Raw genomic sequence first — 140,421 nt, 5'->3', positions numbered from 1 at the left:
GCAACAGTTTCTGCCTCATCTCTCAGTGCCATGTCTTCTACACACAGATAGCTGCGTATCACTCTCTCTTAAACTGAGTCATTGTTGTACTCTTTGGAACTGAGCTTGTCTGGCAGTATTTGTGCCAAATTGATCCATTGCATTAATAATAGTGCATAATGTACAAGTGTTCATATATGTATTTATATATATATGTTTCATTCTGCATTCAGTACAGGACATTTGAACCAGATGTTGATTGCACAGGATGGATAATGGCCTAATTCACTATGCTAAATCCAGTGGTAGTTAATCATTAGGCTGACAATGCTGTTATTTGTGTGTATGGTCCATTTATCGAGCTGTCCATTTGGATGTAATTCTAAGAATCTGATGCCAAAGAAAAGAGTAGTGCTATGGTATGTATTTTTGGCCCAAAGCTGCAGAGCTGAACAGAGTGTTTGTGTGTTTTGACTCCCAGTGTAGACTGTTTCGATCGTTGATCAGTGACCCACTTGAAAGACAGTTCATCAATACAGTACACAGCTGCTAACTAATCTGTGGCGTGGTGTCTGGCAGTGTCGCTGTACATGATTGAACCAGGCCAATTCTCTCAGTATCTGGGAAAGAGATTTTTCATTACGGTTGATGTGCTTTCAGATGACCCCCGGGCTGGTTAATCATGTTCAGTCTGCGCTGGAAATGCCCAGAGGCACAGCTAAAAATGCCACGAGACTACAGGAGAGGGACTTCAAAGACTTTCTGTTTATCCTGATTGGAAATTCTCTGAAAAGGAACACTAATTATGAGCCTAATAAAATGAAGAAAACCAATTAGTGCTCCTGCAACAGTGTCACCTTCATCTCACTGATGTTGCTAATCTCAGTGCCGCACTGGGCGTTTCTCTTCTGTGTGGTCCTACACTTCTGTTATTCCTAGAAAGGTTGTTCGCGTTATGTATGGTCAAGTCTGATCATAAGGCTAGCTTTACATGGCACAACCTTCACGCATCCAGTTGCATGTTGTGAGCTACCTGCAATAAAATTTCAGTACAACAATCAAAGCTGCAGGCAGCACATTCAGTCACACTCCAAGATTCACTTTTTGATACACCATATTGGTCTTGCTGTAATCACAAAGTTTAATTGACATATTTGCAGCATTAGGATCTTCATGTTCCAACTGTCATTGCTGTCCTTTTTTCTGTATCCATGTGTCTTTGTTTTATCAAACTATATATGGTTCTTTACAATATGTTTGAATTTTAATCTGTTGTGTGTATGTTAAGCCTTTTTAAAATAATGTCTAGGTAACCATTATGGTTATAGACTACTAGTTTCAGGTATTTTGACCATGATAACCATTGTACTGTAATAAACTATGGTGAAGGCCAACTGATGAAAATCCATCCATCCATCCATCCATCCATCCATCCATCCATCCATCCATCCATCTATCCATCCATTTTCTAAGCCGCTTCTCCGTCAGGGTTGCGGGGGGGTGCTGGAGCCTATCCCAGCAGTCTTCAGGCGGAAGGCAGGATACACCCTGGACAGGTCGCCAGCCAATCGCAGGGCACTGATAAAAATGTTATACAAATTTGTAAAGTTTACCTCTGCATTGTGTAGAGTTGCATGATGACTAAAGTTATGACACCAATAGATCAGCTTAATGTGAGAGGCATTAATTTTCTCCGACTACACAAAGAGCACTGGTGGTGGGAGTGGTGGGGGTAAGAGGGTAGTGAGGGGTCACTCTTGTGGATGAAGTGTGTGGGTAGTGGTGACCTCCCCTTGGGTTTAGTGTTCTGTATGTGACTCTCTGTTGGTATGTTCAATAAAGAGCACTCTCTCGCTGAAGATCATGGCCTCCCCTGTGTTTTACTCTGCTGATGTGACAATATACATGTTTCCCATTACTGAACAGTATGAAATTCATATATTTTTGACAGCAGTGCAACTCAACATACCTGCATAAAGAGTAGACAGGAGGAATAAACAGGCTTCACTAGGCTTTTCTGTCTCTTTTAGCTGAGCTGTTAAACACCCCATTGTTAAACCAAACTCTCATTACAACAGAGCTGTTACAGTACATAAGCTATTAAAACAAAACCTAATCATCAAATTGGTAATTAAAGTTCCAGCACAGCTCTAAAAACAACAACATATCATCACAGACTGTCAGTTTAATCAGGTTTAATCTCGTCATATTAAGTAAAAAATGAGGGAATTCTTTGTGACCACCTAGCCTCCCTACACTCACGTAATTAGCATTCCAGCTTAAAACAACTTGGGCACAACAGTGAGTAAAAATGCTCTAAAAATGCATAGAACAAAAACTTGACCAGTGCATGATTAAATCTTTATAAGATTGAATGAACTTGAAAACTGAAACATGTAACACATCATTTGAGCCAAAATAGCAGAGCTGAGCAAAATACCTTCTGCACATTTTACTCTGCTGGCCAAAACAAGCACAATGTGAAATGTCTGCCTGTCTGCTCTGCTGCAGGTCTTTCTTTGGACTTGCCGGTGTGTTTTTAATTCACCGTTATAAACAGAGACATTTCTGGGGACAGCTCCAGCCAGGCATAGGCCACCAAAAATGGGACTGTCACCAGAAAATGGGACATCTGGTCAGCCTCCTTCAACAGCTGTTAATGTAATTGCTGGTAACCTTGAGTTAGCCGGTTAGGGGTTGCCTTGTACATATTCTTTTGTTCGTTTTATTTTCCATTTATCCCATGAAATTATGCTGTTCGACATGATCACATGAAGGCTGTTTCATTAAACTTGTTTCACAATGTTGAGATGTTTACAGCTGTTTTGGCTGATTTCAAATGAGTTGCAGGACTTAAAATTGTGAAACTCAAGTGCAATTTAATTTCATGCAAGTTGCAAACAACAAAAGTTTTATAAAAGTTCTCCATGTAAAACTAGCCTAAAATAAGCACAACCAAATTTCACCAAAATATAATTGTCATTGGTGAATGCATATGACCAGACTCATGTTTGATAGAAATGCATTTAAATTTAAGCACAAGATTAAAACATGCTTAACTGTGATTATATCATCAAAGTGATCAATATAAACAATAATATTAGCAATAACAGTAAAAATCAAAGGAAGAGTGCTAATAATAGTAATTGTGCACATAAGATTCACGATTCAAGAGTTTTATTGTCATATGCACAGCAGAACAGGCATTTACACTGTACAATGAAATTCTTACTTTGCTGTTCCTCCTTCTTCTTCTTCTTTCGGCTGCTCCCTTTAGGGGTCGCAACAGCGGATCATCTGCCTCCATCTTGCCCTATCCACTTCCTCCTCTACTTTTACACCAACCATCTCCATGTCCACCTTCACTACATCCATAAACCTTCTCTGAGGTCTACCTCTTCTCCTTCTACCCGGCAGCTCCATCTCCAACATTCTTTGCCCAATATATCCACTATTCCTCCTCAACACATGTCCAAACCATCTCAACCTGGCCTCTCTGGCTTTATCTCCAAACTGCTCCACCTTCACTGTCCCTCTGATCTGCTCATTTCTAATCTAACCTTCTCCATCCTTGTCACTCCCAACGAAAATCTCAGCATCTTCATCTCCGCCACCTCCAGCTCAGCCTAATCTTAAGAGAATAAGAAACTAGAATAACTCTAAAAACAGTAGTAAAAAGTAAAAGTAAAAATGTACAGTATGTCTAAAGTTGAAACAAAATGAAAGTTACACATGCGTATGTGCAAATATGTAGAGCAGCTGTTCATAAAGTGCATCAAGTAACAGATGTAAACAGTAAACAGTAAACAGTAGTGTTCTGTGCAAGTAATAGATTCTTCATGTTATGACAGCAGCAGTACAGTCTATGTAAGGTGCAGTGCAACAGTATTTATGCAGACTGATAAACACAAACACTGCAACAATACACTCCATTTAATGATGCTCAATTACGTTCAAATCACTGCTTGTTTCATCATTGTACAACAGTTTTCTGAACCAGGTATGGAGCAGGTTGTAAGTCATGCAGGTCAAATCTGCACTAGTTTCTAAGCCAGTTTGTTGAATAAGGGCCAGACGGTACTGGGCTGTAACTGCAGGTTATAGGCCAAAGACGACTTACTTAATACTTTACAAGAATATACTGCCGATATACTTACTTATTTGCCAAGATACAATATATAGTATTTAGTGCATAATTAAGTCTTGCAACAAAAAAAGATAACTGTGATAAACTCATTTCAACATCTACATATTAAAGGCTTTTTAAACAATGTCTGTACATTGTTTTCCTGTATTTTGGCAAAACATTTTTGAAACAGATACAGATCAGTCCCAGGAGGTTAAATCCCAGAATAGCTTCTATTCTTGGTAAACATTTAATTACTTACTTATTCCTAACTTAACACTACTACTAACTACTGCTCCTCAGGTCTTTTGGGGATTTTTTTCTTTTTCCTCCAAATATTGTATTGCACAGCAACCAGTGAGCTGCTTAGTTATCTCCCATATCAACCTGCTCTGTGTATCACTTTCAGTCTAAGTGAAAAGATCTTGTTGAATAAAGGTATGAATTATTAATGCTTTCCCCAAGAATGGAAAAACCTCCATCCAAGCGTGCTTCGTGATGATCTGTCAACATTTCAGTATTCAGCACCCGACTCCCTCCTGGCCTCATAATAGTCTGCCTCATGTGAAAAAAGAAACTTAATCCAGCCAGTTTATTGTGGCTGGAATGTAAATGCAAAGCCAGAAGAGCTGGCCATTCTTTCCTAATGACAGTTGTCATTCAAGGCATGCAGTTGTTGCTGTCCAGGTGTGACGAATAACCTAAACTGTCCATGCTGGGCTTTGCCAGAATTTTTATGGCTATTGTTACACTTTATTGCTTTCTTAAATTTTCATTTGAATCATGCCATTGCTGGATTTATTGTGCATGTTTTTATTTCTTTTCTGTTCAAGGCATTTTTATAAATGGAAATAGCCTGCAGTGTTCTCCATATCTTTCATGGTTGTCAGGAGTTCGGTGTCCAGCCATGTCCACAGCATACCCTTTCCAGGAAATCTCTTGCGTCAGATGGGAAGAATGAGTCTTCTTTAGTGCTTTGCTCCATTGTCCGCTGTAAATGCTCTACACCCCATAACCAACCACCTCGTGATTGTTTTTCCATTTTAATGGACTGTGCCAAACTTTACCTTGGAGAAGAGTCCTGCAGTGCTGGAACCACAGCACTGTAATAGAGTAGAGTAGGTGGAGTGGTCTCGGTTAGAGCAACACATAATCTGACAATCTTTAAGCCATTAATCTCACTAAATTCACATTTTCTGCACCTCACTTCTAAGTCTATAGGTCTTCACCTGCTGTAGGCCTCATTTGTCAGATATGCAGGTGATCAAATGATCAGATTTGACCACAAAGAGTACATTCGAGAAGCGGAGATGAAGGAAAATGGATTTTTTGTTGTTTAGACTTTCATCATTTTATCATGAATATGATCAAATATGATTTGCTTGTGCACATTCTTTTCCTGGAGGCAAAGCAAGAAGATGGAACACAGACATCACAGAGGATGCACTGCTGTAAGATTTTGACGAATAGGTCATGGGCAAAAGCTTGAACTGCCACTCTGCTAATGCATCCTTTACTGTAGCTGGTTTGAAAATGGGTAAAGACTAAAATGCAGTCTGACATAAGAGAGTTTGTTCTGGCTTTTTTGATTTATTAGAGTTGAAGCTGATCAGTTTATTTACCCTTTCAGATTGCAGTTAAGATTTATATGCCTTTATGTGTTTTGTGCCTTTTTGTGTTCAAACATACAACCGTGAAAAAAATAATACTTGATGTGTTTACCCTTCTGCCTTATTATGGCACACTCGTGTGAAGCTGTGTTTGTCCACTGGTCAAAGAACTTGGCTGTAAATCAAAAGGTCATGCGGTTTACTCCAAGCTGAGCATGTCATTTTACTCAGACTGCGCTAAAGCTATTTAGAGACTGTTTTTGCAATTGCTTTGGGCAAAACACAACCAAATGTCATTGTAACGTTCAGTCATTACACCATATCCTCTGTTTGTCATTATAATATAGATGACTGATGTTGTTTCATAGTGTCTGTTATACACAAGTGTTTTATTCCTTATGTGAATAGTGACATATAGTAGTTCCACACCTCAATGAGGTTTGGAATATATACCCTTTTATATAAATGAGAGCAGAGCTCTGACATGCTGTGCAATTAGGACCATAAAATTGGTGGCAAGAAAAGACTGAAAAATATTCTATTTCTTGTTTACTGTGCTTGCCACACAAACCAACCTTGCAATAAAACATAAAAAGTCAATCTGGCCAATTGCTTACTTTTCCCTCTGTGTTCAATTAGGGCAAGGGCAATTCCCTGCTTTCCCCATGCCTTTGCTTTGGATCTGCTTCAAACTATACATGAACACTCTCTATAAAATATATAGGATGCAATTGCGTAACTACCAGGGGGCCCATGTGACTGTCCCCCCTAAAAGCTTAATTGAGCCGGCAATATCGATACTAACACAATTGTACACCCATTACTCGCAGTAAGAGTCTTCTTAAAAATGTATCTCACCAGTTAGCTTCCATCAACACTACACACCAGGGCTGGGTCTAGCCTTTTGGGAACCCTAAGCAGGAGTGAAATTAAAGACTAATTAATAACAGTGACTAACAAATAACAATGACTACCACAAACTGTCTAAATTAAGTAAATTAATAACTGGCTATTTTGTGTATTGCTGATGACTGAAAGCTCTTTGGGGTACTATAAAGTTACATTTTATATTACATAACACCAGCTACAGCATAACTATTTAACTATTGTGCAGAAGTGACCACCATTCATTTATTTATTTTAAAGCACAAGTTATTGATATTTTAAAGACAGGGAAAAGCAGAAAAGATCATTATTTTGCAAAAAATACACAGAGCCCTTAACAGCAAAATGTAATATTATATTTTTCAATAATTATTGTGTTCATGCTTTGACCTGATTGCAGCTCCCATTCTTTTTAGGAGAACTGCTTTCAGTTTTTCCAGTAACTTTGGCAGGGATGTTTTTCTCCAAAATTCAGTCTTAGAAGTTGGTTGCATTTTCTGCTTCTCACAATCCACATAGTCTCAAAAACATGATGCTGAGATCTAGACTCTGATTTTTGTAATCTTACCAATCTTAGTAACTAGTTACTTTTACTTGTACTTGTGCTTAAGATTTATAAATGAAGTTGTTAATTATGTTTAATTTCATTGTTTTATATGTCACAACATCTATACTGCTTGTGATTGGTCACATCTGTGATTTTGGCTTTAGAATTTTACTTTAGGCCAAAAGAATCCCAAAGTAGAACAACAGAGCCTAACTAACTTAAATTCCTGCTGGATTTACTGAAAAGTTCTAAATTTAACTCTCTAAAATTTAAAGTTTTTTTTTACCTGATGCCTTTGTACTTCTACTTCAGTTGTTTTTTTAGGAAGGCCCTTTCACTTTTCCATGTTCCATTATGTTACTTAAATATCAATATTTCTGCTTGAGTATTGACATTGGCTACTCTACCCACCTCTGACTATTAGAGTTGTAGTACTTATTCTGGAAGCACAGTTGTACTCAGAAGGCTGCTGAAAGGTAGCAAACCATAAGTTTCCATTGCTTCCTTTCATGAATGGCCTGGTTCAGACACTTTGAAACCAGCACGTGGGCGAGGATGCTGGAAGAGAGTGCAGTAGTCATACTGATGTGTTTCAGAGCCTGACCCGCTGCTGTGTTGTAGTCAGGCACTGAGCAGGGCCTTCTGTGTGCCAGACAGGTGGGTTGCAAAGCCGGACGAGGAGATCAGAGTGGTGGTAGGAAGCTAACGGGTGGTGAGAGAGATCACTAGGACAGCAGGCTTAGTGACATATTGGGTATCAGCCTATCACTGCTGCCTCCAGCAGCACACAGTCAAAAGCAAAGCCTACTATTGAAATGACATTCAGGAGGGGGCGGTTGGGGTTGATGCACATTCACATGGATAAACTCACCTGGATTGAGCAGCCAAACTGGATCACAACAACAAGCAGAAAAGTGTTTTTGGGAGAACAACATGAGATAGAGAGCAAAGGTAAGGAGAGAGGGGAGGGAAAGGAAGCATTCTACATTTCTCCAGGATCTAGTCAGCCAGCTATACAGACAGTCACAAAGTTGAGAACCGTGACTCCCTCCTGAACAGTCCAGGAAGGGAAACTACTCCATCCTGCAATGCATTTTTTTAAATTCAGGTACCTGGCAGGCTGCTGTAAAGTATATCCTTCCTTCCATCCTCTGTATCTTACTGAACATCCCCTGGGTGCCTTTTACTGCCCAAGAGATAAACCTTTTGATCAGTTCAGTTACTGACAGGGAGTTTTAGTCCATGGACCGCATAGTTATTGCCACTAAATTGCCTTTTACCTTACAACAACACAAGGGTTAGCATCTGTAGGAAGGCTGTATCAATACATTGTGAGACAATACTTTGCAATGCAAATATATGACGATGCTCACTGTGGAGTTGAACAATGTCAGCAGCATTCTGTTAATGATGCGATGGAATTCATTTATTCAGCATTTTAAATTGTTCTCTGATGTCGACACAGAAGGAATGTGACTTTAGTCGGATGCGGTTTTGCATGCCCGTTTCCAACTTCAGCCCTAGAATTAAAGAAGTTGTTTTCCTTTTTGGGGCGACTCATGAATAATTTGATGAGCTCTGCTCTGATTTACTGGTTTACAGCTAAACACTGCAATGTCTTCTACAGAAGCAACATGTTGAATAGACACTGGCTGGAAAATACAATGAACCTCTGCATAAATAAGCTGTCAACTATGTAATAAGCCATGTCCTATGCTAACCACTTGCTTTTAATCTGGACAGCAGCACAAGGTATTAAAGTTGTTAGCTGAATATGAAACTGTAAACTTTTCAACTGTCAAAAAATGGATTAAATCACACACCATGGCTGCTACTTACAGGTTGTGGTTGGGGTTGTGATGCTAATAAAGTTGGAACTGCCCCCTCCATCTCTTCAGTGTCAAACACTGAGGGAAGGCCACCTGATATTGTCCATGGTTTGAGAACTGTAAGGTGTGATATGCAAAGCAAACGAACAACTTTGAATTAAAGTTGTCCAGGATTCTGTTAAAGATGTAGGAGTTGCCTTCCTATTCACCAGCTTGTTTAGAGAGTTTTTCATTCCACCTTAAGCATTTGATTAAGAAGCTGGCGAATAGGAAGACAACTTCAGCCTCGTTTAAAGATGAACATCAACTATGCCCATTGACAGTTTCCTTGTCAACATCCCCTTCACAGCCTACAACACTAAATTTAAGTTAAGTGATACTTTATTAATCCCACAAACGGGGAAATTCCACCTCCGCATTTAACCCATCCATGAAGTGAAACACCACATACACACTAGTGAATAGACACATACACTAGGGGGCAGTGAGCACACATGCTCGGAGCGGTGGGCAGCCCTATCCACGGCGCCCAGGGAGCAATTGGGGGTTAGGTGTCTTGCTCAAGGACACCTCCTCAGTCATGTGCTGTCAGCCCTGGGGATTGAACCGGCAAACTTCCGGTCACAGGGCCAGTTCCCTAACCTCCAGCCCATGACTGAATACGGCATCCATTTTTATTGCTGTTGCTCCATTGTTGTTTATTTTGAAGACATAAATATTAATGAGTCAAGACTGTTCTTAACAGTTTAGATTTTGGAATTGGCACATTTTGCCATTTTCCATTCTATGGCACCTTTAACATTAGAATCAGCTTAAACCTCACCAGCATGTTCAGTGTCATTATGCTACCCTCGCTTCTCCAGGCCTTCTGACTCCCAACTCTAGTCTCATTAGTGAGTTGTGCTATCACATATTATTGTTTATTTGTTCTTTTGTACCACTGTATTAATTAATTGTTTATTTATTTATTTATATTAAACACAATAGAAACACTAAAATGTCATAAAAAATCTAGCCCTGTCTGGCAATGCCATTAGTGGTACAGGAAAACAGTAGAAACAACATCTTTTAAGCATCGTCTTAGAACTGAAAACCACTTTTTTCACCATAATTCAGATTCCATGTGATCAAGGTCTTTGAGCCAGTCAAAAATTGCTGCACATGCTAAACTAAGCTGTGTCAGTCAGATTTTTTTGTCTCAGAAAAAAAAGGAGCGCATGCTGTACCTGGCTATCAGTCTGTAGCAGCAGAAACATCTTTGGACTGCATGTGGCATTAAACCTGACATCGTTTTAGGCAGATACTTTAGATGCACTTTTTACCGTGGGCATTGTATCAGCTTTACAGAAATCAGGATCTAAGCACCCAGTAAGCAAGCCAATGGCAACACTGGTAAGAACAAAACTGCCTAAGAACAAGAAACTTTGTGAGGAAACAAGATTAGCACTCACCCTCCTCTGGTCAGCACCAGTTAGCAAAACAATAACATAATAAGAACAATATGAATAAAGAATAAAGAACTGACAATGAATATACAATAATGAATACTGAATAAAGAACAAAAATGAGGCTGTCATTGAACAGAGGTATTTAGATTACTACTGTTATCAGAGTGAGAGTGAAAATCAAATCCATGAAAGCCAGTGATTACCATTAGAAGCCTATCATGATGACATGTTAGTATGAATATGTGAAGAACTCAGCAGTATAAGGCAGGCGAACAATATGTAGGATTAAATAGTTCTTGTTAGAGCTCATTCAGGCGCCAATATCAGCAGGAGTGTGAATGGATGTCTAGATAGGCCCACAGTGGCAAATCTTGTAACAATTTGCGCAGGTACCAATCTTATTAGAATGGTGGGTGGCGTGGAGGTGAGGTTTTCTGGCAGCTTTTTCACTATATGTGGGCAAGAACCATAGTGTAGGAACAAGATGTTCTCAAACAGTGCTACGAGAATTATGTCAATGTATATGTCTGTGTGTGCCTATGATGGGCTAGTGATCTGTCTAGGGTGTTTCTTGCGTTCTGCCCATGACTGCTGGCATAGGCTCCAGCAACTCCTGTGACACAGAAGGATTAGATATGTGTACATCTTCAAACCTCTGTTTGCAACGTCTGGGTGCATCTCCCTCTCCATGTGTCTAGCGGAAAACAGAGATCACTTTCAGCATCACATGTAATGTACCGTATTTTCCAGATTATACGTCGCTCCGGAGTATAAGTCGCACCAGCCAAAAAAATGCACAGTAAAGAAAAAAAAACATATATACGTCGCACCGGAGTATAAGTCGCATTTTTGGGGGGGGGATTTCATAAAATCCAAGTTAACGTAACATGAACAGTTATTCAGATAACAATGACAAACTATAACAAAGAACATGCTAACAAGTTTATCAAACCATTTTTATCAAAGTTTATATCACTCCAAATCATCAAATCCATTGAACTCTTCATCCTCAGTGTCACTTATGAACAACTCCGCTAACTCTGGAGGTGGACGAAGCGCCGCTTCCTCTTCTTCGTCGCTTTTGTCAGACTCGTCGTCAGTTACATTTGCAATTATTCCAGCCTTTCTGAATCCCAGCAGGATGCTTTCAGTTTTCACGGAAGCCCATGCTTTGCTGATCCATTCAATGACTTCCGAGAACGTAGCGTGGCGCATTCTCCCGGTTGCCGTGAAGTCCGTATTTTCCGGACTATAAGTCGCTCCGGAGTATAAGTCGCACCCCTGGCCAAACTATGAAAAAAAGTGCGACTTATAATCCGGAAAATACGGTAATCGATTACACATACGTCAAGGTATGTAGCATATTTTTTTGGTTGAGATTGCTTTATCCTAATGGGAGTTACAACACAATATTCAGGACCTCTTTCGAACGAATCTCCCTGTACAAAATACATAATTTCTACAATTTACAAAATTATACAATTTAATTCAATACATTTGATTCCAGGGGAACTTTTTTTTATCGCGAGTGACCACTGTTCTCACTCTTTTAAGTTCACACAGTATTTGCTCAGCATGTTTCAGCATGTAATTTATATTATTCAATTACCAATTTGCAGTGTGCCTTGCAGATCTTAGTGGTTACAAGGCAAACAATGAACATATAAAATTCTAAAACCTTTTTATAAAGATGTCTCATGAAATTCCATATGTTGCACTTTTAATTAACATTACTATTACAATTCAGAGCAATGTACATCAGTTTCTTTCAAATGTCTGTTGATCTTGGGAAATGAATGATGTTCAATTGTCTCGTCATTACAATGATAATTTAATAATGGGAAATGTTTTAACTCCATTTAACAGTCCATCTGGCAACCAACCAACAGTTACAAACCAAATCACATCTCTCACATTTTCAGACAAAGTTTTGGATAAAATGCAAATGCAGTTCTTTGCACACACCTATCCAGTTAATGTCGAATGTTTGTAATTCAACATCTCTCAATAATCACTGTCTTGTATGAGTTTGTATATCATTTTATTTGCAGTCTTTATAGTTTATTTGATCTTCAAATCAAATCAAATCAAATCAAATTTATTTATATAGCGCTTTTTACAACTGATGTTGTCACAAAGCAGCTTTACAAAAATGGGAATCACAGCACAGAGAATCAGACAAAACACTGAACATAATATACAGAATATACAGAATATACAGAACCCCCGTGAGCGCTGAGGCAAGGAAAAACTCCCTCAGAGCTGGAGGAGGAAGAAACCTCGGGAGGACCAAGACTCACATCTAAAGGGGGGACCATCCTACCACTGGTCAGACAACTTATAAGTTAAACATTGAAAAGTCAATTTTACATCCACGCAGTTCTAATATATTCAGGTGTGTATAATCAACAGTGGAAACAATTAGAGTTCATATAGATTTGGATGTGATCTGTAGTGGAGAAGCTGCGTTCCAGAAACTTCCATCAGTCTGGTCAATCAGGGGGACAGGGGGACTTGAGGGTGGGACATCCATCAGTATTGGGCCGGACCGGTGGACAGTCAGTAACTCGGAGGAAGGAAACATTTAGGAATTAGTTTAGACTGGATTTATGAAGAACAGAAAATGTAAAAAATTATCAGAGTGTGACTAATGACTCCGGCAGGTCTGAATATAACAGCCTAACTAAAGGGAGAGAGCCAGAAGGTAACATAGACACGGAGGCTCCCTGAGACACTGGCATTCACCCACTCCACCGTCCACAAACCTGAGTGACTGCATGTAGTGAGTGACAGCAGCACCAGCATCTCAGTTTACCCACAATTCACTATGTCCATGAACCCCTGGATCTGCAGCCTTATCTAAAGGGAATTAACATTAACTACCAAAAGCTAAACTAAACAAGTAAGTTTTTAGTCTAGACTTAAAGATTGAGACTGTGTCTGAGTCCCCGAACATTATCGGGGAGATTATTCCAGAGTTGGGGCGCTTTATAAGAGAAAGCTCTTCCTCCTGCAGAGCTTCTCTGAATTTTGGGAACTACTAGGAAGCCAGCACCCTGTGATCTAAGTAATCGTGGTGGTTCATAATAGGAGATAAGGTCTCTCAGATACTCAGGAGCGAGCCCATGTAGGGCTTTATACGTTAACAGGAGAATTTTATAGTCTATGCGGAATTTGACTGGAAGCCAGTGAAGAGCTGATAGGACTGGACTAATATGGTCAAATTTTCTAGTTTTAGTAAGGACCCTGGCTGCAGCATTTTGAACTAGCTGAAGTTTATTTAAGTTACTGCTAGAACATCCTGACAGTAGCGCATTACAGTAGTCTAGCCTTGACGTAATGAAGGCATGTACTAATTTTTCTGCATCATGTAAGGATAAAGCATTTCTTAGCTTGGCGATGTTACGGAGATGTAGAAAAGCTGTTTTAGTAACATTAGATATGTGTTTATCAAATGCTAGATCTGAATCTATGATAACGCCAAGATTTTTAGCTGTTGAACCAGGTGTGACTGAGAAGTCGGCCAGATTCAACATTAGGTGTGATAATTTATTTCTAGCAGCTTTAGGGCCTAATAGAAGAACGTCTGTTTTATCACTATTTAATAGAAGAAAGTCAGTAAGTCACAGTAAGTGTTGATTTGAAATACACAGTAATTTGACATAAAATCCCTTGCTTTGGCTTTTTTTTCCCCTCAAGAATTTTTATTTCCTATCCACTCTACGTTTCTGGTCACGATCATCTTGACAGTACTGAAGCCTCCTTTTCTGTAGGTTTATATAGCTTGTTCTCAACAACACAGCCAGCTTTGATGAAGCTAAAGCCACTGTAGAATAATGTTTTGTCTTTCCTCCTCATTGTGTACTTCATTTGGTCAATTTAACTATTTTTTATGTCAAATTATTTGATCCTTTGATCAAGCCAAGCAAAATAGTCATCCAGACAAAGAAAATATCATCTTTTTCATCACTTAAAATCTCACAAACACTTCACATCAACCTCTGACCTTTTCTATCTTCTTAGAGTGTCTGCTGTTAAAGTTCTTAGGCTGCAAAAGAGATCCCTTCACTCTGCGAACTCGCTTCGGCCTTGTTCATGGTGACAGGGCTGTGAGCGATGCATGCAAGGCAGATCTGTCGAAAGGATTAGGAATCTTGGGTTTATATTGGAAAAGTCTGATGAAACACAACCCAGACATTTGTGCTTTCACACATTTTCACAGCCTGCTCATTTCCTGTGAGCGGGTCACTCTCTAGGGGCTCCGAATGCCTGTGGTCTGCCACTGATGGGCACTTTGAGTGGATACATAATCTGCCTCACTAGACTCGTGCTTCTGCTGGTTACGCCGAGAACATGCTCTGTGTCAGGCAGCGGCTGCTAGTAGAGCAGGTGATTTACAGCATGCCACTGCTTTAGCCTGTGCCAAGCCTTTGAACATTGTGAGGTGTAGCAGAAAAAGATGGAAAGAAGGCAGTACAGCAAGAAGAAATTAACTATGAAAAAAAGTCTAATTCTGATCTCGTCTTTGGCAAGAATGTAAACGGGTATTTGTTTCAACTGGTTGAAACCACTCCAGGCATATTATTTAGATCTGAATCTTATTATTCAGTAGCTATTATGTATTATTCAGTAACTTATGAGACTAATATGTAAGTTATGTAGTTATGTTCAGGCTGTGGTGAATATTTGGAGGCCCTAAGCAACATTCTCTCAAAACAAAAGAATTTTAGGCTAAAGTCCACATTAGTTAAACATCTGAAATGCATTTTTGACTGTAGGACTGTCACTCGACTGTCAGAAAGCAGAGATACACCTTCACTATCCACACAGCAAGGAAACAAGCACAATGAAAAGAGAAACAACAAGAGTTGGTCAATAAACTAAACATCATCATGATCAATAAACACAGTTTTTAAATCAAATGATGTGAGCTAGATTTCAGGACTACACACAGCAACACACTTTATGCTGCAAAATAACTGCAGTTCTGTCTTACAAGATTAACAGCTAAAATCAGGCTGTGTTTCAACCAGCTTTTTAGGCAGACCAGTTCAGGGGAGAACAGTCAAGCAATTAATTAGTGCAGAACTTATCAGTGTTCAGTCTTTGCTCATTTTTTGTCACTCTTCATTAAGTCATTTAATCTGATAAAATTTTTTATGGGTAAGTTAAATAATTAAGCAAAAATCTAATTATATTTTAGATATTATATTTCACTTAAAGTTCATAGTTTCATATAAAATTACTACATGTAGTGTTAATGCTGAAACTTTTTTAGTAATACTTCAGATGCCGTTTCAGTGGCTGTGTACAGACAGTTAAAATGGCTGTATTAAAAAAAGGTTTTGAAGTAAAGTAATTCTAAGTAATATGAAGAAACACCAAAAGAAACCTGCCAAAAAACCCATGTACCCCACCCACCACCCCCAGCCTGCTGAACTGTAAACGTTGGCAGCAGTGCTTACTAACAATATCTTCATAAAATATTGTAGCATGGGCTCAGAAGGACACACAGAAAACACAGTCAAATGCTCTTTTATTTTAAACAGCCACTTCAATGTCAGCCAGGAAATGCCCAGCCTAACACTACCCCAACACAAAATAGGGGGAGTAATGCAGGAGGACATGACATACGATCAGGATTGAGAAGCACACACACAAAATCCACAACCTCAGACACAGTTTACTTCCAGCAACACAACTGCACTGATAACAAGATCAGCAGCAACAACAAATACTACAACTGTCCGTTTTTTAGCCAGAAGTCACTTTGCATGCCCATATTTGCTAAGCTCCCCAAGGGCAGCGAGGCCCATGGCAGATGCCACAATATTGCTCTGCTAATATCATAACTGCCTCAAAGAACAACAGCAACAAAAAACTACATACCCTCAGGGCCTCAAGGGTCTGAGACGGATGATACTCCTCATATAAAAATGGTTCTGGTCATAAAGGAATTTAATTGTACTTTTAAGGCAGTGACTGGTTTAAAATACAACATATGCTGTGTCTTTCAAGTAATCCACTGTGTCATTCTCCAGACTCAGATTAGGTTTAGTCTTGGAATACATCTTGCACCGTTAACGAGACTCTCCATTTAGAATGAATTTAAGTCCTGTACAAAATATCTCAAACTGGCCCACATGTCACATGTTAAAGCCTTCAACAAAGAAGCGAGTGTGTTTTTTTAAAATTCTCTTAAACTGAGGGATCAGAGCTTGCTCAGTCAGACACAGCTTTAGTAGTGTGTTTCTTTGAATAGCTCCACACCATGAAGTGGCTGTGGGAGTCTACAGCTTGCAGGTTAAAGAGTGGCAGGCAAGATTTGTGAGCCATGCACTGCATCAGACACGTACATGCTGACTCAGGAACTTCCATTCTCCTGCTGCTGGCAGGAGAATATCGCTGGGGTTCTGGCCATGTGTTTAATCGCATTTGCCTAAGCGCATCCGCGCATTTCCTCCATTGCCAGTAAAATCTTGTTTTTGCTGGGTGCTTACAAGGATGGCCTATCTTTTTAATCTGCATGCTGGGATCTGTTATGAGCAGTGTAGACTGCACTCAAGACAAAGTAGTTGTATAACTTCCCTGAGCCCCTGAGTGGCACAGTTTAAAAGTGCATGGTAAATCATGCGAGTGATGTAATAATCTTGGCTGTATTTTTTTCTGGAACATCTGTCCTGCAAGCTTATGTGGCCGATTCCTCACAGTGCATGCTAATGCCTTCTGCCAGACGGCGTGTTGTTGGTGAAAAGAGAAAAGAAAAGCAAGTTTGATTCCTGTGCTTTGAGTGAAACAGCATGTGATGTGGTGAAGTTTTTATCTCATCAGTATCACTTTCCGTCTTCAGCCTCAGTGCTCCCTGTATCTCTAACTCAGCACAACAGTGTCACTGTTTGATGGTTAGTCACAATGATTGATCAAACACTAATCCCTTACATTCAAACACTTTCATTCAAATCAACTTGATAAATATTTTTCATGTTTACTTTCTTACAGTTGCAGCATAAGAATATCTTCTCTGATGACTGTGAGAGGAAAATGGACCCACTTCCTCCAAAAGAACACACATGTCTCATTTTACTGAATAATAAATCCCCTTTAATAATGAATTGTAACCTATACAAAGAGTTTGAGGAGGCTTGGTCTCCATGGCCTGCATGCAGTACAATTATAATAAAGCATGCCTTTGAAGTCCACAGCTGATGTTATCATGATATTGTCATGACGGAGAAGCGGCTTAGATAATGGATGGATGGATGGATGGACCTGGAGCAAGACACTTAACACTGGGTTAAACAAAGATACTATTCCTTTATTAGTTAGTTTGGTAAAATGATTAACTGTGGTATTAACATCAGTAGAGAAAAAGGACATTTCCCAGGCCTTGACACAAAAAACATTTGGGAAAACACATGCAGTTTTACGACTCAATTGGAGAACATCTGCAACATCTGGAACCATTGACCATCCTGTATATTTAATTGTCATTGCAATCTTTCAATTATTATCAACATCTGGTTGAATTATTATTTGTAGATCAGACCATCAGCACTAATTTGCTACATGTGTCACCCTAAATGGTTGCATTATTTATTTTATTTCATCAAGCATTAGAAGGCATCTTGTTTGTTGGATACCAATGTGGGGTAGTGGTGAGCTACACCTAATCTAGACCTCGTTACTAAACATAGCATGATATCACCTTTTTTTCTGATATCAAAACTTACTCAACAATCCCATAGGAATACATACACAGCTAGCAACATGTAAGTGTGTGATGTTTCAGGCTAAATGATATTACAGGATTAGACTAGATTCATTCACAGATTAAGAATTTATTTACTTCCAAAACCTGATCCAGTATTTTCTGCTGACATCGACCCAGTACTTGAATACCAGTACTGAAATCTACTATTCAACTGGTGCCATCTCTACTTATTACAAAGACGAAGTACTTGTGATCAGAGTAGGATATCTATGAAAATCTACTAGCATCTATTAACATATATATGGTAAGAATAATAATGATTGTTTATAAAACATGAATAAGCTCTTATGTAGTGATTAACTAATCAGGAAGTAATCAGGGAATAATAGTCTATTACTTCAAAATAAAGGAACAAGCTTCTACTTCATAATAGGAAAATGATGTAATGTAATATTAGTTAATAATATAACAGTCTACATTTTTTTATATTTTTACTTTTATTACTTTTTCATCAATTGTAAATCAATTGATAATGAACAAATTAGAAAATGGGCGGCACGGTGGCGTGGTGGTTTGCTTGGGTTTGATTCCCCGGCCAGGTGACCAGGATCCTCTCTGTGTGGAGTTTGCATGTTCTCCCCGTGTCTGCGTGGGTTTCCTCCTGGTTCTCAGGTTTCCTCCCACAGTCCAAAGACATGCAGTCAGGCCAATTGGACATGCTACATCGCCCCTAGGAGTGAGTGTGTGAATGTCTGTCTGCCCTGCGATGGCCTGGCGACCTGTCCAGGGTGTATCCTGCCTTCCGCCAAAAGACTGCTGCGATAGGCTCCAGCACCCCCTCGTGACCCTGACGGCTTATCTTGAAAAAAGACATCTAAAAAATTAATAAAAGCCTTGGCTGCTAATGCAGTGTTTTTTTGTAAAGCCCAATAAAAACGCTAATAAAAAATTTATTTCTAACATTGATTTGTTCAGTGTTAACAAACAGCAGTGATTTCTTGATCATGCTTTTGCAAATGATGTATAGCTATATTTAAACTGAACCAAAAATGAATCAGCAACATTTATAATATGAAATGGAAGCAGTTCAGTTTCTATAAATGTATATAATAAGCCCTGCGATGGACTGGCGACCTGTCCAAGGTGCATCCTGCTTTCTGCCCTATGACTGCTGGGATAGGCTCCAGCACCCCGCTCCAACCCAGAAGGAGAAGCGGCTTAGGAGGTGTGTGTGTGTGTGTGCGTGTGTGTTTGTATAATAATATATCATGTACAAACTTCTGTACACAAGCACAGCATAGTATAGAATAATAATAGAAACACTCCCATCCATCCTGCATTGATGCTTCTATTTGTGACAGAAAATCAGATGCAGACGTGAGTTGATTGGATTTACTAAACACAAACAAATGCTGCAAACAATACATGATGCAAATGACAGCAGATGAAGGCAAACTGAAACATGAGAGCTGCTTATACCAAAGACAAGAATAGAAACCCCCTGGGAAAGAAAGGGAAACCAACTACACAGGTGGATACAATAATGATAAGGCAGGGTTACATGGAAAGAGACAGGAAAGGGTGAAGCAAGGAATGGAACACCGTGGTATCACTTTAGGAGCTGCAAAAATAACCCCTTAATATCCAAGACATATTACATACTAATGCTTATTACTCAGAATTCTTAGGTTATAGAAGCGTGTAGTAAAACTATGGAGCTGCTGGTAGATCCTGACCATTTAAAGGGGTTAAGTCATTTGTAAATTATGATTATTATTATTATTATTGTTATTATTATTTATTTCACTGATGTCAGATCAAAACCTCATATTTCCAAATTGGTAACTTTACAGGAGAAGGACAAAACCTACTTTACTTTTAATGTAAGTTAATGGAACCGGACATATTTATCAGCAATTTTGGGCCATTTCTTTTGGCCCATTCAGTATGAAAGTTTGGTACAATATAAGGGTATTTTCAATTTATTTTAAAAAACTGGAAAACGACAAAAATGGAGATACGAGGTTTTGTTCCCACAACAGCGTTATGTGTCTCATAAGGTAATATCAATATATTACTTCATGATGAATAGCTCAAAATACCTCATTAAGTCATGACTAGTCAATTATGAAGTAATAGAGAATAACTATAATTACATAATGTTACTTTATTTATTTACTGATTGTGCCTGTAAATTGCATAATAGCCACTATGACTGATAAGAATAATCACATGTGGTTGTGGGACAAAGAGAAAGGGGAAGAGAACATTTTGGCTGCATCTTCAGATGCTTTGAACTTCACGAAGCTGGCACAAAACTAACTCAAAGGTAATCAGATTAGGTAACACTTTATGTAAACTAAAAGATTACTACTTCCTTTTTCATGTATTTTCTGTCATCAGTGCCAGATGACATGAATAAATCTGGCAAAGGTATCTACATCCAAACTGTGGTAGATCTTTGTGCCTTTTACTTGAGAAAGTGATTAGGCATGTGATGGCCTTTACAGCTAGATGCCCTCTACTGCCTGACCTCTTTGATTAGAGGCCACAGTGACTGTGTCCACCTCAATAGGATCCAGCAGCAGCATCTGCTCTTTACCTCAGTAAAGCCTCCATTTAACCTCTCGTCCTCTTCTCTGGGGGAAGGGCAGCTGGGCCACTTCTCTTTAACAGCCTATCAGAAAGGGAAAAGAAAGCAAGAGAGGTCCTGACAATAAATGAGTAGCTGCAGGCACAGCTCTTCAAAAATAGAGAGATATTGCCTTTCCCTGGGGTGGCCACAAGTTAATGCTCTCAGCAGAGTGTGGCGAGGACGTCTGATCAAGGCAAATACAAGCTGGGAGCTAGATCAGGTTGCATACAGTGCACTGTGATAGCAGTTGTCTCCAGATGCCTATCTCTCCCATGGCAGCAGGACAATGGATGGATTTGTTGTTTGCTTGGTGTTGGCGGTGCTGCGGTTGATAAAGAGTGGCTGCTAAGCTTCAGCAGGAGGCCTAGGACCTCTGAGCTCTCTCTGAAAAAAGAGGGAAAGAGCTAAGGTCCAAAATTAGCCTGTGCTCTCCCTAGGAGGACAGTTAGTGAAGTGGGGAAGATGGGCAAAGGGCAGCAACATCCAAATGGCTGTGAGCATTTAATGACGCAATATGCCTAAACTGTTTCGTTAATCTGCCAATTTAAGTGAAATGAATGACAGATTGTCTGGATAGAAACTAAAATGATAATGAGACCATCATGACCACAGTGAGGTAGCTTTAGATGTCCCACGTGGCAAGGAAACTTCATCATTCAGATTCAGATTCAGATTCCTTTATTGAGCCCATGGGGAAATTGCAGTTATTACAGTTGCAGCCATTTATGTAAAAATAAACACTTTACTAATAATTTAAGACAATATAGAGAAATTTACAGTATGTTCACCAGATTTAAGTACTTATGAATATAGTAAGGTGGCGGTGATTGTGATAGTAATATGAAACATCAGGTATAAAACTGTTACAATTATTTAAATTATTTAAATTAAGTTAGTGTCCCTCTGAGTTATTGCACACACAATTATTATTGCACATATGAACAGTTTCGTATTGAGTTTGTGAATCACACACTGAGGGAGGAGTTATAGAGTTTGATGGCCACAGGTAAGAATGACTTCCTGTGGCGCTCTGTGGTGCATTTTGGTTGAGTGAGTCTTGAGTTGAATGAGCTCTTGTGTCTCATCACCGTGTCGTAGAGTGGGTGGGAGCCATTGTTCATAATGGCCCGCAGTTTAGACAGCGTCCTCCTCTCCGACACGGCTGTCAGCGAGTCCAGCTCCACACCCACAACATCACCGGCCTTGCGGATCAGTTTGTTGAGTCTGTTGGCATCTGCCACCCTCAGACTGCTTCCCCAGCATGCAACAGCATAGAGCATAGCACTTGCCACCACAGACTCATAGAAGATCCTGAGCATAGTCCGGCAGATGTTAAAGGACCTCAGGCGCCTCAGAAAATAGAGACGACTTTGGCCCTTCCTGTAGAGGGCATCAGTGTTCTTAGCCCAGTCCAGTTTATTGTCAATATATACACCCAGATATTTGTAATCATCCACAGTGTCCACACTGACCCCGCTGATGGACACAGGGGTCACCGATGCCTTGTCCCTCCTCAGGTCCACCACCAGTTCCTTTGTCTTTGTCACATTGAGCTGCAGGTGGTTCCGCTCGCACCATGCGACAAAGTCCTTCACCTTCATAGCCCAAACAAAGATTTGGATAGAGCACATGCATTGACAGAAGGATTGCAATACTCTGTTAAGACTCTATAATAATAATGTGTACTTTTCTCCTTGTTCAGTCCAATTCAGAGATTTGTAGGTGAAGATAAAAGACACATGCTATACACACAGTTGGTGACTGTGTATTGTTTTTAGACTGTTATTAGAAGATCTGCCTTTATTGTAATCATGTAGCTATTTTCAGCCTCATCTATTATTTGGCAGAATCACAGTTCTTCAGTGACACATAACTTAATCTACCTCAAAAGCACAACAACATCTCAATGAGTATCTAAAATATATTAATCAAATCCCAGGACTTACTGGGTATACCTGGCTGTGCCCTTGGGCAAGGCACCCCCACTGCCTTAGACTTTTTTTTAAATTGAATTTCATAAAGGACCAACAAATAAACTCTGTTGTCAAAAGTAGCTTTTACAATCTCTGTATAATTTTAAAAATCTATTTCTTTACCTTCCAAATCAAAATTCATGCCTTCATTTCTTCATGTCTAGATAATTGTCTGTACAGCTTTCTTAGTAAGTCATCTATAGCTCTTCTTACATGGCTTTTAGAGAGGACTTGCTCCACCTTTTCTCTGGTCTCTCTGAGGTCCCAATCAGCTGCTGAAGCCGTTCTTTAGCATTCAATAGGAACACACTGTGTCTAAATAAAAGCATGCTTTTTTTACTCTAGTGTGCTGATTTTATTCAGTGATTTTTCTTTTAATTTTATTATTATATCACTACAGTTTATTTTTTTGATCAACTATTCAGTTTCTTTTAAGGCTATTTGTTGTTTGTATTTACCCTGTATTTTTATTTTATATTTCTTGTATCCTCATCTGTGTGCATCACATTCGTCAACTGCTGTTGCTTTAAAAGTGCTGTATAAATAAAATGTATTACTTACCAGTCTGAGGCAAAATAGCGTGCATAGTTGAATCACCTGGACCAGAAGTATTCAGGACTTTGAATCCAGCTTCCAGTTCTGGATTTTGCAGTCCCTGGTAGATCTGATGTTCAGTTACATGAATTACCTACCAGTGATTACAAAAAAAAGGATTCAAGGATTCAAGGTCTAGAGTTGAAGAGCTCTGCATCAGGTCATTTGGAACCTCACATAACCTTTATTTCCCTGATTAGAACTGTATAAAAACTCATGCCAGGTCAGAGTCAAGAGAAAACAAGTCCAGTACGCTGAGCCTGACATGTTGTGGCTTTCATTGATGTTTCGTTTTGTTGGCCAGTCACCTGCAAATAAACTGTCTTTTCCATCAATCTAAGAGTAGCTGGTGTTTGCTGTGAAGTTCTGGAGGCACCCTCTGCTACTCAGAATCTAACAGCATATATGTTTTTGACATTTTTTTGCAATGAATGTGAAGTGTGTCCTTGGCCAGAGGGGGATTCGGGCATTGCAGTGGCAGCAGTTTCTGAAGGTCACAGCCGATCACCTCACTGAGCTCTGTTCTCTGCCCCAACCTCGTCCTCTCTTCCACCACGCAGCACAGCGCATCCATTATTCAGACACAGCAGCCCTTTCGCTGACAGCTCCGTGAGAAGGATTGCTCTGACTCCTCACCCGGACTATTAATTTGAAAGACCTCCGCAAGGGATTCCTGTTAGCTTTATTGAAATCTGTCGACATAAGTCAGTTCCTTGCAATCTCTGTGCTTAACCATTTCCTATTGCCCCCTAAAGAGCAATAAGTGGCTGTCCGGACGCTGATTGAATTCTTATTCCAGGACGGCTCGGTGCATGCAAAGCTCGTGCAGGATTGCTCTCTGCTCTTTGTGCTGATGAGCTGGGTGTAATGATGGGGCTGGTAATATTCTCTAATATCTGAACAGTTTAGGTGGAGAATGCAAAAGCCTCACATTTCTCACATATTTGTTGTTTGTGGTTTAATATAGCCTTTAGCTCCAGAAATCATTACGCAGTAGGAATTTGCAGGCCCTGGGAGCCATTGCGTTGTTCCTCTAATCAGAGTGATATGCTGATATGCTAAAAGTGGTAAAACGCCCACTGGGCCATTTCTTACCAAAACACACAGGAATGTCGAGACTCATGGTAGTTACTCTTATTTCACTGTTATTATTCTGAAAGTGCATTTTACCACAGGGCTGTAATGCACTCTACAAAGACTGATTAAAAACACAAGTTTGAAATATAAATTACCACTAATAAAAGCCTGTTACAGTTGATTTGAAAACTTGCTAAATGCACTTGTAGATTCTCAGTGTCAGAATCCAATCTTTGCCGGAATACAGTGTGTCCAAATGTATCCAGACCCCCCCCCCCCCCCAACCCCCTTCACCCCCCCAATTAATGAATCCATCTACTTTAAGATGCAACCACTGCTGACACAGGTGTTCGGTTGAACACTCAGAGTTTGTATAATTTCCACATACAAATACAACACCCTGGCGTACACACACAAGAATCTAAAATCACCATATCCAGTGCCAAGCATCGGCTAGGAGGTATTAAACCCACCCCCAGCATGGGACTCTGGAGTAGTGGAACTGTGCTCTCTGAAGCTATGGAGCTCCAATACCTTCGGGATAGAGTGGTATTTGTGATCCATACCTGATCATCCAAGCTAACCTAATGCTATTGTGGATGAATACAATCAAATCCTCACAGCAGTCCTACAACACATAGTGTAAAGCCTTCACAGAAGGGTAGAGGCTGTTACTGTTTTCTCTCTCTGTTTCTCTCTCTCTCTCTCTCTCGCTCTCTCTATTTATCTCAGGCTCGTTATTTTCCGCCTCTTGCTCTGACACAGTTATTGACTCAAATGGCCTCTGAACACAATAGGAGATCATATGCTTATGGCGCTTAGCATTAACATGTTAGTCCCCTGCAGACAGTACCAATTAGACACATGGTCAATACTATTTCCATTACGGAAGCCTCGTGAGTTTAAGTTGATTCACATAACCCAGTGCCATGACAGTGACCTGTAAATGTGTGCTTGCTCTGCTGGAGGACATAAACTGTTAATGAAATGAAAGGTGGTACTAATTAACTGAGCTCTATAGTGCAATCGACATGTGGCGCTTTTAAAAGTGCACTAATTAAGGCTTGCCTTGGATTTTTATGTTTATATCTGTTGAAAACTTATGAAAATGACTAAGCAAAAGTCTTGCTTCTTCCAGCACACTCTGTGAAACTAATTTAAATGGGTACTGGGCAATTTTTACTCAAGGATGTGCTGTTGTTATGTACTCGTTGGGGTGCATTGCTACCAGCTTTCAGAAGGGACGAAAATGAACTGGAACTGCCATTGAGGAGTAAACAATGAAATAGCTTTGAGCTCAGTCATTAGTAACTGAACCACTAACGTAATTGCACTTTTCCGTGGAAAAATCAGCAGGAGCATGTGCTGTAATTTCCCTCCTTGGGTGTTGTCTCTCAGAGAGAAAGAGGACACCCGTCTGTCTGTTTGGTGAATTGATTTTCCATTCAGCTGTTGTGAAACATGAATATGATGTGTGCAGGGCAGCACCTGCAGACTTCAATTACCAGTCATCACTATCGCATAGAGACTTTGATCTCTGTAGAGCTAAATGAGCTACAGGCAAATGAAGACAGACGTATTTCCTCTGTTTTATAAAAGGTCTATTGAATTTGGAAATGGGTCTTTACGTTCCACTGTGTGCTTGCTTGCTTGCTGCAATTTTAGATAGGTTGAAAAAAATATGTGCTATTCAGGACAGGAGGAAAAGGAGGAGTCTTTTGTGGAGAAGACATATGAAATGCACTGAACAATGACTGCAACAAAAACTGCCCAGCAACATTGATAAAAGAAGCCTAACCAGCAATGGGTTTCGCAGAAGAGACCCAATCTTTAGGCTAATATATTGCATAGCATTAAAATGGCTTCAACTTGTGTCTAACAGAGCTTGCTTAGAGAGCAAAAGTACAGAGATAACTGATGCAATGTGTTTGTTGTACTTGCCAGATGGACTCCTACAGATAATTTTACTGTTGCACTCCGAGGAGGTGTAGAATGTTATTTTTTGCATCAGATGTACTGTGCAGGATTGCAGCTTAATTTAGTGTTTATATTCGTTCACATTACACTTGGAAACACCTACCTTATACTTCCACACACTTTCCATTTATGCGGCTCACCTACCTTATAGGACCACTATGTAGGTGTACAGTTACAGACTGTAGTCATTAGTCATTTGTTGTCATGAACGCTTTGGTTTCTGACCCCAGGACTGCTCTTAGATTTTATTTAGATGGTGGGCCATTTTCAGCAGCAGATGACGGTGATAGGGTTAGTCTGGAGCTGGTATAAATGTTATGCTGGGGTTTTTACACATCAGTTTCACTCCCAGTGTTGGGGTAATCTAGTACAAAGTAGCGCATTTCAGTAATGTGATTACTTTTTCCTGTAACTAAGTAATGTAATGCATTACTAATTAAAGCCTTGTAATCACTGTTATTGACTTAATAAGAATTCCATTACTTGTGTTAATCTAAGAAAGTCATATTAGTAACATGTTGCTCTGATAAAGTGAAATTAGTTACATGCAATGTATCCAAAGTGTCCTTGTGCATGCCCAGGCTACCTGTGAAAGCTGACTGCAAAATTTGATTGTGAATAACTTTTGTGAGTAGTGCAGTGTAAGCATGGGAAGTGATGTGAACTTGATTTAATGATTTAGTGATTTAATTTATCAAAGCATCTAATGAAGCTAATATGAAGCTAATGGATAAGGATGCTCATGCTGAAAAAGACAGTTCCCTAGTTTACGCCACACAGGCCAGATTCAGTTTTCATTTAGACGCTTTTTTTATGGTAAACATTTTTTTATTATATTTGAGACATTTAACACAACTATTTAAGGCAGTTGTTTTTGAACTGTTTCTACTGGCTGGGTTTTAAACAGCATCAGCCTTTAAGAATTTTAAGTCCAAGTCCAAAGACATGCAGTCAGGTGAATTGGAGATACTACTAAATTGCTCCTAGGTATGAGTGTGGATGTGTATGTCTGTGTGTCTGTGCTGTGATGGACTGGTGACCTCTCCAGGGTGTTTATTGCCTTCCACCCAGTGAGCACAGGGATAAGCTCCAGCACCCCCCATGGCCTAGGACAATAAACGATTTAGATAATGTGTCTGTGTGTAATGAGTAATGAGTAATGGTCACTTTCTACCACTGGTCACTGAGAGGTTGAAGGTTGTCCTCCAGCCGAGAATGACTCTATGATCAGAAACCGACGACTGATGGACTCGATGGCTGACACAAATTGTGATTGCAAGGTGGATATAGAGGACAGCTGTTTCCAATAAAGTCGCCAGTACATGTATACTGCTACAGTAATGAGAAATGACCTGAATCTCACTATCGTGTGTGTTTAACACTCTGGTTGATGAGTGTTGTGGTTATTAATGGATTTCACACTGTTTAACACATTTGATCTTTTTTCTCTGTGTGCTATTATAGCTTCTGACAGTGAAGTGTGTTGAAAGAAGCCTCCTATTAGAGGGAAATGTAACAGTGGATATCATTTAACCTAAGTGCTTTACATAACTCGCTGAGCACTTACCAGATGGACTGCTGATGGCATAATGCAGTTCTCTTCTCTTGTCATCAACCAGTCAGGTTGGTGAGCTTTAACCACTTAACGTTCCAGGTTTCTTACATATTGAGGCTTATTATTCAGTAACTACAGGGACTGAGCTATTCTTAGATTATAGAAGTGTGTAATAAAACAGGCCCTGGCCATTTAAGAGGTTAAAATGCTTTCTTGTGGCTCCTGAGGGATCACTTTGCACCAGAAAGAGATGTGCAAGCTTATAATGCAATTCTGGTATCATGACCCCAGTAATGGCATTTGAGAAACTTTGGAAATAGACAAAAATAAGAATGTTTACAAAACAAACCAATAAGCTGCTGGTGTTCACTGTTTTTGGCTCACAACATCAGTGAATATGCTTAGGATTACTTAGATGACTGAATTTTGAAGGTGTAGAAAAATGTCCCTTTTTTCTGATGCTAAACAATGAATTACATATATTTAATGGCTATGTTACCTAGAAATTAAGTAAATGCCAGCAAACATACAGTATTGTAATTGTATAATTCAAACAAAAAGCAGAAAAAACTATGTTAATTTATCGATACCACATATAGTACCTGTACACCTAAATCCTGCGTCATCAGTTATATTTTTTGTAATTAAGTATTATGGTATGCTAATATTTTGTTAATTTTTATTTTGTATACATTCCTCAGCTTTGACTTTGAGTGAGTTATAGCTGTGTTCCTTGTAACCGTGTAGATGAATAATTGACGACTGCAGAGCAGTGATTAGACGTCTTTGGGCAATCAGAGCAGGACCAATTCACTGGGACATTGTGGCTTCTCAGCACTCTTCCTAAATGAACAATCAGCAATGCATTCTCATTATCATTATTAACATTACCATTTGTGTGTGAAGCACTCCTTTTAATGGGGGTTACTATATGTATCTTAATCCTGACATTATTTTCTTGTAAGTTGCTCTGGATAAGAGCGTCTGCTAAATGCTGTAAATGTAAATGTAAATTTTGGTCATGATGCACCATGGCTGTCCCACCGCAAATGCTAAGTTTACTAATAGAGGACAATGTGCCTGTTGTACCCTTTAGTGAGGACATCAGAAATGTGAGTGAAACCCACTCTGGATGTAGTAGCTATAGTGACTTCTGATTACGGCTTTAATGGGAGTAATCTCCATCTTGTGAAATGGGAAAGATTGTATTGGGGAAATTTCATTTTGAATAATTACCTTATTACAATGTAAATTATGACAAAATGTGTTCTAAGCCAGGTCCAAAATAAATTTGACTTCATTTACACCTGGTCATTTCATGCATTTTGAATATCAGCATTGCGTTCAGATTATCCACACAAAAATGCCCTGAAGATACATTTAAGCCCTTTTGATAGTAATCATAAATGCAACTATCACCTGTTCTGCAGGACCCTCAGCTTTTGCTTAGGTTTGCTTACGTTTTTTTTTCTGCAATACTTGTGCTATTGACAAAAGTGCTATTTGTATTGTGGCAGTTGTGCATGATTTTTGAGATCAGTTAAGCTGCAGTTGTGCTGTTCAGTTTTATCTTGGCACAGCCGTCTTTATAGAGAGGCATGTACTGTTTTCCAAGCAGGGGATTCTCACCCCTTCCCTTCCCCTCAATACCCACTAGTAGCTCAACAGAGATCTGCAACGTTTCATACACAGAGAGCCAGCAGTGTTCTAGTTAATCTGATAACACAATTACTAGGGAAAAATATTTTATTTAACTAAAAATAACTACAGATATCCATTCTACATGTGGAATTTGTATTCAACTAGGGGGGCTGCAGAAAGAGACTACAACAGATTTAAATTCAAACATTTGAATTTACTTCCAATTTACTGATTACTTCATGTTAGGTCTGCTCAATCCATGTTATATTGACCATTCTACTGAGATCACACTGGTCCCACAGTAAAACATATGAAAATATAATGTTCTGCATTTAAGTTAACTTTTTCATTTGAATGAAAATTATAATTTCATATTTGTATTACTGTTCAAAGCTATATTTGCTAGTCACGTAATGAGTAAGGATCAAAATTAGGACAACACCCCCCCTCAGGAAACTGACTCTTCCAGGCTCTGCCCATTCTCCTTATGTTGAACTCATTCCAGCATGTGTTTGCAAAGTCATTGCATTGGTACCTGTGTATTTTAACTGAGTTCTGAGCCTGCTTCTTGTGTTTGGTTTTAACTTGTTTTGACCTTTACTTTTCTTTGATTTCGAGTATAGATCTGCATCTTTTCCTGCCTGCCTGTATGTTGACGCCTGCCTGCTATAACAATGAGTATCAGAATGCTCCAATAAAGTCACTTCATACTTGCAGCCTGACTTAGCCCCTATGTTACAGCAATGTATGGTAAAGTTTGGTGAAGATGTGTTGTTTTGGTAGTGACAAAATGTCCAATCATTTGCTGAATACAAACTGGCTGAGCTATTCTTAGGTTATAGAATTGTGTAGCAAAACCTTGGGCCCATTGGATGTTTAGGGTTATAATGTAGGTCTCTCAAAGGAAAAGGATTTTAGTCTGAAGTTCAAGTTAAAGTCTGAAATGTGTTTTCAACTCTGACTTTGAATCAGTTCAGTAGAATAATGCAAAAGTGTATACATCTTCATACCTTTCAAATACATTATGTCATGGGATATGCCATATGTCATTCACTGCTTTAATTAGCACCCTTTTTTTAATTTGGGCAGATGAACACTAGCAAATGAACAAAATTGTAATTTTGAAACACCACCTGTCTTTTGCATAGAACAAGTAAAACCCAAAGTTACAACATATGTGGTGTGTGATTGCATATCACACACCACATCACAAATGGATTTCAGTTTAACTAACCAGAGACATATTTAACTACCAAGTATAAATGCATGTGCTTAAAATCTTATCACGCTGATTCCAGCTTTTTTGGCTCAAATGACCAGGTGTTAACAACGTTTTAGATTGCATGTCCTGGTTCTGGAGAGATATGTGCATTCAGCAGAACTGAAAGAAGTGAAGCTGAATATAATGTGTGTTCTTAGTGACAGTGACCATGAAAATCAAGACGAAGGAAAAGCAGCAAAATCAACCCAGTAGTTGATGCATGTTTCCTCTAATGTCACTGCAAAGTATCTGCCTATTATAAGAGGAAATATTATAAAGAGGCAGTGAAAGGTTTAAAGCTCTTTTTAGAGATTATTAGGTTTTCCCTCTCTATGTCATGGTGAGCTTTGAAATACTAAGAACAAAATGAAAATGGTTATATGTCAGATCTCAAGCTTTAGTTAGGTTGAGATAACATTTGGTCACATTTTGTCTATTTTTGTCAGTATCATCACAACTCTGGTTTAGTTGTAAATTTATTTGATGATCTTCCTTGACTTCATTCTTTGTAAATGTGCTTCAGAATTTGTAGTGCAGTATGACTTTCTCTCTGATTTGGTAGATTGTAATTGAATAATCATTCTTTTGAATAAGTGGGATGGAAGAGGAATGGACTGATAGCACTGCAGCCTGTCTCTTTGGTTGCTCGTGTTTTGATGTTTTTTTCACTTTAGCTTTTATGGACCCAGGAGTGGCCCTGTCACAAAGTCTTTCTTGGATACTTGGAGGGAGAACATTGACTAGCTAGCACCAGCTAATCTATGTGGCTCTCCATTCCCAAATGAGCCTTCACTGAGCTCACTGGTGCAGAGTGACAGGGCCTGAATTCTCCATTCAGATTCCAGAGCAAAATCAGGTCATCTTAACTGGACCAGGTGCCAAAAAGTACAGAGATTCATTGTTGGGTGAAAAAAGTCTGAGACCACATTGAAAATCTGGTATTTTGTGCAACTAAATGAAAGTAAAAGGGGGGCTTTTGAAGTACTACAAAATTCTGAAGTTAATGTGCCTTCATTTGCCTACAAGTATGCTTAACATACACTATACAGCCAAAATTATGTGGACAACCCTCCTTTTTTATTATATTATCAGGTGTGTCAGCCATTCTCATTGTTAACAGGCATATAAAATGCACATAGTCATACAATATCCATATACAAACACTAGCAATAGAATGGATTATCTTGACAAACACAATGACTTTAAACATGGCAGTGTCATAGGACACCACTTTTTGTCACCAGTCAGTTCATATAATTTCTTCTCTGTTAGATCTGATCAACTGTAAGTGCTATTAACATGAAATGGAAGCATCTGGGAGCAACAGCAACTCAGTCTCGAAGCCATAAACACTGAGTGGGGACTCCAAGTGCATGGAAAAATCACTAGTCCTCTGTTGCATTACTCTGTACAAAGTTCCAAACTGCCTCCGGAAGCAATTTCAGCACAAGAACTCTGCATCAGTGGGTTTTCATGGCCAAGCAGCTACACATAAGCATTGTCAAGTTTCAGCCAAAGTGGAATGGTGTAAAGCCTTTCCTGGTCCAGCATGACAGTACCCCTTAGAATTAACAACCATTTCTCGCTGTGTTTACACACTGTGAAATTAGACCTCTGCATTTTACCTTTCCGTGCGGTGAAACACCCACATACATGCACACTAGTGAACAGTCAGCACATTAGCCTGGATCCCTGCAGCCCTATCCACATCACCCACGGAGCAATTGGGGGTTAGGTGCCTTGCTCAAGGGTACTTCAGTCACAGACTGTCAGCCAAGGGGATCGAACTGGCAACCTTCCGGTCTTCTTCTGAGAGCCCAGAGTAAACCCACGCAGACACGGGGAGAAAATACAAGCTCCACACAGAAAGGCCCTGACTGGGAATCAAACCGGGGACCTTCTTGCTGTGAGGCAGCAACGCTACCCAATGTGCCACCGTGCCACCCCAGCGCACAAAGCGAGCCAATAAAGACATCGCTTGGCGAGTTTGGAATGGAGGAACTCCAGTGGCCTGCACAAAGCCATGACCTCAACCTCGTTGAATGCCTTTGGGATAAATTGCAACATTGATTTTGAGTCAGGCCTGCTTATCGAACATCAGTGCTCTTCTGGCTGAATGGCAACAAATTCCCACAGACACACTCCAAATGTTTTTGGAAAGTCTTTTCAGAAGAGTGGTGATGGTTATAGTTGCAAAGAGTGGGATAATTTTGTTCTATTGTCCTTGGGTTTAGAATGGGCTGCCCAACAAAGCCATACAATTGTGATGGTCCACATCCTTTTTACCATGTGTAGCTGCTGCTAAGATTAGCTTAAGAAATCTCAAAAGGCGTTGTGAAGGTGGAATGTAATAGGAAAAGAAAAAAAGCATGCCCTTCATCAAGCTATAGGCTTTGTTGAAGCCTTTTTTTTACCATGGATAGCCATTTAAAAATATATCTGAGTATTAAAGAGAGAAATCTAATGACTCTCCTGAATAAGAACTACCCAGTGGTTTCTGCAGAAATAGCAGTAGAATGAGAAATCATGACAGAGACAACATCTTTATGAAATATGTGGTGAGAATTATGCAAATGTGAAAAATGTTGAAGATTTCATGTCCTAAGAGAGAATAGCTATCGTCTACAGAATCAATAACTGCAATAAGTGCTACAGGTGGCCTATCAGGTTAAAACATCAAATCATATTCAAGTGTATGCATAGTTGTACTGAAATCTAATTGTCCACTGTCTATTTTCTCTAAATCTCACGCAGTTGGATTTTAGCATGCATGACAGGGAGGATCGTCCCCTCTGCAGCTGGGACATAGAGCAGTCATGTCGTGTTCCAGAGAGGGCTGTGATTGTGCTGGTGTGGCAGCCTGCTAGTGCCCCTGTGCTGAATAATTGAGGGAAAGGCCTGGGTAATCCATCAGAGCAGAGGATGCATGGAGGCACCTGTCATATTTACCTGAAGAGGGGGAAAGGAGAGGAGAGAAGGAGAGAGGTGGGGAAAGAAAGAGTCACTTCACTTCATGACTCATCCATACATTATTGAACAGCTTCTCTGCAGCTTCACTTTCTCCTCACCAGAGGGGCAGGAGCGATCAAAAGCCTGCCCACTGATTGAAATGACTCGAGGGCTGTTCATGGACTCTTGGTTGTTTAACCTTTCAACTCAGTGTGGATGATGAAGAGAAGTTCCATAGGCTGGACAATAAACACATGACCATGGGCTATGGCTGATTCATGTTTATCAAACGGGATATGAATCAGTGTGTTTAGTTTAGGAAGACCCGGATTCACATCAGCTCACGCTTTGTGGGCTGTCATATTTTTGTCATTTTTAATAGCATTATCTAAAGTAGGGCTGTGATCATTAATTGGTTTCTGAAATCAATAAATATCAATAATGAATCTTTTTTCTCATTTCCATTTTGCATTTATGTTGCACTCCATTCCATTACCTAAGCTCTAGCCGTGGTTTTAATTCATTTGCACCTACAGCAGTGAGTTGCCTTATGTGCTTCAGTGTGAATGTCACATTAGAGTGCAGGAATGCCAAGAAAACACCATTGGAAAGAGTATTTTTCTCTCTCAATTGCATTATAACTATATCATCACCAAAAACATATCTCTTTTTGTTGATTTTGTTGATTAGATTTCATTACCATCATATTCATGATGCATGGACCAACAGAAATGCTCCAAAAATTACTTCGACTATTGCTTGGAATATTCAGATAGCAACAGTGGAAGGTATCATTTTTCTTTTATCCAGTGTGACTCAAAAGACACAGCCCTCTGCTAAGAACATTCAACAAGTAGCATCTGGAGTTCCACTCTTAGGAGCTGAGGTTCTACAGCAGCATTCTGTCTGCGTGTGGGGTGTTGTCGGAGGCTTTGCTTCAGCTTGGAGCTCTGAAAGCTTTGTCATCCCCTCAGACATGAATGGAAACTGGAAAAAAAATTAGATACAAAAAATATGTAACTGTGAAATACCTGTAGTTTAAAATAATGCTGCTGCTATGGAAATGGAAATGTTATTTCCAGCTACTGCCATGGTGAGTTCATTTTTATTGAAGTGTGTGAAGTCTAAAATATTATTTATAGGCAAAACACACCACTAAAGACATAACATAGCGGAATGAAAGTGAGAGACTACAATGGTGGATGAGTTGGAACATACTGCCACTGCTGGTTTAAATGGTCACTGACAATGAAAAGTGGAAACTGAGTTCCCTTTACCTTCATGTCCACCCTGTGTTCATGTGAGTTCTGGTTCATGCCAACTTTGCATTCACATGATTAAAAGAATGTTATTGAATTACTGAAAGTGATACATACATCTGATAAATTTCATTTTGTCCACTCCTCTAACTAAATGCACAGATTTTTAGAATGCTTCTCAAATTTGTACAAATATGGCAAATGCAATTTTTATTATGGCTGTCAATAGACTAAAACAATGAATCATGGTTAATCCCAATACTTTGTATGATTAATCACAAATATTTACTTTAATCCTTTGAAAGCCCTACAAATTATTACAACCCCATTTCCAAAAATGTTGGGACACTGCAAAATGTAAATAAAACAGAATGCAATGATGTGCAAATTATTATAGTTATAAAGTCTGTATTTAATTGAAAATAGCACTAAGACAACAAATCAAATGTTGAAACTTTATTATAGTATTTATTTAGTATAGTATTTATTATTTAGTATTTATTTATTATAAACTATAGTAGAAATTTTATTGTTTTTTGAAAAATATATGCCCATTTTGAATATAATGCCAACAATATTGTTTTAAAAAATGATGACAGTTTAAACGAGCATTCATGGATGCAGTGGCAAACTTTGTTCACAGACAATAGTTTTCAGAAGTGTTTCTCAACCCATGCAGTGATTTTTACTGCAGAATCGTGCCAGCTATGGTCTCAAAAATCATGGCCATATTAGTTTTCAGCCTTGTACCTCGCATGCAGAGATTTCTCCAGATTCTCTGTATCTTATTGCAATATTGTGTATGGTAGATGCTGAAATCCCCAAGTTCTTTGCTGTTTTATGAATTTGCCCATGTAATCTTTAGTAGTGGTGAACCTCTCCCCATCTTTACTTGTGAAAGACTTAGTCTCTCCGAGGCTCTATTTATCCTCAGTCATGTTACTGACCTGTTGCCCATTAATCTATTTAGTTGTGAGATATCATACCAGGTGTTTTTTCCAGCATTATATGACTTTCTTTGTCTTTTGTTGCACTGTCCCAACTTTTCTGAAATGAATTGCTGGCATTCAATTCAAAATGGGCATATATTTATGAAAAAAAAAAACATTTCTCAGTTTCAACACTCAGTTAAACAGGTTTTAAATTATTTTCACATCATTACGTTTTGTTTTATGTACATTTTGAACAGTGTTCAAACAGTGCTTGGAAATGAAGTTGTATTCTCATTGCAAAAAAATGTTAATCATAGCACCACCATAAGACCGATATATAACAGTTTCTGCACCATTTAACTGTGCAAAGAATTCAGTGAAATCAATTTTGTAGAACCATTCAGGAACCTTATTTTTAAGAGAGTATTTTTAGAAGCAAAGGCAAAGTAGGAAAAAATGCTGGTAAAGAGCAGTTCTCATTGAGCAGTCTTTCAAGCTCTCATTAATCTTTGGGAATTTTGACCGATTGAGATAAATCAGCTGTGATGTATTGAGCAGCTCAAGTCATCAGTCCATTTGGCCATCAAGCATTATGATAATGGAATGCACACATTATTACTGGCTGTGTGGCCAAGGCTGCCTGCAGCGCTACAGCACTAGTGTATTGTGTAGCACTTGTTCATTTACAACACAAAAATCAATATGCAGCAATTTCTTCTGCAAAAGAGCATAATGATATGCTTTGTCATATCACATTGTAATCAGAATACATTCTGTTCAAATCATGCAGCCCGAGTACATTCGCTTCTATAGAGAGAGGTGATGCATGGTCCCTGACAGTGGGTGGGTATGCGGACGGTGACGTTCATGCAGTCTTGCCTCTCTACTGCTTGCTCTGACCCGCTCCAAATGGCCTACAGTGTCTCATTAATGGGAGCAGCTGAACTGTGCAAATTGGCGTGTCGGTGCACCTTGGCTTCATTTGTCCCAATTTCCATGGGGTAATTCACAATTTCTTGCTTTAAATTGCATCTGAACAAGGAGCTTGGTGAACGAGTGGCATTGGATAGCATATTGCTGAAACTGTGACCTCGAGCACAAGGGTGTCTCTGAAGTGGTCAATATTCAAGCCTGGCTGGCAGTGCTGAGCTGACCTTGTCAATGAGAGCGTGTGGCAAGAGGAGTATCAGGGCTTCACTAAATTAAAAGTAAACACCCGAGGAGACAATTATTTAGATGGCTCATTTGTTGCATCTGGACTCATAAAAGATAAATAGTGAAAGCATCATGGACAGCCAAGACTCACTGATTAAATGGTAAGACAAACATACTCCCCATTAGCCTGGCTAGCCTTTTCTTTCATCGCTGTTTTCATTTGCATTTTCTCCATAGTGCTGTCTGGAAATACTTTCCTCAGTGAGATTTTCTAGAACATGACCATTCAGACAGTTTTGTTCCAGAAACCTGTGGATTGACTTTACTGAGCCATCACTGATGATTTGAAACATGCTCTGATACTCCAATTGTTCAGATTTTGTCCAATTTCTAATTCATTTCTTTTGCGTTGCTCTTCATTGTTGTCAGTGCAAACTGCCTCCATGAGAACAGTTTCAGGCTGAAAAGAAGTGACTGACAGAGCAGTAGACTAAAAGTGAGGATGAGTCATGAAGCTAGCTTTCCTATCAGCAACTGAGGGTCAATTGGTTAAACCCAGGATTACACCAGCTCTACTGAAGATTATTTTAAAGTCATGCAGCATTAGACACAGGCTAAGCTACCAACTCTACCACTAATTGGAAAGCCTTTTGACATCTTTAAAATGAATGTCGTTTCCTGCAGAGAGACCAAAAACAGTTCTTTTAGTCGGTCCCTCAGAAACCTGCAGGCAGAATTAATGGGGAAACTCTGAAAATGCTAATCAGAATGTAGTTAAATTCTGCACATTTAGAGGACCTTTTCACTTTTCTCATTGCGATTAAAATATAACTGGAGGCAGATATTGATTGCTTGCCCATTCATCTCAATAGCCTCTGGTTCAAAGGGGGAAAAGCAAAAGTGTACCAGAACTTGATGCTAGGGTTTTCTTTTGAACCATGAATTGCTGAAAATATTTTAGTGTAAGGGGGTGGGTGGTAGATCTTGTGGGTCAGCTTGGGTTCCACAAGCTTCATTGCTCTTGATCATACCCTCTGGTGCTGTACCACCTATAGAGTTTTTTCTTCAGTAATGCCAACCTGAAACGAATGCATGGATCACTATTTACTGGAAATCTGAACAGTTCAACACAAATCACAAATCTGTAATTGCAGAACTACAAACAGCACCTATATGGCAAGCGAACAGTAAGTGAAATACAATGTACACTATATGGACAAAAATGCTGGGACATCTGCACATTGCACTTAAAAAGATCTTTTATGACATCCCATCCTGAAGGCATTAATGTGGAGTTGCCCCCCCCCATTTGCAACTATTACCACTTCTACTTTTCTGTGGAGCTTTCTAAAAGAGAGTGTGTCTGTGAGAAATTTTGGCCATTCATCCAGAAGAGCGATTGTGAGGTCAGACACTGATGTTGGAGGAGAGGGCCTGGCTCGCAATCTCCATTTTAGTTCACCCCCAAGGTGTTCAATGGAGTTGAGGTCAGGGCTCTGTGCGGGCCAATCAAGATCTTCCACACCAAACTCACCCAACTATGCCTTTATGGACCTTGCTTTGTGCACTGGGAGACAGTTGTGTTGGAATAGAAAAGGGTCTTCCCCAAACTGTTCCCACAAAATTGGAAGCATACAATTGTCCAAATTGTCTTGATATGCTGAGGCATTAAAATTTTCCCTGGAACAAGGAGCAGAGGCCAACCCCTGAAAAACAACCCCATAGCATTATCCCTCCTCCACCAAAATGTACACTTGGCACAATGCAGTCAGGCAGGTAACGTTCTCCTGACATTTGTCAAACCCAGACACATCCATCAGACTGCCAGATGGTGAAGCGTGATTCGGCCCTCCAGAGAATACGTTTCCACTGCTTCAGAGTCCACTGGAGGTGTACTACACCACTCCATCTGGCACTTTGTGATGTAAGATTTGTATGTAGGTGCTTTTCTTTGGAAACCCATGCCATGAAGCTCCTGGTGCTCAGTTTTTGTGCTGATGTTGTTGCCAAAGGACGTTTGGATCTCTGCAGTTATGAACTTATTGAGTCAGCAGAGCACTGCTGACTTTTATGCATTATATGCTTCAGCACGTGGCGACCCATTCTATAATTTAGTTCCTAAACACTTCCACTTTTAATAATACCACTCACAGTTGATCATTGAATATTTAAGAGGGAAGAAATGTTGTGATCTGACCAACAATGGCATGAGATTACAGTACCATGTTAGAATTCAGTGAGAAAAAATGTCTGTAAAGTCTAAAAAATTTCTTTCACAAATTTTTTTAAAGCCATGCATGGCTAGATGCTTAATTTAATACACCTGTGGCAATGAAACTGAAACTGTGAGTGGAAATTTATTTGCATCAAAATAAATTGATTCCATTAATTGAAGTGTACTTAATTTTGTCTGTTTCATAAAAGTAATTAAAGATTAGAAAGTTTATTTTTTGGTTCTGTTTTGTTTGTTTACCAAACAACTTGTTTGATTATGTTTTTAGTGGACATGCAAGTAATCCTATGAGCTCATTTTAAAAAGTAATGTAAATTAGAAGCTATATGTATTGTGAACTTACCTTCAGCTACCCAAGGTTCATTGCTGCTATTAAATTATGAAGCTTATATTTTGGAACCACATCATATTAATGATAACACCTCTCTGCTAAATAACTAGTTATCTCAGTGAATAACTTGTTAAACAGTTTGGATACTCCTGAGCTGTTGAAGCAGGTTAAATATGTCTTATTGGAGCGAAGTTGAGAAGCAATTTCATTTACATATTCTGCTCCCGTCCCTCAATATAACCTTATGTGCTAATATGTATTTCAGACATGCTTTAGTTGCCAAACATCTTTGGTAGGAGGATGCCCACCGAGGGGTCCCCATTTAACAAGGTCAGATTTAATATAGCAGAAGCTGATAAAGTCAACACCAACAGTGATCAAAGTCACTTTTACTGTCAAAATTTCCTCAACTAACAGTTCGTCAACCTAATATTCCAGGTTGAATCACCTCAAAGGGCACATCATGTCCAAATTCTAAACCTGATAATCGATTAGCATCTGCTGCTCTGTCAGCCGGCGCTGGTGTAATGCATGAGGAATGTTGGCAATGCCACTGAAAGTTAATCACTTGCGGACAGTATCCGCACATCTTGAAGGCCTAATTAGGCTGTAAATGCCACACCCTCAGTTTTCTCTGCACGTACGATGCTGTAGGATGGAACCAGACAGCCAGCCATAACCTCACTGAGCCACAGGTAAGAGTAGGGAGTTAGTTACCTTTTGATGTGGAATAGCTTTGACTCTACCAGGTTTGCTCAGTATAATTTTAACCCATTCATTAGAATTGGCCTGCACAATATTGTCTGTAATAATTTGTTAACTGGTCTACACAATGTGCTCTGTATGACTGAATTTATATTCTATGGCAAGAATTTATCTTTATCTTGTATATACCCTCACTGGCCATTTTATTAGAAACGTGTACCTATTTATTGGTGTACAAAAAAGCAGCTACCCTCAACGTTGTATAAAATTTCATGATGAATGGATCAAAAGAAATGCACAATTGCTTAGAATAAGATCTCTTTATTTTAATTTACATTAAAAATAATAAATGTTTTTTCCTTCTCCTGTAAAGCCAATTTGGAGATACTCATTTTTCCTTTTGACAGCAACAATATGTTGCCATGCACAGTTTGTATATCTTTGTGTTCAATAGTGGTCAGTTTCTGACCACACAGTGGCTTTTGGCTGCAAGCCAACAGATAGATATTTTTGGGTGGCAAAACACTCTCAACCTATCTTTGACATTGATATTTGCAAAGAAGCCACAACTTTTTCAGTACTATATCAGTGTCACTGAGATTAGCCTGTTGAGAATGCCCTGCCACCCAAATAATAACAGCAGTCCTGTGGTCAGAAAACAGGTGATGATAAAAGGGGTACCTCACAAGTTGTGCATGAAAACAGGTTGGGTCTAGTTTGTACAACCCCAATTCCAGTGAAGTTGAGACGTTGTATAAAACATAAATAAAAACAGAATACAATGATTTGCAAATCCTTTTCAATCTATATTCAATTGAATACACTACAAAAACAAGATATTTAATGTTCAAACGGATAAACCTTATTGTTTTTTGCAAATATTCACTCATTTTGAATTTGATGCCTGCAACACGTTCCAAAGAAATTGGGACAGGGGCAACAAGAGACTGTGAAAGTTGAGGAATGCTCAAAAAACACCTGTTTGGAACATTCCACAGGTGAACAGGTTAATTGGAAACAGGTGAGTGTCATGATTGGGCATAAAGGGAGCATCCCTGAAAGGCTCAGTCAATCACAAGTAAGGATGGGGCGAGGGTCACCACTTTGTGTACAACTGTGTGAACAAATAGTTCAACAGTTTAAGAACAATGTTTCTCAACGTGCAATTGCAAAGAATTTAGGGATTTCATCTTCTACAGTCCATAATATCATCAAAAGATTCAGAGAATCTGGAGAAATCTCTGCAAGTAAGCGGCAAGGCTGAAAACCAACACTGAATGCCCGTGACCTTCAATCCCTCAGGCGGCACTGCATTAAAAACCGACATCATTCTGTAACGGATATTACCACATGGGCTCAGGAACACTTCAGAAAACAACTGTCAGTGAACAAAGTTCGTCGCTCCATCTACAAGTGCAAGTTAAAACTCTGCCATGCAAAGCGAAAGCCATATATCAACAACACCCAGAAACGCCGCCGGCTTCTCTGGGTCCGAGCTCATCTGAGATGGACTGACGCAAAGTGGAAAAGTGGTCTGTGTTTTTGGAAATCATGGACGTCATGTCCTCCGGGCCAAAGAGGAAAAGGACTGTCCAGATTGTATCAGCACAAAGTTCAAAAGCCAGCATCTCTGATGGTGTGGGGGTGTGTTAGTGCCCATGGCATGGGTAAGTTGCACATCTGTGAAGGCCCCATTAATGCTGAAAGGTACATACAGGTTTTGGAGCAACATATGCTGCCATCCAAGCAACATCATTTTTTCAGGGATGTCCCTGCTTATTTCAGCAAGACAATGCCAAGCCACATTCTGCACGTGTTATAACACATGAATACTTGCAAAAAACAATAAAATTTATCCATTTGAACATTAAATATCTTGTCTTTGTAGTGTATTCAATTAAATATAGGTTGAAAAGGATTTGCAAATCATCTTATTCTGTTTTTATTTATGTTTTACTCAACATCCCAACTTCATTGGAATCGGGGTTGTAATTGTATATTTAGTGTATAGTATATAGAGTGAGCTTACCTTCAGCTATACAAGGCCTATTGTTTCTATTAACTTGTGAAGCTTATCCTTTGGAACCAAATCTTATTAATAACACCTTTCTGCTAAATATCTGGTCATCTCAGTGAACAACATGTTAAACAATTTGGATGCACCTGAGCTGTTGAGACAGGTTAGATATGTTTTATTTACGTATTAAATATGTCTTATTTACGTCTTATTTACATATTTATTATCTACACATACAGTGCTGTATGTGTGGATGTTTGAACCTTGGGGTAGCCAGTTCTTTGCTCATAGAACACTGGTAGCTTCTTAGTTTGATACATGCATCTTGATCTTCTCAGCTTGGAGTCATTATCTTACTGTAGAATGAATTTCTTCCCAATCAAACATTTTCCAGAGTGTATTGCATGACATTAAAATTTATGCTCATTTGCATTTGTGATGCCTTCAATCAAAAAGAAATGATCAAATTCAAATGCTATGCATCCTCAAACTTACACTAGTCCTCCTCAATGCTAGACCGACAATTGTAGACATGGTTTAAAGTCTTTCATTGTTTTGGCAGCACATATGCTGTCTTCTGGTAGTTCCAAACATCTCAGATCGGTCCATAAAACCTCAGATGTCCAGTTCTGGTGTTCCAATGGGTGGTAAACCATTCTGAGCCTAGCAGTGACACTGTAAGAGGCCACTACTATGTCACTAATATATCAATTCCACTGAGATTGGCCTCTTTTATTTCTTCAGTCATGGCTTCTTGACACATGCACACCTTTTTCTGTTTTGGATTTTGATAATATATTTGATATTATATTTAGTTCTTGAGGCCTCAGTGTAATATTCTGTTAAATATATTTTTATAACTATTTCTGGGAAAAAAAAAGAAAATATGTGTACTTAATGGCTATTTTGACTGGAACTTTACACATTACATATTGACAGCAACTCATTTTATTATTATTAGCTTTCAAATGTCTGTACTACCTGCCTGTACTGTCACCAATCTTTACAGTAATGTATGTATGCAGCTTTATCCTTTCTTCCATAACTTGAACAATATTGTTTCCAAATGAGCAAATCTACAATAATCTAGGTAGGCACTAAATTGTTATTGTAATTCTGCTTGTGTCTCAGCAGGAGAGGAGGACAGCAGCAATGGAGTTTCTTGGTTCTACCATACAGGTATGCTAAAGGGGGTTGAGAGAGAGGAATGAGAATGCCATGAGGACACTCAAGCGTGACTCTCAGCCTCCCACATCGCCAGCCTGCGGGAGTACAGGTAATTCTCCTGTGCCAGTTATGCACACAGCCATGCTAATAGCAGCCATATCATTGTGCACCACATACAGTATCAGGGCTCCTTTGGTTCAGGTCTTTTCTTTTTTATCTAGCTGGTTGTGTGTTCTTTATGTCTTTCTTCTTTCCTCTCAGAATGCTGGACCTGCTGGAGAATGCTAAAATAGAAGAGATGTCCCTGTTGACTTATTATCTTGGACATTATCTTCTTTTTTTCCACTGGCAATTCTCTTTTGGTTACATTGACCAGAGAGGTTCAGCTTCTGAGCTGTTCTTTTTTAAACATGCAGTATTGAACTAAAACCTTATCCAGACTGAAAGCTGTATTGCATATAATCCTACTATTGCAGGCTACTTTTTGAGGTTTAACTTTATGTTAAACATTGCCGAAGAGAGAATCCATTTTTCAATGTACATACCAAATTGGTTTTGCATGTTAACATAAGCAAATCAAATTTATAATAGCTCAGAGCAAATTTGCTACACTCTGAGGTGTGTTATTTACAGCATACCATACCATTATACCCAATTTGTTTTCCCTCAGCATGTATTTTATTTGTTAACCAGCCTGTGAATGCAAAGATGCCTACTGGGATTGTTTTTCTTTGTGCCTCCTTATCTGTCATTGTGTAATTCAATGTGGAATATTTTACAAATCATAAACATAAATCAGAATCAGCATTCTTGGTGTTGCTTTATTCTATTGATCTAAAAAGCCAATTTGGTGATTTATTCAAGCATGTCGTGTGTTATAGGATAATTCAGAACAGGCATTTTGTCAGTATCCACACCAAGTCTCATTTCTCTGCTGCAACCTTAATTTACCCCTTTTTCGGGAAATGAAAGTCTCCTCTGATGTTTCGGCAACTGTTTGAGTCGATGCCCTCAAATCCAAGCCCTGGCTTAGCTGAGCCGCTTCGGCGAGACCGATATTGTGTCTGTCAGAATCAGTAATTACTGTCGCTCGGAGGGGGGGAGCTGAGTACAGGGTCCAAATTCGATCCGCTGCTTTAATTCCCGAGTGTTGTGAGTAGGGAGGGAAGAGGGCCCTGCTGATATCTCTGAGGGAAATCCACTGCCTTTTGTCTAGACACATAAGTTCCAGTGAGAATGGAAAGGGCAGGAGACGAATAAGAGGGAAATCAGATGCTCCCATTTATTAAGCTCCTTCTCACAAATCCACAGGGGCAGGAGGAGGAATTTTAAGATGGAGGAAGGTGCACTGGCTCCACTAAAGGGCTGGCCAAGACCAAAACACTTAATCTTATCCATGTGAAGGAATAGTTTTCAAGATGCTGTTCTCTTCTGTTGCACATTCAGAGGATGTGTCCTCAGTAGACTTTCCAGAGCTTGTGCTTTGGTGAATGTGCAGCGGGTTACCTTGGAGATCTTGAATATTTTGTCAAACATCTCTGATCAGTATCTATAAAGTAACCTAATATTTTGGCATCCATAACAAAGTTGTAGTGCAATGGCAAAGGTTTGTTCATGAGGATTTAGCAAACCATAAAGGTTTGACCAAGATTTGATCAAACAGGACCTTGTGTGTGTTTGCGGGGGGTTGGGGGTGGCATGGGGTAGCTATTAAGCAGCTTTTGGAGATTTGCAAAAATATAACCATCTAATCTCACCACAAGGATTCCAACCTGAATTGCAAACTGTTTTCATGGTTGGTCTAATATGCTTAGAGGGAAAAAGCTTTTTTTGCTGAAAACTACATAAAAACACAATGCTTTCTTTATCTAAGTATTACATTTATTAAAAAGTTGTGGAACTTTCTGTGCATGACAACACAATGCAATAGAAGTAAGAAGTGCAAAATGAATGAAAAAGAGTCACAGTGTGTTTTCTATGCATGCTTGCCTCACTTCATACCTCACTCCCTGCCTATAATACAACTATTCTCACGCCATGTCTGCCAGCCCTTGTCTCTTGTGTCTTCCTCCTTTCTTTTCATGCCTACTGTATGAAAGCAGATTGACCTTTAAGCAGAAATGTAGAGTGAAAATCACCCCAATAAGAGGAATTCCACTATAATAGGAATGCTATGCAGGTAAGCAAAGATAATAATGTTAAGTAACTTAACTGGCTTAGTTAACCATCAAGAAAATATTTACTGTACCCTCAAAAAACTGTGCTTTTTCTGAGGAACTGAGGAAAAAATATATTACATCTACAGATCAGATAAATGTAATGCAACTTTAATTTTAGCTATAATGCTAGCTGCCACAACCACAGATAATGTCAATGTAGTGGTAACAAACAGTCTTAGCTTCTGATAAAGTGACATGTATTGTTTATACAATCTCTTGAGCTTTAGGGTACTGCACACTCAACACTGCATTAAACACCTTTTTTATACAGTAATATTACTCGTAGAAACTCTCTGCATGCATGGCTGAGTAATTATTGATGGGATTGTTATGCCTATGTTTTCGATGCCGACAGTGAGGAGTGGAGGACTCAATGGACAACCCTGATATGTTGAGCAAAACAGGGGAAAACATACTGTTCTAATCGGCAGCTCAAACTCATGCTTGTGGGGAGGAATAGAGCTGTGCTGAATTTTCTAACATCTCAAAAGTTTTCAAAAATAGATGGTTCCACTTTACATGGTCAAAGGCCTTTTCATTGTCCAGTGAAATACAGTTATGGTATATAAACTCTAGCTGATGTTTGTGACTTATGTTATTTATATTTAAAAACATAATAGAACTTGCATATAAACTTGCATCCACATGCCTGAATGAAGTGTGTACATGCAAAGTGGAGTCTGATTTCAACGCCATACCTGCTGTCTAAACTGGCTGCCCGTTGTGTTAGTAACAATTGTAAAGTTTTATTCATTTTTGTAGTTTAGAGTAAGCCATACTCCCACATCAACAAGCCTGGATGCAGTTTAAGCAGGTTGAGAGATGTTTTGGAGATTTACTGAAAAGATTTTAGCAACTACTAGTTTTGTTAGTAACAGTATATTTGCAGCTTCAGTTTTAATTATATGAAGCAAAATTTGACTATATCTAGGGTAATTCCTTTGAGTCGAAGGGTTTTAGATTAGGTTAATACATCAGATGAGGCTATCTGAGGCTGAAAAAAAAGATTTAACCCAGTTTGGTCCAGATTCAGGGGCGTCGCCTGGGGTGGGCTTCCGGGGCTTCAGCCCCGAATGATTATCCAGTAGCCCCGAACCTTTTCGCTCAGCTGTACTATTAATGAGGAGGCCAATGCTGCTGTGAGAATAGGAAATCTCTTAACGCCAATCATAGTGCCGCTTCAAGGATAAAGTTCCGCCTTTCAGGAGAAACAGCCAATCAGCTTGCTGGTTTTGCGGGCGCGGAGGAAAGCCCACCCCCACCCCCGTGGGGGAGCGCACATGTGCTCTAGCCATTTTTGGCAGCAGGTTGCAGGTCGCTGACGGTGAAAGAAAATGGATATACGGCGTTTTTTCAAGGAGAAAGGTAACGGTAGTTAACTATGTAAACTGTGATGACATTGTTTGTGGAGCTCTGATAGCTGGTTAAAAACACACGTCTCCGAATCAAAACACACAGATCAAACCCACTGTGTGCTTAATAAAATGCAGCTTGTCACTAGTCAGCTTCGGAATTAGTTAGCTAACCTAGTTAGTTAACCTATCTAGCTAGTTAACCTAGATAGCTTAGGTAGTGAAGGTTTGAGAAAAAAAAAACTTATATAGCTAGTTATGTTATAGCTAGTTATAGTTAGTATGTTCAACATGCCCTGATGTACCTGATAAGCTAATAACTATTTCATTTTCAAATTGTGTTTAATAATTTGGAATTGTATATATATATATAATTAATTGGGCAGAGCCCCGGATCTTTACATACCCAGGCAACGCCCCTGGTCCAGATAATAGAGGGAAGCACAGACCCCAAATGTGGTTCAATAGTTTGGACAGCAACTTAACAAACTTAATGGACCAAACAAAGTGCAGGCTGAGGGATCTTTATTTTCTTTCAAGATTTGAAGTCTGAGTCATAAACTCAGACAGCTTATAGGATTCAAATGAATCACTGTACCCCAACAGACATATGCACCAATTTAGCAAAAATCCAACTGGATCACTGTCAGGCTCTGGATGTCTACTAGATTGCATAGTAAATGCTTCTTGCCTGAGCTCCTCAGAGAACATAGGCTCATCTGGCTCCTCTGCCAAGTCCGAGTTGAATCAGAAACTATTGAAATCTGATAAATCATTGACCTGCTCTGATACATAAAACAAAAACAAAACCATTTTTAAAGTGATGATTCATTTCCAAGTGATCTATAGTTAACAAAGTATTTTTCTTAAAGGGGCACTGGTACTTTGGTACATTTTCTGTTTATACAACAGTTAGTTGTCAAGTGCTCTACCCGTGTTAGATCTGATATATACAGCACTTCATACTTGTATCATTCCACTGTCAGCAACAATGATTGTTTTACTCTCAGCTGCTAGAACTACAGTTATGGTTAAGGAAATTACCAGTACTAATATATTCTATTATACAAATCTATTATGTTAATGCAGTGCAGTAATTCAGAGGGATTTGATGATGGTGTATTGTAGAGAAATGTACTGACTTTCTTTACAGTGGTGATAGGGACAAAGCATAACAATACCTACAAATCAATTACAGCCAAAATAATAAGTATTATATAGGGTGCTCTTTTTAGGTACTCTTTTGCTTTACAACACCCTACACATACACCTCCACCATGAATGGATATCAAGAAATATATTTTAGGCCAAATCCTTATTTCTATCTCCAAAGTCTTATTTAAAAAAAAGAAAATAATAATCATAAAACAATTTCTCATGCATTAGTCAATGTATTCATACCTATTGTGTAAAATATAGCTTTCAGAGAAATTAAATGCTCCAGATATCTAGTCCCTATGACTGTTAACCACTGTTAACAGTCATAGGGACTAGATATCTGGAGCATTTAACTCTGACTCTGTAAGTTCCTATAGAAAGGAGCAATTTGTATCAAATCACTCTAAATCACCTTGTTTACATCTTAACAATGTAAGATCGCGAGTTCGATCCCTGGTGATGCTACAGCCATCCGTAGCCAGGAGTCCATGCAGCACAGTTTGTACATTCAGCTGTCCAATGACGTTGCATGAGCGTCATTTCGAAAAAATGCAGTGCCTGGCTTGTGTGAAGTCTGTTAGCCTTCACCCTCCTGGTGTTGATAGCATCACGTGATTGAGGGAATCCTAACTAGCGGGTGGAATTGGAGACGATTAAATTGGGGAGAAAATTGGGTTAAAAAAAAAACAGTGTAATCATGCATGATAACTGAAAAGCAGTGTTTTTGTTATGGAAGGCAAGTTACATATGTCAGTTGTAGGAACAGGCCCCATAGGGCATCTTGAGCATCAGTTCACTGACTCGCTCAAAAGAGGAATATCATTAGCAGGATGTTATCAAACCCATGACCTCTTGGGTTGTAGCCAAATTGTCTGACCTCTGGGCTACCACTAGCCCAGTTCTTGCTTGCATAATGAAATGATATGACATTGTGTGCTCTGTCTCTGCTGACCTTTTCAAATGAAGCGTGCAGTAAATATGTCGGTGGTAGTCTTGCCCTCTGTCTTCTGTACTATATTAAACCCATAAATTGCATATTCTTTCATCCAGATGCTAACAAATCATTTCCAAACTACTTTGCTCTGGTTACTTTACAAACATTCAGCTTCCATTTAAATCTTTCTCTCTGGTGTGGTTTGTAATGTGTTCTTCTTTTGTTACCTTGTTAGTAAACAAAAGCACACACATCAATAATTTATTGTGCATGCAATCCTTTGTTTATTCACTCCATAAGTTACTTTCTTGCTATTTTTTCTGCTCCATTGCAGCATCCTTCAGTATACAAGACATTTCCTTTCCATCTCCTGGTGGACCCAGTCCTTAGGCTTCTTTGTGCTGCTATTTTTGAGGTTTATAGCATTCAGAGTTGGAGCTTCAACATAATATGGTTTTGAAAGATTTTCAGATGCTACATTTGTTATACAAGATGTTCTGTCAAAAAATAATGGCACGGTTCAGTCAGTGAGTGGATTTATATTTATATTTATATTATAATATTTAATATTATGATATTGTTTATACATAATAGCTTACAACGGTAAAACTTTACTGGAACCTTACGACATAACACTGACATAACAATACAATGAACATGTCGTGGCAGAAGTCATAAGCTGTCAAGACTTGTTAAGACTTGTTAAGTAAAGGCTTGTTCAAGCTGGATTAGTTTAATTACTGTGATGTTAATTTGAATAGTACTGAAGGAGCTCCAAATTCAAATAATTAAGGAGTAATTTGCTCCAAAGTTAATTATTACTTAGCAGATTTGTAAAACTATGCACATGGCAGATTCATACTGGATTCAAATTCACAGATCCCTTTGGTAATCAGTCAAATTCTTGGGGGAACTTTCAGGGCCTTGTAGGCCTTCAGAAAAGGCCTAATGATTTCTGGAAACTAAAAATACATGTCTGTAATTTTATGGAATGCTTGTATTTAAACTTTCTAATTATTACCATACTATTCTTGTTTCATTGTTAAGGTTTTGATGGAAGCAAAAGAGTTTTTTTTTAATGGCTGGCAGAAAGTTGGCCCAGAGAAGGTGGCAGCATTTCTGGATGCTGTTCATGTATGATTTCTTCCTTGCATTTGTGGATGCCAAGATGAACTGTGTTTACAGACAGTAATTTACACTACAGAATTGTGTCTTTTTTTAATGCAGTGCCACCTGAGGCCCATAAGATCATGGCAAGCCAATACTGGTTTTTGGTCTTGTCCCTTGCATACAGAGATTTCCCTGGATCCTCTAAATTTTTTCATGATATTTTGTGGTGTACATGATGAAATCATGAATTTCTCTGCTATTTTACATTGAGAAACATTGCTCTTAAATTGATGCACTATTTGTCCGTACAGTCTTCCACAGAGTGGTTAACCTCTCTCGTCTTTACTTGTGAGAGGCTCAGCCTCTCTGGAATGCTTTTTATACCCAGTCATGTGACTTTCACCAGGTGTGTTTTAGCATTACTGCTGGCATCAAATTCAAGTGTGCATAGTGTGTAGAGGTCGCCACCTTCTGCAGAGTCAATCGCTACAGATCTCCAAACTTCACGTAGCCTTCAGATTAGCTCAAGAACTGTGCATAGAGAACTTCATGGAGTGGGTTTCCAAGGCCGAGCAGCTGCATCTAAGCCTTACCTCACCAAGTGCAATGCAAAGCGACGAATGCAGTGGTGTGAAGTGCCGTCACTAGACTCTACAGCACTGGAGACGTATTCTTTGGAGTGAGGAATCACACTTCTCCATCTGGCAATCTGATGGACGAGTCTTGCAAGAGAACTTAACTGACCTGCACAGAGTCCTGACCTCAACCCCATAGAAAACCTTTGGAATGAAGTAGAGCAGAGACTACGAGCCAGGCCTTCTCGCACAACATCAGTCCATCTGACCTCACAAATGCACTTCTGGAAGAATGGTCAAAAAATCCCATAAACACACTCCTAAACCTTGTGAAAAGCCTTCTCAGAAGAGTTGAAGATGTTATAGCTGCAAAGGGTGGGTTGACATCATATTAAACTCTATGGATTAAGAATGGGATGTCACTGAAGTTCATATGCATGTGAAGACCACCAGCTGTGATGTATTAGCCTGCTCAGTAATGGTAGAAATGGAAAACAGTGACAGTGGCTCTGTAACAGGGCTTTCATGGCCCAAATTGAAGGCCTATAGCTTTAATAGTCATGTTTCACCACTACTTAAGTTACAGCATCTCCTCAGGCAAAACTAATCCAGCTTGAATAGGATTTAATATGAAATAGGGCTTAACGTGACATTGTTATGTTACTGGGTTTAATCTGTCACCATGACTTGTATGTGTTGTCATTATGCCAATGTTATGTAACATAAATGTTACCCCTTATAACTGAGCTGACATGTTAATAAAAATATTTTCCTCAGATCATCAGCTAGGTAAAATTGTACATAAACCTTTGATTTTTATTGCTGTGTAGATTTTGAGATTCAGTCGTTTTCCTGTTTATTTTTTGTTGCAAAGTACCCAGATTGATATAAGATCATTGTGGTTTGGAAAACAATTGTTTCTGAAATATTCGCTTACTGGTTTCTGCTTTCTCATATTTCAGAAATCTGTCCACACTCTTAATACTTTAGTGACTTGAAATCTAGAAGCAGATCAGTTATGGGCATCCTTCTGAGCTGTACTCATGCTGCCCTGGGCCCTTAGTTATGTCCTATTTGTTTGTGTGTAGCAGCTGCAGCTCTATTTGCTTGAGGCTGGGCTGATGTTAATCACCAGCCCACAGAGCTAGGCCAAGCCTGTTAATTGTGATAATTACAGCCAATGTTCGTTTGGCTCTGTAATTATGTGACATGGGAGTATCACCTCAAGTAGACCTGCATTTAGTAAATCAAACCAGCGCTTAGCCTTTGCTTGGCTGGGGCTTCAGTTTGGAAGTATAAACGTGTCAGAAGTACGTCCTGCATCAGGCTGCGATCATTTATAGCAGGCTTCAGAAATGTGGAGCTGAATTCTAATTTTGAGACAGAAACAGAATTTGTATTAGATGTATTTTTTTGTAACCACCAAGGTCAGTAGATGTTAAGAATCTACATTGGAAAAAACTGAAAGCACTGAATTTACTTGAATAAAACGTGTACATCATTTTCATTAGAACAAAACATTACATCAACACAATTATAGCCAACTCTAAGCAAACTGAAAGACACATGTTGTTTATGTAATATAATTTATGTGAATGCAACATATTTGATTGTAGGGAATTTCAACTTCTTTTCTTTTCATTTGGAAGCATCAGATATAAAGCTCTGGTTCTCATATTCCCGGCTTTGAAGACCTTGCTTCAAAGCTACACACCCGCATGTCTGCTTAAGTCCTATGTACTTCTGGGCTCTTGACATGTCCTTTTTAAAAATCTAAATCTAAAAATGTACAGTAGAAGGAACTGCACAGTCACTTAGTTCAACAACCAAGACAACCAAGATAACCAAGCTTAGAATCTTTTTGAAAATGTTTGGGTTCTGTTATTGTTGTGATGTCAAGCTTGTAACAATAGAAGAACCATTTTTATACAACACGTTCTACATCAATCTGAAGAACGATTTCACAGTGCAAAGAACATTTTAAGCATGCATGTGGTTCTTTGAGTGTTCATAGTTCTAAATAGAACCTTTCTTTTTAACTGAAGAAGAGAGTGTACCTATTCCAACACTTCTGGCCTGTGCTGATACAAAACAATAGCAGTCAATCAGGAAGCAGGATTCAAAGTAACACTGCAACATAAAGCATGGCACGTTTGTTCAACATAAGTAAACATAACTAAGTTAAAATCAGAGAGCTGAGATATATAAAGACGATAAAAACCAGCAAACTTAAATACTTAATCATCCTAGGCTGAAGCCTACTGGCACAGCAGGCCAAAAGGAAAACAGCATGACTGAGATAAATTCATATATCTGAGATGTGCAAAGATGACTTAATAATCATCTTAATAATCTTAATAAACTTAATAATCACAGCAAAACACATACTGCCATGACAGACATGAAAAATAAGGTCCATTTGCTCAATATGGTTCATTAATGTCTTACGTGTAATGACTTGATGCACTGGATTACAATCTGGATTTGTCCTTTATTGCTCCTTTGAGTACCGAATGTTTTAACGTTTTAACAGTCACAGTAATATAAGAGTGCATGCTCACTTTGTATAGCAGCACAGTGTGTTTGCAATGTGTTGATTAGGCATTGTCATTTGTGTCACTTGCGTTGAGTGAGTTTCTGACCTTAGGTTACAGATTCTTGCAGTATCTGGCTATATAGCACAATGAGGTTTGCATTATTATGTTACAACACTTTGGTCTAGCATAGCAGTGCAGTTTGAGTGTGCTTACTTGGTTCATGTGATTATTTCATAACATTACAACAAATATTACAAAATAATAAATTGGTGGATTGCATGCTTAGAGCAAAAAGCCATTTGCAATTGCAATTGTGCATCCCTAAAAAATAGAAACATACAAATCCTAAGGAATATAAGTAGCATAGTACAACCCCATTCCAATTAAGTTGGGATGTTGTGTAAAACATAAATAAAAACAGAATACAATGATTTGCAAATCTTTTCAACCTATATTCAATTGAATACATACAAAGACAAGATATTTAATGTTCAAACTGATAAACTTTATTGTTTTTTGCAAATATTCACTCATTTTGAATTTGATGCCTGCAACACGTTCTAAAGAAGTTGGGACAGGGGCATGTTTACCACTGTGTTACATCACCTTTCCTTTTACCAACACTCAATAAGCGTTTGGGAACTGAGGACACTAATTATTGAAGCTCTGTAGGTGGAATTCTTTCCCATTCTTGCTTAATGTACAACTTCAGTTGCTCAACAGTCCAGGGTCTCCGTTGTCGTATTTTGCACTTCATAATGTGCCACACATTTTCAATGGGAGACAGGTCTGGACTGCAGGCAGGCCAGTCTAGTACCCGCACTCTTTTACTACAAAGCTATGCTGTTGTAACAAGTGCAGAATGTGGCTTGGCATTGTCTTGCTGAAATAAGCAGGGACGTCCCTGAAAAAGACGTTGCTTGGATGGCAGCATATGTTACTCCAAAACCTGTATGTACCTTTCAGTATTAATGCTGCCTTCACAGATTTGGCCTGGAGGACACAACGTCCATGATTTCCAAAAACAATTTGAAATGTGGGCCCAGAGAAGCTGGCAGCGTTTCTGGGTGTTGTTGATATATGGCTTTCGCTTTGCAGGCGGAGTTTTAACTTGCACTTGTAGATGGAGCGACGAACTTTGTTCAGTGACAATGGTTTTCTGAAGTGTTCCTGAGCCCATGTGGTAATATCCGTTACAGAATCATGTCGGTTTTTAATGCAGTGCCGCCTGAGGGATCGAAGGTCATGGGCATTCAGTGTTTGGTTTTCTGCCTTGCCGCTTACTTGCAGAGGTTTCTCCAGATTCTCAGAATCTTTTGATGATATTATGGACTGTAGATGATGAAATCCCTAAATTCCTTGCAATTGCACATTGAGAAACGTTCTTAAACTGTTGGACTATTTGTTCTCGCAGTTGTTCACAAAGTGGTGAACCTCGCTCCATCCTTGCTTGTGATGACTGAGCCTTTCAGGGATGCTCCCTTTATACCCAATCATGACACTCACCTGTTTCCAATTAAGCTGTTCACTTGTGGAATGTTCCAAACAGGTTTTTGAGCATTCCTCAACTTTCCCAGTCTTTTGTTGCCCCTGTCCCAACTTCTGTGGAATGTGTTGCAGGCATCAAATTCAAAATGAGTGAATATTTGCAAAAAACAATAAGGTTTATCTGTTTGAACATTGAATATATTGTCTTTGTAGTGTATTCAATTGAATATAGGTTGAAAAGGATTTTCAAACCATCGTATTCTGTTTTTATTTATGTTTTACACCACGTCCCAACTTCATTGGAATTGGGGTTGTATTTACAGGGTATATGATTTAATGTCACGTGGGAATAATTGGTATTTAGTTTTAAGTTTTTTAATATATTGTTGGCCAGAAATTCTCTCTTAAGCTTCTCTTTCTTGCTGTCTATAAATATTACCTGAACTACATTACTCTAGTATGCATTAGGCTTAAAACTACTGAATGTATTTCCATTTATGTGTGAAAACTCTCCAACTATTAATAATCAGAATCTTCAAGAAAGAACAAATGCCTATGATGAGCTCAGTGTAAAATTAGTGAAAAAGAGCTGGTAATGAAAGTTTCACACCTTTTGTCGGAAACTGACGGACCCCTGATGGTGGTGGCGTATATGCTGTTCGTCTGTTATAGCAAATTTTATGCTCTGTGATGTAGAAGCTGCATGCAGAGGGCTCAGTTTGTCTTAGTGTGACTTTGACACATCCATCCTTTGAGAATCTCATTTCCAGGTTTCTGATTGTATGACGGCTCCAGCTCCATGCCCTCCTAATGCCAACCCCCCACTCCCCCACCCCCACCCCCTTCACAGATGTGTTCCCTGGACCAAGGGCACTATCATAGCCCACTCTATAAATCAAAGAACCCCAGCTTATGACACACAGGCTCAAAGCAATTAAAAGACTGCAGGGCAAAAAAAAAGTAAAAAGGAGACACAGCTTGCCAGATAAATAAAGCGATGAACAAAGGGAAGAGCTGTATGGGATTAAAAGTACCTCCCCGACTCCCTCAGGAGGCAGCAGGGACTGTAATTAAAAATGAGGAATGAATTGGAATGCATTTGCCACCCTAATTGCAGGGCTGTTTCAACTACGGCTGTAACCAGTGCTGGCAATGGATGGCCAGTAGGGTTTCAATGACATATTGGTCTGATGGTCTGCCCGCCATCTGAAAAGGCTTGTGTGATTGGATTGAGGATCGCACCTGGTGTGCACAAGCTTTTTGGGAGGATTCAACACAATATCTCTTTGAATGCTCTCGAACTGGGAATATTACCCAATCATTGACATATCTGCTGAAGACCACTTCATTTGGCTTTTTATATGACTACAGGTTCTTCACCTGTCTATGTAGCAACTGTTGTGGGACATTAGCAAAATCTCATTTTACTTATGAAAAACTAGAACATAATGTGTTTTTAGAACACAAGTTGTTCTCAACATATCTACTTTCAGAGCAGGATAGTAAATTTGAAAGTGATTTATTTTGCAGCAGAAACACCTCAGAGAGAAGCCCTAATGATTTCTGCGAACTTAAAAGTACTTGTCTGTAATTTTAAGTTCTTTTTTATTTCATGTAATCATCATTATATTTAAACTCTGTAAGTATTGCAGTGATATCTATTTCACTGTTAAGTTTTTGTTGGAAACAAAAGAGTTAATATATTGAAACGGAATGGAAATCTCCTATTGGCTAGGACTTCAGAAGCTGGACTGAAGATATTTCATATTAGCATAACTACCAACATGTTAAGGAAGTGACAGTGGAATCAACCAATCGCATTTTGACTTACAGTGGATCACTTTAAGCCTTCTGTAAGTCCTAGATATGTTACTGACTTCTAGTACAAGCATAATGGTCTTTTCCAGTGAATCAGAGTATGTCCGAAGGAAGATCTATAAAAAGTCACAGAGAAAATCCTAGCTTGGACAATTCTTATCTTTCAGACAAATATCTGCATTTAAAGATCTTTTCAAGCTCCTTTATCCTTGTTCTGCTAAGTGCCAATATGTGTCATATTTCTTGAATGCTGTATCCTCTGTTGTTGATAATTGATCAGAGTAGGAAAAGTTATCCACCATATCTTCTCCATCAACTGTAATGTTAGCAGTCTTTCCTGTCATCATTTGTCTTCTTCATATTGAGTTGAAGTCCTATCTTTTCACTTTATTTATTATCCTTCAGGTCTTCCAGATTTTCCAGTATGAGTGTTGTATCATCCACATATCGAAGGTTATTGATGTTTCTTCTCTTATTTTATGTTGTGCATACAGATTGAATAAGTGTGGTGTATTATGGAGCCTTGTATAACTCATTTGCCAGAATGGAACTGTTCTGTCCTGACCATGGCTTGTTCAGTGTAGATGTTCTAGTATTCTCATTTTCCTGAGGAAATCCCACAATTTATCATGATCAGTATAGTCACAGGCTTTGTTGTAATCCCTAAAAGTTCCTCTTTGTAGCCAACATCAACAAACATGTCCTGGCAATTTGTAGAGGTCTTCTGTGTATGCCTTCCATCTTTGTTTGATTTGTGTTTCACCTGTGATTTGCCCATTGCATCTCAAATTTCTTTTATGATCTCATAAATCTTCTGAAGAACAGTCCCTGTTTTACCAAATTTCTTTCCATTTTCAAAATCTTTACAGAGGTTGTTGTAATACTGGCCCTTGTCCTTCCTGTCGGCCCTGTGGTTTAGTTTAGTAGTACCTAAAAGATTTTTATCCTTCTTGATTTTGCCTTTTCTTCTTCCTTTTGCAGTCTCCCCAGGTTTTCTCTGATTCTTTTCTGTTAATTGTCTAGCATTTGTAATTGATTCCTGATATTTGCTTTGAAGACAGGTGTCATATTTTGGAAGTCTGATGGTTTGATTGTTTTTTCTCAACTTCACTTGGAACTTGCACATTAGTAGTTTGTAATCTGTTCCACAATCAGCCCCAGGCCAAGTTTTGGCAATTAAAATGGAGCTCTTCTATATCTTGGTGCAAAGAATGTAGTTTATTTGGTTTGGTGAACTGCATCTGGTGATGTCCAGGTGTACAGATATTATTTTTGTTGCAGAAGCTGAATAGTTGTTCTACTTCATTCCTTGTTTGATTATAGAACTTTTTGATTTCTTCATCTCTTGCACCTACTGTTGGGGCACACACCTGGGCGATCATAATGTTGAATGGTTATGCAAATAATCAGATGAACATAATTTGATAAGTCACAGCATTGTATCCAATAAAAGTCTTGTTGACATGCTTGTTAACAATAAAGCCACTCCATGGCGAATATGTATGTAGACAATCCATGAGTGCTTATGTTTGTAGATGATTCATTTCTATCTTCACTACTTCCAGCTTGCCATGATTCATATTTCACACATTCCAAGTTCTGACTGTGATTTTGTTTGTGCAGTTTTGAATTCTTTTTTCTCGCTTGTCAACTTCAAAAACTAGACTTCTTGAGAGCTTTGATTTAGCTACATCATATGTACAAGCTCTCCTCTGAGAAATCCTCAGCTCTTCCTCAGTAGCAAATTGAGTGCCTTCTGACCTGAGGGTCCCATCTTCCCATCTTGATGATCATTCTGTTGAGTCTGTCCATTTGGTTTTCTTGGTGAAGTACAGAATTGGTTTACCATTCCCTTCTTCTGTACAGTTGAATTGATGCCTTTGCTGTTGTCACCTCTGTGATAATCTGCTGATGACATAATCTGATACTGCTGCTGCCCAAAATAGGTGGTAGGTTGAGTCTGGCACTTCTGCTAAGATCTTTCTGCCCTGGGAGACCCTGAAACTCCAAGCAGCATAGCTTTCTGCTTCTCCAATGTGTGCAAGAATCCTCACCTCAACAAGGCATCATACCAATAGAAGGAGTGTTAGCTTAATGCTAACATATTATTAGCAAAATCAAAGAGTTGAGGTTTTTTTGGCCGCATTTCCTGAACAGAAGGCCTAGCTCTAAACATCACAGTTGACCACTGTCAATGGTGTAGTCACGTGTAAGAGCATGTATGAACTATATTCAGACTTTTTTACCAAGTTGTTTTCGTAAATTGTCAGTATACGATGCCTCACAAAAAAAACATCACACACATCAGTGTAACGGGTAAGTCCCATACTTAATAAATTAATCCTGATTGATTCATTTATGTCCATTTCTGAGGTTATTACCACAGGATACCACCATGTTTGAATCTCCTGCTGTCACAGACATGCTGATATGTTTGAGGAAAAAATAGACAAATTGTTATTGAAAATTCTGTGAATGTCATCTCTGAGTAAGTAACAGCATTTCAGCTGCTAAGTAGGCTACTAATTTTGTAAAATGCAGATAAAAGCTCCAAATAAGGCCAAAATATTCTGAAATGTTTGTTTACAAGAGGGTCTGCTTACAATTTAGTTCTCAGGTGTAACCATTTATTTAGCAATTTTTGTGTTGTGTCTATCCAAAAATGAATGGAAGAGAGCAGGAAGAACAAGGAAGGTCATGGATCTCTGACTGACTGTTATGGCCATGCAAACCCAAACAATTGCAGTGTTAAAGAAGAAACTGCATGTGTTTCAAATCAAATCACGTTTATTGTCACATCACATTTACACAGGTGGAAAGTGAGTGAAAATCTGTACACTGCTCAAAAAATAAAGGGAACACTTAAACAACACAATATAACTCCAAGTAAATCAAACTTCTGTGAAATCAAACTGTCCACTTAGGAAGCAACACTGATTGACAATCAATTTCACAGCTGTTGTGCAAATGGAATAGACAACAGGTGGAAATCATTGGCGATTATCAAGACACACTCAATAAAGGAGTAGTTCTGCAGGTGGGGACCACAGACCACTTCTCAGTACCTTTCTGCTTTCTGGCTGATGTTTTGGTCACTTTTGAATGTTGGTGGTGCTTTCACACTCGTGGTAGCATGAGCCACACAAGTGGCTCAGATAGTGCAGCTCATCCAGGATGGCACATCAATGCGAGCTGTGGCAAGAAGGTTTGCTGTGTGTGTCAGTGTAGTGTCCAGAGGCTGGAGGCGCTACCAGGAGACAGGCCAGTACACCAGGAGACGTGGAGGAGGCCATATGACAGCAACAACCCAGCAGCAGGACCGCTACCTCCGCCTTTGTACAAGGAGGAACAGGAGGAGCACTGCCAGAGCCCTGCAAAATGACCTCCGCTCACAGCGCAACACCGTGCAGGACGCTTGGCATTTGCCAGAGAACACCAGGATTGGCATCGCCGTGGAGAGCAATCTGCTGCCTGCAACATCCTTCAGCATGACCAGTTTGGCAGTGGGTCAGTAATGGTGTGCGGTGGCATTTCTTTGGAGGGCCGCACAGCCCTCCATGTGCTCGCCGCAGGTAGCCTGACTGCCATTAGGTACCGAGATGAGATCCTCAGACCCCTTGTGAGACCATATGCTGGGGCAGTTGGCCCTGGGTTCCTCCTAATGCAGGACAATGCTAGACCTAATGTGGCTGGAGTGTGTCAGCAGTTCCTGCTAGATGAAGGCATTGAAGCTATGGACTGGCCCGCCCATTCCCCAGAACTGAATCCGATTGAGCACATCTTGGACATCTTGTTTTGCTCCATCCACCAACGCCACATTGCACCACAGACTGTCCAGGAGTTGGTGGATGCTTTAGTCCAGGTCTGGGAGGAGATCCCTCAGGAGACCATCCGCCATCTCATCAGGAGCATGCCCAGGCGTTGTAGGGAGGTCATACAGGCACATTTTGAGCCTCATTTTGACTTGTTTTAAGGACATTACATCAAAGTTGGATCAGCCTGTAGTGTGTATTTCCACTTTAATTTTGTGTGTAACTCCATATTCAGGCCTCCATTGGTTAATAAATTTGATTTCCATTGATGATTTTTGTGTGATTTTGTAGTCAACACATTCAACTTTGTACAGAACAAAGTATTCAATGAGAATATTTGATTCATTCAGATCTAGGATGTGTTATTTGAGTGTTCCCTTTTTTTTGAGCAGTGTAGATAGATAGATAGATAGATAGATAGATAGATAGATAGATAGATAGATAGATAGATAGATAGATAGATACAAAGTATATTAAGATATCTCTCGCGCTCTGTGTATATCTACGGTCACCTCTCTCTTTCTCCCTATATTTATGAGTGTATGTGTGCTGGGTGAGCACAAATTTATGCTCACTTTTTTTTCTTAGGACTACAACACTGACCATTGTTATTCCATGTGAAAAGTTGTGCTGTTAGGATAGATCAGGTTGTTTTTATTTCATGTAATCAAGCTAACATTTTGGTCAATATTTTGTACAGCTTCTCCGTCCTCGCAAACCGTTGCTAACTAAAAGAACACACGTGTGGGCGCAGGATAGATAGGTCAATTATGGCAGCTTATCTGTAATTTTACCACATCTCCATTTACAGCCCCAGATAATCCACAGCGCGACCACTCCTAGAGGCCAGCTTGTTTGCCTTTGGTGCCAGTTTATCATGGTTGGGTCTTGTCCAGCTCTGTGGTGGCACCTTCCCTGCCTGGGCAGTGTGTTTGGGAGACAGATGGCAGGGTCAGCTGGTGTCTTACCTCAGTCCCTCTCTCCATGGGTCATCACAACATGACCCTGAACATGCATTATAAAGCTGAACCCCTCTATGCACCCATATTTGTCTCAGTCTCTTGGCTGCACTCCTCCTCGGAAGCTTCTAGAAGTTCCAAAAGCCAAATGTACAATCCAAATTGACCTTTTCAGGGATCAATAAAGTATAACATAACCATGGACTGTTGCGAAAGGCCAAAATAAAACCTCTCCCACAGAATGAAATGTTTCCTGATCTTAAATAAAGAAAAGCTGCAGTGTGACTGCACTGTGTTGAAGTGTGTGCTGTCCTGCTGTGTTGAAGAACAGCTCCTTAGCCTCATTCACCTGTGTGAAGGCAACAGCTGGCAAAACATACCTTTAGGAAACTCTGCTTCCAGCTCACATGCAGAGACGGGTATTTTAAGGTGTGTGATGAATGTAAGAATGAATGCACAATTATAATTGTTGTGAGAAACAGAATGAAAGTCACTGAGTAAACTTCACAAGCTAAAGAGACTTAACAACCACATGCTCATCATTTTGTGCTGCCAATGGCTTGCATTTCGGAGCCCAAGTGATAAACTTGTGTCGAGTTGGAGTGAAATGGCTCTCATCCTCCTTAGCACATTGTGGGAGGAAAGCGTGGGCAAAGCCAGGCTATTTCTGTAAGAACTGACATTATATTACATAACCCACAGAAGGTGATACACAGCATAAAAAGCTGCAAAGTTAATATTTATAGGTTACATTTGGAGCCTCTAAAAACAGGTCCATGGTTGATGTTATTTGGCACAAGAGTTGTTGCTTAATTTAGATCTCCATTATGATCAGTTTATAAGCATTTGCAGATGCTGCAGAACCTGCTGGTGGGAAGCCGATAGCGATTAATATACAATGCTGCTTCCAAAAATGTTAGAATGCTGTGCAAATGTAAATAAAAACAGAATGCAAAGTTATGTAATGCTAAAAAACACCTGGTGGTTAATTGGCAACAGGCTAGTAACATGATGGGGTATATAAAAGCATCTCAGAAAGGCTGAGTCTTTCAGAAATAAAGATGGGGAGGGTTTTACCACACTTTGAAAGACTGTGCGGGCAAATAGTGCAATAATTCAAGAATAATATTTTTCAATGTAAAATAGTAAAGAACTTGGGGATTTAATTGTCTGTGCTACATAGCATCTTTAAAAGATTCATAGAAATTTTTGTATGCAAGGGATAAGGCCAAAAACCAATACGGGCTGGCTGTTAATATAATTTGTGTTTCAGTTATACACAGATGTGGTTTCACAATTCCAAAAGAGGTGGGACAAAATTTGACTGTTCCTAACATAAATAAAGAAATGAATAATGGCTGTGCTAGTGGAACTGCAGCCAAGTGGCTGAGTGGCTGACAAAAGACAACTAGGCCATTGATAGTTTAACAAAACTAAACTGATTCAACACTACATAAACCATATGTCATAGTTATAATATAATATGTCTTAATTACCCAGTAAACCTATGCATATGTCATTGTTATAATGTAATAGCGTATCCTAATTAACCAGTAAACCCCATAAACAGTGCCAGTATGTGAGCCCCTTTCACACATCTTCACCTGAAAACTTAATGGTAATTAAGTTCAAGCCAGAGTCCAAATCCTGGTAAAGCTGACACTCTAGTTTACCTGCATGAGACCTACTATGAAAGCATGTTGCAGTTGAAAACTTCACAGTACATGATTCTAGAGAGAAGCATTAAAAACTGTCCCTGCGCACATGCATAACTGCTTTTGTGAAAAGCGATGCAGCTTATATTGTACTTGGTTGAGAAGTAAAGGAGCCATTAGATACTCATGCCAGGAATGCCACCTTCAGTTTTCCTGACTTTCATATATGAACATGTATGTCCTGGTAAAATAACGTTTGAGGGCGGTATGTGTGAATGGAGCAAAGCTCTCATATTACAATTTAACCTTCCTGTAGTGTTCGGGTCAAATCTGAACGATTTACAATTTGAAACACTCATAAATATTGTGTTTTACATCTGATTGCCTCAAGGCCTTATGATATCCTCCACACTATGCACTTGAACATATAAAAGTGATGATCACCTCTTTCATTGAATTTTGAGTGTTTAATCAATCAATTGTTACACCTGTGGTGTTCCCGGTTAAAAGTGACCACCATAGGAAATGAATGGGTATTCAGACTATATTCATCCATCAGACAGAAAACATGCTCATACACACCCCCCAACTCACTCACTCTATTTGTATTTTCACTGCAGTTATTTTATGTCTAATTCTATACATTCAGGTTATACACTACTTTGAGACATTGTTCACAGCTAAAGAATGCTGAATAAAAATATGGTGGTGAAAAATGGTTTGTGCTAATTTAAGAGTAGTTAAAACAGACTGGTCAATTTTGACCGGGAACACTAAAGTAAGGGGCAGGAGGTGAAGAGGACAGGAGGGTTAAAGTATCTTGAATTTGAAAATGTTCAGGTTTGGAGTGTGATACGAGTTCATTTTTGACCCTGTGTGCTTCAACGCAGATAAAAAACTTTGCTTGCTAACATCTCTGAAGGGCATCAAGTCTCAGTTGAGAGTGGCAGCAGTAAGATATATTTAAAGTGATACATAATAAATCTCACAGTGTGGTAACAAATGTGACCAAATGCATTAGTTTTCTCAGTCATAGTAAAAGCATTTTTACTGAATTTGTCAATTGCAGCTACTCTCACTCAGCACAAACTCACTCAGGTATAATTGTTTAGGGAATGCCCACCCCCCTTTTAGCAAAAGGGCAATTTTCATTGATTATGCCAATGATTTCAACTCTGCAGTTTAAGGAGCATGGAGATTTTTTCCCAATGAAAATGTTCTGAACTCAGTCAAAAAGTGGTGGGGTGTTGCCCCAGTACTTTGAAAAGTATGGGGTTAAATGCCTGCTTGTCCTTGTGGTTCCACTGGCCTTTATTTCAAACTTATTTTTAGCAGTTGCAATCCTAAAAAAAATCTCACGTCCATGTTTCTGTGCCAAAGGATTTTCAGATGAATAGAAAATAATTAGTTCTGGGTTAAAAAAACCCGTTTTTAATGGTCTTTCATAAAGCTGTTTCTGCAGAGGCAAATTATGAAGCATTTATTTGTTTGCATCACAATTTGTACAAGCTTTTTTTTGTCCACAAAGACATTTTTTGAATATTTTCCTTTCATTAATGGAGACAGAGAGTACCATTGTCTGTCCAAGAGAGCTAGAGAACTGATACTGTGAATGAATGTTTTTCCAAAACAGTATTTAACTTCAGTGCGGTTTTCCCTCATCCCTGTGGTCCACCAATATACAGTGATTAAAAACTTCTCTATTATATGCAACCTCTGTGGCTTCCAGCTTTGCCTGAGGGGAAGATTTGGAATAGGAACAGCCTCATTCTGACTGACGATAATGATATGCTTTTGAGCAAGAGCAATACACCATGCCAAAACCCCAAATAAACAGCAGATTTCCCCAAAATCTGTCCAAGATGCCTAAGTAGATTATTATTGGCCTCAACATTTGATATTAGTTAAGGAAAATGACCAGTGGCTATCCTTGGCTATGCCATATTCCGAAAGGTTTGCAGAAAAGATATGCCTAGCAATTTTGATAACTCCCTAAATTTATCTTTAACAGCCTATTTTTCCAGGAATGTGGGCGAGTTGTTTTTTAGAAGATGCCTGTGGGTGGATTTTGTGGTGTCCCTGTCTGATTCTAGCAGGTGATTTTGCTCACCCTCGTTAACTGCTTCTGTTGCTCTCACAGAGCTGAATAAAGATGTCTGATCTACACCGAATTAACATCAAGGCTCTGCTACATGTCTGCTGTTCTGTCTTGTGTTTTTGAAAGTGATAATGTTCTCAAGAACAGGGTCTCAGTTCAATCTTATTTAAATGCTGTAATTAAACTCCATGTTTACAGTCTGTTCCTGTCTCCCCCTGACATTTAGAAAAATGACCCTTTCCCAGCAACTTGTTCATTTCTGGCGTAGGAAAACATATGGAAAATGGTTTAAAACTAAGATCCCAGATGTCCAATGGAAACATTTTGTGGTGTAGCCTTGCATTTAGCTGTCCATGTAGGTAGCCTATTTTCAATTGCTTTTGATTTATTGAAATTCATTCAGCAAAATATTGTATAATCGCTTGGTGCCTATTACAGCACGCTCACTGGTCCAGTCATTAAGCAGAATATTCCATTCAGCAAAAATGGAGGCCCAATCTGCAGTCTGTTCAATTTTTTAGAAATAATTTTACTGAAACTTATGAACTTAGCCAAACACCAGTGAATTACATATGCCAACGTGTGCTTTATAGACATGTTTAGATTATTCTGTAAAATTAGCACTGAATTGTTTTGTTTATTTGTTTGCAGGTTTGTTTTTTCAACCATTCAAAATGTTCTACTTAAAAGTTTACAATCATTTCTCATGTGAGTAATTGCTGTTATTGAAAGGAACAATAACTTAGAAGAAGTATTTGAAAGGTGTTTTGTCCATTATTGTCAAAGTTGTTTTTTAAAAAAAAGTAGCATCGAGAAGTATTCAAATGAAAAAGTACAGTAACTGACTTTATATAGTCATTTTTTGCTACCTTGAAATTTGACGGGCACTTTTTGAATACAAGACATTCTAGAAGTTAGATGGCATTTCTAATTCCTAAAATATTTACAAATTAAACTGTAAACTATGATATTTTATAGTAGCATCATAATATAATCATTTTATGCACCAAGAAGCAAAAATATTGGGCCAAAGAGGTGTGTTCAAATCAAAAGATGAGTGTGAGATCAAAACACAGAATGTCAGATTTAATTTCTGGGCAATGTTTTCCATACAACACAAATCATACAGGCTGAACAAGATTAATGTATCTGTCAATTAAACTTTGCTCTATAACTCTTCTGGCATTCACATAACAAATCAAATTTTTTCCTTTGTGGTTTATGTTTTTTTGAGAACTTTGCCCATAAATAAAAGCTGACATTGTTGGTTTAGACTCATGCTCATCTTTTGATCCAGAACTTAGATCTAGGACAATCAACATTTTGTGAACAGATAACAGCAGAAACCCATTTCACTGTCTCATTTTTAGATTTCCCATCTCATACTTGCTTCTCTCTGTCCTATATTTTTAACAAATATTTTTTTTATTGATGAAAGCAAGTCATTCCAAAATTTTATATGATTAGATGACTGGTGAAAACCAAACGTTCTAAATGACGGGTTCCTCTACATCTTTAAACAGTATTCATAATGCCTTAGTTTATCTAACAGCAATATTGACATCAGATTTGTTCCTCCTGCTAAGAAACTACTCATAAACATTACGTTAATGAGAATAAAATTGGCTTTGCTGGAGAACATTTGCAGACAAAAAACATTTCTAAAGCGTGACGGGTGATGGTGTTTTGCTGTTGGTGCTGTAATGGACCAGTAATTATTTTTAGATGCTCATGTCTTCTACATTGCACTTAATTGGAACCATCCTTGCCAGCCCATACCTTGATTTATCCTTAGGGTTAACATCTCACTATACTGCAGTGGAAGCAAACTGTTTTATGATCACCTTTATCAAGTTCTCATGCTCACCAAAAGCACCAATCTTGTTCATGTTTTGCAGACTGACTCAGTAAACCACGTGAATATCTACAGGACAGCGTTATATTTGAAAACATCCCGCAGGGTGGTCCTTCAATAAAACACCTTGTGAAATGTTCTCAGTATGAGACCGATTTGATCTAAGCCACTTTAATTACAAGTATCATGCAGAGAAAAGGCTATAAAAACTTCAGGCTTAAAGGAGTATCTGCTATAGCAGTGTTGATCCCGACTCAAGCATGTGCAGCAGTCAGGAGGATGTAATGCTTTATCACTCAGTCATCAGAGACCAGAGAGGAATTTGGGCAAAGGTAGACTTGTCTGTCACATGTGCTGTCGCTCAGTCTGACAGGACAGCAGGGGTAAAGTTTAGGGCAGGCGATCCAGTGCCTGGCACAAGGACTCAATCTGTCAGTCCAAAGCAACGAAATGCACTCTGGGTGAATGTAATGCAGATGTTATACACTAGCTGGTGTTATCCAGCCTCACCCTGAACTGTAATATTGACATTTTGAGGGCAGAACACCAACACATCTTCATAATAGAGTAGTTTTCTATTACTCAGTCAAATAGGTCAAGACTTCTGTTTAAAACCTTGGGCTCTTTGATTTTTTTTACTGAAACATGAAATCAACATGTTTATCTTTAGAGCAGAATCCACTGGTTAGATTTCTGGAAGCTTTGGCTAACTATTTTATTTAAAATGTGCTGTTTTTTCTTCTTCATGCTGGGCAATATATAGTCAGAGCAGTCTGCGTCTGGAATTCCAGTCACTCTAATACCAGGATGCATTGTGTAAATTGCCGCTTATCTCAGTTCAGCCGCATTCATTGTGTGTTAGCTCACAAATGATGCTATGTTATGTGGCAAAATTATTTTAAACATTTTTTTTTTCTTGGAATTTGTAGGGCAGGGTCAAGAAATCTCTCTGGACTACCCAGACCTTGTTTCTGTTTTGAAGGTCAGCACAGAAGCGGGAAGGAATATTTAAACAGAATCCTCAATTGATTTTATTTTCATATTTTAAAGAAGACATACTATATCCTACTTTAAAATTTCTAAGTTAATATTCAGCATTAAGTAACAGGAGTGTTTTATATGCAGTCTGAACAGCCAAAGCATGTCATACCATATAGTATATAGTAAAATGCTCAAATTATACATATATATATATATATATATATATATATGTATGTATGTGTGTGTGTGTGTGTGTGTGTGTGTGTGTGTGTCTATGTATATATATATCCGCACTGTACACTAATGACTGAACCCCCACATACTCCTCCTCAAGTTTGCATATGACACTACAGCCATTCCAAGACAATAATGAGTCTGCTTGCAGAAGTGTGGTTGAATAGCTGGTTATCTGGAGCAGTCACACCAACTTGGAACTGAAGACACTCAAAACAATGGAGATGATGGTGGAGATGGAAACTTTCTCACCCCTGCCAGCCCTCACCATCCTCAACAAGACTCTGATGCCTGTAGAGTCCTTCAAGCTCCAGGGAACAACAATCACCATGGACCTGAAGACGGACACCAACATCCACTGCATCATAAAGAACGCACAGCACAGGACGTATGTCCCGTAGCAGCTGAATCTACCTCAAGAGCAGCTGGTTCAGTTCTGCCTAGCCATTGCAGAGTCTGTCATCCCCACCTCCATCACAGTCTGGTGCAGCAATGCCACCAAACATGACATCCACAAACTGCATTGCACTGTCAGGTTTGTAGAAAAGACCACATAAATGAATCTACCTACACTGCTTGATCTGCCCAACTCCAGAACTAGGAAGCATGCAGAGAAAAGCATCACTGACCCATCACACCCAGGTTGTTACCTGTTTCACTTCCTCCCTCAGGCAGGTGCTTCAGCTACTAGCTGGGGCATTCAAGTAGGAGCACTGGCAGGTGTAAATTTCAGTACTACTGTACTGGAAAGTACTTTTCTGTGTGCTGGTACAATCTAGATGCTAATATGCTGTGTATAATTTAGTATTATACAGATAAGAAAGTGGCACTAAGCTTATGAAATGTTAAGCAGATTTATTGCTGGTGAAACTTGGCCTCATGTATTGCACAATTGCAAATATACAGTCCATCTAAATCTTTTTCTGGGCCTTCTCCATTCTTCTTGCAAGTTTGTTCTTGCAGGGTGACTTGGCAAGAAGTTTCTTCCCAGGAGCACAATATGAAATATAAGCAAAGAAAGTTTCCCGACAGAAATAACAACAAAATGTTTAATGAGAAAAAGAACAACTCCAGTATCAAAACTCATATGTTTTAAAAGTTGTTTTACAAAGTCAGAGCTTTGATATAAACTATTAAAAATAATACAGTGAGTCATTTCTATGCTAATACCATAATACAGTCAGTGCTAATACAGTACACATTTTACATACATAATAAAATGGAAGATATCAGCTTATTTTGAGCGTAAAACCTATCTGTTAACTGAACAGTGATATACTGTTACATATCTGGACAAAACTGCAGCCAACACATGAACATGGCTGATAAACAGAGCTTTAGACAGCTGTGTTTTTAATTTATATCCCCCAGTGTGCAGGGCTGTTCAGCTGGGTCTCTTCATGCTGTTGATGTGTGTGTCATTTGGCAGAAAAAGATTTTGGGAAGGCATTGCAAAGATCTGACAATAGTTCTTGATTCTGACAAGAGATTTGTGCGGATGGGATTTATATTTAGAATTTTGGAAAATTGAGTCTTGTTCAAAGAAATGTGTTCAAGCAGTTGGAAAAAGCTACAATTTAGCACTGGCAATTTTACTGCGCTCGTCTCTGGCAGCTTATTTGTACCTCTAGAGGTATGAAATAAAAACATGTTCACTGAGCCTTGCATAGCTGCTAAGCAATTAGTGATTCACTGCTGAAGGACACCACACACACTAATAAGAAAACGCACACACAAGCTGTTGAAAATGAGTCATACGTGAATTCATGTGAAACTAAAGATTTAATTGAACGAAAGAATTTGGTGACATTCACTTCCATGACATATGTGGAATTTCAGGCTGAGCGATCTTGCTGAATAGGGAAAAAAATAGCATGTCCTGACCTTGGAGAGACCGTTCACAAATTTATTGTTTTTAATCTCTTTAGCACACAAGTGAGGGGGGGGACAGGCGTCCGTTTGGAGGCCATCAATCAAGGTAATGGAGAAGAGGGGCAGGAGGTGTGGTGAGAAAGCCCTGCCCCTCTTATTCAATCATATACATATACACTGCAGGGCCAATACCCACAGTTCAGTGCGTCGAGCGGAATACTAATACGACCTTCCGAAAGACAGGGCAGTTTGATTATTCAAACAAGAGATGCCTGCCGTTGGCTGCTGAACAGCAAGCATCATTTAGGAGAAACAAAAGCGGTGTCCTGCAGCATGGAGGTAATAATATCTTCCTTCAACCAGCGGGGGTTCAACTCATGCTGAACGCCCCCAGAAGGGCCACTCAAGGACTCGGGCATCGCTAATTACAAAAGCAATCCCATCACAGCTCCGAGAATAGACCGCTGGAACCCTGACACTTCATTTTACAAAGTCATGGAAACGCTGAAGTATCGATCCCGTCTGCTCCTCTGCTCAGAGGAAGCTCCACGAAGCAGACGTTAGCCCCAGCAGTTCCTCCCAAAGATCCAGACTTCCATTTTGTTATAATTTCCCTCTTGTGTTTTTCTAATGAGCTCTTTTTCTGATGACTCAGAGAACGTGTACTATAGCCCCGTCTCCAGGTTGCAGTAGACTGCTTACTAAGGATGCAGCTCAGTCTGGCCGTCACGATAAGAGTGACACATTGATGTGGCTTTTTTTCTGTTTCATGCACTCGCTTTCATGTAACCACCATCCATCTCCTTAAAATTCTTTGAGAACATGTGAACATGGGCTCTGCATGGGGAGTATAAATTACTTTCACATAGACTGGAATTGAAAGCTGTGAGATTTTTTTTAATGTGTGCCAGCATTTGTGCCCTTTCTGAAGAGATTTGACTGCCAGCAACAGAAAGCCTCAAAGCATATGGCTGTAAATCAGACTCTGTGCCACTGGCTTTATTTTTAGACGTGGGCTGCCGTGAAATTGATCAGAGATCTGTTTTTGTGAAAATGTTTCTGCATAGATGAATGCTGGATGCCTATCTGATGTTCTGCTATGTCTTCTCATTTGAATACATTTGTAAAACTGTCGGATCAGCATGGATTGATGATCATGGTATAAGGACATTTCATAGGAGCTTCTCACTCATTAATGGGTTTGTCAACCTGTAGAAAACAGTGGGGAAGACACAGCATGATGTACTGACCACTTGTTCAAAAAGAACACTTGTTCAAAGTCTGTTTGAAGAAGAAAAGCAGCTCTTCCTTCTTTATTCTCCTTTCGTCCAAGGTTTTAAAGTTTTACTGTGAATCATTTTGTATTTTCGGCCTCACAGGACCACTTTAGCCAGGTATGGGGGCATCTGAATTGATTAGTATTACCAATGCTACATGTGCAATTAAAAAGACAACAGAACTGGGTAAAGAAATACTGTTTTCTCCATTTTACTTTAGTACATTTTTAAATAAATTGTACTTTATGAGTAGTTTTAGTAGAGGATATTTTATAGTCTTTTTTGAGAATATTTATCAGGAAAAAATGACTTTTACTCTGTTGCATTAGTCCACACTCTTCCTGTTATGTTATGACTCTTTTTGACCAATCAAATGCAGCCAGTCACATACATATGGTAAACTAGCTGTTGAGGTAAACTTGGATTGTGAAAGTAAAGTGCTGATTCCAATGGCTGAATGTAACATTGTGGCCTGCCCTACCCTTGTCTGTGTCTGTTTCTCCCCTCTTGTTTACCTTCCTTCATATGTCTAGCCATGTCCTTTCTTTTTGTTCCTGTCTCCTCCCATGTCCTGCCTCCTGGTTATCTGTATTACCTGTCCTTATTCTGTTGCCCCACTCTCTCATTAACCCCAAGTGTCTCTTGTTTGTTTTCTGTGTGTTTATACCCCTGGTTGTTTGTCTTGTGTTGTCTTAGTGTTTTGATTTCTCTAGCCATGTTTTGCGAGTTTCCCTGTTGTTTTTGGTTTCCTTCATGCCATTTAGTCTGTTTCCTTTCTGTTTTAGTAGTTTATCTTTACCATTATTTCTTTGTTTTGTTACTTGTCAATTACTTTGTAGTCCATGTTTCCGCTGAGGAAGATCACCCTAAGCCTTGTATTCGGATATGTTTTCCATACCAAAACTATCAGTCACATAAATCAGGAAGACCTTAGGCCTCCAAAAAGAGACTCATATTTGAGGTTTGGAGTGTGGATACTGAAAATGGACTTTTATCTTATTCATAGTAATATATTTCTGCTGTGCCTCTTCTACAGCACAAGTGTTGTTTGTTGAATGGATATATAATAAACATGCAATTTTAGGTCCTCATGTGCAAGCTTACTTGTTTCTGTCCTGTGGTTGTCTTAAAATTTCACTTCAGACAGGTGGTGTGCAAACGATATGTGTATTTGCCGATATGGAAAAGAAAGATATGTATAAGTCTTATGATATGTAATCAAATGCCTTTGAAAATGTGAAGCATATTAGCGTTTAAAATCTCAATCACAAAATCACAAATAAAAAAATACATAAATACATGCCCATGAATTTCTTTTCTGTATAGCTGAATTGCCTTTTAGTAGCCTTACTGGTCTTTTCAGTCTTCCTCAAGTTATTATTTACATGGCTACTTATATGTCTAATTGAGTGCTGATTATTTTTGAAGTTGTACCTTTAGCACTTATAGACTCCAGGACCCCCACAACCCAGGAGGATAAGCGGTTTAAATGATGAGTGAATGAGTGAGAATATTTATACTCTTACAATTTTTGGCTACTCCACCCACCTCTGAAAATAACAACAAGAAGTGCCAAAAGCAGTTTTTAAAGCAATGCCACGGAAGAACCATGTTTGGATGGTTCTTTGAAAGAGAAATCTCTTCCTGCCACATCCCCAGCATATGGTCGCTCACCACATGCAATAATTTAGACTCTTTTTCCTGCACTTAGTGAAAGAACAGAAAAGCCATTGACTCAAAGCATACTTACAACTGAAGCCAATGAGCAGTTAATGGAGTTCTGTTTCATCTGTTGAAAGGTTATTTAGCTTTTTCAGTGGCATTGCTCCAAAGGACCCTTTTGGTACCTTTATTTTAGACATTTAGAAACAGCGTCTGTTCACTTGTCTGTTTTTGGTGGTGGAGCGATGCCCAGCTCTGTCTTCATGCTGTGTCTGAGTGATGCTGCCTGCTGCTTCTCACAGACTCTTTTATACACTTAGTTTGTCAGGATTCTGCTAAAAAGACACAGAAAGCCCCTTTTTTCCTTTCAAGAGTATATTTCCTTTCAAGAGCCTTTTTTCTTTCAAAGAGTCTTTTGCTATTTATTTCTTGCTGGCTCCTGATTCAGCAGTACTTTTGTATGATGTGTTTGCCTCTTACCAACACAAAAGCCTCCAATTATCTAACAATCCTTTAAATCATGCATGCTTTGAATTCAGTGACTAAAGACTGTTTGCATATTTGTTGATGTATTCTGTCGGTTCTGGGTTATAAGAGCAAAGACTACTAGTGGAACGTGACACTGAGTTTTTTTTTTCTTGTAAATTAGCACTCGCTGCAGGTCTATATATATGTATGTGTGTGTGTGTGTGTGTGTGTGTGTGTGTGTGTGTGTGTGTGTGTGTGTCTTGTGTCTGTGTGTGCATGCATGCTGACTGTGCGCAGGAAAGGTAATATATAACTACAGCACTGTCTGAAGCAAAAAGAAATGTTGCTTGTGTAGTCTAACTGAGAGTTCTGGAAAGCAGCACTGCTCTTTGAGAATTATATGTTTTTAAACTTCCAGCATTTTCCATCTCAGAGCCTTCGTGGTTTATGTTCAGAGTCTGAAAACCATTCAACACATGTTTAACAAACCCATTAATTATTATCAGCCTGAGACAGGCTTGTGAGATCGCACACCTCCACCGATGCCTTCATGTTCTTATATGTTAAAGGATGTCTCCGCAGAGCTGAGGGGGAGAATTCCTCATGGCGGGTTTTGCTACAGAAGTCCATTGTGGTTGCATAGCCAAATTATAAATATTTATTTACAGTAGTGAATGATGACTGTCAGGGCTAGAGCTTCAGTTTGGGCCATAAATGTAAAAACAGTCAACGAGAAAAAAACACCTCAAAGATAACAATAATATCTGCTAGCATCACTATGGGGTTCTAGTAGCAGGCTAGCAGTTTCAAGTCACTCATTCAACATTCAATTAGATTAGTTGGCAACTACAGCTAAAATTTAATATAGCTAATAAATTAGCCAATAAATTTACCATCCACACTACGTGCTAACCAACGGTTTCAGGTTTTTTTGTCTTTTTTCCTTTAAACGTCACATTCACTGTGTAAATCATTTGATTCTGTCCATCAGACTGAAGGTTCTCTCTAATGCAAAGTGTCAAACTTGATGCTCTGAGCTATGGAAGATCAGACTGCTCATCACCATGGCAAAACTCACATGAAAAGTCACAAACATAAATTAATGGTTTTATTCATTTACTGCATAAAGGTTTGTGGTACTAATTCATTCAGTTTTGTTCATGTTTTTATACAGACTGAAATTTCACAAGTTGTGTCTCGATTCCAATGTTAGCGGTCATTTAAGGGTCAGAGTCAGTCAGCATTCAACTTGAGTGAATGTCTTCATCTCTGGTTAAGTGAATGTTGAGAAACAACACTCATGAAATATAACTCATGAAAAAGCATGATCCAAACATGAAATGCTAAATGGATGTAAAATAATAAGATTTTGAAGGATTATACTTCATAGTAATGTGTGGTTATAGTGAACTGGGAGAGGCAAAATTGCTGGATTTGTTGATGGTTCAAGTTGTTTATCTGAAACAATTTCTACCTATATTTAACCTTTTAAGACCTACATTGTGACACTTATGCCTTTACAATCTTTAACCCAAAATATAAGTTTAAAGTTTTTGCCCCTTTGTTTTCATGTTGTGCCCTTTTTTCTACGCAGTGAAGACTAGAATCTGGTTTTATGTAGTTACTCAAAGTTCTATTTGAGAACTTTGCAGTTTCTGTTCCTAATTAAAAAAGAGCACTTTGCAAACTCCACAAAAGAAGGGAACCATTTGTTTTGTACCTTTTTATACACAATCTGTGTCTTCTGCACTGTATATCTTTTGAATGATCGATATGATTTGGGATTTGAAGAGTTCCACTTTGCATTGTTTCAGCTGAAGCAGCAATTTTGGGGCCTCATCTTTAGAAATATATATATATACACACATATACACTGCTCAAAAAAATAAAGGGAACACTTAAACAACACAATATAACTCCAAGTAAATCAAATCAAGCAACACTGATTGACAATCAATTTCACATCCTGTTGTGCAAATGGAACAGACAACAGGTGGAAATGATTGGCAATTAGCAAGACACACTCAATAAAGGAGTGGTTCTGCAGGTGGGGACCACAGACCACTTCTCAGTACCTTTCTGCTTTCTGGCTGATGTTTTGGTCACTTTTGAATGTTGGTGGTGCTTTCACACTCGTGGTAGCATGAGATGGACTCTACAACCCACACAAGTGGCTCAGGTAGTGCAGCTCATCCAAGATGGCACATCAATGCGAGCTGTGGCAAGAAGGTTTGCTGTGTCTGTCAGCGTAGTGTCCAGAGGCTGGAGGCGCTACCAGGAGACAGGCCAGTACACCAGGAGACATGGAGGAGGCTGTAGGAGGGCAACAACCCAGCAGCAGGACCGCTACCTCCACCTTTGTGCAAGGAGGAACAGGAGGAGCACTGCCAGAGCCCTGCAAAATGACCTCCAGCAGGCCACAAATGTGCATGTGTCTGCACAAACGGTTAGAAACCAACTCCATGAGGATGGTATGAAGGCCCAATGTCCACAGATGGGGGTTGCACTCGCAGCCCAACACCATGCAGGACACTTGGCATTTGCCAGAGAACACCAGGATTGGCAAATTCGCCACTGGCACCCTGTGCTCTTCACAGATGAAAGCAGGTTCACACTGAGCACATGTGACAGACGTGACAGAGCCTGGAGATGCCGTGGAGAGCAATCTGCTGCCTGCAACATCCTTCAGCATGACCGGTTTGGAAGTGGGTCAGTAATGGTGTGGGGTGGCATTTCTTTGGAGGGCCGCACAGCCCTCCATGTACTCGCCAGAGGTAGCCTGACTGCCATTAGGTACTGAGATGAGATCCTCAGACCCCTTGTGAGACCATATGCTGGTGCGGTTGGCCCTGGGTTCCTCCTAATGCAGGACAATGCTAGACCTCATGTGGCTGGAGTGTGTCAGCAGTTCCTGCAAGATGAAGGCATTGAAGCTATGGACTGGCCCGCCCATTCCCCAGACCTGAATCCGATTGAGCACATCTGGGACATCATGTCTCGCTCCCTCCACCAACGCCACGTTGCACCGCAGACTGTCCAGGAGTTGGCGGATGCTTTAGTCCAGGTCTGGGAGGAGATCCCTCAGGAGACCATCCGCCACCTCATCAGGAGCATGTCCAGGCGTTGTAGGGAGGTCATACAGGCACGTAGAGGCCACACACAATACTGAGCCTCATTTTGACTTGTTTTAAGGACATTACATCAAAGATGGATCAGCCTGTAGTGTGTTTTTCCACTTTAATTTTGTTTGTGACTCCAAATCCAGGCCTCCATTGGTTAATAAATTTGATTTCCATTGATGATTTTTGTGTGATTTTGTTGTCAGCACAATCAACTTTGTACAGAACAAAGTATTCAATGAGAATATTTCATTCATTCAGATCTAGGATGAGTTATTTGAGTGTTCCCTTTATTTTTTTGAGCAGTGTGTGTGTATATATATATATATATGAGCTATCTGAACTTCACATGACATCACAAAAAAGGCAGTTAATATAAACTGATCTGAAGTTAAAACATTTGAACAAGCATTATGAAAAGTGCATGGAGAGGATATGCATGTTTTCTATCAATACACTGTATAGGTTTCTGCAGGAACCACAAATATTGCATATTATATGTATTTATAAATAATAATGTCAATGGGTCACAGATCACACTCCAATCACAGAAATATACACCCATAATCCAAAAACAGTCGTCTGACATTGACTGTCCTTCACCTTCATCTGAACGGATGTTTTTAAAACCTAGTTACTTTTCACTGAGATCTTTGGGAAGCCATGGCATTGATGGCAGCTGGGGTCTAAATCCCAGCTCTAGGGCTCACCTCTACACTGCTAAGTAGTACTTTGCTGTTTTCCTAGAGGCCTGCAGGGGTGCCGTGGAGTAAAAGTTTGCAGACTGTGTTTGTGTGAAAGCCTCTGTAGTGTGGCAGACCCTGATCACTCCTGACTGTCCCCACGCTCTGTTTGTGCCGTGACGCTCTGCTTCAGGGCTTATCTGAAACAAAACTAATGAATAAATAAAGACACTGATGTGATTATTTGGGGGAGTAGGGGGTGCACCACATCAGTCTGCCTGTCTGAGACTGTGCAGTAGATGGGAGGAAATGTTCAGCTCTCTGCCGTGGCAGACCTACAGAACAATATTTTAGTAAGAATTTATATGCTTAGTCAAGTCAGTCTTCAGTTTCTGTGGCACGTATTCTACATTTTTCTTATATTTTATTTTCCCCCTGAAGTTCACTCATCACATTTGTGTGGTTTTATGTAACAAAAACAGCTGTAATTCATTTCTGCATGAATATTTTCCAACTTCTGCTTAGAAAACAGCCTGTTTTTGTTATGGATAAATAACTTGTAATCTGATTGATTGCCCTACATTGTGCACTGTTCAAAAAGCAGTCAGCTCCTTGACATTTCAATGTGAATAGACTGAACTGCTGTAAACATGTAATATATAAACTTAAAATAATAAATAAATGACCATTACATTATTTGCCAAATAAAATGTAACAGATAACAGAGTTAGAATTAGCAAAAATAAAATGAATGATGTTAAAATGTTAAACTGAATAGGTAGATCTTAGTAGGTAGATCTCCTCTTTAGTGTGACTAGAATATCAAGAGCTCTCTAGGTCAGAGGGGGAATACAAAGTTTGGGGTAAAAATCAAGCTCCACTTTTCTTTTACATCAGAAAAAATCCACAGCATTCATTTCCACCCTTCCACTCTAAGAAGACAACTGAGTGCCATGGGTCTGAAAGAATGGATAAGCAAGAAGGGTTCAGTTCCCTGGAAGGGGGACCAGGCTCCTCTCTGAGTGGAGTTTGCATGTTCTCACTGTGTCTGTGTGGGTTTCCTTCGTGTGCTCCGGTTTCCTCCTACAATCCATTCCAGACATGAAGTCAGACAAATTGTAGATATTAAATTACCCCTATGTGCGTGTGTGTGTATGTATGTCTATGTGTCTGCCCTGTAATGGACTGGCAACCTGTCCAGAGTGTTTCCTGCCTTTCGCTCAAGGAGTGCTGGCTCCAGCTCCCCTGTGACCCAGGTGGATAAGCAACTTAGAAAATGTGTTTTTTTGTGTGTGTGTGTGTGTGTGTGTGTGTGTGTGTGTGTGTGTGTGTATATGTAGAGGTGTATTGCTTGTGCAGTATGTGGGTCTTTCCCAATTTTAGACACCAGATTGGAATTTGTTCTTTTTCTTTAAAAGTTTATGAGCCCTCGTTTGCACCTGTTCAGCACTTCCATGCCGCTGCCATCTGTTTCCAGCATTTCTCTTCACCTTTGATCATTCCGTTTAATCAACTCCATAAAAGTACCGTGCTTGGAAGTCACCTTCTCCTGACCTGCCGATGGCCACATGGCTGACTGCAGAGCTCATCACAGCATGTAATCACTGGGACTGCCTTAAATCACTGTGAAACAAGATCATTTTTTCCAGTTCTGTAGCCATCATGGGCCTTTGATTCATCATTCACTGAAACTGTATAACATCCCACACTTACTATCTTTCAGGATATTTATTCTTCATAATATTTTGACATATTAGTGGAAAAACTGTCTTGGTATTCCGTTTATGCTGAGTTCTATGCTGTGTCTCAGATGCTATCCAGTAAGCACTTACTGTTACTGTCCAAACTTACAGAGTGGATTTGATTTTCGTACTGAAAGAACATAACCAAATATGAAATGGCGTAAAGCTGGCACCCTCAAAGCACATTTCAGCTGATTAGCAGGTCATCACACACACATGCACACACACACACAGCGGAACCCCCCTCAGAAACAGCAATGCCACAGTGAAGTGAATGGACAGTTTCAAGTACATTGGTGTTCATCATGCAGGGGTGTTATGGTATGCTAAAAAGGGGTTGTTTCCTGAACCATGTGCTATACTCATTGTATACCTATCACTCTGTTCTTACAACTGTATCAAGTTTGTGGTGGGCCTGATCACTGAAAATTATGAGACGGCCCAACTGGAAGAGATTAGGCACTTGGAGATCTGGTGCCAGGACAACCAAAGTAGTTGATGGTGGATTTCAAGGAGCAGCAAAGGAGCTACCACTTACTCAGAATCAACGGTGCCCCAGTGAGGGGAGTGGACAGTTTCTGGTACATTAGTCCATCATGCAGGACCTGCCACATCAACGCTCTGGTGAAGAGATGAGATAGTTTAAACTGAGATAGTTCTTGAGTTAATTTAAACTGCCTTCCATGGTGTTAAAGAACTTTTACACCTGCACAATCAAGAGCATTCTGATGGAAGACATCAACGCCTGGTTTGGGAACAGCACAAAGCAGGATAGGTGGGCTCTCCACAGGGTGGTGTGGTCAGCTGAGCATATCATCCCTGCAGAGCTCCTAGACCTGCATTCTATCTACAGAAAGTGGTTCTGGACAAGCCAGGAAGAACACTTGGGCCCTCAACCAGGACAACAACTAAGACTATTTTTTTATATATATTCACACACATAACTAGAATAATGCACTACATCCATAAACCACATATACAAAACACACGCTGCTATATTTGATATATTTCTCAGATTTATTAACCCCTTTAATTGTACTACCTCATGCTCACCTTATGCTTGTATTTTATTATATGCTTATACCATCCATCCATTCATCCATCCATACATTATCTTCCGCTTCTCTGGGTTTCGGTTCACGGGGGCAGCATCCTAAGCAATGAGGCCCAGACCTCCCTTTCCCCAGCCAATTCCACTAGCTCCCCCGGGGGGATTCCGAGGCGCTCCCAAGCCAGCTGGGTGATATAGTCACGCCAGCGTGTCCTGGGTCTTCCCCGGGGTCTCCTCCCGGTTGGACTTGCCTGTGACACCTCCCAATGGAGGCGTCCAGGAGGGATCCTAACCAGGTGCCTGAACCACCTCAGCTGTCTCCTCTCCACGTGGAGAAGCAGCGGCTCTACTCTGAGTCCCTCCCGGATGACCAAACTTCTCACCCTATCTCTAAGGGAGAGTCCAGACACCCTGTGGAGGAAACTCATTTCGGCTGCTTATATTCACGATCTTATTCTTTCGGTCATTACCCAAAGCTCATGACCACAGGTGAGGGTGGGAACGTAGATCGACCAATAAATCGAGAGCTCTTTCTTTACCACAACAGACCAGTAAAGAGCTCGCATCACTGCTGACCCAGCACCAATCTGCCTGTCAGTCTCCTGCTCCCTTTTACCATCACTCGTAAACAAGACCCCGAGATACTTAAACTCCTCCACTTGAGGCAAGAGCGTATCCTCGACCCAGAGAGGGCTCGCCTGCCCTTTTCCGCCTGAGAACCATGGCCTCAGATTTGGAGGTACTGATTCTCATCCCCGTCGCTTCACACTCGGCTGCAAACCGATCCAGCGAAAGCTGAGGTTCACGACCTGATGTCCCCAATAGGACCACATCATCTGCAAACAGCAGCAATGTAACCTTGAGGTCACCAAACCGGACACCCTCCATCTGCTGATTGCACCTAGAAATTCTATCCATGAAAATTATGACTGAGTCCAGCCTTGAGTCCAACTCTCACTGGGAATGAGTCTGACTTACTGCTAGCCATGCAAATCAAACTCCTGCTTTGTTTGTACAGGGCCTGAATGGCTCATAGCAAAGAGCCATGTACCCTGTACTCCCGAAGCACCTCCCACAAATCCACAAAGCACATGTGGGCTGGTTGGGCAAACTCCCATGAACCCTCCAGAATCCTGGAGAGGATGAAGAGTTGGTCCAGTGTTCCAGTGTTCGAAGTCAACAGCACACCATCTCCACTATATACAGTGCTATTGGCACACTGCTTTCCTCTTCTGAGTCACCTGTCGGTTTGCCAGAATCTTTTCGGATTTTTTGGAGCCGACTTAAAGTCACTTTCCAAGGCCTCACCAACTCCTCCCACACCCGGGTTTTTGCCTTGGCGACGACTGAAGCCGCAGATCCCTTGGCCTGTTGATACCTTCCAGCTGCCTCTGGTGTCCCACAGACCAACCATGCCTGGTAGGACTCCTTCTTCAGCTTGACGGCGTCTCTCACCTGGAATGTCCACCACTGATTTTGAAGATTACCGCCCCGACAGGCACCAACTACCTTGCGACCACAGCTACAGTCAGCCTCTTCAACAATGGAGGAGCGGGACATGGCCCGTTCTGAGTCAATGTCCCTCACCTCCCCCGATATCTGGTCAAAATTCTGATGGAGGTTTGAGTTAAAGATCAATCTGACAGGTTATTTTGCCAGACATTCCCAGCGAACCCTCACTATACGTTTGGGCTTGCCTGGTCTGACAATAGAGTCTCCAGGAGGAGCACTTTCAAGCACCCCTCCCAAGGGCTCTAAGAAGGCTGGGTACTCTGAACTGCTGTTCAGTGCATAAGCACAGACATCAGTCAGGACCCGTTCCCCAACCTGAAGGCATAGGGAAGCTACCCTCTCGTCCACCGGAGAAAACCCCAACATACAGGCGCTGAGTCGAGGGGCTATGAGAAAGCCCACACCTGCCCGCTGCCTCTCACCATGGGCAACTCCAGAAAAGAATAAAGTCCAGCCCCTCTCAACAAAGATTGGACCTAGAGCACAAGCTGTGTGTTGAGGTGAGCCCGACTATGTATAGCCAGTATCTCTCAACCTCTTGCACCTACTCAGGCTCCTTCCCCGCCAGTGAGGTAACATTCCAAGTTCCAAAAGCCAGTTTCAGCAACCGAGGATCAGGACGCCAAGGCCCACGCCTTCGGCCACTGCCCGATCCACAAAGCACCGAACCCCTACTACTGCCCCTCCCATTGGTGGTGGGTCGATGGAAGGGGGGACTCATGTAGCTCCTTCGGGCTGGGCCCGACCGGGCATCATGAGTAAATGCCCAGCCACCAGACGCTCGCTGGCGCGCCCCTCCCCCAGGCCTGGCTCCAGGGTGGGGCCCTGGAGAACCCTAATCCGGTCAGGGTACACAAGTCCTGTTTTCTTATTTTTTTCATAAGGGTATTTTTGGATCACACTTTGTCTGACCTGTCACCTAGGCCCAGTTTGCCCTGGGAGACGCTACCAGGAGCTTTTGCTCCAGACAACATAGCTCCTAGGATCATTCAAGCATGCAAACCCCTCCAATACGATAAGGTGGTGATTCATGGAGAGGTGTATATATATATATATATATATATATATATATATATATATATATATATATATATATATATATATATATATATACACACACATATATATATATATATATATATATATATATATATATATATATATATATAAGCAAAAACCTCTCCATGAATCATATATATATATATATAGTATTCTTCTCACCATTTTTCTAATGTCTTTCATGGCAGCATAGAGCTGTATAAACATTTCATGCATGTTGTACTGTGTATGAGTGTGTGTGTGACGAGTAAAGCTGGGTTGATTAGCTCCTGACATTTCTTATTTTTTTGTTTTCAGACTCAAAATTACTGAACAGCAGGTGCAAAAGAGCCTTAAAGCAATACTCTGCCTGAAAAATACTAATGAGGACATTAATGAAAGCTTGAGTGAACCTGTTAGTATGATTGTATTTGCATAATGCCAACTAATGCTTACTTGCTTTCGTGCTTTATTAGCACCATTAGCATTTTTGGGTTGACATATCTCTGTAACTTGCAACGAGAGGACTTTATTTCACTGCCTGAAAGTGCTGTGGAGAGTAATTGCGCTCAGGTTACTGGTGCTAATTTCTCTGGGACATGCTCTCTTCATGTTCACTTCAACACTACCCAAGATTAGTAGCTCCTGCAGTACCATTTTTCTCATCCATCAGTGCACTGTCCCTCTGCCTACACACTGCGGTGCTCATTAAGGATGTTTTGTCTGTTGTTTGTATATTTGCAATTCATTTGCTTTGGCTTTCATCCATTCTTCTTCATCCTCCTCCTCCTGTGTCATCCTCAATTTTTGACAGTTCTGCTGTGAAACTGAGAGTTGAGCAGTGACATTTGTGGTGAAAGCCACTGGAACAGTCAAATATGGGGGCTACTGAGAGTTCTGGGCCTTCAATTAGGAACCATATTTATACTTAGCCTGTGCACACTGTTAGCATTCCCCATGTTGCTGAAAGCCTTTTGAGCCTGTAAGAATTTTGCTGCAAACCTTTCACTCTGGCTTAAGGAGCAGGGTACATGTTTCAAATCAGTAGGCCTCTTCTCAGTGTATGTCTATCCTCTACGTTGCTAGAAAACAGAACACTCGATGGAATGAAATCCTCTTGCTGGAGTACGTTCCCTCTAGCGAGGTGCAATGATGTAAAAGTGCGCAGCAGGATTTTCACTTCTAATAGGCTGCACTTGAGAGTTTTTTCCCCCACAAAAGTTAAACCTGGCATAAGCATGGGGCTTTCTGAAATCCTTGTACAAACCTGTCTCTTTGTGACATTCCAGCAGGTGTTCTCCGCTGTGAGGGACATCAGCTTCTACTCTGATGGGCTATGTGCTGATTACCATGCAGGCAGAGACACAACTTGTTAAAACACAGCACATAACAAAGCCATGGATTATATGAGCTGTACAAAACCAAACGCTGTATTCCAGATGAGCAGATAACCCTGTGTAATAAACTGCGTCACGCGTGGAAGATTTATCTCTGATGAACTGGGCAGCCATTGTTCTTTCTCATTCGCTGTAAATTGATGGGCCTCTGCAGAGATGTGAGAGATCTAGCTCTCTTTCGCTTTCAAATGCCACTGAGAAAACTAGCTGTTATAATGAGTACTTGCACTTAGCCTGTTTAAATTATTTACCTATATCTTTACCCTGCTAGACCATGGGCTATAAGCGGTAACTCTGTACAGTCAGGCTCTTTACAAGTATGTGAACTCTGTAGTAATTACTATGCTATTAAAATGTAATTACACAACTGCATGATTAAATTCACTTATTAATATAGCCACATGGCAAAAAAGTACAAGATAGGTTTGCTTTCTACAAAACAAAACTACATGCATAACAATGCATTCTTTAATCTAATCTAATCAGTATAAATGTTTCTTTTTCTTCTTACAAACACAAATATTGTATTGCATCTACACTTTTGGGAAAAATTCTCTGCATAATAAAGGAAACGCAAGTAAAGAGTCAGATTAATTGATGTCAAATTAAAGCATGCTTTTGTTGTTACCAATGATGACTGTGAGAACTTCAAGGGGTTGAAGCTTACTTTAGGGCTGAATGTTTTTGACATTAAATAACAGAAGCAAATAAGAATTCATAAAGTTGAAACAGGCAGTGCACTCAAAGGATGCTTTGAACAATGCCATAGAAGAAGCAGAAGTGATTTTTCTCTTTTTTAACTCTTTAAACTTTAGCATACTCACATATCTCATTTGCAAAAATGTTCCCTAAAGAAATATCCTATAAAAGGGGCTCTAGAAAAAGTGGTTCTTCTATTGTAGGTTTCCTGAACACTGGACCCCCCTTTGGCCCCACCCTCTGGTGGTCTGTAGTGGGGCAGTGAATGGCACTCTGTCATATAAAATCAGTGAATATATTTGACTTAATAATAAGAAAGAAATATAACATGTTTTCAAATGGTAAAAAATATTGTAACAGCAGCACAACTACTTTTTCCCCTTTGGCTCTAGAAACAAATTGTACTCCCCTGAAGCTTCAGTCATTCAATTTCAAGCAACATATATATTGTGCAAAACATGCTTATGTTAGCCTAATCTGGTATTATGTTCAGTGATAACGTGCCATAGTGTGGCGCTCAAATATCATTGTGGTAAAAAGATTTTAAGCAAAAAAAAGTTGTTTCATGGTTTTCTAGTGCTTAAAAGGTGCACCTTGAGGAACCTCTGTTCTATATCACACAAAGAACCTTTTCTTGCATCTTTATTTTTAAGAGTATAGTGCTGTGGTAAAGAGGCTCCATGCTCTGTAATGAGTTAGCGCACTATTCCTTTCTCTCAGTAAAGCGGGAAACAGAGTAAATGTCAGACAACTGCAGGTTCTAATGTCAGTGCTCTCCCACGCTGTTCTGCAGTCTGAACACAGCATGTTCTCTTGTGCGAATGAAAACGTGATACGATGTCAAGATTCTCACTGAGCACTGACAGAATCTTTTGAAGCCAAGAAGCTTCAGTTCTCCATGATTTTTTTTAGAGCCTCTACCACAAGACCTCATACAATATGAGGAACTGAAACTAAAGAATTCCAAAATCTATTTGCCTTTTTTGCATAAGCATAATTTGCATAATTACTTTTTTGCTCACTTAGCAAGAATGTTAGAAATTTCCTGTTAACTTTTGTTGTGTAAGTCTCTGTGAGACTGACCTAGCAGGAGCAAAGGCATCAGTGTGAGCAGTTGTTTACATATGGGCTTGTTTCCACAGCTTTTGATGGCAGGGTACTTTACTTCGTGGTCTGTTTTACATCTTACTGCCATGTGTATGTCTGTGAGTGTATATATTAATGGACGAGGCCACACATATATATTATTCATTAGGCCAGGGTCTGGGGTGAATGCTACATTTATATTTCAGCATGGCTAGATGAAAGAGATGAGTGAGGAGTGAGTCAGTGAGTGCGGAATGAGACTAGGTGAAGGATCTCTGCTTTGAAGCTCTGCCGCACCCGTGTAAAAGTACAACTACAACACTCGTCCCGTCACTTGCACTGGGCTTCGGCACAGCTGTCAAAGAATGGCCAAGGTGGAAGAAGTGTAGGAATCATGTGATAAGGGCTGTGACAGAGGAGATAATGAGAAGACAAAGAGGGAAAACCATGATGAGAGGTGATGACAAGGGAGGGAGGGTGGGAGAGTGAGGTGGGTTGAGTGAGAGAAAGAGAGAGGGTGGGGTCAGTGAGATAGGGGCTATAAAACATAAAGGCTACACGCCGGCTGTGGAGATGCAGAATGCAGCACAGTAAATCACTGTAGACCTCAGGCTGCAGTGCTGCTCTGCTGCTTCCGTACCACCTCCCTACCCTCAGCAATAGTGATGCACCAGTCAGCTTTTTCACAACCCGCACCTGGACATAATGAAAATGAAAAGGACTGAACAGACCCACCTCTGGTATTGAAAACAACCTTATTCTGATCTAAACCTAGCGTCTGTTTGGCAGTGGCCAAAAGCATGGTGTAAAGTGTTGTAAATTATTTCTCATTTCCCATTCACAGATAAAAAAATAAAAAAAAACAGAAAATATGGCGAACAACTTTCAACTGATGCCACATTTGGGACTCCGGAGTGAGGTGAAAAGGTGACTTCCACCTTTATATGTATAATAATTTAGGGACAAGCCAGAGGCCCTTCTTGCTGATTGTAATTTAGTGTTGAACAGTGGGCAGAGGTCAGATGAAGCTGAAGTTAAATGATGTGGAAGTTATATTCAGGTGCCTGTATGGGTACTACCGTGTGACTGTTGCACTTTTTGAGATGGAATGAAAAGAAGCTCTAATTTAGCGTGATCGTGTAAATCTAGTACTGGCCAATACAATATGCAGTGCTCTATTACTTTTTTATATTACTGATGTAGCTATTTCTATATGTGAATTACATAAAGATAGACAGCAGAAGCAAGAACTGCAAAAAAAGACTAGGTGGCACTAAGAAGACAAGAATGACAAAGCTACTAGGAGGATGAGGCCATATCTGATTAAGTGGGCAGTGACAATTGCTGACAGGACCTTAACCCCTTAAAAAGTTTTATTACATTCTTTTAAAACCTAAGAATGGCTCAGTCAGTTTGCATTGTGTCCCTGTAGTTACTTTAGTATGTATATATGCAAAAAATACATAGATTTTAGAATATGTGATTTTGCGTGAAGTCAATGCTGTGTGTGTGTGTGTGTGTGTGTGTGTGTGTGTGTGTGTGTGTGTGTGTGTGTGTGTGTGTGTGTGTGTGTGCTTGCGTGCGTGCGTGTGTGTGTGTGTGTGTGTGTGTGTAACATGAAAAAGAGTCTAGGATAGGTTGGTCTGCGTCATAAAACTCAGATCAGAAAACAAGTCCCGCACTGGCTTTAGTCATAGCCATCCATGGCTTTTTCTGGATGGGTTGGATGTCTCTCAGTCTCCCATATCAGCACAGTTCTAAACAATGTGGCCACCTGTTAGCTGATGTAACAGAACTGGCAATTAGCATTCTCCTACAATAGTGATGGGAGGAAACTTTCTCTCGTCTTGGAGAGAAAATTGGGGATAAAATTGGGTGATTTGGTTAGATAGACAGATATTTTATTTTAAAAAATGAATTTAAAGCCATTGTTTTAAGGAAAGGAAACTTTGTCTGTTGGAGCAATACTAATCTTTCAATGAGTCATTCTTTAAAGAATGATTATTGTAAATGAGGAAGGTGATGAGATGAAAAATTACTTTACTGGTTAATAATATAATATATTTATATATGAGCAAAGTCATTGTATCATGATGGAAGAATCTGAAAAAACAATAGTTTGTATTTTTAATTATATGGTATGATGAATTCTGCTTATTATGGCATGTGACATGAACTAATAAGGTAAATGAGGTCAATTTTGATTCCAGGCAAACCTTAGGCACAATATACACTATATTGCCAGAAGAATTCACTCACCCATCCAAATCATTGAATTTAGGTGTTACAATCACTTCCATGGCCAGAGGTGTATAAAACCAAGCACCTAGGCCTGCAGACTGCTTCTACAATCATTTCTGAAGGACTGGGTCGCTCTCAGGAGCTCAGGGAATTCCAGCGTGGTACCGTGATAGGATGCCACCTGCGCAACAAGTCCAGTCATGAAATTTCCTCACTGATAAATATTCCACAGTCAACTGTCAGTGGTATTATAACAGAGTGGAAGCGATTGGGAATGACAGCAACTCAGCCACAAAGTGGTAGGCTACGTAAAATGACAGAACGGGGTCAGGTGATGCTGAGGCACATAGTGTGCAGAGGTCACCAACTTTCTGCACTGTCAATCACTACAGACCTCCAAACTTCATGTGGCCTTCAGATTAGCTCAAGAACAGCGCAGAGAGCTTCATGGAATGGGTTTCCATGGCCGAGCAGTTACATCCAAGCCTACATCACTAAGCGCAATGCAAAGTGTCGACTGCAGTGGTGTAAAGTGGGTCCACTGGACTCTAGAGCAGTGAGGATGTGTTCTCTGGACTGAGCAATCATGTTGCAATCTGATGGATCAATTTCATACTCCCAACTTTGTGGCAACATTTTGAGGATGGCCTCTTCCTGTTCCAACATGACTGAGAACCAGTGCACAAAGCAAGGCCCATAAAGACATGGATGAGCAAGTTTGGTGTGGAAGAACTTGACTGGCCTGCACAGAGCCAGACCTTATCGTCCAACATCAGTGTCTGACCTTGCAAATGCACTTCTGGAAGAATGGTCAAAGATTCTTATAAATGCACTCCTAAACCTTGTGCAAAGCCTTCCCAGAAGAGTTGAAGCTGTTATAGCTGCAAAGCGTGGGCTGACATCATATTTAACCCTATGTATTAAGAATGGGATGTCACTCAAGTTCATGTGCATGTGAAGGCAGACGAGTGAATACGTTTGGCTATATAGTGTATTAAAAACTAAAAAGGACAGGACATCACTGGGTTACAATTGTTTTTTTTTTCTTTTTAAACCAAAGAACCTGACTGCCTGGGGCTATAAATCAACTGAGCTGAACCTGTTTCTCTCTTCATGCTTTCAATGCGTTTTAAACCAGCAGCAATTACAACAATAAAGTATGATTGCACTCTATCAGGAGAATCTTTGGGTTGGATTTGTTTGGGTGTTTCAGTCTGCTGATTCTGGTATAGTGTTTATGTTCTCTTAACATGTCCATCACAACCTGGCAGAGCTATATGTGTGGCTCTCACAGGGCATTTCTGGCTTGGGTGCTCTGATGGGAGTGAAAGTGTTTTTGCCTGCTCAGTCTGTTCTTCAACCAAGCGTGAAACCATCCACCAAGATGCTCCATAAGCAAGCTTTACACTTCTTCTTCACAGGTAATTACCCTTGGCCCAAACAGCAGAAAGCCTCCCTAATTGAAAGTCTAAATGACCATGCGAACCTCACTTATCAAAAAGGTGATTTGTGCTGTAGGATACGACTTTTAACCCTTTCAGAGTCAGCCGCAATTGCCTCTTTCTGTTCCTGATATGGTAAGTACTGAAGACTGGTATAAAATGACTTGGCAGGTCCATTCTTCCCACCTATCCATGGCTAATGATTGGATCACTGAGTGCTTCCATGGAAGCTGCAATCCATCAAGTGAGCATACAGGGTGACAGTTTCAGGGCATTCATCTTCCCAGTGCCGTTTACCACCTCTTACATCATCAGGCCAGTGTTGTGCGCACACACACACACACACATACACACGCATACAGATAATCACAACTAAGGTTTTCACACTCTTTCATCTTGATGTTTGATCAAATTATCAAGGAGGGGAAAAAAGAACAAGTGAGGTGTGAAAAAAGACAGAGGACAAAAGAGGACGGCCCATGATTGGGATGACATGGCATCTACTGACATGTTTCTTTAATCAAAGGCAGATTATCACTGTTGCAATGCCTCGTCTCTCATATTTTCGGGAGCTGCGTGAGCCTAATTAAATCCAACAGACGAACATGGAACAGGCTTGGAAGGGAAAAGTATTGTCAAGCGCTTGCTGTCTATGGCAAATGAACGAACAGATGGCGTGTAGAAATAGCTGTAGCCATGTGCCTGGGAGGCCTGACAGAGGAGGTGGGGAAGCAGGAGACAGCGATCGCAGCATATGCTTTATATATTGCGCTCAAACATAGCAAGGCTGTCAAAACAGCATGATATGTGTGAGAAAGAGACAGATCTGTCACTACAGTGATGCGTAGTCAAATTCCTCACTGAAAGATGTGCAGGCTCCATAGCTGGTCTCCCCCTATAGCATAGTTGTGGTGCTTAGTTGCAAGTGCTCTAGTGGTTTATTGTTGTCAACGTTGGCCATTTGCTTTGATCCAAGAAAAAGGCCTTCTTAGTGAGCATGGTGGGTAAACAGAGCCGTATTTGCAACAGGGTTTTTTTCTCCAATGTGCCATAGCAATGTCTCTAAAAGGAGATGTTTCCATTATTTGATGGATGTCCAAGCACTTTGCACTCTGTCATTCTTTTGAAAGGTGTTTTCTTTCTGTTCGGAATGCTGGGATTCTGCTTCACCTCAGATCCTGCATGAAGTGATGATGTATCTGATGGAAAGGGCTGGAAAGCAAAGCTATTTGTCATGTAGGGCAGATGGGTGTGAAAGCTGACAGAGCACAGTTCCATCGCTCTCCCATCCCAAACATGTCTTGTCATCTGCAGGCACAACCAACCCTGTCCATCCACAAGCAGAGAGATCACCTCAGGAGCATGAGAAAAAGCCAAACCCTGTGATAGCACTCATCGTCTAATATGCCTTCTTTCTTCTCTGAGGGTAATTGGGTTTTGATCCTCATGCCCATCTTTATTTGCCTGTGCTGCACCGAATCAGTCGCTTTCAAAGTGCTGTCTGTTCTGCCTGGTGTTAAGGCTCATCAAAGTGAAGGCTTTACATGAGGTGGATATAGAATGACTAAACACTGCAAGATATCCTAGAGAAGCTGTATGAGATTCACTGACAAGCTTATAAAATGACAGTCTTGGCCGTCATAATCTGTATATTTAGTCTTACTTTGCCACTGTTGAGTCTACTTGTCTATGTCTATTCACGTCTAGAGAAATGTTCAAGAAAGGAGCCCACACTCTGCTCACTTCTAGGGAAAAAATCTACAAAAACGTTTAAATAACAGAATGAAATTTCCGCATAATTAAACAAGTAATATGTGAACAAAGTCATTTTGTCAATCAGATTCTTAAAATCACAGGCTTCTTTCATACTAAGGCTTATTATTTAGTAACTACAGGGACTTCATTGCAAACTAAAAGCAAACCGAAATCTATTCTTAGGTTACTGAAGTGTGAGATAAAACTTTGGGCCTGATGGCACGCCCTGGCCATTTAAGAGGTTAATGTGACACACATTTATTAGAGCCAGTATAGAGAAACATGCCAAGTCAGAGTTGTTCACAACAGTAAGGACAGGAACCAGACATCTGCCTCTAAAAGCTTCCTCGCAAAATAGTTATTACATGAGATGACTAAGAAAATGTTGCCTGATGATAAGAAAGTCATGCAGGGTGGAGTGGGATATGAAGGGTGTCGTAAGGAAAAATAGAACCTAATCAGATTTCCACTATTTACCCATTATCAAAGTTACATGTAAAAACTCAGAAGACACATGTATGACACATGTCATTTTGCATAGTAAATAAAATGGCTACATTTGAGTTGTACACATCACGATCCCTGGTTCCTATCACCACTGTAAAGACATCAGAGTTGGTAGGCTTTCCTACAATGTAATACTTCACATCAGACCACTCTGAATGGCTTTGTTTTACTTGATAAATAAAATAAATTTTCCCTTTAAAATCTCCCCTTTCTATTGAAACCCAGAAAACATTAAGTGTGTACGGTGCACAAAAAATCTGTGAGTTCACCACATAATTGATTATACCAATAATATACTACACATGCAAATGGTCATATCAGTGCAATTTTCATTAATGCATGATAAAACATGTAAATCCAAGGGAGGTAGGAACCTGTGGAGAGAAACACCTGTGGAAAGAGACGTTATGATTAGAGCATGCTAAGGCATTAATTAAAGATATGAATGATACCATGACATATCTATGTATACACATGTATAATAATTACGATGGATATGACTGCAATATCATATCAGTTGCTCATGTCATCCAGGCTACAGGCGTGGGATGACCCAAATCCTAAGTGGGAGGGGTCACCTGGTTAAAAGGGGAGACAGAAGGATGGCTAAGAGAGGGCTGGCATGATGGGAGAGTTCTGTGTGGCTTTGATGCCCCAGACTCAAATTACCTTGCATTTATTAGTTCCAAGAGCATAGAATAATGGTCATATGTTGATTTTGAATCAATGAGATTATTCTTCAACTGCCTAGTACTTTTAATATTATCTTGTGAGTATAAATATTTTGTGTGTGAAGCTTAAATAAATTGAGAGCACATTGGGGACTGAAAACCAAGTTGTCGTGGTGATGCTTCTGGGAACTCTTGCTCACTCAACCGCTGAAACTACCTAACTTTGTATTCTGTTATCACACATCTTGAAACAAAACAAAAAGCCAGCAAAATATGACTTAAAGCATTGTATCAAAATGGAGCTTCTTCTTTATGTAAGTGTAATGTGAACATGAATTATTTCAATTTAAATAATTACAATATTAAATAAGTGTTACTGCATTGTAATGCATATGTTTGCACCTTCTTCGCTTATTAAGTTTTGCTAAGCCATCATAGTCAGCCAGGAAAGCTTGAATCAATTTACAAACACACCATATAGCCAAAAGTATACACTCACCCATCCAAATCATTGAATTCAGATGTTACAATCACTTCCATGGCCACAGGTGTATAAAACCAAGCACCTAGCCATGCAGACTGCTTCTACAAACATTTGTGAAAGAATGGATCGCTCTCAGGAGCTCAGGGAATTCCAGCATGGTACAGTGATAGGATGCCACCTGTGCAACAAGCCCACTTGTAAAATTTCCTCACTACTAAATATTTCACAGTCAACTGTCAATGGTATTATAACAGAGTGCAAGTGACTGGGACCAACAGCAACTCAGCCATGAAGTGGTAGGCCACGTAAAATGACAGTGGATGCTGAGGCGCATAGTGTGCAGAGGTTGGCAACTTTCTGCAGAGTCAATTGCTGCAGTCCTCCAAACTTCATGTGGCCTTCATATTAGCTCAAGAACAGTGTGTAGAGAGCTTAATAGACTGGGTTTCCATGGCTGAGCAGCTGCTTCCAAGCCTTACATCACCAAATGCAATACAAAGCGACAAATGCAGTGGTGTAAAGTGTCACCACTGGATTCTGAGTTTGGTGGTTGCCAGGAGAACACTACTTGTCTGATTGCATTGTGCCAAGTGTAAAGTTTGGTGGAGGGGGGATAATGGTGTGGGGTTGTTTTTCAGGATTTGGGCTTGGCCCCATAGTTTCTTTGAAAGGAACTATTAATGCTTCAGCAGACCAAGAGATTTTGGGCAATTTCATGCTCCCAACTTTGTGGGAACATTTTGGGGATGGCCCCTTTCTGTTCCAACATGACTGAGCACCAGTGCACAAAGCAAGGTCCATAAAGACATGGATGAGCAAGTTTGGTGTGGAAGAACTTGACTGGCCTGCACAGAGTCCTGACCTCAACCCGACAGAACACCTTTGGGATGAATTAGAGTGGAGACTGCGAGCCAGACCTTATTGTCCTACATCAGTGTCTAACTTCACAAATGCGCTTCTGGAAGAATGGTCAAATATTCCCATAAACACACTCCTAAACCTTGTGCAAAGCCTTCCCAGAAGAGTTGAAGCTCTTACAGCTGCAAAGGGTGGGCCAACACCATATTAAAACCTATGGATTAAGAATGGGATATCACTCCAGTTCATATGTGTGTAAAAGGTACGACACTGTCACTGGGGCAGTACCCCTCTTGTCACTGTGGTGGTGCCCTCAGGGGTACATCTCAGTACCTTTAGTCAGGGAACATAACTGTACTAGAATCCACTGAAATTATGTTCTCTAAGTTGCATTGACTCCACTCACTCTGTCTCGTCTCCAGGCTTTTATTTTACTGTTCTGATTTAAAACATTTGGTTATGAAAAGGTACAAATATCTACTTTTAAACTAGGAATATCTCATGTAAGGTTCACAATTAGACCTTGAAACCACTGCTGTACCTTTGAGGGTACACTTACATTGTTTATATCTTGATGAATGAATCATGTACCTGCATAGCAAGTTTATTTCTAACAGTGTCTGGCAGTATATCCTGTGGCACCATGCCTCATTTGTGTTGCACAGTAAGAGTTGAAATATCTTCAGTCTTCTGGATCATACTGCAGTGTTACATAATAAACACAACTTAATTTGAATCAATCTCCTGTAAAAGACTTGTGCAATAAAACATACGCTATAGACTGCATTATAAAGTCAAATGCACCGACAATTGTAGGAAAAGTTAAGACTTAAGACTTGTATATGAACTCTAGCTCACTGTTTTCTGTTGTGTATTATTTGTGTGGATACAGAGACCAAGGTTTCCCATACCCCTGGAGAAAGGAGACTTTTTATCACCCTGTTTTTCATGAATATGAATGTGTTCAGATATCTTAATGTAAACCAGACTGTTCACAAAGCACTTTGTCATACACAGGCTTTGAGACAGAGCTCTGTTTACGCGATTTGTTTTGTTTATCAAATGGATAGCAAATCCTCTCCTGTGCACCCAAAATTGTCGTCAGCCAAGGTGTGCAATAGATAAGGTGCATTTTTGACACTTGTTTGGATAAAAGCGTACACAAGATACCTAGATGTAAGGCAGTTTGGGAGGCTGTGAGGCATGAGACTGTATTAGCTGAGCTCCAGGAACTGATTATGGGAGATTATTTGTTCAGACGGCCTCTGTCCTTCTCTCATTATGCAGTTCGAAAACGACTCGCCAGACTTCATCTCTCAAAGGCTAAATACCAAGGACACTTTCAATAACCTGGGCTAACACATGATCGTAATTGAATAAAAAGATCCCTGCAATTCTTAGCATACACTCAGGGGGTGGTCATTACTTAGCCGTGTCTTATGTGCTTTATTCACCTTCTTGCTGGGCGTTCACGCTCTAGATGGAACAAGCTAGTGTGCATGTCATGTTCCTGGAGTCAGAGTTAAATGGTTATTGTGAAATGTTATGTGATTATGCTTGAATGAATTCAGCAACAAAGGATTTTTGACAGGCTTGTATGAAGTATATGATTACACTGAAATACTGGGACACTATCGTAAGTGCCAGAGTACCTTGGTAACTCAATCTTTGTAACCTTTTTGCTGCATGTGTTTACTCCATTTTGTATGAAACTGACCTGCACAAGCAAATATGACTCCACTACAATGTACATCATTTTTTCAATCAGCCATTTTTATATTGATTCTGACCACAGGAATAATAAAGTGCTTCCATGTAGAGGAAACTGTCGTTGTTTCACTTGTTCACAACAATTTAATGGCACATTCCATTTTGTCACTACCAAAACAATCATGTTTCTACTGAAACTTTACTAAATGTTTCTGTAGTGACAATTTTAGCTAATTTTGAGCTGAACTCCAAAACCTGACACAGCTTTGAACAGTTGCACGCACATAAAGTCATAACGTTTTCCATTAAAACACAGAAAAAGCTTACCTAACTGCAGAAAATATGTGTTTCTGTAGTGACACTTTTATATCATAACAGTCAGATGTAACTATTCACCACGACGGTGGCCATGCAGTCTCACTTCCTTCTCTAAAAGGCAGGGATGTGGCTAAAATAATGGATTAAAACTATTTGTGTTTCAGTAGTGACATAAAAACATGGGACAGAATTGTTTTATTTAAAAATTTTAGCTCATGATAAATTGTTAGAATTCACTGTAGAAAAAAAATCTGAAAGATCTTTTAAAAAAGGGTACTGAATCAGGCTGGGTTGGACACACGCAGAGGTACATAGAAGAATTGTCAATGGAAGCAGAAAAATCCAAATGCATAACGATACGGGCGAAAGTGAGCAGCAAAAAACAGCAATACAAAAACATGAGGCTAAGAGTAAAACCAAGAAACAGCAAAGGCAGGCAAAGGTCAAAAATACATTATAAACAAACCAGAAAAGACCACTTAGTTTGCACAGGAAGGAGATCATTGGAGCAAGAGAGAGTAAACCAGAGACCCTTCCCCTAGGTCTCATATGACTGGCTTACAACTTATAAAGTTGATATGATTAGCTTACAGCTTCAAGGTCTGATATGATTGGCTTACAAATTTTAGGTCTCATATGACTGGCTTACAACTTATAAAGTCTGATATAAATAGCTTACAACTTCAAGGTCTGATATGATTGGCTTAGAACTTCGAGGTCTGATATGATTGGCTTACAACTTACAAGGTCTGATATGATTGGCCGAGCCAGTTGTTACACTTTTCATGTTACATTTGTAAATCTCTGTTAACACAGCAGAGGCAGTGCTGTATTAGAGCAGCAGCACATCCCCAGGTCATGCCCAGCTATAACAGCATATTGTGATTTTGGAGATGTGATATGACAGTTGAATTGGGAAGAATGAATGAGAATAAACTATAGATCATTTTAACCAGTAATGTGCATTTATTTGAGAAGAGGTGGGGAAACTTACATATCTGAGGTCTAAAGACGTAATTTTTTCAAACCTCTCTTTGAACTAAATTGGTAGAATTGTCCATACACAGTTTTATGTGAATGTTTGAACACCCTTGGTCAAATTAAATGTTTTGTTGGTTTTCTAAGTGAAAGTAACAAACGTATATGCTTTTTTATTTATTTGATTAAAAAGTTTGATATATAAAAATAAAATGTGCCATAATTTTTGCACAGTCCAGTAATTGAATATTAGCATTAAAATGTTCACAAACGAGCTCTTTGTAGAGGATGTGTTAACTTATGCTTACTTAGAAAATCTAAAAAAATATATTTTTTCCAGGGACACTCAAACTTTTACATACAATTGTAAAGTACTATAATTAATAGCATGATGAACACACATGAACCTGAAAAATTAAAATGATATGATTTTAATAGAGTAAAAACAGATTTTTCTGATTTTCATAACTGAAAACTTGCAACAAAAAAACAGTGAACGTGGCATTTTTTTAGAAATATCATAGCCATGATATGGCATTGTTTGATACACTGTATTGAAAATAATTGGGACATTAAAATGTTATAAAGCATAGTGTGTGAGCAACATTGGCTGCATATTCCAAGTAATGACTGTACACATTCTATGCATCATATATATATAGTCCCCCCATGATTGTAGCCTCTCACTCTCATTCATACAAGTAATTGATTGTGGACCATGTCCTCAGTGATCTAGAAGTAAAAATAAAACAGAGGTTATGTATAAAATCATTGCCAAACCAATGCTGACTAAATCACAACAAACTCATTACAGTGGCACAGATTGATATTTCTTTCGTTGAGCTCACTGCTTTTTTTTTCAACTTGAAAGCTGCAAAATGCACCAGACTCTCTGACAACAGGTAGAAGTCTGGCTTTGAGAATAATCTGACACAGAGTCAGTTTGGTCTGGTCACTGGTAAACAACAATATATGGCAAATATTGGTGTCAAAGTTGCCAAATACTAAAGAGAAATATAAAAATAAAGAATACAAAAAACTTGAAATATCATTTCTGTCGCTTTTGCTCGTTAACACTCTTACGCTCTCATTGTAAGAAAAAATCGTCACATTCTTAAACTAGTTGGCTTTTCAGCTAGATAGCTAATGTTAATGTTAGCCTAACCACTTTTCTTTCCCGCACATAAACCTAAAATTAACTAGCTAACAAGCAACGGAGTAAAAACCTGCCAAGTATACTTACCATAATTTGCCACAAATTCATATTGTAGGTGGAAATCTTTACTCTTTAACTTTTTACTGTTTCACTCTCTATATTATATATTTGGAATTGGGTCTAATGTTTACTTCAGTGAGCTTCTAGCCAAAATCCTGTCTTAAGTGGTTGCCGACTTACACTATTTTGGTCTGGTCACTGGGGCTAGTTACTATTAAAGATAAAAGAGAAAGAGAAGTACAAATCAACACATAAGCACTGGCCACAACAAATATAGCTGTTCTGTTTCTTTTGTATGCTTATATGTTCCTCTTTTTTCTGGAGACATGAAAAAAAAAACATTCTCCTGGCAACTCCCAAACCCGGAGAAGCGTGATTCGTCACTCCAGAGAACTTGACTCCACTGCGCTAGAGTCCAGTGGCGGTGCTTTACAGTTGACGACCTCTGCGCACTATGCACCTCGGCATTCGCTGACCACGTTCTGTCATTTTACGTGGCCTACCACTTCCATGGCTGAGTTGCTGTCGTTCCCAATCGCTTCCACTTTGTTATAATACCACTGACAGTTGACTGTCGAATATTTAGCAGCGAGGAAATTTCACGACTAGATGCACAGGCGGCGTCCTATCACGGTACCACGCTGGAATTCACTGAGCTCCTGAGAGCGACCCATTCTTTCAGAAATGTTTGTAGAAGCAGTCCACAAGCCTAGGTGCTTGGTTTTATACACCTGTGGCCATGGAAGTGACTGGAACACCTGAATTCAATGATTTAGGTGAGTGAATACCTTTGGAAATACAGTGTACAGACACACACACACACACACACACACACACACACACACACACACACACACACATATCTATATATCTACATATATATATATATATATATATATATATATATATATATATATATATATATATACAGGCATTATCCTCCAGCAGCACACATTACGCTGCTCATAGAGCTGAAAAATCCTTTCTTTGCCATGTTGTCTGACCTGCTGTCCTGTGCTTTTAGAGTGTAAGCGTGCCTCCACGGCCTCCTGCTGCACCTCTGTGTGTTGAGATTTAGCTCAGTCTCAGGGGAGATATGGGTCAGCACTCTCTCTCTTGCTGCTTTCCCTCTCCATCTCTAGTAGGATTCTGATCCTGATACTCTATTATGGCCATCTGAGAGGCCTGTTTGGCAGAGGCGGTCGGGCTTGTTTGGCCCGCTGTTGTTTATTAATAGGTTCGGTCAGTGTCTGCCCCAGCAGAAATAAATTGTTGTAGAGATGTAGGACACTGCACTCACCTCTCTCCATCTGTATATATCTCTCTCCATCTGTTTCTTCCTCTGTCTCTGTCTCTCTTTTTTCTTTTTTTATTTCTCTCTCTCTCTCTCTCTCTCTCTCTCTCTCGTTCTCTCTTTGCACCCCTACCCCAGGGCTTAGCCAATGCAAATGCGTCCCTCTTTTTTTCTGACAGGGCGCCCAAATGCAGTCTCCCACATGCGCCTCACTCTCCTTTTGTTACAAAGGCTCATGAATAATCTCAGCGTGTGTGCTTGCTGTTGTTTACAGATCCAGACTCTTCTCATTTTAAAGGAAGGTAAAGGAGCATGGTGGCCTGCTGGAGGAAATTACACGCAGAGGTCAGACCATGTCCACCACATCCGAATTTGCATTTTTCCAGTATTTGTAATACGATTGCTGCATTTAAACACACGTGAGACCAAATCCGTCTCTTCTTTCCCTTAAAATTTTCTTCTGGTGTTATTTTTTAACCCTTCACATTGATGAACTTATTATGTCCTACAGCCTCTTATACAGTCACTGCATGGAAACCACTGTACATGACTTAGTTGTTGTTATGTTGGTGGTCGTGGCCATTTAAGGAGTTAAATCCACTCAGAGTCTACCAGCTACCACTAGAATCACCAGGCTTATTGTGTAGTAATACTATTATTTCATTATTCATTTTTGATTGAAAAAGAAGACCTTACACATGACATTAACTAATAGGAAGTGATAGTGGAGTCTTTCACATTTTGATTTACAACAGGTAGGACAAATTTCATGAGAAAAAGGAATGTTTCCCTGAAGTCCTAGATCACTGTCTGAAAATATGAGTAGTAGTTAACCAGATTTTACCAGTGTTAGAAATGCAGATCAGCAGCAGCACCCAAGTATGTATTCCTGCAGGCTGGACTAACTCCAAATAAGAAGGACTTAACTCCAAATGGGCCGATCTTAGCTACAAATTGGTTTTTGTTCTGTTAAATGCTTTTTTATTGGTCTAAGATAAATTTATGTAAACAGAATTAATTGTAGTGGCTTCACTCTTTACATTGTTTTGTGTTTCACTTATTTAAAACAAAAAAAAGCAGTATTTTAGTAGACTTTAATGTAGAGCAGGGCAATATGGCCAAAAATGTTATCACAATAAACAAAATTCATATTGTTAGATATTGATACATATCGCAATAAATGGCGAATCATTACTTCTTTTAAGTTTGAAGGCTGATTTTTGCTCCCCAGTGGTTAATTGCTGCTTTAAACGATCCTTTATGGTTGAAACATGACAAACACTCGCCAAACAGTGGAACGTTTCACAAATCTGTCATGGGAGAGTGGGAGAAAGCGTCTGGTTGGCTGGTTTTACCAGCTGGAAAAGCACGGCCGCAATTTTTGTATTAGTCATAATTTAAGAAAGAAAAGATTATTCTAGCTGTCTGATGACGAGACGAGCGTTCGGCTATCCCGTTACAAATGCTAAACAAGTGACCAACAACGGTGCTAAACTGTGTAGTTTCTCAACAATGTCAACAACATATATTAGCTGGTTCGGTATGTCAGCGATGGATCACACCACCTTTAAGTATATTTGCCGACCTTTTCTTTACTTGTCGCCTGTCCCTCTCTAATCATGTTAAAAACTCAGAAAGACACCCTCTCCTGGCGACAGCGGAGTAGCGTCGCTTTCCTTGCAGTAGAAAAAGCCACCAGGGCTGTCGCTAGAACATGGAAGTGTGAGAATGGTGAATTGTATTGAAAATGTATTGAACCTTCCTTATTGCTCTATCGAGGAAAAGGTGTATTGCACTAATTATCCTTTTAGCGCCCAGCCCTACTTTAATATGATCTTACAACCAGCAAAATTAAAAACACAGAGAAAACCCAACAAACTCTATGTCAGCTATGTAGATATGAGAGTGAGGAACTGATGTGTGGACCCACATACAAGTACTTAGGATTTAAGCCTGTGGAGAGACCTAGCTAACTTAATCTTCACACACCCCCATACTCCTCTACAGTTCATACTGCTCTTCCTTGCTGCCATGTGGTGGACTATGATCAATCACCTCCAGGAAAGAACTCTGATCTAGATCCTTTTCCACTCTATGTAATTCTATATGTTCTAATAATATATGTCATAATAATCTTGATGGTATGTTGACACTGACAGCCTCTGTAGAGTGTTGAGAAGACTTGCTCTGAGACCAGAGGGCTCCATTAGCAGGCCCCTCACGCAGGTCAGTGTGGATCTTTATGCTGTGCAGAGGCTTTGACTCACCTTGCCTGTGGAGGAGCGTGCACCTGACAGACAGACAGTCCATAAAAAAAAAAGGCTCAGCTCAACAAAACAAAAAGAGGCAGAGAGGTCAAGGGGTGATTCATTTGCTTTCAGCATGCAAGCACTAAAGTGCCCTCCCATAATTACACTTCATATAAATTCACATCCTTTTCACTTGTTCACCTGCATATTAAAGACTTGGTGCATTTATTTGGTCCATATTTGCTTCACAGACTAATTTAGGAAGATAAAACGGAGGCATCTCAAGAGCTGCGGTAAGTTAATGGCTTTCAGTTACAGGCAGTAACAATGTTCAGCAATTCTAACAAAATGCACAGGCTTCCTTAAAGATATTGTGTTAAGCCAAATTAATAAAGTTAATCTCTTAAACTCCTCAAACTGCTGGAGGTTCCACACTTGCCTTTCTCACTCTTATAACTTAATAATAACGCAGTCCGTTTTCATAGCTTTCCATGTAATAACTAAATAATACTCCGTAACTAGCAGTTCACTTTAAACAAACAAAAAAAGAACTAAACAAAACGAATTACCACCAAAAACCATTCAGTGTATCTCTCAGCACCCCTAGAAGCCTGTGTCATGTAGTGGACCAATTACAGTCAGGTAAAGGTAAAGTAAATATGAGTTTTGTTTAGCAAACAGCATACACTACACCAAACTCACTCAAACCACCTTGTTGTTTTGGCCAAAAAGATGTAATTTTGCTGCAAACATCTTTTTCATTGTAAGTAAATTTACAGCTTCAGGATGTAGTAAATGTTATCTTTAGGATGTAACCTGTGTAGTAGAGCTTGAAATATTTGTCTTAACATCATGTTTGATTGGGTTTGGGCTTAATTTCTCAAATATGTGTCAGGCTCAGATCTCTGCTAATTTTTCCTCTTTACGTTCTTACCATCTGGCATGCTGGAGTCGCCCACGAGGCCTAGACTTGTGAGAAAATAGATGAGCGGGAAATAAAAAAATCACCAGTTTGGGAGAGCGCAGATTAGTACATCCAAAAGGACATTTCATTTGTTTGGCCAAAAGTACATTTTATGTTGATGGCCAGTATGTCATATAACATGACCTGTGTACAGACACAGTTTTAGGACTAAAACGGTGAAGGTATAAAAAGGTTATCCAGACTAAAACTTTTGTTTGTAAGCATTGCTTGTTAAATTATTTTGTTAAACTGGAGGTTCAACATGATTTTGGACAGCTGATTATTTTATTGTAGCGTATTAATGTATTAAGTATTTATTGGTTATTATCATAATCATTACTGTCATGGTAACTGACGCTATCCTGCCAAGTTTGGATCGACACTTTTTGTAATGATGGGCTTGTTCATGTCAGTTTCAGACAAAATTCTATTGAACTCAAAACTTTATAATGTGATTTGGGACGGGATAGGTTAAGACTTAAAATGATGTTTGTTAGGTCAGGCTTGGACTTAAAATTCTCATATTTTAGTCCAGTTTTTTTTTTCAGTTCTCCACTTTGGAAGGAACAATGCACTGTCAGAAAAAAAGGTACTAAACTGTCACTGGGGTGGTGCCCCAAGGGTATGTTTTCAGGGAGCATAAATGGACCAAATTCTATTGCAATTATGTTTTTAAACTGTATTGGCTCCACATACCCCATCTTGTCTCCTGCCTTTTTTTCATTTTTCTGTTAAAAACGGCTATGAAAAGGTACAGATATGTACCTTTGCCCTAGAAAAAATATAAGGTACACAGTTGGACCTTAAAACTGTTGTTGTATCTTTGAGGGTATATTTACATTGTTTCTGTTTTGATGAATGAAAACTGTTATGCTATACTTTTCTGGTATGCTATAGAGTCATTAGTCATGACTCCTAATGCATTCACCTACCACTGTAAAATGATTGTATTGTAAGTCACTCTGGATGAGAGCATCTGCCAAATGTGTGACTATAAATGGAAATAAAAGCTTAAGTGGTGAAGCCGCACACACATTTTAACACACGAAGGACAGAGTAAAAAACTCTGTAAGGTGAAATATCTCTTTTAATAGAAAGCTTCATCCACAAGACCAGCAGATCCACTTCAAACGTTCTCCAGAAATATAGTCTCTTAGAGGTTAGATCTTACCTTCTGTGGCAATTAAGCCAGCTCTTTATTGATCTTCTCCCAATTACAATACAGTGATGGTGGGCTCTAATTTAATCTATTTTAAGTTAACGTCCCAAAGAGCACTCTGTGCATAATCATCGACATGAATAATTGCTCTGCAGCAAATGGGCTCGTATTCTTCAGGAGAGGCTGAATTGGTTAGAGACAGGGCCGGATTAAAAGAATGGGCTGAAAGGGCTGCAGTCCCGGGCCTCGCCACTAGGGGGGCCTCCGGTCGCTGAATGTCAAATGACAAAAATTAATAGAAAAAAAAAAAACGAAACAAGCGAAAATGTCGGGCCAAAGGAAACACGAGAGCGGAGCAAAAAAACGAAAATTACAATCAATAAAAAAGGAAAGAGCGACAGAATTATTACAGAAAACACCCAAATTAACCAACATGTGGAGTAGTCAGCCTGCTGTAGCAGCTACCACCAGCAAAGAGGCAACTGTCAGTGATGGACAGCAGCCAACCACCGCTAGCCAACTAACCAGCCCAACTAGCCAGTCTGCTAGCAATAGTGCTACAATCTCTGAGGAAACAAGTGATGGAGAAGAACCAGTGGGTAATGTAGCAGATGAGCCTGTTGATTCTGAGGCAGGGGCGAAAATAGATATATCAACAGATATTGCATGCTGGGGAGAAGTTAATGAGGAGATGCGAAGCTATTGGGTCGGAAAGGGAATTGAAGCACCCACACAATGTCAACATAAAGATGCCGATTTTTCGGCTTCTGAAAGGAGCTATAAAAATCAGAAGCGATGTCTGAGCAAAACATTGTTCAGTCGCTCGCTCAGAAATGGAGAGAAGGTGGCAAGAGAATGGTTGTCTTACTCCCCATCTACTGGAAATGTGTTTTGTTTTTTTTGCAAACTATTCAGTAACGATTCAGTAATGATATTAAAGCTACCCTTGAATTGAAATGAATTGAATTGAAGTGAATTGAATTGAAATCATAATACCAGTTCACTTTAAACGGTAGTCTGTCATAGATTGGTACTGTGTACGCTGATGTGTCAGTGGGTTTGTGTGAGGTCATGCGTCAGAACATCATATGAAGGGCCTCATCCTGGTAATTAGCCCCGGGCCTCAGGAAGTGTTAATCTGGCCCTGGTTAGAGATGTAGTGTATGGCATTAATATGGGTCCAATTCACTTTTCTTTTTAATACATCAGTTAAAATCTATCTTTTCCCCTTTCCGTACTGAAACATATTGTTTTTGTTTTTCAGATTTCAGAATTGGGATAAGGGATGGTGACAGAAAAAGGCATTTTCTACTTTTATACACATTGCCTCTGACAGAGAATAAGAAGTCGGGGGAAGATACGGCTGTAATAAAGGGCTTATCCGAGGAGAGGAGGTCAGAATGGAAAAAGGATTAAGACTGCTTCCAGCTCACTGGCCCTTCACACAGCAGTCACTCATCAAACAAAGATTCTCTCCCTCCGTTTTTCTCTCTGTTATCGACACAGATTGAGAGAGATCCAAATATTGTGCACCATGTTAGTATTCCTTCCTTGTTTCACTGATGCCAGCCACTTTTTGGATAAACAACTGGTGATGTTACCTGTAAGTCCAGCCCAGAAGAACTTAAATATGGAAACAACAGGAGCAACAGGAAAAGCTCAGTTCTTTCTAACATCATAATGCCCCATCATTATTGCAGCTTCCCTGAAGCAAACAAGTTTGCATTGAGTGATGGCTTTCATAAATGAATGAGAAAACAAGTATCATCATCCTCTGACACATTTTCTAATTGCAGTTCATTTGAAAAGCTTTTGAGAGAGCTCATTTCAGCTCCTCCATCAAGAATATTGCTCACTCTTGACAGAGCATAGTTAAGTAGCTGTTGATAAATGTACGTATGTGAGGTGAATGCTGAACAACTACTGTCCACCCTGACTCCTCTGTAATGCACTGATACACTGCCTGGCCATTGGTTTGGGTTAAATAAAAGCTTTGCCATGTGTCTTTAGATGCTGGGAATGTTGAGAATGGCAGACATCAGGCTGTACTTCATAGAGTTACACACTGATTGGGAGTGAACCCAGTATTGCTGTAACTCTGAATTCACTTAATGGATCTGAATTGACAAAGACCACATTTTGCAATCACACTGCCGCACAATTTGAATTTGGTCATACAAAAGCTCAGGTCACTGAGCAATAAGTATAATTTTTGTAGAAAAATTTTTAATGCAGTTTATGTAGAAATCAACTTACTTTTTCAGTCCTAAACTAAAGAACAATCCTTAAAAGTCTTTAAATGTTTCCTTTTACGTTTCTATAAAAGCTTAATAAGCATGTACTGAGGTTTTGGGGTCCAAAAAAAAAATCAAATTTAGTGTCAGATGTTCAATTCAAACTCTAGTTTAAAGTGATAGTTTAGCAAAAAATCAAGTCTACACAATTTTCCTTTACAATGTATAAATGAAGATCATTCAAGACATGTTTCGTGTCTGAAGTTCGTTTCTTTAGTTTTCTTCCAGAGCTATAAAGTTAACATAGCTAACCAGTAGCCTAATGAAAGCTTGTGCTGTGCTTGTACACTCAGAAAAAAAGGTAGTAAACTGTCACTGGGGCAGTACCCCTCACGGGTACATATCACTGGGTGGTACCCTCAAGGGTAGATCTCAGTACCTTTACCCAGGGAACAGAATTGTACCATAATCCATTGGAATGATATTTTCTAAGTTGTATTAATTCCACACACCCCGTCTCATCTCCAGGCTTTTTATTTTATTGTACTGTTTTAAAACATTGGTTTACGAAAAGGTACAAGTATATACTTTTTACTTGGAAAGCTTATTTAAGGTGCACAAGTCGACCTTAAAAACACTGTTGTACCTATGAGGTAACATTACAATGTCTGTAATTTTATGAATGAAAATTGTACCTGCACATAACCTTTATAACAGTGTACTGTCTGCCAGTATTATCATTTTGTATTTTTATTGCATGGAGTTTTCGACCTCAAACAGATTCTGACACATAGATACTGTTGTCTATAAATCTGGACAAAGGTAATGTATCGACCCACAACTGGCTGGCACTGGTCTATAGAGGCTCGTAAGACTTCGCCATGCTTCTGGCTGCTCCAAGAGGATCATGGCAGGTGCACACCCTCAGGAAAAGTGAGTATTTGTGTTGTTTATGTTTTTTTTTTTTGTCAGTTAAAGTTACATTATAGGTGTTTGTTGTGTTGTTCTGTGTTAGGGAGTGTGTGCAGTTATTGTGGGTCGGTGCTCACTGTGAGGATGAGGTGTATGGCTAGTGGTGACCTCCCTCATGAATTCAGTGCCTTGAACATGCTTTATTTCTTAGTATTTAATTGAGAGCACCTCTTTTGGAGGAATCCTAATGTTTCATGGGTCTTACTTTATGCCAACACTACAGTAGAGACAAATTTCAGACATAAAAATTACTGCTACTTTAACTGTATGATGTTTTTGTGTCCATTGGTATGAGTAACAGCATGTCATAGATTTCCAGTACCACATAAGCAAGTCTGTTCGAAATTACTTAACATCTTGTCATCAGGTAAGTGCTACTTGTTGCTACTTTAGCCTTGGTGCACCAGTGCAAAACTGGCTGATCAACTACATTTGAGAAAATGTGTGTACATTTTTACTATGGCTTAAATTACTATTATTATGCTGGGTGACACTAGCTGGAAAGCTTATGCATTTATCAAACATAAAGGAAAGCAAATAAGCTTAACTGAAATTAGTCTACTTTGGCCTCTATGCAGCAGTCTCTCTTGTGTCTCTCCTGCCGAGGTCCTCTCCACTGTCTTTATTAAATGCAGAGCTCACCTTTTCATTTTATTGATTTCCAGTTAAAATGGCAATTCAGTTCAAGGTTTTCATTTTTCAGTGTCAGGAAAAAAGCATACTTAACAGAAAATTACACAGATGCCTCAAATAAATGTCATACAAATTTTTCAGCGTTTAGTCTTTGTCTTCAATAGAGCTTTTACTCTTTTCATGAGATTTGCTTCCAGTTTTCAAAAAAAAAATCTGCAGGGATATTTCTCCATGTTTCCAGTCTTAGTAGTTGGCTGCATTTTCTGCTTCTCACAATCCAAGTAATCAATTACAAATTTAGTCTCATCAGTCTATAAAAACCTACTACACATGTCAAAAGTCCAGTTTTGGTTTTCTAGTGAATTTTTTCTTCCTTTGTGTCTATGTTCTTTCCTCAGTAAGGGTTTCTTGACAGTTTACCATCCTTTCAGGCTCATTGAGTGGTCTTCTCACAGTGGGAGGATGGACAGAAACACCTGTGAATATTTAAGATCTGGTGTAAAAGTGGATCTTGGTTTTCTTCTCTCCTTTTTTTCCTTTCCCCTTAATTATGCAAGTAGATTGTTTTATATCTATCTCCTGAGAAATCAATAACTTGTGCTTGAGGGTTGGTCTCTGACTTTTGTACAATACTATATTTACAATTCTGTCTGTACTCAAGGCCTAGTCATGTCTAAGGGTTATCTCCCTGCAGACTGACACACTGTGCACTCTGTGTAGATGGTCGAAGAGCTTCAGTGCTACGGGGAGAACACACAAGGCGTTCATTCTCCCTGGCTGGCGCTGCTGCTGTGTGATGCTGGAAGAAACCAACAGCTTTTTAGAGTTTATTGCAAATGCACAAATGCAGTTCCAGAGCTTTCCACAGAAATGTCTTGTGGCAATAAAAGGATGGAGCATGTTCGCCTTCTCTCCACGGCTGTTCTGAGGAATCTCATGTGTCTTTCAGTTTCCATGGAGATGTAACGGGTAAACAGGAGTGTGTACTGGCGGCAGAGCGAAGGGAAAAGGCAGAGAGAGTGCTTATACCATGCACTTAATTAGTCCAGGCCCGGCTTTAATGGCAATGTCATGTAAATGACCTGAGGGAGGTGGCTTCCAAGGGGAACTAGCAAAAGAAGTCTAGGTTGAGGGTGGGTGTGTGTGTGCCTGTGTGTCAGCCTTTGCCCATAACAGCTTGCTGCAAACCCATCCGCAGCCCAAGCTAATTATTTTTTAGAGGAAACAGACTTGAATTGGCGGAGGGGAAGGGAACCAAATCTGTTTCAGCCCATTACGTCTCATGAAAAATATATGCACTGCGTAATGTGTATAATGGAGGATGGGCCAAGGGTTCATGAGGTAAGTGACAGCACTGCGGATTGAGACGCATGCCCTGAATGTGCAGTGGAAGTTTACAATAATGACTTATTTACAGTTTGGAGGAGTCATCCTCTTATTTTGCTCTGCATTGCTGCTAAATAAGCTTATGGATGTGGAAGCTTGAGCTGGTATTAGAATCCATTAGGATCTTAAAAAAGAGCTTATGCTTTAATCAGAAATGTATGTGTTTGTGTCATTGTACCTGTGAAGGTTTTGTCTGTGTAAGCAGTATTTAAGAGGTTTCACAAATCATGAAGATGGTAAATAATACAGCACACTTCAAAATGTAATGTTTTTTAAAAGGTGATTGTTGGCTAAAGGGTAATTCAGTTTTTTTTTTTTTAATTTCTATGTACAACCCCAATTCCAATAAAGTTGGGACGTTGTATAAAACAAATAAAAACAGAATACGATGATTTGCAAATCCTTTTCAATTTATATTCAACTGAATACACTACAAAGACAAGATATTTAATGTTCAAATAGACAAACTTTATTGTTTTTTGCAAATATTCACTCATTTTGAATTTCATGTCTGCAACACATTCCAAAGAAGTTGGGACAGAGGCAACAAAAGACTGGGAAAGTTGAGGAATGCCCAAAAAACACCTGTTTGGAACATTCCACAGGTGAACAGGTTAATTGGAAACAGGTCAGTGTCATGATTGGGTATAAAGGGAGGATCTCTGAAAGGCTCGGTCGTTCACAAGTAAGGATGGGGTGAGGTTCACCACTTTGTGAACAACTGCATGAGCAAATAGTCCAACAGTTTAAGAACAATGTTTCTCAACATGCAATTGCAAGGAATTTAGGGATTTCATCTTCTACAGTCCATAATATCATCAAAAGATTCAGAGAATCTGCAGAAATCTCTGCAAGTAAGTGGCAAGACAGAAAACCAACATTGAATGCCCGTGACTATGAGGCCCGCATTATGAAGCGCAAAATACGACAATGGAGCCCCCGGACTGTTGAGCAACTGAAGTTGTACATCAAGCAAGAATGGGAAAGAATTCCACCTACAAAGCTTCAACAATTAGTGTCCTCAGTTCCCAAACGCTTATTGAGTGTTGTTAAAAGGAAAGGTGATGTAACACAGTGGTAAACATGCCCCTGTCCCAACTTCTTTGGAACGTGTTGCCAGCATCAAATTAAAAATGAGTGAATATTTGCAAAAAACAATAAAGTTTATCCATTTGAACATTAAATATCTTGTCTTTGTAGTCTATTCAATTGAATATAGGTTGAAAAAGATTTGCAAATCATCGTATTCTGTTTTTATTTATATTTTACACAACGTCCCAACTTCATTGGAATTGGGGTTGTAACTCAAATGCTAGGTTGTAAACAAAGTCATTCTGAGTGATTTGTGAAATTGTAGAGAAACCTAGAGAGAATTTTTCACAGCGGTTGCGATAGGACCAGGATGTCTCAGGCCACTGAAACCTATATCACATAAGAGTATTACATAATACAATTACAAATTTGCTGCCTGATGCCCAAAACATTGTTTTACAATAGTTTTTTATTTAAAAATTTTTTTTTTTTATATTTTAAATAAAAACAGATTTTAAAGATCTGCAGATGCAGTATTTTCTCAGATTCTTGCAGGATGAGGATAAACAGAGAGCAGTGCTGATTTACATAGAGCAGCTTCTACACTACATGGACAAAAATCTTGGGACACAACTCTTAATTTTGGAATTCCGATGCTTTATTCTGGCTCATTCTGCAAAAACCTGAGCAAATCAAGCACCTAGCCACACAGGCTGCCTTTACAAACATTTTTGAAAGAATGGGTTGCTCTGAAGAGCTCACTGAATGTAAGCATGGTACTATAATCAGATGCCACCATTGCCACCAAGTCAGTTGTTGGCCCACACAGATCCCTGACCTCAACCCCATCAAACACCTTGGGGATGAACTAGAATGGAGATTGTGAGCCAGGCCCAACATCAGTGTCTGACCTCACAAATGCTCTTCAGGAAGAATGGGCAAAAAGTCCCACAGACACATTCCAGAATTTTGTAGAAAGCTTCCCAGAAGAGTGGACACTGTTATAGCTGCGAAGGCAGGACGGACTCCATATTAATGCCGAAAGTTTTAGAATGGGATGTCATCAGAGGTCCTGTAGGTGTAATGTGTAGATGTCCCAATACTCTCGTCCATATAGTGTAGGTGGGTACCTTGGCTTGAAAGAACTTGTATGATAAATAAATGACTGTCTCTTTCTTCTAAGGGTGTGTTGCAGCATGATCTGGGAATGAACATAAGAGATGATGATTGGAAAACAGTCTGAGAAGGCCTGAATGCTCAGCCGGTCTTTATGAAATTTACTTTAGGTTTATTAATAGGACTTATGCCTGTTCTCTTCAGATTGCTTAGTTCTTTGTTTAAAACCAGGATAGAGGTACATATCTGCAGTATTTTTGATTGATGTGAGAAAAAGAGAATATCTCATGCCCTGTTCCTTTAAAACCTAAACTTGATATAGATGTAGATATCTGTACTCAGTTATAAAATAAAGCATTTGTTTTTTTACATTAGTCATTTTAGCCAAAAAAATAGGTTTTACTCTTGTGGTCAACCCCCTGATAATCTCTCCATAACATTTTGCTAGTTTTAGGTTACAAACATATAACTTAAATTAGAAAATGTGTGTTTTAGCAAACATGGCAGCTGTTGATATCTTACCCTGAAGAATAGACCTAAACCTTTTTCTCTTTTTTCCTTTTTATTCCATAGTTTCATTGGTAACTATGAACATTTATGTCCAAGGTTATTTTATTTGTGAACCTGATTTAATGTGCAAATGAAATAAAATAATATAAAATAAAACATAGATATTTCAAAATTGCTTTAAGGGCAGAGGGGCATATGCAGTGTTATAAGGCAAGAAAAGAAAGCTTTGGTAAAGAAAAATGTAAAGAACTCTCAATTATTATGTTTTTCTACATGTACCAATTCTCATTAAAACACTGTGAACGACATTGTTTACATCTCAGTGACTGAATCAGGCAAAAAGTTTGGAAAAAATTGTGATATTCCCATTTAAAGCCAGGATAGCAGTGGGTGGAATTCATCTTCAATGGTAGTATAGTTCTCATATTTGCATAAGTTAGGGAGTGAAGAAAAATGTACAAGAACATTGTAAGCCTGGCTGCTGTGAGTGCTCATAAGCCAGAAGAATACAGTCGAGCAGAGCACCATTTTCACCTGCCAGAGGAAGCTGTCTGGCTGCCGTGAGTTCATTCATGGCTGTGGTGCTTGCAAATTTGTGTAGCTATGAAAGCAGCCTCTTCCTTTGTGCTGTGGCTGAATTTATGACTCCTGCTTGAACGAGTGGCCCTGTGCGCATGGAGCATTGTTGCTGCTATCTGGGGCAGAGACAGGTGCATGCCTGGATGCTTCTCCTCGACACACCGCGCCTGCCCTGCTGTCTGACTCACACAAGGCACGAGTGTGTGTGTGGGGTAAAACACTAGAGACAAACAAAATAAATCTTGCAGAACGCCTGTTTGTCAGAGTGAATAGAACAGAGCTGCCAAAGATGTGTGGCAGGCATGTTCGAGTGAGTTTTCCTCGTGTGTATGTGTGTATGTACATGACAGACAGCGAACAACAGAGGTCACATTTATGTGGAAAAGATCTCTTAAAACCACGTTTTAGAGACTTTCATACCTGATCATAGACTGGATTCATATCTGCAAACACAATGATTTTGCACAATTTTGCATGCACATTTCACTGGCATCATCATCCAGTGTCAGCAGCAAGTTATCAGCAGCTAATTTCATGTTTTAATAGCATTTTTGACATACTTTTGACAAATTCAAGATTTGGAATTGCTGCAAAAACATGTTTTGGTGGCTGAAATAACTCATATTTCTCATTTTGAAATCTAGTGAAAGTATATTATTGTATTGGCAGATAATTTGCTTCTTTCAAGAAATGCAGATTATTTGAATTGTTTCATGAAATAAAAGAAAATAAATAAAATTATCTGCAGATGAAATTAGACACTTTCATTAGATAAAATTAAAAGAATCAGAAATGTCTAGAAATAAACCAGCCATTAGGGGTGTACTTTGTGTACTTCTGGTGCCGGTCCCAAGCCCTGATAAATGGTGAGGGTTGCGTCAGGAAGGGCATCCGGCATAAAACTTGTGCCAAAACTATCATGTGGATCACAAATATGATTGCCATACCGGATCAGTCGAGGCCCGGGTTAACAACGACCACCTCCGGTGCTGTTGACCAGCAGGGTGCCAGTGGAAATTGGACTACTGTAGGTCGAAGACCATCAAAGAGGAGAGGAGGCAGGCGGGTTAGAAGGCAGCGAGAGAGAAGGAAAGGCAGGACTGTGGAGGTTAGAGTAGGGACTCTGAACATAGGGACAATGACTGGTAAAGGCAGAGAGCTTGCAGACATGATGGAGAGAAGGAAGGTAGATATTCAGTGTGTCCAGGAGACCAGATGGAAAGGAAGCAAGGCCAGGAACATTGGAGGTGGATTCAAACTGTTCTATCATGGTGTAGAGAGGAAGAGAAATGGAGTAGGGATAATCCTAAAGGAACAGCTTGGGAAAAGTGTTCTGGTTGTAAAGAGAGTGTCAGACAGGATCATGAGCCTGAAGTTGGAGGTTGATGGTGTGATTTTCAATGTGGTCAGTTCATATGCACCACAGGTTGGCTGTCAGTTAGAGGAGAAAGAGGAATTTTGGAGTAAGATGGATGAAGTGGTAGATGGTGTCCCTAGAGAGGAGAGATTGGTGATTGGTGCAGACTTCAATGGACATGTTGGTGAAGGAAACAGAGGGGATGAAGAGGTGCTGGGTATGTACGGTGTGAAAGACAGAAATGCGGAAGGTCAGATGGTTGTAGATTTTGCAAAGAGAATGGAAATGGCTGTGGTGAACACGTATTTTCAGAAGAGGGAAGAACACAGGGTGACGTACAAGAGTGGAGGGAGGTGCACACAGGTGGATTATATCCTTAGCAGGAGATGCCACCTAAAGGAGATTGGAGATTGTAAAGTGGTGCCAGGGGAAAGTGTAGCAAGGCAGCATAGGGTGGTTGTCTGTAGAATGAGATTAGAAACAAAGAAGAGGAAGAGAGTGAAGACAGAGCCAAAGATTAGATGGTGGAAGCTGAAGGAGGAGGATGGTTCAGGCAGTTCAGGGAAAAATTGCAACAGGCCTTTGGGGGCAGTGAGGAGCTACCTGAGGACTGGGAAACTACAGCTAAGGTGGTGAGAGAAACTGGCAAAAATGTGTTGGGTGTTTCGTCTGGTCAGAGGAAAGAAGACAAGGAAAGTTGGTGGTGGAATGAGGAAGTCCAGGAGAGTATTCAGAAAAAGAAGGCAGCTAAGAAAAAGTGGGATAACCAGAGAGATGAAGGAAGTAGGCAGGAGTACTGTGAGGCTAGTCGCATAGCGAAAAGAATGGTGGCAAAGACAAAGGCTCAGGCCTATGATGAGCTGTATGAGAGGCTGGACAGTAAAGAAGGAGTAAAGGACTTGTATCGTTTGGCTAAACAGAGAGATAGAGCTGGAAAGGATGTACAGCAGGTTAAGCTGATAATGGATAGAGAGGGAAATGTACTAGTGAGTGAACAGAGAGTGTTGAGTAGATGGAAGGAGTACTTAGAAGAACTAATGAATGAGGAAAACGAGAGAGAGAGGAGGACAACGGGGGGAGAGATAGTGGATCAGGAAGTGCAGAGAATTAGTAAGGTGGAAGTGAGGGCAGCTTTAAAAAGGATGAAGAATGGAAAGTCAGTTGGTCCAGATGACATATCTGTGGAGGTATTGAGATGTTTAGGAGAGAAGTCAGTGGACTTTTTAACCAGGTTGTTTAACAAAATCCTGGAGAGTGAGAGGATGCCTGATGAGTGGAGAAGCAGTGTACTGGTCCCCATTTTTAAGAACAAGGGTGATGTGCAGAGCTGCAGTAACTACAGAGGTATAAAGTTGATGAGCCACACCATGAAGGTATGGGAAAGAGGTTCAGATCAGTGAGCAGTAGTTTGGTTTCATGCCCAGAAAGAGTACCACAGATGCAATTTTTGTGTTGAGAGTGTTGGTAGAGAAGTTCAGAGAAGGTCAGAAGGAGCTACATTGTGTCTTTGTGGATCTAGAGAAGGCATATGATAGGGTGCCAAGAGAGGAACTGTGGTACTGTATGAGGAAGTCAGGTGCAGCTGAAAAGTATGTTAGGGTGGTGCAGGACATGTATGAGGATAGTGAGACAGTGGTGAGGTGTGCAGTTGGTGTGACAAATGGTTTCAAGGTGAAGGTAGGGTTACATCAGGGATCAGCTTTGAGCCCCTTCTTGTTTGCAATGGTGATGGACAGGTTGACAGATGAGGTCAGGCAGGAGGCTCCATGGACCATGATGTTTGCAGATGACATTGTAATCTGTGGTGAGAGTAGAGAGCAGGTGGAAGAGAATCTGGAGAGGTGGAGGTTTGCACTGGAGAGGAGAGGAATGAAGGTCAGTAGAGACAAGACAGAATACATGTGTGTGAATGAGAGGGAGGCAGGTGGAAAGGTGAAGATGCAAGGAGTAGAGGTCGTAAAGGTGGATGACTTCAAATATCTTGGGTCAACCATCCAGAGCAATGGACAGTGTAGAAAAGAGGTGAAGAAGAGGGTGCAGGCAGGATGGAGTGGGTGGAGACGGGTGTCAGGGCTGATGTGTGACAGAAGGATAGCAGCAAGAGTGAAAGGGAAGGTTTACAAGACAGTAGTGCGTCCTGCTATGATGTATGGTTTGGAGACTGTGGCTTTGTCTAAAAGACAGGAGGCTGAGCTGGAGGTGGCAGAGATGAAGATGCTGAAATTTTTGTTGGGAGTGACAAGGATGGACAAGATTAGAAATGAGCACATCAGAGGGACAGTGAAGGTGGAGCAGTTTGGAGATAAAGCCAGAGAGGCCAGGTTGAGATGGTTTGGACATGTGTTGAGGAGGAATAGTGGATATATTGGTCAAAGAATGTTGAGATGCAAATTTGTGAGCTGCTGGGCAGAAGGAGAAGAGGTAGACCTCAGAGAAGGTTTATGGATGTAGTGAAGGTGGACATGGAGATGGTTGGTGTAAAAGTAGAGGAGGCAGTGGATAGGGCAAGATGGAGGCAGATGATCCGCTGTGGCGACCCCTAAAGGGAGCAGCCGAAAGAAGAAGAAATGTCTAGAAATAAGTTCAATAGTAATGTAACATTATAATTTTATTATACATAATATAATTTTTTTCTTGTTTTGACTAGATTTAATTTTTTATGCAGTGAGTACATAACAGGACGAAGGGATGACAATGAGGAGTGGACTTCAGCAAGAACACAGCTGTCCTTGAGTCGGCTTGTGTAAAATAGCTTCAGTGAATTAAGGTCAGCTAAGCAAACTATGTAATTTGTCATGTTTTTTAAAGGCCACCTGCATGTCTCATTCACCCTCTTGCTGTGCCAGAAAGCCTCACCTGCATGTCCCACTCACCCTCCTGATGATACAGACTGCAACTGGAGCTGTTGAATCCTAGACTTTGCTGATCTGCCTCACACTGTGCCGAGTTCTTCAAATGTTTCTATCATGTCATCATGACAGATTAATCTAAATACTTTTGTCCAATGACAGGCTAGTTTATTTTCTTTAATGAGCATCCATGACTGTCTATTCATTTTTATTTTTCATTCTTTATTATTTTGTTATTATTGTGCTATCTGGTGTTGACCAGAGGACGGTGCGTATTATTCTGTTTTCTCTGAGAGAGTGTTTCTTTGCCACCATATCCCTTAGCTTGCTTACTTATTGCTTGAGCCAAGATTTCTGCATAAATCTTGTGATTTTTGTCTTAAGCTTTATGTTTCAAATGAGAACCATGTGGCTTTTCTCTTTTAATAGACAAGTAAGCTAGCAGAGTAATTAGCAGTACACTCTCAGAAATAAAGGTATGAAACTATCAGTGGGACAGTACCTCGCTTATCACTAGGGTGGGACATCTCAGTATCTTTAGTCAGGGTGCATAGTAGTTGTACCATTGTTGTACCATGATGTATCGAAATCATGTTTTCTAAGTTTATTGACTCCATATACTCCATTTCGTCTCCAGGGTTTTTATTTTATTGTTCTGTGTTAAAACATTAGGTTATAAAAAGGTACAAATACGTACTTTTCACTTGGGAAAAACTTATTTAAGGTACACAATTGGATCTTAAAACTACTGTTGTACCTTTTTTGTTTGCACCTTGTTGAATGAGAACTGTACCTGCACAGCACCTTTATTTTTTAACAGTATATGTATAGTTCACTGCAGGAAGCCCAGTGTTAACATACAAAATTGACTGTTATAGTTTAGAGATCACTTTTTTAGACTTTCTAAAGCGTAGTTGTTGTCATTGCCATAGTTGTCTATGGAGCAACACATATCATGACTTAAGAGCTGTCAGCTGCTTTGAATTTATCATAATTTTGGCACTGAGCACCACAAAAAGTGGCACATATCATCCACACCACTCTTTAGTTGTTTAGTCAACATAGCAGCAAAGCTCATTTTGGTGCAATTTATTGTATTGTTGAGCGTATTTTGTGACTTTTTAATGAGAGTTTTTAAATTATTTATCATCTTTCACATTCTCTCAAATTGCAGATGGAGAACCCATTCATAGCGCTCTAGGCAGGTGGGTTATCTTTGTTGAGCTGGAGCTGTGGCATTTACCTAATCATTTCAGCATGGTAACAGGACATCTGAAGGTCTTGGAGGTCACCCTGGTGGTCTGTTTGATTTGTCCGACTAAATATGTCTCGCTTTTGTGCTTTGATGTGAGATTGGCTGTGCTTTTGTTGTGTGCGTTTTATGATGTACCACAGGAGAGCTGTAATCAGCGACATTTTCAGCCATACAGTCACACCAAGGGCTTTGCCTGTTTTTATGTGTACAAGCTCGGTGCAGTAATTTGTGGACTGCAGCACTTGCAGCGCTAGGATGAAATTGCAGAGGAGGACGACGCATTGTTCTCATTCTTTTTACACAGTAAGTAAAACATCAATAATAATAGTGGTAGCTAGAAATGAGATGTTTACCTCTTCTTTTTACTTGGCTGTGTGATTACTGTCATCATCCACTTCTGTTCCCTCTGTTCTGCTGTACTGGTCTTTTCAGAGGTTTGAACTTACACACTGTCATGGTAACAGTTGGTGCCACTTGAAATTTTTTACTCAGTAGGTGTGTGCGTTTCTGTGTGTTAGTTGTGATTATCTGTATGCGTGTGTATGTGTGTGTGTGGAGAGAGAGAGAGAGAGAGAGAGAGAGGGAGATAAAGAGAGAGAGTGTATGTATGGAAATAGAGAGTGAAAGTGTGCTTGACGGATGTGTTCCAGCACTAGAGGGGTTCGGTGTGCTGGGTGGAGATTAGTACTGCTCACTCTGGCCCCAATTTCAAAGGCCTGTCTTCCCCAGGCAGCCACAGCCCTTCTGACACTCCAGCACTGATAGGGAGATTTAGCCACCAGCCTCAGGGCTTCCGGGCAGCGAGTTTAATCAATAATAGTCTTATGTGCTTCTAAATCCTCCTGCTCTCGCAAGGCTGGCCTCTGGTCCTCCAGTGAAACAGGAGAACCCCTCTGAGCTTTCATATCACTTTGCATTAACACAATTTTGCTTGCAGTTGTGTGCGTTACACCATGTCCATTACTTCTCTCTGCTGGCTGAAGTCAGGCGTTGGCAAAAGAAGGAGTATTTCAGCCCTTGCTCTACACTGAATGAAACACAAAGCTTAGTGTTAACTTGGCTTGCAGCAGAAAGAAAGAACAAGTGGCATTTTATTTATTTTATTTTTTATTTTTTTACTTATTCCCCATGTGCTGTGAAACAGAAAGGAATTCTTGTTCTTTTTTTTTAAAGCAATGTTTTATTCATTGCCCCCCATTTTAAGAATGCTAAGCGCTTAAATTTAACGCACATTTCTGCAGCCTGGCTGTTACGTCACATGGCAATCGAGAGAAAAAGGGGAGAGAGAGAGAGAGACTCTCTACTGCCATTCCAATGAGAAAGTGGCCAGTTGTGTCCAGATGACACATGTCTCTGGTGTGGGATAGAGGATTTTCGGGGTGGCCAAATTTGATCCCGAAACGAGAAGGTCTGGGAATGGCTATATGTTAGGAACAAACCGAGTTTGAAATTTCTCATAAAGGCAGAAATCAAAGTAGGAGGTGATGGTGGGCTCATCAACACTGTCTAACAGATAATAAGCCTGTGGTTAGCCCATAGATAGAAAGTAAGTTAGCTTGTCTGAAAAGTCTGTCTCAAAAAAAAAAAAAAAAAAACTCCAACTAAGCAAGTGGATGTGTGTTGGGCATTACATGTGATTAAAATAAACAGGACCTTTTGCAAGAGAAAACCAATTTCTTTGGCCAGTGATAGCATTTCATGATAGCTTGTTTTGGTTATGTTATCGATTGTAATCCAGACGTGAAAATAGTACAGATTAAAGAAATTTGTGTGGTGGCTTCCCATTTCAGGATCACATCTGGCCCTGCAGGACTAATCTCTGTAATGCTGAGCTGCACTATCATGCTAATAGTAACAATTAACAGTGCTATGACTATCCGTGGCTATGTCTCATTTAAGTACACATTTAAGGTTACATTTCTTTTTATGAAGAACTGTTCACCTTGAATTTTTGAACTGAAGACATGTGAAGTGCTTCAACCCAAAATTCTGTATATCCATTTGGAGCAATTTTGGAAATATCTAGTTTTTGAAAAGAATAACAGCTGATGTATAACGGATAACACATTTTTATTTCTCTAATAAAAGTGGTATTAATCATATATAGCACTGATTTTTGCAATTCCATAAATGTATATCATGAAGGAAACTTCTTGAAGGTAATCTTTGATGCATTTGGAGCTATTTTTTTATTTGTTTATAAATACAAACAACAGAAATCCTCATTGTAATCTAGTGACATGTGACATCTGTGAACATGAAGAGGTTTTCTACAGGAGGAATCTGGCACAGCACCTGTTGATCAGCAGCAAAATTAAGTTTTGCTCATTGTTATAGTTCACAGTGAGTCCTAAACCACACTGACAAGTTTGTGTGACCTTTAAGGGGACCTCGACCAGTTTTTCAAAATTTATACATAACTAAATGGTTAAGATATAAGCAAAGTCATTTAGAGTGGCTTGACATGACATGCTCCATTGTAAAGGATTTGACCGGGTCAGAATTCACAATTTTTCACAGTTGCGGTGACAGGATCCAGACGTCCGCCTCTAAAAACACCCTCATAAAAGGTTAGTCCACAAAATTAATACCCTGCCTGTTGCCTGAGACATAGTGACCCCTGGTTCCTATCAGCACTATACAATAAACCATTTCACACCAAGCCACACTGAATGACAGAATTATGAAAATATGTTGAAATTGGTGGAATTCCATTGTCCATTGACTGAAAAAGCTAAATTTGGATACCAAGCAATAAAATTCTCATTCTGTCTCCCTCAGCTCTCACTCACTCTGTATAAACAGCACAAACTTCAGCCTTACTGCTCCACGGCAGACAGCTGCTGCTGCTAAAAACACTAAGAATGCTGCTAATGTCACAATCTACCTAATTCAGACACAGCCCTTTTCATCTAGAACCCTGAGGCAGCTATTTGTACGGGCCGTGCAGACCAACATTAGATTGAAGTTAAGTTTGCCTCTGATTGACAGTCCAGCTATCAGTATGACCAATTAAACATTGAAAATGATGACACTCTTCTCATTCATTGCATTGGTCAGCTATTTGTGCTCTTTTTAAAATGTATGGGTGGTTATCACAATTCAGGGAGAAAGTTATGGATGGGAGGTGTTATGGATGGATATGAAGACCTGCAAAGAAAAAATATCACTTTGGACTTCTTTGTCTTGCTGAACCATCTTCAATGTGTCTGCATACTGAAGCACAAGCGTGACAGTAAAACAGACCCATCTCACGGCAGCCCTGCTGAAAGTGTGCGGGTGAAAAGTGGAGCATATGCACGCAGCATGCTAGAGCGCAGCGTGTGACTGTGGGTGTCTCACGGACACACACAAGCTCTCACCATGGAGTGAGAGAGGCAGTGCAGTAGCGAGAGAAAAACCCTGTGAAGTAATGTCTCTCAGCCTGGCTCCAAGCTTCTGCTCTCTCTAGGAGTCCAGTTATTCAGCCAATACTGGGTCAGAGAAACGCAGGCCCTGGTCTGGAGCTGCTGAATATGCGATCATCCCAGGACTAGTGCTGAATTTACTAACAGAGCTGTTGTTTTCTTTTTTGGAAAGCCTTTTTTATTCAGAGTATTCGATTACATCCTTAAGAAGACCACACCGGCATGTTGGCAGGCAATCTTTACCTCTGACTGTCTCATCACGAGACAAAAAAAGACACCACGAAAAAGACAAAAAGTTATGGATATGCTTTATGTGCAGTCTCCAAAAAACACTACAAGAAGAAGATTAGCTAGATTGGTGGCCTGCAACATAAAGCCTGCATGAGAAAATTTCAATATGTGAAATTATACAAAAACTAATGAAAGTCCTTAAATAGTAAACTCATGCACATAGGGTAGTATGTGAAACAACCTAATTGGGGCACAATTTAACACAGATTTTTATGTTGTCATAGAAAGTAAAGCAGCATGTGCTTCTGGCCATATTACCACATTTTCCTAGCCAAGGACACAAAATTCAGAGTTATACGTCAGTGTTTTTTAACACAACTTTTTCTCAGTCACTGAGCTGCTTGTGTAAATCAAAAACTCCAACCTTATAACTTAACCTTAAATCACCATGTTGTTGCCTACAATGTAGCACCGTTTTAAAACATGTGACAAGCTTATAGCAAGCAATTGCTAGGCTTAAGTACAGCCTCTTTACTGTGGGGTTGGTTCTCACACAACGGCACATCTAAGCCACTTTTAGTAAACAAAGACAAATAAAGTAAATTTTGTCTTTTGTTCCATATGTCTACACATATTTTAAAATGAAATGAAAACAGGGATTTTCTTCTACATTATTAGTATCTTACACATGCTAGTATTTTGGTTTTAGTATTAATAAAGTAAAGTATTAATGAAATTGACATTAACAGTTGGTAAAACTACTTATTCAGGAACAATGTTCCATATTTTACTGATGTGTGACGTTTTTATTTGCTGTCCTACACTTGGACAGAAAATACATTTGTCATTGTTTGACATACATTCATGTTGTTTTCATATTTGATTTGATGTCCTTCGATTTTTAGACCTTCACCAGCTCTTTCTAGCAAGTGTTACAACTAACAATTGATGCATTAATTTACATCAATAACCGCATCCTTAATCAAAAAACACCTTAAAGCTTGGAAATGTTTGCTGAGCGGCCAACGTGCAGCACAGTGAAGTAGCTGTTGAATGCAACTCACTGGCTGATCTAACCACACACTTCTGTACTTCACCTACTACAGTAGTAAGTGCACTTATAATGATATATGTGCTGTTTTTACACACTTTATTGTGTTTGTATTGCTCTTTAGATTTCCGCTTTCATTTGATATCTCTACAGCAACAAATCAAATAAAATCAAGGCAGTGTACTCAAATACAGTGGGGCAAAGAAGTATTTAGTCAGCCACTGATTGTGCAAGTTCTCCCACTTAGAAAGATGAGAGAGGTCTGTAATTTTCATCATAGGTACACTTCAACTATGAGAGACAAAATGAGAAAAAAAATCCAGGAAATCACATTGCAGGATTTTTAAAGAATTTATTTGTATATTATGGTGGAAAATAAGTATTTGGTCACCCACAAACAAGGAAGATTTCTGGCTCTCACAGACCTGTAACTTCTTTAAGAAGCTCTTCTGTCCTTCACTCGTTACCTGTATTAATAACACCTGTTTGACCTCGTTATCTGTATAAAAGACACCTGTCCACAGCCAGACAGACTCCAAACTCAACCATGGCCAAGAACAAAGAGCTGTCGAAAGACACTAGGGAGAAAGTTGTAGACCTGCACCAGGCTGGGAAGAGTGAATCTACAATAGGCAAGCAGGTTGGTGTGAAAAAATCAACTGTATGAGCATTAGAAAAAATGGAAGACATACAAGATTGATAATCTCCCTCAATCTGGGGCCCCACGCAAGATCCTGTGGGGTCAAAATGATCATGAGAACGGTGAGCAAAAATCCCAGAACTACACGCAGGGACCTGATGAATGACCTGCAGATAGCTGGGACCAAAGTAACAAAGGCTACCATCAGTAACACACTACGCCAAGAGGGACTCAAATCCTGCAGTGCCAGGTGTGTCTTGCTTAAGCCAGTACATGTCCAGGCCCATCTGAAGTTTGCCAGAGAGCATATGGATGATCCAGAAGAGGACTGGGAGAATATCATGTGGTCAGATGAAATCAAAATAAAACTTTTTGGTAAAAACTCAACTCGTCGTGTTTGGAGGAAGAAGAATGCTAAGTTGCCTCCCAAGAACACCATACCTGCTGTGAAGCATGGGGGTGGAAACATCATGCTTTGGGGCAGTTTTTCTGCAAAGGGGACAGGACGACTGATCCGTATTGAGGGAAGAACGAACAGGGCCATGTATCATGAGATTTTAAGCCAAAACCTCCTTCCGTCAGTGAGAGCATTGAAGATGGAACGTGGCTGGGTCTTCCAGCATGACAATGATCCCTAACACACCGCTCAGGCAATGAAGGAGTGGCTCCATAAAAAGCATTTCAAGGTCCTGGAGTGGCCTAGCCAGTCTCCAGACCTCAACACCATAGAAAATTTGTGGAGGGAGTTGAAAGTCTGTGTTGCCCAGCGACAGCCCCAAAACATCACTGCTCTAGAGGAGATGTGCAGGACGAATTGGCCAAAATACCAGCTACAGTGTGTGCAACCCTGGTGAAGACTTACAGGAAACGTTTGACCTCTGTCATTGCCAACAAAGGTTATGTTACAAAGTATTGAGTTGAACTTTTGTTATTGACCAAATCCTTATTTTCCACCATAATTTACAGATAAATCCTTTAAAAATCCTACAATGTGATTTCCTGAATTTTTTTTCTCATTTTGTCTCTCATAGTTGAAGTGTACCTATGATGAAAATTACAGACCTCTCTCATCTTTCTAAGTAGGAGATCTTGCACAATCAGTGGCTGGCTAAATACTTTTTTGCCCCACTGTATATCAGTTAATATGCTCTAAAAAAATTATAAAAATTTTCCAAAAAGTAACAAGTTTTACTGCCTTTGCTGTATCAGTTATGGCTTTATCTCATTACACACCACCACAGCACTGCTGAATGAACTTGATGTTGCCTGCCAAAATGGTGGCAGCACATTTGTGATGTCTTCAGAATATGTCAATAGACCATTCTTACATTTCATTAATGTCAAAGCATAAGTAGTGGTAAACAGCGTCTAGTCTGCTGTTAACAATGGTTGATGCTACAAGGAATCATTACTGTGTTCTTAAATGCAGCTAAACAGCCTTGTCTGAGTTTCCACTCTATCAAGTTTAAAAATGTTCAACTTCAGCTGAAAAGCTCTGCTCATCATGTGTCACTTTTAATGATGTAACAAATCAAAAAAGAGGGTAAAACTGAACTGCAGAGTGAACATGGGCTGCACAGTAGGACAGATTTACACACATTTGTACTTAGAAATTCTCAGCCCCAAGATAAATATTTATTCACTATATACAATTCAGGAGTTTGACATCACAGAGGTTTGCTTAAAACCTTAAAAAATATAAAAACATACTCCTTACTAGTGTAGCTTAGTGATTTAGCTCAGTAATTTTACTGCAGTGTAGAGACACAATGCTGTGTCTCTGTGCTGGTTGTGGTGTTCAGGATACTTGCTGATGTTGCTAATGTTTATATGAACTGAACTTTTTCTGCTCCAACATGAAGCACAGTAAGTGCAAGATTCCTTAGTCTGTCTGTTTAGAGGTGTGTAATTTTGTAATGGCTAAGGCATGGAGGCAGGATGCAAATGAGAGTTGCTTTTATTGAAATTATAATCCAAATTAACAGAGGTTTGGAAAAAAGACCTGTCCACAACAAAAACCAACTATAAGATGCAAGAAACCAAAAAACAAGGTAACATCCACAATGCATGAGAAAGAGTGAACAAACACAGGGGTATAAATACATTGTGGAAAAATAAGAAACACTTGGGACTAATGAGGGGTGGAGCACAGACAGATGGGGCAGATAACAAGGGGGCAGGACCAGGGAGGAGACACAGAACAGCAACAAAAAAACACATGATACTAAAAAACAAAGGCACATGGCTACCACAGAGGGGAAAAAACACACTCAGAGGGACATGGGCAGAATCTGTGACAGATTGGATGTTGAACACAAAGATCCACTCTGCTCCTTCTCCACCTTGCAAAATTTGTCTCAGGAAGATTTCTCATGGTTTAAACATGGATTTTTGTGAAATACATTCTGCCATCTGAATGCAGCTGCTTCGATGCGGTTTGCGTAAAATTCACAGATGCACTGTCAAACAGTGGATGTGCAGCACAGATGTCTGCCACAGCATACTTAGTTTACTGGGCTGCCCCTTTGGCCAAGTCAAACTAGCCTTCTGTCCATGTTGGAGGAACTAACCAAATATATTGAGTGTTCTCCTTTTAACTCCACTGAGGGCAAAGGAAGATTTTGAGGGAGGCTAAAACCCTTCATTGCCACTCTGTTAAACTGTGGTGGCAGAAGTTTAATAATGTATTTACAGCCAGACGTGACCACGCAGTGACTGAGACAAAGGACTGTTGCAATCTTCTAAACTAGCCTGTCAGTTACAAAAATTACTGGACTAACACTTACTGTTAACCCTTGTAACTCTACCCTTATTGTTCAGTTATTAATCATAAGACTTATCATTGACTAGCCACTGTAAATTGTTCAGTAACTATTACATTTTCAAAGGTATCCAGACACTCAGTGCCGTTATTGTTGTCTCCCTTAGTTACTGTTGCTACATCTATCAAACCTTCAGTTCAGGCTATTTTGTAATATACTTAACACATGTGCTAATAGAATAAAAACAGTACAATAGAAAACATAGAAGCACATGGAAAACATTTTAGCACAGCTTGTATAATGTCCATAGAAATAAATTAGAATGCTATGGAGCAGCCACACCTAAGCCTAATTCACAGTTACACAGTGCCAAGGCATTGAGTCAGTGGAGCAGTGGAACTGTAATCGCTGGAGTGATTGAGCTCTATCCAATTTCTTTGGGATGAGTGGGAGGGGTATTTGTGATCCAGCACTAAACATCCAATATCAATGCCTGACCTCACTATTGCTCTTGTGGCTGAATGCAATCACATCCTCACAGCAATGTTCCAAGATTTGGTGTAAAGCCTTCCTAGAAGAGTAGAGGCTGTGTGGACATTTCATTGTTTCCCCTCTAGTTACTTTGAATGAGATTATCCCTTGCCTTGGGTGTGCACTGGGTTCATTTCTAATTTACACAACTTCTGAATCTAGAAGCACAAATATTCATGCATCATCGTTTTGCCAGTTGGAGAGAAGTTGTGGACATGAGAAGATTTTTCTCATTCATCTTTGTGTTTGAGCACCTTAGGACCTCCTGACGTCACTCCAAGTTTAACCAATGGGACAGGAAGCCACGAGATTAGAATCAAATGGGACTGTTCAGGAGAAATCTATTCAATGTGTTCTTGACCATCAAGACTTCATTTTGTTCTTCAATGTAAATCCTCATAATTCGCATTAAACATGGTCCTCCAGAAGGATTTCAGTGAAAATGACCAAATCATCTCAGGAACCAGTGAGTTAAACTTGAACTTGGTGTTCAGGGAAACTATCAGGCTAGTTCAGGAATGGATGTAATACAAGACGTGTTCATCCAAGTATGAGGTCCTGGATTCCACAGCAGTTTCCACAGCTAAAACCTGCTGTTGGGAGATTTGTGGAACCTGTAACTGTTGTTATGGTTGTTATAGATCTTCATTTTGCTCTGGTCCTGCTTTGGAGCAGTGCTAGTTGACACTGATGAAGTGGACAGTGCTCTCCACTCCAGAGAAATGGATGGCATGAAAACAAATGCTGTCTGGATATTGTAAATCTCCACTGTGTGCAAGTTCACAGTTTCCTAAAAAAGCCATAAAGTCTCTAGCGTGTGGCTTCTTGTAGAAAGCACTCTGCTCCTGCAATGTGTCTTAGTCACTCGTTGCTTATGCGCTGAATTCTTATGTTTAATTAGTCTGTAGTGTGTGGTCTGGGATGTGACTGAGCAACAGATGATGAGGTTTGGACTCACATTCAATCAGTATCTGTCCTTCCTGTCATATACCATATTTTTACTTCTCACCTGACCCCCTGAGTAATCCAAAATGCAGTAATCTCAATTCATTGACATTCAGAGCTGGGCTTTGGGCGCTCAGTTAATTTTTCTGAAAACACTATGTGCTTCTTTGTTTGATTTGCTGTTTTTATTGTTTTGTGTTTGTTCTAAGTACCAACTTCTTGACAGCGTCACATCCTTTCCAACCTATAGCTTGTACTAAATAACCAAATTATTGGTGCTCAACGTGATTACCATAAATAGACGATGTTTGGCTAGAAATGACCTGCCTGCTGTCCCGGCCACTCAGTAGCACTGAGCGGAGGTTCTTCCATGCTGCATTTTCAATAAAAGAACATTCACCTGTAGAGCGCAAGGTTTTCTGCATCGTCTTCTTCACTGATGCAACAACAGACAGAATCACACATGCACAATATACTCCTGATCTGACACACAGAGCCACTGTAGATGGATGAAGCAGAAGTAGCTGCAGCTAAGCACAGCAGTGGTCATCTCTGTATGGTTATATAGAGAGCAGAAGCCCACTTGTTCAGTGTTTGTGTCTGTTTCCCTGGCAACACTGGAACAACACCATACTGCAGACATTCAGCTCCTTCATGTTTACTTTTCATGCTAAAAGTTAGGGTACACATTCTTTGTTTCCATCGGCAGGCTGAACACACAGCTGTCGGGACAAGCAGACTTGTTTTTTTTCAGGCTTTTCTTCAGAGGAAGCCCAAAAGGTGCTTATAATTTCCTGACACTGTTTGTCAGCTTGGATATACAAACTTAATAATACAGTTATATGCCAATAGCACTGAGGCTTAGGCTTCATTTCTGCTGGAAATGTTTCAAAAGCAATTTCAATTGAGAATTTTCTTTGTAATTAGCCTCCCCATAAGACTGGGCTGGATGTTCGACAATGTATTCATTAGAGGATGCTTCTCATTCCTGAGGTTAACCTTTCATGCGGGCTTATTTCCCGGCCTAGGGAAGATGCATGCCAAGCCTGTATATGGGCTCTGCACCTGAGAGCTTCTTTGTGTGTGTGTGTGTGTGTGTGTGTGCGTGCATGCGTGTGTGTGTGTGTGTGTTTGTTTTCAGGACAAAATGTGCTGATTTTATATGACAAAACAAAGAAAAGAGGGTTAAACCACAGAATCAGGATCACCAAAGTGCTACTGACTTTGCAAAGTGCTTTTAACAGAAGTGCCATGTTTGTTTAAAACAGAAACAACAAATCCATGTCACTTTTTCTACTAATGTTAGGGTTATGGTTAAATTTAGGTTTAGGCTTTTGAAAATACTTATTAGGTAGTTACATACATGTAATACAAATGAGATATATGTATAAGCCCATGTCCTTGTACAAAAACTAACTTGTGTGTGGATGTGTGTGTGTGTGTGTGTGTGTGTGTGTGTGTGTGTGTGTGTGTGTGCATGTGCGTGCGTGTGTTAATGGGTGTGGAGGGGGCTGTAAAATTTGCAGACATGAATGTTCATGTTGGACTGTATCTTTTAATGATGGAAGATGATGAGCGCTGGCACATCATGGCCATTTCCATCTAACGATGCAGGCTATGGTTTCACTACCACTTTTCAAGCTGGGTTTTGGAGCCACTGAGTCCACGAGACAGATGACTGACAGGTGATACACTGGTTTTCTCTCTCTTTCTCTCTCTCTCTCTCTCTCTCTCTCTCTCTGCACATACAGTACTGTGCAAAAGTCAGAGCTCACCCTTCATATACTTTTATTTCCAGTGAAAAGTGCCATTACTGTACTAATGGATTCTGATCTCAGTTTTGTCATTTCAAAGCGGTTACTAAATCTGGACTCATCACCAAGAACATCAACAAGGTTAGAGATTTTCTGACTTTATATCTAGCAGGATTGATTACTGTAATGGTCTCCTAACTGGACTCCCAGAGAAGACAAAACAGCTTCAGTTGATTCAAAATGCCGCTGCCAGAGTCTCACTAGGGGCCTGCCTATTTCAGCATTCAGTTTTCAGTTCAGTTTAAACACTGCTATTTCTACTGCACTTCTTTCCTGCAATGGCACTTTATAATCCTAATTTAGATCAATTTGATTTTTAATTGAATGTTTAATTACTTCTTTGTAAAACTATTGTTCTAATCGGGTTTAAAATTTCTGGTCATCTTGTTAAATTTTAATTTAAATGATCTTTTTACTTTTTTTCATTTTTAAAGTTGTCATGCATCTCAGGACTTTTAGGACTCCAATTCCCAGAACCTCCTGGGTGATCACATGGTGTCTAGTCCACTCGGTTCCACCTATCAGAGGTCAGCTTCATATCCATTTAGATTATAAGCCTGGGCTTTAGGCTTAGTTAGTTGTGTTGTATTGTTTCTTCTATAGAGCTACTGAGTGTTCCTGTCCGTGACTCTGATTTATTCCTTGGATCTTGATCTGATTTTGCTTGTTCCCTTTTTGCATTTCTGCCTGGACATATGTTTGTATGTTGCTTGCTCATTCTGGATCTGATCTTCTTTGTATCTTTGTATCGGGACAGACTTAGTCAGAAGCTCATGGTTGAGCCTCTGTTTCATGAGCTTCTGACTAAGTCTGTCCCGATACAAAAGTACTTTGAATGACCGCAGTGTAGAAAAGGTGCTACATAAATAAACTTGCCTTGCCTCAAATAAAAGTCATTTTGTAACATGGAGCGAGGAGGTGGACACGTGTGCTGAGATAAGCAACTTTTATGAAGGGCAAATGTCCAGGTTCAAATAGCCGATATGGAGAGCAGGAGGGACAGACATGACAAAATGAACGCAGAACCTCAGACAAGAACCAAACACCACAAGAATACAATACACCCAACACGATCAAACATCCGAACAACATCAAACAAAGACCAGAACTAGACTAAGGAAAACACAGGGCTTAAATATGGCTTAAAGACGGCTAATGATGGTCAAATGGGAAACAGGTGGTAACAATCAGGGGCGGAGTCACGAAATAGAAAAACAAATGCATGTGGAAGATCAAAATAAAGGGGCATGTGGACGATCAGAAAGTAAACAGAATAAGCACATGGAGTAGTGGGAGGAGCCAACCGTGACATTTATTTTTCAGGAGACATTTCTGAGGAGATTATAAATAAGATAAAGTCAAAGGAAACAACAACTGTTCAAGACCTGATAGACCACCAAAACTGTCACCATCAGATTCTTTCAGCGTTTACATTTGAGAAAGAGGACAAAGGTTCCACTCTCAAGTCTTCAGATCTGAAAGTTGCACAGGTGTTTCTGTCCATCCTTTCAGTGTGAGAAGACAACTCAGCGCTATGGGTCTGAAATGATTTGTAGAGAAATGGCAATAGACAAAGAAGAAGAAAATTTGCCAATCAATTAATAAAGCTTCTGATTTTGTCAAAACAACGGACTAGCCACCCCAGGGTCCATGTGTTTGAGATTACTTGGATCATGAGAACAATGAAACCACCTTCTAAGACTGATGTTGGAGGTGTGGAAAAATAGCCCTGCAGATTCCTTTGAAAAACTAAAAGCAAATCTCCCAAAAAGAAGAAACAAGAAGAAATTAGTTTTGAAGCTTCTATTGAATACATTTTTCTACTTTTTTTCTTGATAATGAAAGCTGAATAGTATATTCAGCATATGCTTAATAGCCTTTTTGAGTGTAAATTAAATAAACGAAGGGTAGTCTCTGACTTTTCCACTTTTCTCCAGAGTGGTGTAAAAGCCACTAGGCTCTTGCTTATTGCTCTTTGTGCTGATGAGCTGGGCGTAATGAGGGAGCTGGTAATATTCTCTAATATCTGAACAGTTTAGATGAAAAGAATGCAAAAGTCTCATATTTCTCACATATTTGTTATTTGTTGTTTAATCTTGCCTTTAGCTCCAGCAGCCATTACGCAGTAGGAATTTGCAGGCCCTGGGAGCCGTTGCATTGTTCCTCTAATTAGAGTGAAATGCTTATACGCTAAAAGTGGTAAAACGCCCACTGGCTTGTTTTTTCACAAGAACACACAGAAATGTCTATAGTATCTCATGACACACAAAGAAAACTGTACATAATGTCATATGTATTAATATGAAAACATATTTCATGGCACTGTAGGTTGTATTGTGCTCGTTGAAGACTGATAAAAAACATTATTTTTACATTTAAATTAGTAATGGTTATTCTTTTGAAACCATACTCTATTATAAGTGCCTTCTTTAAGTACTCTCTCTGTCATCCTTTGCCTCTCAGCAGAGAACCTGTGGGAGTCATTGATAGAGACTGACTGCAGAGGTCAGACTGCAGTGAAGAGTGACATTGAACTGACTGCATGCCCCGTGAGGTTTATTTCTCAGATTCAGCTAAAATGTAGCCAAGGCAGATGTGCCAGATTGAACAAACAAATTGGAGAATGTATGAGCACACCTTAAATGAACCATGAAATTGGAGAATTCTTGTGGAGAATACTGATATCATCTGCACTCTCAGAAATCCCTGTGACTGTGTTTAAATGATGGTTAACAAAAATATGATGGCATCTCAGTCATTTGGTGTTGAGGAATAAATCTTGAAGCTAGAGCATGAAAGTGAGCTGAGGAATTGCCTGCAGAAGGGCAGAGATTGATTCTCATGGAGCTTCTGCTGGTGGGTTTCGTCCAATCTGATGTGTTGCATAAGCTATTAAGCACCGGAGACCTTATAAGGGCACATGGCTGAGCACACAGTGTAACAGGAGCACATATTAGCATTTCTTCATGGGATAAGTCCTTCATAAGTCCTGTAACAAAGGTGAATTATCCATGCACAAGAGTGCTAGAGTAAGACAGGCTTTGAGATACCAGGCAAAGCCACAATGAAATGAAAAATTTCATTAAAATGATTTATCTTCATGTCTTTGTTGTTCCTCAGTATTTGTATAAGGACCAGGTGTGTCTTTGATAGGCAATAAATTAGTAGGAAAAACTCAATCACTGCTGAAAGATTTGTACAGGGATTGTATTCAAAGGAAAGAAAAGGTGAGGACAATTGTAAAGGACACACTTTATCCCCTTTGCTCACAGACGGAGCAAGTTCTGTCAGGTAGGCAATATAGGGTTCCAGGAACATTTTAGCAGGAAGCCATTTGTCCCAAATGCAGGGGAAATCATAAACATAACAAGTGTGGTAATGCTTTTGTTTGTGTATGTGCCCTTAGGTGGTTCTAAATGCTTCACTTTGTTTATTTAAAGTGTTGTTATTGGTTTTGTATGTGTAATGCGATGTTCTGGCCTGCAAAGAGTTTAATTTGTATATTTAGTATGCATGTTAATTTATGGACCATTTGGAATGACCTAGTGTTCTGCATTAATTGGGAATAAAATGGGATCTGTTCTTCATCTAAGCCACTAACCGCTATGCACTAAAGCTAGTAACACAAACAAAATGCAATCTTTCATGTTGTGCATACCAATGAAGCATTCACAGTGCTGGTGAAAAGTAAGTGAACCTTTAAATTTAATAACTGGTCGAACCACCTTCTGGTAGCTACAGTTTTGACCTACATAACATTCAAGAGCAATATTGGTCTATTCTTCCTTAAAGAACTGCTTCAGTTCAGCTATATTCTCTGAATGTCTGGTATGAATAGATTGAGGTCATTTCACAGCATCTCTTTTGGGTTAAAGTCTGGGTTCTGACCGGGTCACTCCAAAACGGTGTATTTTTTTTTGTTGTTGTTGGTGGTGATGGTGGTGGTTTTGGTGGTGGTATTTTTTGACAACATTTTGCAGAGGATTCACTTCTTTGGGGTCATTGTCCTGTAGACAGCCACCATAGCATGGTCCTGTAGTATACTTCCATAAATTTGGAGTTTCCGTTGATGATGGCAATCAGTCAAGTCCCAGAGGCAGAAAAGCTCCCCAAATAATGATACTCCCTCCACCATTCTTCATGGATGGGGTGATGTTTTCATGCTGGTGTGCGGTGTCCTTTTTCACACCACATATAATGCTTTTCCTGAACAATTGAACTCTTTGGCAAACTTTAGGCATGCAGGAATATTATTTATTTTTTTTTGTAGAGCAGTGGCTTCCTCTGTGGTGTCCTGTTCCAATGATTCCTTCCTTGGAGTTGGCTGGGCACCCACTTGTAGGGAGTGTAGACACAATACTAAACTGCCTCCATTTAGAGACAATTTGTCTAACTTTGAAGTTTATTTATATATAAATTTATTGTAATCAATAATTATTGAGCATAGGTCTTCTGAGGTCTCTTTTGTGTGGCATTATACACATCAGCAGATGCTTCTTGTGAATAGCAAGGTCAAAATAATTGAGTGCTTGAGTCAAAGTAGCTCTAACTCACACTTTCTCTCATTTCATTGATTGAACTCCAGGTTTGCTAAGTCTTATTAGCTTTTGTTGAAGTCATTAGGGTTTGACATACCTAGGAGTTCACGTACTCTTTCCACCCACAACATTTGAATTGTATATTCACTATGAACAAAACAACCTTCCATATTGTGCAGAATTTAAACTCTATCTATCTATCTATCTATCTATCTATCTATCTATCTATCTATCTATCTATCTATCTATCTATCTATCTATCTATCTATCTATCTATCTATCTATCTATCTATCTAATGTCTGTCTGTCTGTCTGTCTGTCCTGTAGCAAGAAAGCGTTTCTCTATATTCTGTCTAGGCCTCTGCACTTAAACTGACTTCCTACCCGCTGTTCTTGCCTCCACCAATAAAAGGAGAACAGCTCTTTTATTGTGTGAGGTAGAGAGGAGAGTTTTATAGCTGCACAGTGTAGTAAACAGTGTTCTGCATGAGTAGTGTGGGTGTGGCTGAGGGTAGATCAGGATATATCAGGAGCATGAATCGTGCCACTGAGGTGTAATCTAGTAGTGTTTACACCACAGTTAGTTCCAGCCACGCAAGCTGATTGGTTGAGAAGTGCTCTAACTGCTCTGTTATTTCGCCATAACATCACAGGTTTATCATAAACACTGTATCACTCTGCTAAGACGCTGTTGCTAAAAAGTTTGATAGGAGACGCTTAAGCCATTTGATCATTTTTACTTCTTACTTTGAGCACAAACAGAAAATGGATACATTTAAGGTCACATTTAACCGACAGCCGATTTGGTCAGACTCTGAAGATGAGACTACAATAAATTCCCAAACTGTAATCAGCACTGAGTGAGCTTTTCAGTCAGCAGCTGACAGAAGAAAACCTAAATGACCTGGAATCAACCAGAAGTGACCTGAACCAGTGGACTGGGCCATAAAACTGCCTTAATGAAAAACAAAAGATCATCTGCAACCAATCACAGCCGTGACATTATTCTGCAACAACACACTCCCTCTCATGTTCTATTGCTTAAATATTATATTATAGGGCAGCACATTATGGACAAAATACTAGTACTGTGAATATATAGCTACATATTGTGTTTGTTAGACCTCTAGCCTCTTACCTTAGTGAATCATGGTTAAAGATTGGCTTGTATTGTATTTACCATAATAATTTACTTGTGTTGGTTTATATGAATTCTTTGTTTCATCAAAACACTCTCATCCTTGACTGGTATTGGTCAACATCCTCACAACATTCAGCAATATGATTGGTTAGAGGGCTCAGTTGTATACTGCCTTCTTCTCCAATATCAGTATTGTTGCCATTACAGTATCAGTAAGGCCAATATCATGATAATGATTAACAAACAATGTATTGTGCAATACAATTTCTATATATTGCAAAAATCAGTTCCAGAATGTTGGGACAGTATGTGTCACAATTGGCCCCTCCCAGTCCTACATGTGCTTTTGTTTTGTTATGGACTTGTCCATGTTCCTTGTTTTGTTTCTTCCTGGTCCTGCACCCTTGTTTCCAGACCCTGCCCCTGATTGTAACCACCTGTGTTAAACACCTGTGTCTTGTTAACCCTTGTTTTTCCTTGTATTTAAGCCCTGTGTTTTCCCCTGTTAGTTTGCTGGTCTTTGTTTTGTCTTTGTATTGTATTGTTTAGCATCATTCTTCCGGCCTGTGCTGTGTCTTTTTCCTGTGCTCATTTTCATCATGTCTGTCTCTCGTTCTCTCCATGTTGGCTCATTGACCCTGGACTGTTTTGACCCTGATAATGGATTTGCCTTTAATAAATCTCACTTCTCTCAGCACATGCGTCCGCCTCATCATTGCTCCCCAGCATTTCAGTATGTGAAATGCAAATAAAAACAGAAAGCTGTGATTTGTAAATCTAGTTTGACCTGTATTCAGGCATAATACAGTACAAAGACACAAAAAGTACTGTTTTACTTGTTGTCAACTTAATTATTTTTGTAAATATATGTTTATTCTGAAACTGATGCCTGTAGCACATTCAAAAAGGTTTTGACAAGGGTCATTTTACACAAAGAAAGTTGTGAAATTTAAAAAATTGGTGAATTGGTGATAAAAAAGCAACCAGTATGCCATTTAGGAATAACATTTCTCAGCAGGCAATTTCAATGATGTTAAGTAGTTCACGATCTACAGTATAATATCATCATCAGATTTAAAATATTTGGTCTCAAACTCATTTGAAATTTACCCATATAGATTGTAAACATGTATTGTGTTGTGCTGAGTCCAGTTTTCAGATTGTTTAGGGAAAAAATGGATGTTGTGCTCTCTTGGTCAGCAAAGAAAAGGACCATTCAGATTGTTACCAGCATAAATTTCAAAAGCCAGAGTCTGTCATGGTATGGGGGGGGTGGGTATTAGTGCTAATTGTATGTATGTATGTCTGTCTGTCTGTCTGTCTATAAGTATGTATGTATCCATCCATCCATCCATCCATCCATCCATCCATCCATCCATCCATCCACCCATCCACCAATCCAGAAGAAAGGAAGCTTATCTCTTTTTTCTGCGTAGGTCTCTGCAACATCTTTTTTCAGGGAAAAACATCAAATATTATCTATTTTTATACTGTTTTCATTTTAATACACATCAAAGTTGATTTACAAATCACTGCTTTTTGTTTTTCTTAGAATTTTGCAAACTGTGCAACCTTTTTTGGAATTTGTACAAAAGCTGCTAGTTTATTAATATCTGGTACTACAATAGAGTCAAGAGTAGCCTGAAGTATGATGAACATCTGGACTATTTATGTAACATCATGTGCATCATACCCTGGTTTGCAGTGGGGTTTCCAAACTTAGCTATAAGACACGCACACACACACACACAGACACTCCTAGTCATCCTTGCTGGTTTATTCAAAACCATCTGTAAGCTCTCAGAGGCAGTAGGGAGAGCTTTGGTTATGGACCAGGCCAAGAGACAAGTGGAATGCTTTTGATTAAATCGCCCAGCTCTTCTTCATGCCATGTCTCTTTGCTGCTGCTGGGGTATGTTCCTCATTAGTGTTATGCACTGAACACTGCACAGGCTCACCATATGACAGTAATGTGTTTGAAACCATAATAGGTTGATTTATGTCACAGTGTTGTGGAGTGATTGTCTTTGTCATTACCAGGGGTCAGAGACTGCATGAAGTTGAGGATCTGTTCTTTTGGCTTCCAGTAGGTTCACTCACCCATGCCTTTAGATTCCTACTTCCCTCAGACGCCCTCCACAAGGAATCTAATTAAGAGAACACCCAGGGGATGGTTTCAACTGTAGGAAATAATTACACACTCGCGGTTGATCTGACTGAAGATGAATTGCATCATCATGGTCAAATGAATTTGATAGAAAGCAGATAATGGCTTGGTTGTGTTGGTTGAGTGAAGTGTCGGACTGCGCTGTGCAGAGCCGGTTTAAATTTAAAGCCGTTTCAAACACCCAGCTTGCATGCTGTTCTCACGTAAAGTGTGATTCTCATGTAAAGTGTGACTTTACACATTTCCAGCAGTGTGCATAAATGCTATCTTCAATATATCACAACATGTACAGTTAGTATGAAGCCTCCATCTGAAGAGCATTACATTGAGAGCAATCATGCATCTATATACTTCTAATGACTCACTAATTTAAATGAGCATCCCCTTGTTCATTTTGATTAGGCTATTTAACTCCTTGAACCCTAAGCTTATTCATTTATTCATCTTAATCACTCATTATACAGTAATTATGAGCATATATATATATATAATATATGTGTGTGTATATATATATATATATATATATATATATATATATATATATGTATATATATATATATATATATATATATACACACAATATACTGCAATGCCAGAAGCATGGCCTCCCCCCACTATACAGAATTACAATATATTTATATTGTAAACTTAATAGAAAATCTATTGTATTGCATAAATGCTGCAGATTGCCCTAAAATAGTGCATTCTGGGAGATGCGTGCGCACACACACACACACACACACACACACACGCACATCTTCTAATTCACTTCTCCTTCTGGGTTGCAGGGGGAGCTGGAGCCTATCCCAGTCCATCACAGGGCAGACAGACAGACATACACATTTACACCTGGGTAGAACATGCAAACTCCACACAGAATCAAACCCAGGCCCTCCTTGCTGTGAGGCAACAGTGCTACTCACAGCGCCACCATGGGAGATGCAGGTAAAGCCAAATGTCCAAATGTTGGATTTTGCAGTTATCAACTGCTATTGTTGGAGTGAATGGTAGTTTGTACAGTCTTGGTCAGCCTTTCTCTGAATATAGTAGTGACGGGGTGGCGCTTACCAGTATGCTATGGCTTGTTTGTTCATCTACAGTTCATTTCAGTGCAATTATTTTGTTGTTGTTACAAGTAGTAATTTTACGTTTTTTTGGTATTCTAGTATTGATGTTTTTACTTTGCCTCAGTTTTTCAAAGATCATAAAATAAATCTAATCTGTATTGTTCCTGCAATAAGAGCTGTTAGATAGAAATACAGGGGTGCAGAAAACTACTAATACAGTAATCAACTGTATTTAGAATTTGTAAAAAGTTTAAATTAAAAAGTTTTAATTTTATAATCCAAGATGAGTATTATAACCCCACCCAACACCTTTTAGATGGATTGGACTACAAGCAGTTTGTTAATATCAGTTGTTCGCACTATTACTCTCTAACATCTCTCCACAAACTGACTTAGCTTATAAATCTCCTGCTCTCTCTCCTTCTATCTTCTCTATGAGCTGATGACTGTCCTCCCCACTTGATCCTGATGGATAATTTTTGAACATTGAGGAGCTACCAGTATTGTGGAGTTATTCATTTCCATCCATCCATCCATCCATCCATTTTCTAAGCCGCTTCTCCGTCAGGGTCACGGGGGCGTTATTCATTTACAAGCACTAAATTTTATGTTACAATATCTACCTGTCTGTCCTGCTAATCAATCTCTTTCTCTCTCTCTCTCTCTCATATATATATATATATATATATATATATATATATATATATATATATAATTTATTTGAGCCCCCTGGGCGACGTTTGCTTAAATCGTCACATGGGAACCACCAGAGCTGCTAGAGTCACCAGAGCTCAATCTCCGTTGGCTGATTACCTGTCCCTCCTGCCTGACCTGATGATGCTCTCCTGCTCATCAGCCTTCATGACTAGAATTACTACAGTGGAACCATCAGCATCTGGCACTGATAATTATCAACTCTAACACTCACTTTGACAGAGAACCTATGATATGGTTCTAACTTTGCATTACTTCCCCCTGGATTAATCAGAATACTTCTGAAAGATATTCAAGCTCTAAGCTTCTTTGTTGTATATTGTCTTAAAATCTCATTAGCTATGTCATTTTCTCTTCATCTGGGGTCAAACAGAGGCGGGTGGATTCCTCAAAGGTACAACGACGGTTTTAAGGGCCAGTTGTGTACCTTAGATACGTTTTTTTTTCCCCAGAGGAAAAATAAGTAGACATTTTTAATCTTTTCATAACCTAATGTTTTAAAATAGTACAATAAAATAAAAAGCCTTAAGTCAAAACAAAGGTGTATGGAGTCAATGCGACCTTAACAATATAATTGTAATGGAATATGGTCAAATTATGTTCCCTAACTAAAGGTACTGAAGATGTGTCCTTAAGGGGAGCACCCCACTAATGTAAGGGGTACCAACCAAGTGATGTAAGGGGCTCCACTCCAGTAACAGTTTAGCACCTTTTTCAGAGTGTGCATGTAATGTCTAGGTGTCCACAATGCTTGTAATTCACATGCTGTATCATAGATGCAAAAAGTTTGGTAAAAGTTATACGTACAGCACAGAATGTGAGCAAAAGTGCATACTTTGATGCTATATGACAATGTTTCTTAATCAACAGACTGGTCAGCTGTACTAGGGCTGGGAATAGTTGATACCATGCAGTTTCCAGGAGCAAGATTAAGAAAACACCGCTATATAGGATAGGAGCAGGCTGGGTGAGTTTTTTTGGCTGCAGCAGACTGGTTCTCTGTGTTTGTTGCTATGGTGGACATGGCTCCAAGGGGCCCAGCTCCAAACGCCCCATCATCCATCTGTCTCCTCTGGTTGGCTCTCCCAGCAACCTTCCGCTGCTTCCTTCCGCTCTTGCTGTTCATTGGCATCATGGCTGATGGAGCGTAAACGCCCTTGCCAAAAGAAGATGTATTTGAATTGTTACTTAAATGTAAGCCATCCAGTTTGTTTGCTGTATTTAAGGGGGTGATGTTTATGACATGGCCAATTGCCATTCTTTGCCAGCTCTGTGACAGCTTGAATCCATGGAGGCAAATGAAATTGAAGGGCAGACAGGCCCTATTTTGTTCTTACACATCCTCTCCCCTTCTGCCACCCCTCTAGTAGTTCTGGTTGCTAACTATGAGGAACTGTTAGCTGCCAGGTCTTCTTTATCACCTCATGCCTAGGGACAGAAAGAATGAGTCATCCAATGCACACACACAGACACAAATCCTGACAAAACAGGCCCACAACATGCGCACATATCCATTCACATGTTAGCCAAACTGGGAGTCATGCTCAGTGTAGAATAATATACATATGCTATCTGAACACCTATATGACAGTTTATCAAGGTTGTTGCAAACTGATTGCATAACCTGCCGCTGTGGTATTGAAGACCACTGCTGCCA

The 140,421-nt window shown here is 39.7% G+C and overlaps 1 long non-coding RNA gene across 1 annotated transcript; it reads left to right on the top strand.

Moving 5' to 3' along the window:
* Positions 1–47,104: 47,104 nt before the first annotated feature.
* LOC119263611 lies at positions 47,105–105,823 on the top strand. Its single transcript, XR_005130384.1, has 3 exons — positions 47,105–47,180; positions 99,736–99,806; positions 105,098–105,823. It is a non-coding gene; the product is annotated as an uncharacterized LOC119263611 (long non-coding RNA).
* Positions 105,824–140,421: the final 34,598 nt, after the last annotated feature.

Source organism: Pygocentrus nattereri, chromosome 6, assembly GCF_015220715.1.
Source record: "Pygocentrus nattereri isolate fPygNat1 chromosome 6, fPygNat1.pri, whole genome shotgun sequence".
Lineage (NCBI taxonomy): Eukaryota > Metazoa > Chordata > Actinopteri > Characiformes > Serrasalmidae > Pygocentrus > Pygocentrus nattereri.
This window is presented reverse-complemented; position numbering and strand designations above follow the sequence as displayed.